The sequence below is a fragment of the Mobula birostris genome, chromosome 21 (genome assembly GCF_030028105.1).
Source record: "Mobula birostris isolate sMobBir1 chromosome 21, sMobBir1.hap1, whole genome shotgun sequence".
NCBI lineage: Eukaryota > Metazoa > Chordata > Chondrichthyes > Myliobatiformes > Myliobatidae > Mobula > Mobula birostris.
Genome location: NC_092390.1, coordinates 26,484,535 through 26,625,197, shown reverse-complemented (window position 1 = coordinate 26,625,197; position 140,663 = coordinate 26,484,535). Strand labels below are relative to the sequence as shown.

At 39.6% G+C, this 140,663-nt stretch overlaps 1 protein-coding gene and 1 long non-coding RNA gene across 14 annotated transcripts; one reads left to right on the top strand and one right to left on the bottom strand.

The window, feature by feature from the left end:
• Nucleotides 1-26,057: 26,057 nt before the first annotated feature.
• rhobtb1 (Rho related BTB domain containing 1) lies at nt 26,058-108,539 on the bottom strand. 13 transcript variants are annotated; one of them, XM_072239200.1, is made up of 13 exons: nt 108,229-108,539; nt 96,607-96,680; nt 87,255-87,418; nt 85,580-85,733; nt 84,834-85,036; nt 83,867-83,970; nt 76,538-76,723; nt 41,324-42,300; nt 40,155-40,273; nt 36,020-36,170; nt 31,882-31,970; nt 29,633-29,738; nt 26,058-27,931 (listed from the first exon to the last, which is right to left on the bottom strand). In XM_072239200.1, the coding sequence occupies exons 5-13, from the start codon at nt 85,023-85,025 to the stop codon at nt 27,765-27,767; spliced, it is 2,091 nt and encodes a 696-aa protein (XP_072095301.1). In that variant the 5' UTR covers nt 85,026-85,036; nt 85,580-85,733; nt 87,255-87,418; nt 96,607-96,680; nt 108,229-108,539; the 3' UTR covers nt 26,058-27,764. The 13 variants fall into 13 exon arrangements, with proteins under 13 accessions (XP_072095301.1, XP_072095300.1, XP_072095299.1 ...); XM_072239199.1 differs by having other exon boundaries at nt 87,260-87,418; XM_072239198.1 differs by having other exon boundaries at nt 85,580-85,727; nt 87,260-87,418.
• LOC140185686 (uncharacterized) lies at nt 107,851-110,256 on the top strand. The gene is made up of 2 exons (XR_011882692.1): nt 107,851-108,105; nt 109,191-110,256. It is a non-coding gene; the product is annotated as an uncharacterized lncRNA (long non-coding RNA).
• The last annotated feature ends 30,407 nt before the right edge of the window (nt 110,257-140,663 follow it).

The window sequence follows — 140,663 nt, the reverse complement described above, 5'->3', positions numbered from 1 at the left end:
GACTGGTAGAACATGTGAAGGAGAGGTCTGCATACTCCATTTGACCTTGGTCTCCTCAGGCATTAGAGGCAACTCTGGTCCTTGTATGCAGCCACTGTTGGTGATCATGGTTATTTAACTTCCATCCCCCTGCCCCCCAAGTGTGGGAATGGATAGTTTTGTAACACTTGGTTCTTGATTCACTGTTTCATAAACTGACTGTTTAATCTATGCTAATGGAATGAGGGAGAAAGCAGGAATTGCACATGAAAAGCTTGCAGCAGAAATGCCTAGTTTCAATGTTTGTTTAGAATTTGATAATAGTGTCCAAAGTCCTCATGGAAGAAGAAAATTAATCACTATATAAATTATACCTGAACTGATTGTTTTCACTGTTTTGTTTTCATGTATGTTTTTCAATACAATATAGCTGGTTCAGTGTGGTCTCCATTTGCCAACAGTTTGAACATAGCATTGGACTCATTCAGCCAATTAAGTGTACCAAGCAGTTCATTCAATTCTATTCTATTAATCTTTGTAGCCTACTGTTTCCTAAAAGTGACTAGCCAATTCCTCTTGTGAAATGTTGATAGTTTTGAGGTCCTCCATTGGTCAGGGTTGATCAAGGTTGTTGCACCTGGTCTACGTTACACTGAGTTGATATGCAAGCCAGGGCAGTATGACATGGAGGGCAAGCTGTTTCCCATGCAGTAGGCTCCCTCTTTCCATGCAGCTGATAAATCCAAAGGAATGGCAGAGACTGACACAGTGGCAACCAGGAATGGCCAGTTAACATTGACATTGAACTCAATGTAGGATTGCCTTAGGGTCTCCAGCTCTGGATTTTTCCTTGGGATTTACTCCTGAAGCCTTCCTCATCATGTTGGAATTATGTTACCCGTCATTGACATTTCTATCAAAGCTTTTAGGTCTCTTTTGCTGCGAGTAACATCTAGCTGCTTCATTCTATCCTTAGAATTCCTCATCTTTTTTGAAACAATTATAGTTGGTAAAGTTGATACTCAACTTGTCAAGCAGTATCTCTGGAAAAAGAAACACCTTTCTCTCATTTTCTGTTTCTATTTTCAGCACTTGCAGTTTTTTATTTGTATCCTTGAAAGCTACTTAGGCTTTTGCAAGCTGCTTAAAACATAGTAACTAAAATTGTAGGCATTACAGTTTTTTATATAAAGGTTTAATGTTGCATCATAAATGCCTCCTGCCATTCAATAATATGCCTTTTTTAATCTTGGCAACCGTTTCATTTTCCTGTCTGTTCCTGTGAACTTTGATTTCTCCTATAACCCAGAAGTCCATTATATCTTTGATTTATATGCTTTGATATAAACAGTATGGAACTTGAACAGAGAATGCTAAAGATTTTCTCCTCTAGTAATGCCCTTTGATTTTAAGCTTTCCCCTTGTAGCGTCTACTGCAGGGGTCCCCAGCCTTTTTTGCACTGCGGACCGGTTTAATATTGACAATATTCTTGCAGACCGGTGGGGAGGTTGTTCAAGTAGGGTTAAACTCACCTCAACATGTCTTTTACAGTTAGGGTTGCCAACTTTCTTACTCCCAAATAAGGGACAACAGTAGCAGTCAAATCCCAGGACACTTGACCCAGGAGAGACTACCATGACCATGAAGCCTTGCATGGGCACCTGTGTGCGTACGTGCCCATTTTTTTTTTCTCTCCCACAAATCGGTTTTGCTTTCTTCCCGACTGTACTGTACATACATTATTTCTACTTTATATAGGCTGTTTATTTATCATATTCCTGCTTTTACTATATGTTAGTGTTATTTAATTTTGGATTTATATGTTATTTAGTATTATTTGTTAGCTTATTTTTTTGGGTCTGGGAACGCTCAAAAATTTTTCCCATATAAATTAATAGTAATGGCTTCTTCGCTTCACGCCATTTCGGCACGAAAAGTTTCATAGGAACACTCTACCTTAGCAGGGGAAATACGGGACAAACCAATTTAGCCCAATATATGGGATGTCCTGGCAAATGCGGGACAGTTGGCAACCCTATGTTTAAGTTCAACAGTGTGTAACAGGGAATAAGGAAAGGTGCACCTGTCTCATATAGTTTCCTCACGGCCCGGTAGCACATGCTTTGCAGCCCTGTGGTTGGGGACTGCTGGTCTACCATGTCAACCCTCTTCAGAGTCTTTCTTTCAATAATATTGGCCCTTAAGTTCCTCAAATAGCCCAACCTTTCCTGATCAAACAGCTCCCTCAATCTAGAGAATCTTTGAGCTACCTTCAATAATAATTAAATAGGAAACCAAAATTGTGGACAGGACTATGGATGTGATTGCCCATGGCCTGTATGCATGTAGCAACATTTCCTGATTTGCATTTCATTCCTGTTATAATTTTGTAACTTCAATTTGCTTTCTAATTACTAGCTGTACCTCTGCAGTAATTAAAGGACATCCAGATCCTTCTATACAGCACTACCTTGTTCTCTCTCTCCATTTAAGCTTTGTTCATATTATCTAGCAAAGGTTTTTATAGTAGTTTAGAGGTTGTAGTCAGTGGAGGGAGAGAATGAGGTGGCCATTAATTTGGACAGTAAAACTTGCTCTCCAGTATGATTGTTGAGATGAGTGTGAAATTGTAAATGGGTGCATCAGCCAGATTTGGGTAATATGTGCTTGAAGTAATTAGTGAAGTTGTCGGCTAAAGGATAAGGATGCCTAAAATGGGAGGAAGTAAAGAAGTAGCCAAGATGATTGGTATTACACCTGCAGAAAGATTACAGCAACAATTAAGTAATTAACAGATTGAAACTATTAATAAGCTGATGTTTTTTTTTCCCCAAGGTATAAAATTTATAGTTGGCTGGCTTTTTCAGTGGTGGGAGATGCAAACAAGTGACCTTAAACTATCAAGGTTGAGAGATAATAAGATCTTTAAGTAGAAAGAGGGAGAAGAGCAAGCTAGTTTGGAGAATGGACTGCAAATGTGGGCTAGGAAACAAGATCTATTTTGGCAAAACAATGGTAGATAGGATAGGTGTAGGAAATTAATAGGGTAATGATGCTGTAAAGACAAACTACTGACACCTTGAGTTAAGCTTCAGTCAAAGTTAGAATACCTTTTGAATATCATGTAGAATATTAGCTATAATAAAATAGTTAATAGCAAGAGATCAAGCATCTGCACAATGAAAGGGATGGGTGATACTTGTCCATTTGGGATTTAAACCTGGGAATAAGGAAAGACAGTTTTATAAAGCAAATTTGGCAGAAATGGAGGAGTGAAAAACAGTGAAATGCTGTTTCATTTTTCAGGAGGTTATAACTAGTGGGTATGATTTCTTATTATCGGGAAGTATTTATATGCACAGGTCTGTGGGTATTCAGTAAAATATATTCAATGCTGCGATCATAGATGGTGATCAGGTGTCCAAATGAGCTTGGTCCAGGATTGGCCAGGTTCTTATGGATAAAGTAACAGGATCAAGGGAATGTATGAGTTATTAGTTACTAATTGTACCTGTAGGTCCATCATCAAGGATCCCCACCATCCAGGCCATACTCTCTCTTCACTACCACTATCTGGAAGGAAGTTCAGGAATAGTTATTACCCTGAACTTCACTCACAACTGCTGAGCTGCTTCCACAACCTATGGACTCACTTTCAAGGACTCTACAACTAATGTTTTCAGTACTGTTTATTGATTTACTATTTATTATTATTTATTTTTGTATTTGCACAGATTGACTTTTATACATTAGTTAATAGCCTTTGTGTAGTTTGTATTTGTTCTACTGTGAATGCCTGCAAGAAGATGAATCTCAAGGTAGTATATGGTGACTTGTATGCAGTGTACTTTGATGATAAAATTAATTTGAATTGATCTTTAACCATTTAATCCATATGGCAAGGAAAAGATTAGTCGGGCATCAAGAGACAACTATCTATAATTGAATTCTGCCTAGTTTCTGGATAGACCTGAATGTTTTGTTACCATAGTACTGCAAGAGTAAATGACATGTCTTCCAAAGAAATGGGCCTTTCTGGCCATAAATCTCCTCTTAAACCCTTCTTTCCCCCTTTAGAGTTGAAGTGTTGTGCTACACTTTTGGCATACAGTATTTCTGAATTAAGTCTGACCACTAGGGGCCATAGTAGTGCCATAAAATTAAGTGTATTTATTTACTTGAATCCTAAATTCTCTATAATGTAAATCTGGAAGATGTGAAAGGAAAAAAGGACCCACTGCTATAATGTGTTTTATATCTCAAAATGCTCAACACACTTTACAGCCACTACACGTTTTTAAGTGCTGTCTATTTATACACAGCAATCTCCCAATTTAAGATTAGATGCATGAAGATATGATTTCTGATTTCATATGTAGGACATTTCAACAAACTTATGATTCAGTATTTTTGTGTTAATACAAGACTTGTTTTCTGTTGTAGAATGAGTTGAGATATAATCTTGTTAATAACAAAACTGACCACTTCTGAGTTATGTAGTCACCCTCTGCCCTAGCAATAATAGTGCCACTGGAGGAATATGGTGATGTAATGGGGTCTTGCAGCTGTAAATGTGGGAGGGGATTCTGCTGGAGACCAGCACTGAGTGTAAGTTTGCCTTGCTCTACATGGAAGAGGTGATGATGCAGGCTCTTAAGATTGGTAATGATCAGTGGTGGTTAGAGTACTAGTCTGTACTGGATATATGAATCTGGAAATTTTGTGACCCAGTCCAATCCATTTACAAAAGCCTGAAAGTAGGGACCACCAGGCTCAAGGACAGCTTCTACTGTCCAAAAAGGATGGATTGCACTTCAACCTGATATGGACTAATATCACTGCTAGCAGGTTTGCTAGAGCTGCTGGGAAGGGTTTAAACTCATTTAGCAGGGGGATGGGAACCAGGAGTGATGGGGCAATTGATATACAAATAGATGCAGTGTGCAGTGCAACTGTGAGGAGGGATAGGCAAATGAGAGGGAAAATTGTAGTGGGATGAGTTAGTGCAACGGGGCCAAAATTGAAAAGGGTGATGAATGCAGGACAGGAGGTGTAATAGTTGAATGCATGTAGTGGGCAGGTGTGACTTTGTGAGCATTGCTGAGTCATGGCTGAAAGCTGACCATAGTTGAGAGCTAAACATCCAAGGATACACATCATATCAAAAGAGGAAGGGGTGTGGTGGCTCAATTGGTTTAAAAAAAAAATGAAATCAAATCCTTAAGAGGTGATACAGGATTGGAAGATGTAGTATCTTTGTGGGTAGAGTTAAGAAACTGCAAGGGTAAATAGACTCGATTTATACAGGCCTCTGAACAGTAACCAGGCTGTAGACTAGAAATTACAACAGGTGATAGAAAAGGTACGTCAGAAGGTCAACATTGTGATTGTCATGGGGGATTTCAATATGCAGGTAGATTGGGAAATCAGGTTGGTACTGGATCCCGAGAGAGAGAATTTGTAGAATGCCTGTGAGATAGATTTTGGCGCAATTTATTAAGCCCATTATGAGAATGGCATTTCTGGATTTTGTGCTATGTAATGACTCAGATTTAACTAGGGAGTTTAAGAAAAAGGAACCCTTAGGAGGCACTGATCATAATACAGTTCGAATTCACCCTGCAGTTTGAGGAGAAGTTAAAATTGGATGTTTCAGTATTACAGTGGAGTAAAGGAAATTTTAGAGGCACGAGGGAGGTGGTGGATGAAGTTGATTGGAAGGGGACACTAGCAGGGATAGTAGAAGAATAGCAATAGCTGGAATTTCTGGGAGAAATTCAAAAGGCATGGGGATCCCAAAGATGAACTATTCTAAAGAGGGAATAAAGCAACCAAGGCTGACAAGAATTGTCAAAAACGGCATAAAAGCAATAGAAGGAATATAATAAAGTGAAAATTGGTGGGAAGATCAAGAATTGAGAAGTTTTTTTTAAAGAAAAAACAACAGAAGGCAACTGAAAAGCCATAAAGAGAAAAGATGAAATATGAAGGCAAGCTAGCCAAAAATGTAAGAGGATGCAAGATGTTTTTTTTCCCCCCAGTTATATAAAGAGTAAAAGAGAAATGAGAGTGGATATCAGACCACTGGAGTAATAGTAAAGGGGGACAACAAAATGCTTGAAGAACTTAATATGTATTTTGCATCAGACCTCACTGGGGAAGACACTAGCAGAATGCCAGAAATGTGAGAGCAACAAGTTTTTCCACTGTATCTGTTCAAGTGACAATAATAAACTAAAAAAAACCCATAAGTTGAAAAGTCAAACCTTATTAATATTTATTTTCCTGAGCAAATATAGTGGCTCAGTAATAGCAACAATCTCAGTAATAAAAACCAAAATTTGGGGTAGGATTAATCAGCTCCACAGATTCTGATACAGGACAAATCCATCTAATTAGTTCCAATAGCAAAAATGATGGAGTGGGTTATGAAATGATGATCTGACTGCTATAATTTAATAGGACCAATCAACTCTAGCCCTCATTGGAGGTGAGGTGAGAGGAGGTTGACAGTCTTTAACATAAAAGCAACATTTTACCAATGTAGCAGCAAGAAGTCCTGCTAAAACTGAAAATAATGGACTTGAGGGGCAAACCCTCCCAGTGGTTAGAATCACATCTTGCACAAAACAAGGTGGTGTGGCTGATAGATTTTCCTTAGGGCAGCATCTCAGGTGCAATCATTTTTGTCAATGTTTGTCCTTCCTTCTTTTTATCATATGATCTGAAGTGGAGAAGTTCATTAAAGATAACACTTCATTCAAATACAATGAAGTAGATTTTGGGAAATGAAGTAGTCTGTGGTTGCGTGCAGCAAAATCTAGACAACATTCAGCAGGGTGTGGAAAGTGCTAAATAAAATCTGTGCCACAAAGATGGCCAGAATAACCATCCCCAATAGGGGAGAATTTCATCACCTACTTTTGATAGTCAATAGCATTACTGTCATTTGACAATTTGCTAGAAATCATAATTGACTAAAAGCTCTATTGGACCAGTCAAACACATTGTTCTTGCAAGGATGAGTAAGTTCATCATCCCGTGATCAGTGGCTGACTTTATGCCACAAGTTTCTACCGTCTACAAGGCACAAGACAGGAGGATGATCTATTTGCAGTTTACCTGGATGAATACAGCATCAATAACTTCTTTACAGTTTAATACCATCCAGATCAAACAGAGCTCGATTGGCATCTGTCAGTCACACTGAATGTTCATTTTACTCCATCACTGGCAAACGGTGGCTGTAGAGCTCGCCATCTACGAAATGCACTGCAATTGCTCCAACTCTTCCTCCCTAACCCAAGTTCTGTCGTTAAGAAGGAAAAGAATGACAGGTAATATGGGAAAAACACCACCATCGCCTACAAATTCCCACCCACATCATCCTGCTTTGGAAGTACTCCTTCATCATTGCAGGGTCTAAACTCTGGGAATCTGCCCAGCAGCACTAGGTGTAACTTCACCAAAAGCATTGCAGCATTCCCAGAAAGCGGCTCACTGTGAACTGAAAAGCAGTTAGGGACTTCAATAAATGCTGGCCTTATTAACAATGTCAGATCCTGAAAAATGAATATGTTTCTCTCCTTATATTGTTAACCTGTGTATGAATTTGATAATATTCTGGCGTTTATTTAAAAAGCTCGAAGTCCTCAGCGTTAGAATGTTTTGGTTTTTCAAGGATGTTCCTGAAACTTCTGTTTGTTTCACAAAAGCATTTGAGTGAGGAGTAGTACACCTGGGCTCATAAACCTGTCATTCAATGGCTGATCTATCTCCGGCCTTAATAAGTTCACTGTGCTATATCCCAAAGTCTTTCATTCCTCTTTTTTCAAATAAGGATTTACATCCACTTAAATACTTGTAATGAGCTAGCCTCTGCAATTCTCTGTGTTAGAGAGTTCTATTGATTCACTGCCCTCATGAGAAGAAGTTTCTGTGTAGTTCATTTTTAGGTGACTAAACCCCTTACCTTGAAACCATGTCCCTCAGTTGAAGCTCTGTTTTGTTTAAATAGTGGTCAAAGGAAAAAATATGTAAAGCCTGATTCTGTTTTTACTACAGTTATTTGATTTGTCTCTGAAAGCAATAGTTAAAATTACAAGGCATCCTTCGGTTTGTCTGTCCATTCTCCCAGGGACTACTTGAAGAGTAGAGATTCTGCAATTGAAATTTTGGTCTATTTTGATAAGTAAGGGGAAAACAGAGCATGAGAGTAATCTAACAGAGAAATGTAAAAATAGACTAATGACTTTTATGGTTATGGAAAAAAAAGAAAAACATTCACAATAATTTATGTGGCTACCTTCCAAAATGCCATTGAATACTTCTCATAGACTGGAAGGTAGCCAATGTAACCCCACGATTTAAGAGAGGCCATAAAGAGGATACAGGGAACTGTAGACTAGCCTAACATATGCTATAAAGAAAATACTGGAATTTGTATTAAGGAAGTAGTAACAAATTATAAAGAATATAACAAAATTTGGCGGGGTTAGTATAGATTAAAAGATTTTAGCTTATAGGAAATGTAAGGAGAGTAATATTCATGTGGATTGAAGACTAGTTAAGAGACAGAAAACAGTCGAGGAAGAATTAGATTATTTTCGGATTAAGTGACAAATGGGGTGGCGTAGCAACTGATACTCGTACCTAGTTTTACAGCAATATATGACCAACTAATTCAGATGAGAGGATCCAAGTTTGGTGATGAGACAAACCTAGGTGGCAGTGTAGGCTACAAAGAAATGTGGAGGGGCTGGGGAGGGATTTGCACAGGTTAAGTGAGTGGGCAAGGACATGGCAGATGGAATATAATGTGGAAAATTGCAATCTGATTTACATTGGTAAAATAGATGTAAAATATTTTTAAAAGCCAAGTTTGGAAGTTTGGATCCCTTTGTATATGTTCATAGAGAAAGGAATTGGGAAGGCAAACAGCATATGCTGTTCTTAATTGTAAGAAGATTTGAATACAAGAATAGAGACAGTTTACTTCAATTACAGTATACAGATCCTAGCAGGACCACTTCTGGAATAGTGCATACAGGTTGGTCTCCCTACCTAAAAAAGAACTAATGTGAGTGAGAGGGGGTACAGTGCATTTGTCATAAGAGAATCAATTAAGAGGATGGAACTTATACTAATAGAGCATAAAACGATGGAGCAGAATTAGGTTATCAGGTCTTCTTCGCCATTCCATTGTGGCTGATTTATTTCAACTTTCAACTACAACCTCCTGTCTTCTCTCCATCATCTTTGATGCCCTTAATAATAAAGTACCTATCAACTTCCACTTTAAATATATCCAGTTACTTGGTCTCAGCAGCTGTCTGTTGTTCAGCATCCTCTGACTAAAGAAATTCTTTCTCATCTTTGTTCTGAGGCTCTGTTCCAAGACTCTCCCACTAATGGAAACATTCTCTGCACATCTACTCTATCTAGGCCTTTCACTATTTGATAGATTTCAATAAAATTTCCCTCCCTCCACCCCTCCCCCTTCTAAACTCCAGTGAGTACAGCCCCAGAGCCATCAAAAGCTCCTTATTGGTTAAAACTTTAATTCTTGTGATCATCTTGTGAAATTCCTCTGGATCTTCTCCAATGCCAGTACATTATTTCGCAGATTAGGGGCCCATAACTCCTCACAATGCTCAAAATGTGGCCTGGCCAATACAGTACCTTATAAAACATCACCATTGTATCCTTGCTTTTACATTCTAGTTCTCATGAAATGAATTCTAACATTGCATTTGCCTTCCTTAGTATCAACTCAACCTGCATGTCAACCTTCAATGAATTCTGCTCTAGGACTCCCAAGTTACTCTAGCATATCCAATTTCTGAATTCTTCCCCATTTAGAAAATAATCTATGCCTTTATTCCATCTACTAAAGTCCATGACCATACACTTTCCTATACAGTATTCTATCTGCCACTTCTTTGCCTATTCTCCCAATCTGTCCAAGTCCTTCTGCAGAGTTCTTACTTCAACACTACCTGTCCCTCTATCTATCTTTGTTTCATCTGCAAACTTGGGCACAAAACAATTAATTCCGTCATCCAAATTATTAAAGTGAAAAGTGATCCCAACACCAATGCCCGCAGAACACTTCTGGTCACCAGCAGTCAGAAAAGGCCCCCTTCATTTCCACTTTGCCCTCTGCCAATATCCATCGACTCTCCTTTGACTATTCAACCTATCATTTCTTCATAAAATTCTAGCAGATTAGGGAGGAAACCATGTTGAATTTCACCTACTTTATCATGTGCCTCCAGGTATCCTGAAATCTCATCCTTAAAAACGGACTCTAACATATTGCAAACCACTGGTTGGGCTAACTGACCTACAATTTCATGTCTTTTTCCTCTCTCCCTTCTTAAAGAGTGGAGTGATATTTGTGATTTTCCAGTCCTCTGAAAAACTTGTCTAGTGAGGCTTTATAATAAGGGTAATGATACAATTGTAATGGGAGACTTCAAAATGCAAGGATATTGGGAAAATCACGTTGGTGTCAGATCGCAAGAGAAGGAATTTATTAAATGCCTACAAGATGGATTTTTAGAGCAGCTTGTTCTTGAGCCTACTCAGGAAAAGGTTATCTTAGACTGGGAATTGTGTAATAACCTAGTTCTTATTAGGGAGCTTAATGTAAAAGAACCCTTAGGAGACAGTGATCATAAAATGGTTGAATTCATACTGCAATTTGAGTGGGAGAAGCATAAGTCACATGTATCAGTATCGCAATGGAATAAAGGGAATTGCAGAGGCATGAGAGAGGAGCTTGCCCAGGTGGATTGGAGGAGAATACTGGCGGGGATATTGGCAGAGCAGAGAAGGCTGAAGTTTCTAGGAATAGTTCCCAAGGCGCAGGATAGATAGATACGTCCCACAGAAGAAGTTCTTCTTAAAGGCAGAAGTAGGCACAGTGGCTGACAAGGGAAGTTAAGGACTGGAGAAAAGCCAAGGAGAGGTAGCAAAACTGAGTGGAAAGTTGGATGATTGCGAAGTTTTAAAAATCCAACAAAACGCAACTAAAAAAGCAATAAGAAGGGAACAGATGAAATATGAGGGCAAATTAGCCAATAATATTAAGCAGGATACTAAACTTTTTTTCAGTTAGATAAAGAATTAAAGGGAGGTGAGAGTTGATGCTGAGGAGCGACTTTTAAAAACAGAGCAGGCATATGGGGTTGAGTGGGATCCAGGATCAGCCATAATGGAATGGCATAGCAGTCTCAATGGGCTGAATGGCCTAATTCTGCTCTTATGCCTTATGGTTTTATGGGTGGAAGTGAGGAATAAGAAAGGTATGACCATGTTAATGGGGCTGTGTTACAGATAACTTGACAGTCTGCAGGACTTAAGTTGAACAATCAGTTGGACATATCTGATAAATAATTAGATTTACATAATATCAGTTGCATTGTGTAAGCAACATAAAAAATGGAATAGAAATAAATTATTAATAAAAGTCTTTTTATTAGATTAGCAGATGTCAAACTATTGTTTCTATGGCACTGTATAAATTAGTTTAATAATGTGTCTTTTACTTAAAAGAAAATAAACCAAGCACTTCATATATGGGAGTAGAATAGAAAATCCCAAATTAGGAAAGGAAAAATAGCTGACTTTTTAATTTACAGAAAGATTTCTTCTAAATATGGAAGCTGTTGTGTCAATCTGTGGTCCAGAGGTTTATCTCATTTTATTTTGTGTAGCGTTGGCCATTGCCCATTACTCGTGTACAATATTGAGCAAAAATAAGTGGCAGCTCCTCATTCTATTTTATCTTTTGAAGCCATTGACAGGGTGTGCTTTTATGGATATGGGGAAGAAAGAATGTGTCTTAATATGCACTGAAAGGCAGTTATTAATTCTATGGAACCTAAACCAAGGGACAATTTCAAGAACTGGACTAGGTAAGACAAAGGATGGTTGTAGATGGTTCATATTCTGCATGGAGGTTGGTGACCAGCGGTGTTCCGAAAGAATCTGTTCTGGGACCCTTCCTCTTCGTGATTTTTTATAAATGACCTGATGAAGAAATAGAAGGGTGAGTTAGTAAGTTTTCTGATGATACAAAGATTGGGGGTGTTGTGGATAGTCTGGAGGGGTGTCAGAGGTTACAGCGGGACATCGATAGGATGCAGAACTGGGCTGAGAAGTGGCAAATGGGTTTCAACCCAGATAAGTGTGAAGTGGTTCATTTTGGAAGGTCAAATTTGAAGGCAGAATATAATATTAATAGTAAGACTCTTGGCAGTGTGGAGGATTAGAGAGATCTTGGGGTCCCTGTCCATAGGACAGTCAAAGCTGCTGCGCGTGTTGACAGTGTTATTAAGAAGGCGAATGGTGTATTGGCATTCATCAACCGTGGGATTGGGTTCAAGAGCTATGAAATAATGTTACAGTTTTATAAGGCCTTGGTTAGACCCCACAGAGTACTGTGTTCAGTTCTAGTCTGGTCACCTCACTACAGGAAGGATGTGGATTCTATAGAAAGAGTGCAGAGGTGATTTACAAGGATGTTGCCTGGATTGGAGAGTGTGCTTTATGAAAATAGGTTGAGTGAACTTGGTCTTTTCTCCTTGGAGTGACAGAAGATGAGGGATAACTTGATAGAAGTGTATAAGATGATGAGAGGCATTGATTATGTGGATAACCGAAAGTTTTTTCCCAAGGCTGAAATGGCTAACATGAGGGGACATAGCTTTCAGATGCTTGTAAGCAGGTACAGAGGGGATGTCAGAGGTAAGTTTTCTCACACAGAGTGCTGGGTGTGTGGAATGCACTGCTGGCAACAGTGGTGGAGGTGGATACAACTGGGTCTTTTAAGAGACTCTTAGATAGGCACATAGAGCTTAGAAAAACAGAGGGCTATGCGGTAGGGAAATTCTAGGCAGTTTCTAAAGTTGGTTACATGGCCGACCTGTAATGCGCTCTAGATGTTTATGTTCTATATTTACTCCACTGTAATACTGATACATCTGATTTTTAGCTTCTCTAACTCAAACTGTAGGGTAAATTCTATCATTTATGATCACTGACTCCTGAGGTTCCTTTACCTAAAGCTCCCAAATTAAATCTAATTCATTACACAACACCAAATGCAGAATTGCCTTTTCTTTAGCGGGCTCAACCACAACTTGCTCTAAAATGCCATCTTTTAGCCACTCTACAAATACCTTCTCTTGAGATCCAGCAGCAGCCTGATTTCCCCAATCTACCTGCATATTGAAATCCCCCATTACATTGCCCTTTTTACATGCTTTTTCTATCTCTCCTAATTTGTACTCAGAGGCAGAACGTTGTTTTGGAAGAGCAGAATTGAAACTAAGGGTATATTACTGCCATTGGAGCAGACAGTTACTCAAGTTATATGTATTGTTGAGTATCTGCTACAATGTTATAGAAGATGCCAGAGTGATAACCCAAACACTTCTGAGAGACAACCATGAGAAATGAGTTTAATTTTACATGTAAATAACCAGAAAGTGATATTTTTAGTTACATTTATCAAAGCACAAATGTAATAGTATGCTAAAAAATTTAATTTATTAGCAAGTAGTAAAAATTCACAGTTTCATAAAGTGAATTGAATTTTAATTATTAAAACAACTGATTTATCAGAGGAGGCTTTTGTGGGATTAATGTGATGTGTTGTGCTGCTTCCGGGAGTCCCTTTTGGGAATGTCAGGTTTTATTTTTGATGTTGCCAGTCACACTACTGCTTCCAAGGTTATTATATTTGACTGAATGCATATAAGGATTTGTTGAGGATTAGACAAGAGGTTGCATACTCACAAATGAGTATGCTGCCAAAACAAAAACTTCAAGCCAGCAGATTTTGTTCTGGTTTGTCATGAGGTGAGTCAGAGTTTTGCAGGCACGTAACATCAGGCCAAGTGTTTGATTCCATTTCTCCTGGATTCATTGACAATGGGGACAATGAATAATTTTGGTCTCTACAAGAGCTTGACAGTCAGAATGGGGTTTAAATCAACACTGAGATCAAAACATTTTCTGGCAGACAGGGAGGTGAAAAAAATCCCTTACAGCATTCTATTACTTCTTTCCCCAATATTAATTTCCTGGGCGTTAAGGTTTATAACTAGACCAGCCACATATCTACCATACCTACAGGAACAGGTACAGTGGCTGGTTATCCTGCTGTAAGTGACTCACCTCCTGACACCCTAAAGACTTCTCACCATGCAAAAGGCACAAATCAAGAACGCAATTTAATGTTCTCCACTTATCTGGATGAGTGCAGTACCAACATCTCTCAAAGCTCAGTACTATCCAGGTCCAAACAACTTGCTTGATAGGCACTATCAAACATATTGAATATTAATTCCATCCAGCATTGACACACAATAGTTGTAGCATGCATGATCCATTTGCTTGCTTACATTATTCTGACAACAGTGCAAGAGGTGCAGCAGCCTTAAGTCCCACACCACCTGGATTTGGGAAAGTTATTATCCTACATCCACCTGAACCAGTGGATAACTTGACTGAACTCAGTTGAGTGACGGAACACCTTATATTCCGTATGGGTAGCCTCCAACCTGATGGCATGAACATTGACTTCTCAAACTTCCGCTAATGCCCCACCTCCCCCTCGTACCCCATCCATTATTTATTTATATACACACATTCTTTTTCTCTCTCTCCTTTTTCTCCCTCTGTCCCCCTCACTATACCCCTTGCCCATCCTCTGGGTTTCCCCCCCCCCCCACCGCCGTCTTTCTCCCCGGGCCTCCTGTCCCATGATCCTCTCATATCCCTTTTGCCAATCACCTGTCCAGCTCTTGGCTCCATCCCTCCCCCTCCTATCATTTCCGATCTCCCCCTCCCACTTTCAAATCTCTTACTAACTCTTCCTTCAGTTAGTCCTGACGAAGAGTCTCGGCCTGAAACATCGACTGCACCTCTTCCTAGAGATGCTGCCTGGCCTGCTGTGTTCACCAGCAACTTTGATGTGTGTTGCCATAACCTATAGACTCATTTGCACATTGGTTTTTTATCAGTTTTTATTTGTAGTTTTTCATAAATTCTATTTTATTTCTTTATTTTCCTGTAAATATTTGCATGAAAATGATCTCAAGGCTGTATATGGTGATGTACAGTATATGTACTTCAATAATAAATGTATTTTGACTTGACTTCTGACAAATTCTACCCTGCCAGTGAAGCCCAGATCCTGAAAGAGGAATGAACAATCAAAATCATGCATATTTTCGGCAATGATTCTCCGCCTAGAACAAGGTCATTCATAAAATGCTGAAATATTTTGAAACTAGCATATATTGCAGGTGAGCTATCAAGATGCTTAATTAATGTTACGCTACTTAGCAATAGAGATTTTGCAGAAGCTTTTTGTTAATAATATGTAAAATATTGTTCCCTGTTGAAGCAATGATCTTCAAATTTGATTCCCATGGCTGTTCAGACTGTGAAAATTACATTTTATCGGCTGAAAGATAAGTTAAAAGAACTTCACATAACTTCATTAGAACTTCACAGTCCTGATGTAAGCTCTCGGCCAGTAAGTTGACTGTTTATTTCCCTCCGTAGATGCTGCCTGAACTGCCGAATTCCTCCAGCATCTTAGGTGTTGTTCTCGATTTCCAGCACCTGCTGAATCTCTTGTGTTCACATACTCCTCCTTGGCTACAGATGAACTGACCTACTAAATGCTTAGTCAGAGCTCAAATATCTTTACTTTCATATGGTACAACAGATACATTTTAAAGTCTGCAAAGGACTTATGGTACTGGCTTTGTATCCTAGACCATCAGCAGACATGGATTTGTCTATCAAATTCCCAAATAAACAGAACATTTCTGAGTGGAATGGAATACATTGGTTGGTCTTTTGATAGATTGGTCACCTTCAATTTTGACATCATCAGTATGTCCTCCCTGTGGAATACATGGTTTTTTTCCCCAGGTCCTCCCACAGTACAAATACAACTGGTTAGTAGGTTAATTGGTCATTGTAAATTGTCCTATGATTAGGCTTGGGTTAAGTCATGGGTTGCTGGGCAGTGCAGATTGAAGGGTCAGAAGGGACTATTGCACACTGCATCTCTAAATAAAAATAAATAAAACAGGGAAACATAATGGAATATTAGTTCATTTCAAGCACTATCTGGGCAATCATTTAGAAGCACTGTACCTTAACCAACAGAAAGGTCTGCAAAGCAAGATCGTGGATTTTCCATGTAACGAGTATCAGTTAACTTAGTAAAATTATATGGCCTTAACAATGTCAATTTCAAATGTGTTTAGAGGAAATTGATACTGAGTGGGGTGATGTAATTTATCATGCAGAAGTGAAGTGGTTCATTAGAGGCAAACACTTGAAGACGGTGTAGCACTGGCGCCAGAGATCAAAGCTTTCTGATAGTTGAAGCCTGTGACCTACCTGGAGAATGATAGTTGGTTTTGGTTCTCCCTCAAGTCTGTTGCCCTTGTCCTTTTTGGAGGTAGAGGTTGTGGATCTTGCTGTATTGTAGGTGAGTAATTGCAGTGCATTTGCACACTGTAGCCACATTGGTGTTTGTGAATAAGGTACTAATCAAACCGTGGCTTCACTGTGGAAGACTCTTGAACTTCCTTAAGTTATATTCATTAGGCAAGTGGAGAGCATTTTATCACACTCCTGACTTGTGCCTTATAGGTGGTGTGGAAAGACTTTGGGGTGCTAGGATACCAGGATCTTCGATTTATATTATTGGTCCTTTGCTTTCTCCTTCCATTCCATTCCCACTACTTGCTGGTCACTGTTCTTTTCTATCTGGCCAATAACTTCCGTCTATTCTCTGCCCTTTTGAGCATAGATCCTTGGTCTGAAATGCTCCTTATTCCTCTCCATAGATACTGCCTAACCTGCTGAGTTCTTCCAGCGTTTTGTGTGTTACACTGGATTTCCAAAATTTGCAGAATCTTTTCTGTTTCTGCTGCCTAACCTGCTGAGTTTCATTAGTTATATGAAAAAGTCTTCAGATGCTGGAAATCCAAAGCAACACACATAAAATGCTGGAGGAACTCAGCAGGCCAGGCAGCATCTATTGAAAAGAGTAAACAGTTGATGTTTTAGGCTGAGACCCTTCATCAGGACTGGAGAGAGATGAGAAGTAAGAGTAAGAACATGGGGGGAGGGGAGGAAGAAGTACAAGCTGGTAGGTGATAAGTTAAACTGGGAGGGGGGGAAAGGGTGAAGTAAAGAGCTGGGAAGTTGATTGGTAAAAGGGATAAAGGGCTGGAGGAGGGTGAATCTGATAAGAGAGGACAGAAGACCATGGAAGGAAGGGAAGGGGGAGAAGAACCAGAGGGAGGTGATGGGCAGGTGAGGAGATGAGTTGAGAGCGTGAATCAGTAATGGGAATGGTGAAGGGGAAGGGGCATTTACCAGAAGTTCAAGAAATTAAAGTTCATGCTATCAGGTTGGAGGCTACCCAGGTGAAAAATCCTCCAACCTGAGTGTTGCCTTTTCACGGCAGTAGAGGAGACCATGGACTGACATTTTGGAATTGAAATGGGTGGCCACCAGGAGATTCCACTTTTTCTGGTGGATGGAGCGTAGGTGCTCAGAGAAGTGGCCTCCTAATCTACTTCGGGTCTCACCAATATACAGGAGGCCACACCGGGAGCACTGGATACAGTAGATGACCCCAACAGATTCACAGGTGACCTGCTGCCTCACTTAGAAGGACTGTTTGGTGCCTTGAATGGTAGTAAGGGAGAAGGTGTAGGGTCAGCTGTGGCTTGCAAGGTTAAGTACCAGGAGGGAGATCAGTGGGGAGGAACGAGTGGACAAGGGAGTCACGTAGGGAGAAATCCCTGGAAAAAGCGGGAAGTGCGGGGGAAGTGAAAGATACCTTTGATGGTGGGATCCCATTGGAGATGGCAGAAGGTGTGGAGAATTGTGTGTTGGACACGGAGGCTAGTGAGATGGTAGGTGAGGACAAGAAAATTGCTGTCCCTGGTGTGGCGGCTGAGGATGGGGTGAGGGCAGATGTGCGCAAAATGGAAGAGATATAGGTGAGGGATTATGGTGGAGGAAGGAAAGCCCCTCTTGGAAGAAGGATTACATCTAATTAGTTTTGGAATGATAAGCCTCATCCTGAGAGCAGATGCAGCGGCGACAATAAACTGGACTGGTCAAAGAACGCCGAGGCTGTCTACAAGAAGGGTCAGAGCCGTCTCTATTTCCTGAGGAGAATGAGGTCCTTTAACATCTGCCGGACGATGCTGAGGATGTTCTACGAGTCTGTGGTGGCCAGTACTATCATGTTTGCTGTTGTGTGCTGGGGCAGCAGGCTGAGGGTAGCAGACACCAACAGAATCAACAAACTCATCCGTAAGGCCAGTGATGTTGTGGGGATGGAACTGGACTCTCTGACAGTGGTGTCTAAAAAGAGGGTGCTGTTTAAATTGCATGCCATCTTGGCCAATGTTTCCCATCCACTACATAATGTACTGGGTGGGCACAGGAATACATTCAGCCAGAGACTCATTCCACCGAGATGCAGCACAGAGCGTCATAGGAAGTCATTCCTGCCTGTGGCCATCAAACTTTACAACTCCTCCCTTGGAGGGTCAGACACCCTGCGCCAATAAGCTGGTCCTGGACTTATTTCATAATTTACATATTACTATTTAACTATTTATGGTTCTATTACTATTTATTATTTATTATTTATGGTGCAACTGTAACGAAAACCAATTTCCTCCGGGATCAATAAAGTATGACTATGACAGAAGAATTGAGAGAAAGGGATGGCACTTTTACAAGTGACAGGGTGTGAAGAGGCATAGTCCAGGTAGCTGTAAGAATCTGTGAGTTTATAAAAGCAACCAGCAGATTGACTGTCTCCAGAAATAGAGAGAGAGAAACCAAGAAAGGGAGGGAAACGTTAGAAATGGACCAAGTAAATTTGAAGGTAGAGTGGAAGTTGGAGGCAAAGTTGATGAAGTCCACGAGCTCAGCACGGGTGCAGGATGCAGCCCCAATGCAGTTGTCGATGTAGCGTTGGAAGATTTGGGGAACAATAATGGTATAGGCTTGGAACATAGACTGTTCCATATAACCAACAAAAAGGCAGCCATAGCTGGTGCACCTCTGGTTTGAAGGAAGTGGGAGGAGATGAAGGTGAAGTTATTGAGAGCGAGGACTTGTTCTGCCAGATGGAGGAGAGTGGTGGTGCAGGGGAACTTGTTGGGTCTGTAGTTCAGAGAGAAGTGGAGAGCTTTAAGGCTCTCCTGATGGGGGTTGGAAGCGTACAGGGACAGGACATCCATCATAAAAAATAAGATGATCAAGACCAGGGAACTTAAAGTAATTGAAAGGATCAAGAGTGTGTGAAATGTCACGGATGTAGGTAGGAAGGGACTGAACCACGAGGGATAAAACAGAGTCGAGGTATGCAGATCCAAGTTTGGTGGGGCAAGAACAAGCAGAAACAATGGGTCTACCCAGACAGGCAGGTTTGAGAATCTTGGGTAGAAGGTAGAAGCAGTAGGTGCGGGGTCAGGGAACTATGAAGTTGGTGGCAGTGGATGGGAGATCCCCAGAGTTAATAAAATGAATGATGATGATGGAGACAATGGCCTGATTCTCCTTTGTGGGGTCCTGTTCAAGAGGCAAGTAAGAGGTGTCTGAGAGTTGTGACCTGGCCTCAGCAAGGTAGTGGTCAGTTCACCAGACTACTACAGCACTCCCTCCCTCTTATCTGCGGGTTTGATGGTGAAGAGGTTGGGATTAGTGCGGAGAGAGTGGAGAGCAGTCCATTGGGAAGGAGTGAGGTTAGAATTGGAGAGAGGAGAGGTAAAGTCCAGATGGTTGATGTCTCATTGGCAGTTAGCAATAAAAATATCCAGAGCAGGTAGAAGATCAGAGTAGGTTGTCCAGGAAGAGGAGAAGGTTTGAAGGTGGGAGAAGGGGTCATCAGCATGGGGAATGGGATCTTTGTCAAAGAAATGGGCTTGGAGATGGAGGCGACAGAAGAAGGGCTTGACGTTGAACTCACAGAGGTGTGGGCGAAGAGGGACAAAAGTGAAGTCCTGACGACAGTGTTCTGCCTCAGAGAGGGGAAGGTTAGAGGGATTTATGAAGATCTGGCATGGATGAGAGTTGAATCAGAGGGGGAAGAGAGTTGGTAATGTCTGAGGACAGGGGAGGATTGGAGTGTTTAGGGAAGGTGGAAGATAGAGTTGCTGAGGGCCTGAGAGCTGACAGTAGGATCTGAGAGATACAGGAAAGACAGTATCACAAGTTCTCTTCTTTTGTTTCAGGCTTACAGGATCTGCAGTTCTCGTATCAGAAGAAAGGTTAGTGGTGCAGTAAATAGGGTAAGGATGCAGGATGTGGTTCAAGGTCTGGTATATTATGCACTGCAGTTTGAAGTCTTTGTCATACCTCTACAGTATGTCATATCAGCTGATGCATGCTTCTTACCCATCTAGTCAGAGGAGAATTCCACTGGTTCTTGGGCTTGACCATGCAGTCTTCTCTCAGGATGTCAGCATCTCTCCTGCAATTCGTGCTTCACAGGCACTGCCTTGCCACAAACCTCTCAGATTGCTGTCTGAGAAAGCGGGCAATAATTCTGCAATCACCAGTTACCCCACCTCAGGCTACATCTGTAGTCCATCCAACTGAAAGGGATCAGCCATGGGGGGGGGGTGGGGGGTGCAGGGAGAGGGTATTGAAAAGTGGTTAATCCTGCAAAGTCAGTTGGAAGATTATTAAATGGGAAGTATAAGGTGGTTAATTCAAAACATTCTTTTGCATTATACTCATTGAACATTTATATTAATACTCACTGAACATTTTTATAAAAAAAACTTTCGTAACTAATTTAATGCACTGATTGACACTTATCATCCTGAATTTGGAAAGATTATAAAGACAGTGGTGAGCATTTGTTTGTAAGTCTTCATTTCCTGCTCTTAGTGAGGTCAATGGCTTCCCTGTAAAGCACTAAAATTTTATCACCATGAATGATCTGGCAACACTGAATCGCACAAAGTGTCACTCCGCTAGTTTCCTATTTATGTGGTTTCCTTCAGCTTACGACTACGCATAGATAGCAAAATTAGGCCATTTGGCCCATCGAGTCTGCTCCACTATTTCATCACTTTTCCTCTCATTCCCAATCTTCTGTCTCCCCCCACATACCTTCATGCCCTGACAAATCAAGAATCCATCAACCTCTGCCTTAAACATACATAAAGACTTGGCCTCCACAGCTGCTTGTGGCAAAGAATTCCAGAGATTCACCACTCTCTGGCTATAAAAAAAAATTCTTCTCATCTCTGTTCTAAAAGGACACCCCGCTATTCTGAGGCTGTATGGTCTAGTCTTATACTCTCATACTATACGAAAAACCCTCTCTACATCCACTCTGTCAAGGCCTTTCACTATTCGATAGGTTTCACTTAGGTCTCCGCTCATTCTTCTGAATTTTAGCAAATACAGGCCCAGAGCCAAATGCTTTTCATATGGCAAACCATTCAATCCTGGAATCATTTTCAAGAGTCTCCTTTGAACCCTCTCCAATTTCAGCACATCCTTTCTAAGAGGCCCAAAATTGCTCACAATAATCCAAGTGAGGCCTCACCAGTGCTTTATAAATTCACAACATTACATCCTTTTTTTTAATTCTAGTCCTTTGAAATGAATGCTAACATCACATTTGCCTTCTGCACCACAGATTCAATCTCCAAATTAACCTTTTAGGGAATCCCAAGTCCCTTTGTGCCTTATGTTTTTGTATTTTCTCTTCATTTAGAAAATAGTAACCCCTTTCATTTCTTCCACCAAAGTGCATGACCATACACTTCCCAACACTGCATTCCATCTGCCACTTCTTTGTCCATTCTCCTAATCTAAATCCTTCTGTAGTCTCTCTACTTCCTTAGAACTACCTGCCCTTCAACCCATCTTTGATTTATCTGAAAACCGTGCAACAAAGCCATCAATTCCATCATCCAGATCATTGACATATAACGTAAAAAGAATCTGTCCCAACACCAACCTCTGCGGAATGCCATTGGTCACTGGCAGGTCAACCAGAAAAGTCTCCCTTTACTCCCACTCTTTGCCTCCTGCCAATCAGCCACTGGTTTATCTATGCTAGAATTTTTCCTGTAATACCATGGGCTCATAGCTTGTTAAGCAGCCTCATGTATGGCATGTTGTCAAAGGCCTTCTGCAAATCCAAGTACATATCAACCAATTCTTCTTCATCTATCCTGCTTGTTATTTCTTCAAAGAATTCCAACGGATTTGTCAGGCAAGATTTTCCCTTGAGGAAATCATGCTAAGGCCCATTTTAATCTGTGCCACCGCCTTAACAATTGACTACTGAGATTATCATCAGGGTGTCTCTTTCACCCTTCAGAAACATTTATCAGGAGCGCTGTGTACATAGAACCCTTAGTACTGTCGAGGATCCCTTCCATTTGTCTAACAATGTCTTTGACCCCTTACCATCAGGCAGCAGGTACCACAACATTAAGGCAAGAACTATTAGGATGGGAAACAGCTTCTTCCCCCAGGCCACAAGATTACTGAACTCCCTGCCATCACCCAGGTCTCATCACATGTAAAACTGCAGTAGTGTTATACTGTTTACTTTTTAAACTTGTATCATAAATGAATGTTAATTTAAAAATAATTTGTGGTAATGTTACTTTGTGTTAAGTGTGAGTTATATGTACTGTGTTGTGCACCTTAATCCAGAGGAACATTGTTTCATTTGGTGCTATACGTGTATGCAGTTGAAAGACAATAAATTTGAACTTTCCACATTTGACCAATACTGAGACCAGCAATTGTGTGGATGGCATTTCTCCTGTGGTGTAGAGGAATTAGTCACTGCACTTCTCTGCAGGGAAACTGATTTGACTGAGCTGAGTAATTTCTCCATTATATCCTGATGCCCTCTTATGGAAACGTGCTTAAGTTAAAACTATTGTACAGAAGGTTTTAGCTCAATCTTCAAAAATAACTGGAATTTTCAGCTGAGGTTATCATTAGTTCTCTGTAGCTTTGTCACTAGCCCCTTTGCTTAATGGAAGTGGAGGCTGAGGAGCAGTCAAAACCTCCGGACAATCAAATTGACCTCGACAGGCCAAGAGGGATCCTTCCACTGCCACCTGCTCAGAACCTCCTCTACTGCCTATTCCACTTCCAGGTCTTGCTGGGATGAGGAAAGGAACCACAAAAACACCCGTCCCCTGGTCCAGTGGCTGTGTGTACGCAGCATTTGACAAGTCATCTGAAAAGCATTACACAATTCCTTTAGCATAGCAGGCAATTGGCTGTCTAAAAGTCATGTAAACTTTCGGACAAAATGTAATAACTGACAGTATTTCATTAAATGGTTGACTGCAAGTTGTATATTCATCTGATGGTCTATAATTCAGCTAAATCACAAGACTCAACAGCTGCATTGCCCTGCTATTAGACTTACAACCAGCATTCACTTCGAATGTCAGATTCCAAAGGGCAACGAAAACACAAGTGCACATGATCACTGGTCTGTTCTGGTGAAGGGTCACAGATGGAAACATACACATTTCCTCTGCCTGACTTTCTTTTTGGTGCTATCTGATCCTTTGAATTTTTCAACATTTTATGTATTTTTGATTTCTAGCATCTAAAGTTTATTGATTTTCAGTTCTGCAGGCCAGTAAGTTTGTTCAGTATTAAATTGCCCTGAATCTTAACAGGGAATGCAGCTGAGGTATGGGCTGCTTGGTTGTACTTCCAGCCTGAACTCCTTGTCTTAACAACATAATAGCTTCTAGTTACATTGCTGAGAACTAGACACAGATAGGAAGCTTTTGCCTGGAGGACAGGGTCTATAAATTTCTTCTTACTTCTCTTCTTATAAACTACTTCTGAAAGAGTTTTCTTACCCATGGGAACTCGTGCTAATCTTGGACATTGATGCTGCAACACACCCTACGCAGGTGCCGAAGCAGCAAAGGTAAAACACGGGGCTAGGCTGGTCTGCAGCCCAGGGGCCCGAGCTGCAGAGGGGCCCAAAATAGGTAGCTATCATCATGGTGGACAAAAAAAAAATGCCAGTGGAGCACAGAAAAGAAAAAAGAAACAAGAAAGAGGACCGTGAGAAAGAAGCATTAAAAAAAAACATTGAAATTGACAGAATTTTTAAAAACCTGTTCATGATGATGCAGCAGTACCATCGCTCGTCACAGACCGGTGGACAAATGGAGACTTGTTCAACAGCTAGCGCTAGCACAAGACCACCGTCCTTGCCACAGTCAGCAGCTAATGTTGAAGAGGCAGCGAGAATGACTTTGGGATTCCCAACCACAGGGGCCTCCAAACAACCAAGTCAGGTCGCCATTAATGTTAACATTACCGCTACTGGGGATCCTTACAACACTGATCCTGCTCGCTGGGGAAAGGAAACGTTAGATGATTCAGTCCGAGTGTACTGGGCTAAGAAAGGACCAGAATCCTGCCAGAATAAGGATGTGGATATCAAAGCTTCGGAACGTGTATACAAACAGCAGAGACGTTTTTTCTCCAAATTTCACTTCAAACGCAAGCTCGTAAATGGTGAGTACAATATCAAGGCAATGGCTCTTATATTCCCCTTCCACCGGCTGTGTGTTTTGTTTTGCATGCCGCATTTTCAGTGATGGTAACTGTCAGTACATCTTCGAAACTGGCTTTGGCGACTGGAAATATGCTACTGAGCGCATAGGAGAGCATGAAAATAACGAACACCACAGGGAAACGATACTGACCTATATTACACTAGCATCTGACAGCGGAAGAATAGATACAGAACTGCAAAAACAGTTCGAGTCAGCGTGTGTCTACTGGACCGACGTATTGAAAAGGGTGTTGGTAGTTGTGAAGTTTTTGGTTGAGAGGGGATTGGCTATCCGAGGCTCCAGTAACATGTTTGGCAGGCCTGATAATGGTAACTACATAGGCTCAGATCCACAATGGGACAGGACAGGCTGAGTCATCTTACTCTGATGCCACTTGAAAGTGATCTTGTTCGGAAACTGGATTTTAGTGATCTGATCAAGGACTTTGCTGTGAAGAAATCCAGAAGAACTAGGCTTTAATTTTGAAAAACAAGCATCTGACTTTGTAAATATCTAGGCTTGTGTGTCAGTGCTGTTCCTGTTTTTGTGGCAGTAGGCTAATAGTTGACAGTTTACATACTTAGTAAGTAATAAGTGGTCTTTACTCTGCAAGCCACACAGTACAGCAATAGGTTAGTATGTGCTAGATCTCATTTTTCAAAAAGATTGTTGGAGTATTGTCAAGTTTCCTAGTTTGCAATAATGCCATCTCTCTTGGCCTTTTTGTCTCTCATTTCCATTTTACTTTCTCAGAACACACGGGTGAGAAAAATACTGAGATAAAAATGCTTTGGCATTGTTTGAGAAATAAGGCCTATGGTATGTGCAGCAATAGCTAAATGAAGATTTAAGATTGGGTACATCATACTTAGTCTCCCTCATAACTTTACTAAGCCAAGGTCAATTTTTGAATGCTTTAGATGCTGTCCTTCAAACTAAGAATCTGCATTACATTCTGTCCTCCCTCTTAAGGCCTGTAAGCTTATAGCCTATGTATTGTACTAAACCAATGTCTCAGTCCACAGCTTTGATATTTAGACCAGTATGACCTTTGCTCTTGTTTTTGCTTGGTACAGCAGCATTTTACGGTGTTGGCAGGGGCCCCGGCCCCACTAAATCCAGCCCTGGTAAAGCAAATGAAGCAGCAGCATTTTACCCAAGGTTAGTGTGCCCTTATGGACACCTCGAACCACAAAGTCGCCATTGTGACCTTCAGCAGTCTGCAGAAGTGGTTTAGTATCCCATGAAATACTCAGTTGGATTAACTGAAGCACCATATAAATCCGCCTCTCAAAAAACCAGGTTTAAGTAAAAGGGCATAATTCAATTTCAGCTGCACAGTTGATGACACCGCATGCAAATTGCTGACATACACTGCCATGCATTACTGGAAGAGCACAAATTTATGTACCACACAATTCTTGCAGATTAAAAGTGTTTTTGTGATTTATTCCCAAAAATATTGAAATTGAAATCACAGTCCAGTACTTAAAAAAAATCGGTGCTACACAATCCAATATCTAGCCAACTTTGTTTTTATACCTATAAGCACAGTTATTGTCTTGTTTTAAGTTTACACTGTTTCTACATGCATTCTTCTTGCCTCTCACTGCAACTGTCCTCCAACTCCATGCCCAGAAATGGGGATGCAGTAGAACCATTTTGAGAAGAAATACACACAGACAATAGGAGACTGCAGTCTTTTGGATACAGCAACTCCACTGAAGCAGCATTTCAATACTGCAATGAAATGGCAACTCAGATAGTATAGTCAGATCTTTGGATTAGGGCCTGATTTCACAGCATGTAGACTCAAGAGGTGAGCCAAGTGAGCTACTGTCAATTTAATAAAACATAATGCACTTATTTCAGATCACAATCTATAGATAAGGAAAACTATTGAACAAACAAAGCTGGCATTATATTATCAGTTTTTTTTTTAAGTTGAGCATTCAGCAATATGATCTAAACACCAATATTCAGTGTGTTGGCAGCATCGTATTAGGCCTGCAATTATTCCAACAAACAAATCAAATAACGTCATTTTATGCATATTGTGAAGTACTTCAGAAGACAGTACATGAACAAATTAATCTTTTCAACTTATGGAACTTACAGAGCGAAAGTAACTTGTGGAATATATTCACTGTATATAGTATGGAAACTACATAAGAAACATTTTAATTTCTCAATACAAAGTTGTCAATCACCCTACAATTCTACCATGAAACAGTCACAACATTTATTTAATTTATTGATGCAAAATAAGTGAAAGATAATGAGCACAAAGGTCGAAGGCTAAAAGAACTGCAACCAAATGAACCAGCCACTTGGTGTCAGCAGCTGAAATTCACAATAGGTCGATGTTGTATTACATACTGTAATATCATTACACGCAGAAAACTTTTGGCAAAAATGAGGTCAATCAGAACTTTAGTACATTACTTTCTCCACTGCTCAAAACAGTCCAACTGAAGCTATTTCTAACATTTCAAAAATGTACTTTAAGTAAATTTACCGTTAAATTAATTCAAGAGTTAAGATTTGGGGTATACAGTAACTGTGTAGCAATAATAACTTTCATGATAAAGCAGCATGACTAGAAAGATGCATATAGCAAGAGCAGTAAACTGCTCCAAATTACCTGTGTATGAGTAGGCCCATATAGACATAAGCCACTTTTCATGGATTAGTTTCTAAGCCCTTCTAAGTATACAAGTTTTCTAAAATCTATATTACGACCATCTCTACTTTGGTTACCACAAAGGTATATAGCCAACACCTGTACAAAAATAATTAAATATTTTATTTCAAATTAAAACCCAATAGTGGTCATTCTTTTCAGAACAAAAGAAGAGTCACTGTTGGCAGTTATCTATATTAAAAGTGTTTAAAACCAATCTATAGGCACCACACGGGGATCAGTTTGCTATAGCAAGCATAGTTTTTCAACAAAAGGTTGTGCTTCAAACATAATGACGATTGTTTAAACAGACATGGCCAATTATCCCAAGATAGCCTTTCTTTTAATACAGTAAACAAGAATTAAGACAAATACATTGTGTGTTGTTTTAAATCTAGCTAATAATGCACAGGATGTTCTGGTTAATTCCTAGAATTAGTTTCTAAAGGTTTTAGGCAACAGCAGAATGGTGCCAGAAGCACCATCTGCGTTTTGAGTGATGCTTATGAAGGGCAACCTCATCTCTCTCCCGTTCCTTTTTCACTCGCTGGTAATGGTCTTCTTCTTTAAGGTACCACACAGGCGGCCAACGGTGCTTCTCAAAATACTCTTGGTTCTCTAGCAATGAAAATGATAAAATTACAAACCTAGTTACTTTGCAAATTAAGAACACGTTCTGCAGATGCTGGAAATTCAGAGCAAAGCACGCAAAATGCTGGAGGAAATCAGCAGGTCAGGCAGTATCTCAGGAGGGGAATAAACAGATGGCATTTGGGCCGAGACCTTTCATTAGGACTCATGAAGTGTCTCAGCCCAAAATGGTGACTGTTATTCCTCTCCACAGATGCTGCCTGACCTGCTGAGTTCCTCCAGCATTGTGTGTGTGTTGCTCTGTAAATTAATAGTTTCCTTTGTTCTAGAATATTCCAACCAATTTAAAAGGAAATATAACCTCATTTCCAGAAGTTGTGATGTGAAAGCAAACTATAATTAACTACAAAATTGAAGTTTCAGTAATTCTGGACACAGTAATTATTGAAAGTTAAAGCAGCTTGTTAGTCAAAATGTCTGATTTTACTCCACTGGTGAAAGAGCTTGTTGACTTCTGCAATGAAGTTTACACAAAACAATTAAATTTTGTTAATATGACAAAACTGTAGTGTACATTGGATTGTTGATATAAATGCACATGGACCAACAAGAGAGATCATTTCCAGGGCAACCAGTAAAAGATGCACAAAATAATCCTTTGCAGGTGTTCAACTTCCATGTAATTAAAACTTTCAGTCAAATAAACGAGTTCCGTAGAGAAAGCTACTGCTGCCAGCTTTCCACAAGTAACTTACTGTTTAACAGAAGAAAGTGTAAACAGTAAAAGTGACTCATGCTCTTGTACCACCAGGTTCAAAGATCATTAAACAAATGCTACACCAAGGTAGTACCTGTGCAATGGATTTAGTACATTTATCAGTTATTTGTTTTTAGTAATTTTGTACAACGTTGGAAATACATAGAATATAAATACCTTTATTTAAACAGAAATCTATCAAGCTGTCTTTATGTAAGCTATCCTTTGGCTGAGTCAGTATTTGGTGGACTAGCTTTAATCCTCCAAAAGTTACTATTAAACCAATAAATAATATAAGGTGCAAGGAAGAGTTCTATAATAACAATTATCATAGCACATGTACATAATTAAAGGACCAGGGGCTGCAGGAAAGGTGTTGGATATCATGAGAGGAAACAAGTCCAATGACGATGGCAGTCAGGAGTTTGGAAGGTGGGCATAGTGAATACTGTGGAGTATTATGTTGTTCTATGATATCCTGTCACTATACAGCCAATGCAATGTACATTGTACAGATGAGTTTATCTGATTTGTGAAGCTCTGATGCCCACAGTTTATTCATATTGGGGAATAGAAAGTTGATCCAAATTCTGGAGCTCCAAATCAGCACTTTATTTTTTTTAAGTAAGGTATAGCAAATGCCAGATGCAGAGTAAAGCTCCCCTTGGCTTTGGACTAACATTGTGCTAACCCAGCCTCAGAAGTTCCACAAGTGTAAATTATTGTCCTTGAATAGTAAGCAGACACCATCTTGGCTCTCATGGTAAGAATTTTGTGTTTTAGGTTTTTTCCATTTAATTAATTTTCCAACCATTTTCATGTAAGACTTTTTTGACCATTTAAAACAAAATCCATTAATCTGGGTTGAATTCAAAACCAGGTTTCAGAGGCAGAAGGAAGGAATGCATCATTGTGTCTTTGAAATTTAATATGATACAAGAGTAAACCAGAGCAAATATTTAGTTTCTTACCAGGAGATATTGCCTTTATCTCTTTCCTGAACTTGCAGCAAACACTGTTGTAACTCGTACAGATGTGATGCAAACACCAAGCTGCCAGTTGATGTGCATTATGAAACTACAAGTATAGGGGGTGGAGAAAAAGAGTTTTTAAGATCTGCTATGTGTGTAATATATAGGATAGATACCTATATATAATAGTGTTTCATTAGGTTTGTTAAAAATTAGAAATGTGAAAGGCCTGTAACTGTTACATACACGAGTTTCCCATGTAAAATGACTACCCTTATTCTGGAAATGTGGAATTAGAATGGTGAGTAGCACCAGCAAGCCCAGCAATTGCGAATGTTAGCAAGCCCGCTTGAAATTTAAAGCAACTCTTATCTCATTTTTCAAAAGGGAAATACAAGTACAATATTCAGGGACCATCTTAAATCTTTACATGCCAACTAATTTATATTTCACATTACTAATTATAGCATTCAATAACTTCATGATCAAGTCTACTTTTAATTGAAGCAACTGGAAGGGCTGTTGCATGATTAGGAAATACCCTAACCCCACACATGGTGTTAAGGTGGGAGGTTTACATGGACAGGTCATGGCGTTAAGAGCGAGAGGTTTACAGCAACACTTCTAGATCATGCCTATGACTAAAATGGAAGTTAAGGTTGTGAAGTTGTATGTCTTACATTCTTAGAGGAAAATATTTAACGATGTACACTTAAGGGAACTGCTGTATCTTACTTCCACCGAGCTTTGTGAATTACTTCAACACTACAAAGATTTTGCAATTTAAATAAGAAATTTTGAGCTTATAGTCAATCATATTTCTAATGTTTATGTACATGTGATGCAATAGCCAAATACACTGCTCAAGAACTTGCAATGCCATCTTCTACAAAATGTGGACGAACTTTCTAATGAAGCAGAAAATTGGGACTTCTATAAGTTCAATTTAACTCCAAAATAACATAATAGCTGCAAAGAAAACATGAATAATGTCTTCCTAGAGTTAGCACATACAGAATCTGTTCTACACATCTTAGGCATAGTTGTACTACAGACAGAATAAAAACAGGAGTACACCAATGCCAATGTTGTATAATATATAGGCCTTCTGCATGTGTAGAAAACCGCTACCTGCTCTTCTACTTGCTGACTGCTTTTAAAGATCATTTACCCAAGAACTCTCATCAGTTACCTCATCATCTGAAGCAATGCAAGGCAAAATTTCACCCTGCACCATTATGGAGTCTCAAATCCAAAAAGTCAAAGTGTGTCCTGGAAAATTAGATAACCCTGACCTGTTAGCAGACAGGCCTTGATTTTCTTCAAAGCTTCCAGTGTGCTATTTTACATTACTCAAGGTAATCAATTGCTCCATAATAAACTGACTTTAGAAAAAACATTGCAGCCCTGCTCATACCTCATACACAGCAGGTCAAATGAATGGAAGTTTGGACGAACTGACAGGATTGTTGTTGACTGTATTTCAATAACACTTAGACTAAGGAAATGGGGAGTGGTGCTACAGTGAAGATTTGGAAAATCTTTCCCTCCACACATACAAGTTCTGCAACACCACATAATTTTACAATTTAAATATAAGAAATTTGGATCTCATAGTCAATCATGATTCATGTGTTTATGTATACCTGTGATGTCATGTTTACAACAGTGTCCAAGTATTTTACAGGGGTTTCCCTTGCAAGAGACTGCAGAACTCCTTAAGGATTTCCAAGGCTGATGTCAAAGAAACATGCAATTATTAAAAGGTATTTCATTTATATAGTCTTCACCAACTTTCAGTATCAGCGAATTTTTAACCATTGAAATGTCTTTAAAGATTTGTCACAGTTCTATTATAGGCAACATAGCAGCTAATGTTATGTTCAATATATTCATTACCAAATAATCATCATCAGAGACATGGGTTGATGAATAAATATTGACTAGTTACCCATATGCCTCCAAATAGATCAATGGCTCTTTTAACCTGAGGGGCCTTGTTAGAACATCTTACCCAAAAGTCAGAACCTCTAACACTAGAGTACTGTTAGTACTGTACTGCTCTCAATTTCAAATTAAGTTTTGTTTTATTTACATAGATATTTTTGTGTTATCAAATAGGCCTGGAGAGTATTGTTAGACATTTATCTTAAATATTTTCACAGGTTTACATATCACATTCATGAGACATTTTATGACAGCTGTCAGTATAAAGCTTATTAATGTACATCAATATGGAAATGACTTACCTGGGCAAGTTCCAGGTACATTAACACTTCTCCATCAATATCAACACCTTCCTTTTCAGCTTTTAGCAAATCCTCCACAGCATATTGTTCTGCAAAGGAGGAAATGTGAAACTGTAACAGCAATGGATAATAAAGCACAAGATTGTTCCTAGTAAGACTAGGATGTAATACAATATATTAAATTCATTGTATCAAATTATTCCGAAATGCTCCCATCCAGCACATGGCATTAAGAAAGTCATTTTGTTTTTAAATCTTTTGGGACAAACAGTGGAGGAGTAAAAACAAAATAGAAGCTACCTATGAAGTATGGAATTAAAAAAAAAAATCACTGAAACCAGATTACAGCTTTGAATTCTTTCTTCTTCAAGACTGGTGAAAACATTTTAATGCAGCATTTTGAAGTGAAATATGTATTACATATGTGGAACTAATAATTTTAGCTTGTTGAAAATGTGAAAATGGAAGATTGCCATTGTTTTTAAAAATTCATTACCAGAATTATTTCAATTACATACCAATTTCTTAATGATTCAAAAAGGATGAAACACTTATGAAAAGTCAGGTTTTGAGGCAAAAAATCTGCCTCTACCGACCATTAGACAAAACAGCACTCCAATTACCTACGTCAGTTAAGTAAACAACCCGTGCACACCAGGCAGAGAATTGAGGGATACAGACCATATACAGTCAGGTGTGCAGTTTAAATCAGCATCATGGGCCAAAGGGCCTGTTCTTGCATTGTTCTATTAAGTTGTCTGTTTATGTAAAATTTGGGAAAATAATTTAAACAGGATAGAGGCATCAAGGATTTCAAAGAACAGGCTCACAAATCATCAACTTCTACAGTGGCATGCAAAAGTTTGGGCACCCCAGTCAAAATTTGTTACTGTGAATAGCTTAGCGAGTAAAAGATGAACTGATTTCCAAAGGCATAAAGTTAAAGATGACACATTTCTTTAATATTTTAAGCAAGATTACTTTTTTTATTTCCATCTTTTACAGTTTCAAAATAACAAAAAAGGAAAAAGGGCCCAAAGCAAAATTTTGGGTACCCTGCAGGTACTTAGTAACACCCACTTTGGCAAGTATCACAGCTTGTAAACACTTTCTGTAGCCAGCTAAGAGTCTTTTCAATTCTTGTTTGGGGGATTTTCACCCATTCTTCCTTGCAAAAGGCTTCTAGTTCTGTGAGATTCTTGGGCCGACTTGCATGCACTGCTCTTTTGAGGTCTATCCACAGATTTTCGATTGGGGAGACTGTGAGGGCCATTGCAAAATCTTCAGCTTGCTCCTCTTGAGGTAGTTCATTGTGGATTTTGAGGTGTGTTTAGGATCATTATCCTGTTGTAGAAGCCATCCTCTTTTCATCTTCAGCTTTTTTACAGATGGTGTGATGTTTGCTTCCAGAATTTGCTGGTATTTAACTGAATTCATTCTTCCCTCTACCAGTGAAATGTTCCCCATGCCACTGGCTGCAAGCCCAAAGCATGATCGATCCACCCCCGTGCTTAACAGTTGGAAAGGGGTTCTTTTCATGAAATTCTGCACCCTTTTTTCTCCAAACATACCTTTGCTCATTGCGGCCAAAAAATTCTATTTTAACTTCCTCAGCCCACAGGACTTGTTTCCAAAATGCATCAGGCTTGTTTAGATGTTCCTTTGCAAACTTCTGACACTGAAATTTGTGGTGAGGACGCAGGAAAAGTTTTCTTCTGATGACTCTTCCATGAAGGTCATATTTGTGCAGGTGTCGCTGCACAGTAGAACAGTGCACCACCACTCCAGAGTCTGCTAAATCTTCTTGAAGGTCTTTTGCAGTCAAATGGGGATTTTGATTTGCCTTTCTAGCAATCCTACGAGCAGCTCTCTCAGAAAGTTTTTTTGGTCTTCCAGACCTCAACTTGACCTCCACCGTTCCTGTTAACTGCCATTTCTTAATTACATTATGAACTGAGGAAACGGCTACCTGAAAACGCTTTGTTATCTTCTTATGGCCTTCTCCTGCTTTGTGGGCATCATTTATTTTAATTTCCAGAGTGCTTGGCAGCTGCTTAGAGGAGTCCATGGTTGCTGATTGTTGAGACAAGGTTTGAGCAGTCAGGGTATTTATAAAGCTTTGAAATTTGCATCACCTGGCCTTTTCTAACGATGATTGTGAACAAGTCATAGCCCTAACAAGCTAATTAAGGTCTGAGACCTCGGTAAAAGTTACCTGAGAGCTCAAATCTCTTGGGGTGCCTAAACTTTTGCATGGTGCTCCTTTCCTTTTTTTCCACTCTAAAATTGTACAGAACAAAAATAATACACTAATCTTGCTTAAAATGTTGAAAAGAATGTTTCATCTTTAACTTTATGACTTTTGGAGATCATTTCATCTTCTACTCACTTAACTATTCATAGTAACAGAAATTTTGATCAGGGGTGCCCAAACTTTTGCATGCCACTGTATTCACATACCTTTAATGTAGTAAATGCACACTGAGAAACTTGACAGGGGCAATATTAAATTAGTCTAAAAGTAACAAAATCATTGGAAAATTATGACCCAAACAAAATAATTCAATATAACAGAAGTTATATTTAACATATTGGATCTTGCTTGTATCATACTACTACGCTCTGCATACTTGTCTTTACTATAAAGAATCAGGCACTGAAAAACAGAACCATAATAAAAATGTTTGCAAGCTATCAGGAAAGACAAAACAAGCTGAAGATCTCTTTTTTCCCTTGAAAAAGGCCAAAGTGTCCTGATAAAAATCCTTGAAATAATAAAGGGGTTCAGGTAAGGTAGGTGTAAAGAACATGGTATATTCATGGATAATTTAATAGAGACCATAAATGTGAAAGTCACACAATTCCATGAAGAAACTTACGAGGATTATCTTCAGTGGAAGCACTTTAGATTTTGTTACTTGTGGCCATGGAGTTGTTAAGCAGAAAGTTAATCTTTTAGACAGAATAGAACAAGCATGCAAATGATATTATACTTCTTGTATCCATCGACTAATAGGCATCCGTTAGTCTCGTGAGACCATGGATTTGCACCTTGGAGGGTTTCCAGGGCGCAGGCCTGGGCAAGGTTGTATGGAAGACCGGCAGTTGCCCATGCTACAAGGCTCCCCTCTCCACACCACCGATGTTGTCCAAGGGAAGGGCACTAGGGCCAATACAGCTTGGCACCGGTGTCGTCGCAGAGCAATGTGTGGTTAAGTGCCTTGCTCAAGGACACAACACGCTGCCTCAGCCGAAGCTCGAACTAGCGACCTTCAGATCACTAGACCAACGCCTTAACCATTTGGCCACGCGGCAACATCCACTAAGATCATTAATCTTTCAATTGATGGGTTAAATACAAAGTCCACAAGTGAACTTAGCAAGATTCCCAATAGTGCATGGCTGTTCTCAAGCAATGAGCAGACTAAAGGTTGATTGTTTGCCTCTTGTTGTAATTCACTCTCAGGTGTTGGTTGCATAGCTATGTTTCAACCATATAGTCTGCTCAATCAACTTGAGTAATATAAATGTTTACAGCCTTTCAGGCACTATTCCTCTTCTGCCCCAGCACGATTCTGCTTATTACCCTAATGTTTGTGTTGACACCAGTGAATAGGTCTGTCCTTAACTTGTGCACGTTACAACTCCTTGTGGGTAATTGTAGCCATAGGTATTGTCATGACAAAATTTCTCTGCAGTAGTATGATCATGCATATTTCATGATACATTAAATGAAAAAGTTGGAGGAGACTAATATGAAGCACAGTTAACATGCCTGTACTACAAATTATGCAATTTGGAAGTATCTACTGACCAATTAGATTTGGCGAATTAGATGTACAGCTGTTGAAAATGGAGATGCAATTTAGAAGCAGTGGCAACACAACATACAAAATTTCAGACCACATAAATGCATCTGGAAAAACACAGTAGTAAGATGTTCTATCCTCCAGTGAACCACTTGCAAATGGAATAAGCTGAATTTAGATCTCTATTTGATGCATCACTCACTATCAGGACCTGAGCATTTTTGTTGCAGCATTTTACTAAACAAGATAAATTGCTACTTACTTCCCTTTGGGAAAAATTATGTAAAATATGTGTTTTTCTGGTTTAGCGTCCCTTCTTTAATACTGACCTGTCAGAGCCACAAAACGTGGAAGGCACAGCCTGTTTGCCAGGGCAATTAACTCAATTGGATCAAGCTGTGAATTGAATGAGAATTGGCTGGTGTACAGGTACTCCAGAATTGCTTGCATACAAGCCTTGCTTGTACTGGGGAAGTAGACCTGCAAGTGAAGGCAATGTATTATCTTACAAGAACTTGTTCTCAAATGCTAAATGATCTATGTGATTAATAAGTATTATTAAATATTGATATAAATTTGCAGTGTCCAAAATTTGAATTTTATATCACTCCAAATCTGGATGGCTGTGACAGGATACTGTTGTAAATTCATTTTGATCATGAACATTTAGTACTTCATTACATTCACTAACTTTGTTTAATTTGATACAATTACAAAAAACCTGTAGTTGATATGTTTCATTCATGTGTGATAGATTTTGAATGCAGGTAATAAGAGACCTTTTTCAGTTAATACAGCATGGAATACTTTGCACTGAGTAGCTCATGCTTGCTAAACACTCCAGAATAACCAAGACTTCTGTTGCAATCTCAGCAAGAAACCACAAAGATACCATTACTCCAACAAATAACCACAGTGGTTCTGAGGGTTAGCCAAACACTTCAAGCTTCCAAAACTTTGTGTGCATTGTCTGTAATAACGTTAGAGTAGAGTGTTCTAAACTTTTTGTTTTAACCTTAGTTCATTTAAAATTTATGGATGTTTATACAATTTCATGTTGACGTGATTGTGTCAGTGCACTGCAATTATTAGTATCATTTTGCTGTATTTTTGTTCTAGAGAGCGTCAAAATTTACATTTAACATTTTTTAATAACATTATGGAATTAAAGATTCAATCTCCACCACCCCTGCCTTTTAAGTGGATTAAAAGCATTTGCAGATTGTTTTGACACTCTGGGAAATTTGACCGCATAGTTTCAGGTGGAAGTCACCGATAATTTCCACATAAATTCATAGAATAATATATTACTTATATAATACTTCACCTGGCTTGTAACAGAGAAAAGCAGATCAAATGTATCTTTGGAACGCCTATTGCTGCTAAATCCCAAGATGTTAATGGCACATTGAGCCGAATCCTCCCACTCCTCTGTTGCTAGTCCTCTCCAGCAGATACCATGCTCCATGCCTTTCCACACAATAAACCCTCAGCTTTACTATCACAACTAGGCCTCAGCCATTTAGCCACTGGTCTTCCCAAATTACAACTCAATCCCACAGACCAGGTCTATCACTGGTTAGACCAATAATCATTACCCATCCCTAATTGTGGCAAGTACATTTTGAATTACTACTGTTCTCTGGTCACAATTAAGGATGGGTAACAATGTTGGATAGGGAATTCCAGGATTTGGAACCAATGACAATTTAGGATGACAATTATTGCCAAGTCAGGAAACTTAGAGGGGAAAACATAGTTACCTTGAACCTTGTGTTTTTCTTGCTAATAAGCGTTATGGATTTGGTGGTTTTGTCCAGGTAAGAAATGTAACATTATGTAGATGATACACACTGAAGACATGGTGAGCCACTTGTGGAGTGAATGAACATTTTTGATGGTTGATGAGCATTGATTAACTGGGCTGCTTTGTTCTGAATGGTGTCCAACTTCCTGAGTGCTGTTACTGTCGAATTTGTCCAAGCAAGCAGACAGCACTGCATTATTGTGATTTGTGAATGGTGGAAAGCTTTGGGGATACGCAGAATCAAGTCACTCACAGCAGAACATCTGCTCTACAGGTATGGTATTCATATGGTTGATCTAGTGAATGGTGAACCCCAAGATGTTAACAGTGTGAGATTCAGTGCCCATGAATACCAGAGAAGATATTTAATGTTTGCTTGTTGGAGATGCTCATGGCCTGGACATTACTTGCCATGTTTTATATTATGCAACACACACAAAATGCTGGAGGAACTCAGCAGGTCAGACAGCATCTATGGAAATGAATAAACTACCGACGTTTTAGGTGAAGACCCTTTAATTTCTGAAGAAGAATCTCAGCCTAGAATGTCAACTGTTTATTTCCATAGATGATGTCTGACCTGCTGAATTCCCCCAACATTTTTTTTTTTGAGAGTTGCTCTAGATTACCAGCGTTGCAGGATCATGTGTATACATCTTATCTCATGCCCAAATGTCGATCTTGCTGGATGCAAGCATGAATTTATAGATTAGCCGAGGAGTTTTAAATAGACTTAAATACTGCCCAATCAAACTTCCCGACATTTAACCTTAAAAACTAAAATAAAATTAGAAAATGCTAGAAGTACTCAGCAGGGTAGGCAAATCTGTGGAAAGAGAATGATTTAATGTTTCATGTCAAAGGCACTTTGTCATGATTTTTTTTCTCCCACAGCCTGACCTGCAGTGAATTTACAGCATCTCTTTTTTTTCCCCCCATTGCAGTAGCTGACAGTCCATGGGGCTAGGAGACTGGTGTTAGGAATTCAGGCTGTGAAGTCTAGGGGATTGACCTCCAACAAATTTTATCATTTTCGTTTGATAGGGGAATGATTCCAACCATCCGAGTGTCTGCCTACTGGTGTGCATTGACTTCAATTTTACCAGGGTTCTCTGGTGCTACATGCTTTCAATTGTATTCACTCTCACCTCACTTCTGGAGTTCCATGTTTGGACCGTGGCTGCAATGAGATCTAGAGCTAACTTGTCTTGGCAAAACCTCATTAGTCCCCATGTGTGCCTATCTAATTATGACTAAGGTGCCAGATAATTCCACCTTCATTCTAATTCAGAAATATGAAGTCTTTCTACCTTGAGATTTTGAATAATATCCAGCAAGCTGCAGTGACTATGGCTGGGCTATCTGCAGGATCGCACAAGATTAATGAGATTTCAAAAGCCTATGGCAAACTTTCTTGTAATTGATGTAGCTCCAGTCACTAATGAACCACTTTAACAAACAACTTTGAGGAATTAAGGACTGAAACATAATATTGTGATTAGCACACTGAGCCTATGCACAATCAGAAGCCGATTTGGATCTCTATTGAATGAAAAGCTTTACGTATTTATGAAAGAAAGTAGGTTGTTGCACTTAAATACTAGTGGAATATGTTACTTTAGATGCTTCTTACACTTAAAAATACTTCTCAAAACTGCCAAAATTGACTTTTTAAACAATATAATTTATCAGTTTCCATGCGTGGTACTACTTGACAATGAGTATACCTATCTTCTTAACACAATGGCATTATTGGTTGCCCAAGTGTGCCTACAACAATTCAATGGCAAAGCAAAAATCAAAGCAATGGTTACTCTTCCTATAACTCCTAGAAATGGTTGCAATTATTTAAACAACTTATAATGGTCCAGAGGTGAAATTATCTAAAATAAGTCCTTCAGAGCTGCAAACCCCAAGTATAGCAATGGGCTAAAAGGATTTTAAAAGCTTCATTGGTCTTAGTGTAAGTACCTCTATTGTCATGTCCCTTTCCCCATTATCTCCTGAAATAGACAGATTCCAATTGAAGAATCAATTTCCCAAGGTCAGGAAATTACTTTCTCGTGTACTTACAACTTGAGAAGAAAGAAGTACTACAGCAAGAATCAACAACTCACCAAGCTACAGGCTTCACTGAGGAAATAGAAAATGGCATTCATCTTACACACCCAGCTATGTCAGTGGTGGTAACAGTGGAAAGCAGCATGAGGCAATGCCTAGCTGACAGCCTTGTGGGCATTATAACTGGACTTTATTCAGGAGAAGTTTGATACAATTAGTTTAGGAAAATCAAGTAATAATCAGAAATACAGCCCTATCTCAGTTACTCTAGCACCTCAACACTTACCATATGTGATTTTGATGTAAGATTCATAGCTGACTGGGCACAATAACCAAGTCTACATTTTATATCTGCAGCTTTGCTTAGAAAGAAGGGAACACCATAACAATCTGTTAAGAGATTATTTGTTTCTCTCCAGAGACACACAGATTAATTGTAGACACATTCAGCACAGCGCAAACCACCCAACTCAGATAAGACCAAGACCTTCTTAAACTACATGGGTCAGATGCTCACAGTATTATTCAGGAAAGTGTTGAAACAATAGATTGTTTATTAAACTTTCTCAAAGAATAAGGTTATTGTATCAACCAACCTCTTTGGTGGAACTCTCCAGGAAAGATCCTCCAAACATAGCTGCCATCCATTCACAACTGGAAATTAGCAGAGACTTATGGCCATTTATACTCCCATCATCTAATTTAAGAGTTACATCTGCCATTGAAAGTCGAAAAGTGTTAATATTGCAACTGCAAAAATCTATTTGTAAAGCAGCATAATAATCAGACAATGGCTTTCTTCTTAGCAGCAATGACAAGAGATAATAGTGTTTTGTATTAGTGCATGCTATAAATGTTTCAGGTTGTCAGCAGTCAGACAACATGGCACCAAGAATAAACTTGCTTAAACAAGTTAACCTCTCAGCATTCCATCATTATCATGACTGTCACCTGATTCCTCGATTAACAAGGAAGAAGTGGCATTTTTTTTAATATACACAAGGGTGTTTTCTAAAACCTGAAGGGTTTATTTTTCTAAGGGATAATTGTACTGGCAGTTTGTTCAAGTTCACCAATGAACACAAAGTCATAAAAATGCTCATTTTCAAGTAGACTCCGTGCCCAAAAGGCAAACATACCAAAACTTTTTTTTGAAAACCCCCAAGGCTACTTCCACTTTAGCTTCATGCATTAAGATTGGAGTCAAGGCCCATTTTGCTTCAGAACACAGGTGGAAGGGCTCCTGCTCCATTTCACTATGGAGTCCACTCAAAGCTCCTATGCAGCAATACTAAGCTTGCCGTGTGAATGAATTACCTACAAGCAGAACCTTTATGGGAAATTCAGATGAAAAGTTTTCCAAAGAATAGTTATCAAAAAATATTGTGGAATGTACAGCAAACAAATGAAAGCTTTGTGTATTGTTTGTTGATCAGAGAACTATGAAGTTGGCAATAGGCTGTTTAAAAGGTTCCAATGTTAATCATAGTACTTTGTACCCCACTGCATAGAAACAGTTTACTCAAAAGGTTAAGAACTAGGATACACAAAAGCAACTGGTGTTGCTTAAAATTAAAATGGTCAGACTTTCCCCCAGAATTTTTGTTTGAAATTAAATAGATCATGTTTCTGCTGATTGTTTACCTGAGCAGATTAGATTCATATTACTGTAGCTATATTCAAAACTCTTGAAAAAGCTGCTAAAATGATTTTAAATTAACAGGAATAAAGAGTATAAATTAAAAATTTAAATTGAGAAAATTACCAGAAAAAGTTCCCTTCGCTAAGCATTCTTTTATTCGGTTCGCTTTCCTGACATGAAATGCTTTTGTGATCTCCTGATTCATAAAGGCTTCTTTATTTTGAATATTTTCAACCATCATACGCAAATCAAAAACTTCCAAAATCTCTGCTATTTGTGCAATTCTCATCAGGTCTTTCTCATTTTCATCCAACTCTCCTGTGTAAAGGAATCGTAATACAGCTTCATAGGGTCCTGGTTGGATTGATTGGTCCATCCTAACCACAGTAATAAGACCTGTCCTTTTTGTTACAGGGTTCTCCAAGACTTCCTCATGAATGTAAGTAAAGGCCTTGCTCCATGAAGATAACAGTTTTCCTGTCTGCATTTCCTTCACTGCAGTGGATTCATCTTCAGGCATGTTCACTTTCAAAATCCCATCACTCTTTGATGCTCTTAGAGTACAATGCATTGAGCTAACATCAACTTCACCACCATCGTCATCTGTGTCAAGACTCAAAGTTCTCATCAAATGGTCCTGACCTGATTTCACTGGTTGCTCATTATTTGTTTGAGAGTCAACAGATAGGTCCAACAAAAAGAGATCATAAAATTTTGATGATGAGGTAGCCAGGTATACCTTGTGAGCATAGATTTTAATCTGGTTCTGAAGTACAAATATAACATCAGCACACAGTGGATTGTTGAGCAGATGGCTAGGTCTAAAAGCACTCACAGGACTGTCTGGAATTTTCATAACTGGAGGTGGTGGTTTAGGTGGCAGGAATGGAGCCTGGAGTAAAGGCTTCTGCACCTTCTTCAGGTGAGATTTCCAGAACTGAAGGTGCCGCCTAGAAATCAGTGCACCTCTGACAGCATTATCGAATACATCCTTGATGCCAAATTGATCAAACACGCTGGTCTCGTAATATGGGATCCCAAGTTCTTTGGCTACCTCTCGGCCCTTCTCAGGAGGTAAAATGTCATTGGGTCTTATTGGTCTAGGAATAAATACAATGAAGTAAATGAATTGGCAAAACAATATCAATTCCACTTAAATTGAGACATTTCTAATCTGACAAGAATATATAAAACAGCAAACTTTTCTTTACTTACAGTGACTCAAACTTAACTGTAAAGGCAGCTACCTACTGCATCAATGAAAGTAATTTTCATAGCATGCTTGAGATATGAAGTTTTGGAATGTGAGCAGATCATTTCACTTCTGGCAAACTGATTGTGCTATATAGTACACAAACATTAAGTACTGACAACAACATTTGGATCTATTATAAGCAGAAATAATTTTACGTGCCTCAATCAAAGAATACCCATTATGAAACCTGACAGTTTCAGTGCCAAGCTCACTCTTATGCAACCACCTTTTAAGATTTGTTTTCATCTGGAATTGCTTGGATGCACAATATTAGAATGTTGCCACAAGAACTCAATTAAAATTGCTGTGGAACTTAAAAAAATATCAGATTTTAATTACAGGCTCATGTTTTTAAATGTTTCTACAGCTTTAAAGTGCAAATTGGGCAATGAATTTGGTTTTACCTGACAATTTATCATTGTTACATTGTATTTAGAAAATTTCTTATTATTATGGAATTTATCAATTAAGCCAATTATTGGAGATTGGTTTAATTTTACTAAGAATCAGCTTGATGAGTACTATGCAGGAATTTTTAACCAAAGTATAATACATGTATAAAAATGACATAAAAAGCAAAGCAAAATTATATAGAAATTACCAGTCTAATCAGTCTATTGGTGTTCAGGCTCCAAGAAAAATGTAGTTTTAATCACACGTCCATCCTCTTCGAACTCCAAACCTTAAAACTACCTCAGCTTTAGTCACTAACCAGTCAAACACACCCTAAAAGGAATTGTGTTTATCTTCTCTGGATAAGAACAATGAGTATGCAGTTTATTGCATTAACTGTTCAGATTAATTTCTTTATTGCACCTACAGCGAAATGATGCAGTTCATTGTATGTTGTGATGTACACATGATAAATTAATCACAGTTTAAATAGGTGGTGCAATAAACTATATTTTTAGCATGTTAAAGCAGCAAGTCTGTACTAATTTGAAGTATACATTGCATAAGAATTTGAACCTGACAGCAATGTGAGCATACAATACAATGGAAGGGGCATAGTTTATAAACTAAAAATGTATATTTGTTGTCCAAAATACAAATATAATACATTTTATATTAACATATAGGTAAAAGAAAAAAATTCAAGACAAAAATCTTGCCAAGAGAAATTATTCGAGAATGCTGGCAGCATTTGGACAGTAATGCACAATCAGAAATAGGAAAAGAAAACAGCATCATGGAAAAAAAAATTAAATATAGACCAATGAAGCATTTAAGTAACATTACCCAGGGGATAAGCCTTAAGTTCAAATAAACTAATATTAACAGTAAAAACCAATGATCTCATAAACACATCTATTTATGAATGTGCAATATCATTCTATTGTAGTTGAAAAATACACCTACATAACGACTTAAAAGCCGAGTTGGAAACACTGAGATGAGTTAGAATGACAAAAATGCATAGCTAAAATACACATATTCCACAAAGTTTTAGGAAGATTTCTCAATGTTGATGCTCTCAGGTTATTATTAATACAAACCCATATATAATATCATCATTTTTATTAGTTAGTTTCAACTGTCATAAGGCATCTAAAGCAGTGGTCCCCAACTACCAGGCCGCAAAGCATGTGCTACCGGGCCGCGAGGAAACAATATGAGTCAACTGCACTTTTCCTCATTCCCTGTCACTCCCACTGTTGAACTTGAACACACGCGAGGTCATTACCCACGTGAGGACATCAGTCAGTCATTAACCTACAACTACTCGATGAGTAAAAAACAAATGTCGCTTGAGAGTTTCTTTGGAAGAGATGGTACGGGACATAAAAGGCCTAACGAGGATGATAATGCACAGACAGCTGAGGCTGAGGCCGAGACCGCAAAAAAAAAGCTTCCTTCAACAGAAAATACGACGAGTCGTACATAAAATATGGCTTTAATGCGACCGGTGACTCGCACGCTCTAAGCCCCCTGTGTGTGATATGTGGAGACAAGCCGTGAGTCCAAGCACCCTGCACTTAAAGACAAACCCGTTGAGTTTTTTGAGCAGAAAAAACGTGTGCAAGTGGGACAGAAGCAAGTGCTGAGAGCTACCACCCCCACAAATGCTGCTGCTTTGAGAGCGTTGTACTTAGTGGCTAGCCATATTGCTAAGGCTAAGAAACCTTTCACTGTTGGTGAAGAATTGATTCTGCCTGCTGCCAAGGACATGTGCCGTGAACTGTTGGGAGAAGCTGCAGCTAACAAGCTGGCACAGGTTTCTCTTTCAGCTACCACAGTTTCAAGGAGAATCAATGACATAGCGGAGGACATCGAAGCACAGCTGTTGGAACGGTAAAGAGTCTGGTTTCACTATCCGAGTCAAAGAAGTTGCTCCTGAATGCCAGTCTACACACTGTGTCACACACAGGGAAATGCTGGCTAGCCAAAAAATGTCACCTGATCTTAACAGCGTATTGAGTGACGTTGTTGAAGTTATCAATCACATCAAAGCAAAAGCCCTTAACTCACGTCTGTTTGAGCAGCTTTGCAAGGAAATGGATGCAGAGCACAAAAGCCTTCTTACACACTGAAGTTAGGTGGCTATCAAGGGGGAGAGCCCTGGCCAGGGTTTTTGAGTTAAGAGAGCAGCTACAGAGATTTCTTTCAGGAAATAAGTCACCACTGGCAGCACACTTCAGTGACGAGGAGTGGATAGCAAAACTCGTTTATCTGTGTGACATCTTCAACCTGCTCAATGAACTCAATTTGTCACTTCAGGGGAGAATGACAACTGTCTTCAAGTTGGCAGATAAAGCGTCTGCTTTCACAGCCAAACTGGAACTTTGGGGACGGCGAGTGGACAGGGGCATATTTGACATGTTCCCAACATTAGCTGGGAATTTGGGAGAGACTGAGGCTCACAGCTGATGTGCGAACACTTATCTTCGCTGTCGACAGAATTCGAGCGTTACTTCCCAACCGCAAATGACCTAAGGCATGCAAAGGAATGGGTCCGTGACCCATTTGTGAATGTCCCTGGTGAATCATCCATGTCAGCGCCGGATGAAGATCAACTCCTCGAGATTGCAAATGACGGTGGGCTGAAAAGTATGTTTGACATAACATCTCTGCCGGCATTCTGGATCAAAGTTAAGGCTGAATATCCTGAGATAGCCACGAAAGCACTGAAAACGTTGCTTCCATTGCCAACATCATATCTCTGCAAAGCAGAGTTTTCTGCAATGAATGCAACAAAAACTAAATTGCGAATAGACTGGAAATAAGGAACCCCCTTATGACTTATAATTGACTTATCACTACATTCATGCAAGGAAAATATGTGCTGTGCGTTTAATATTAAATTAATTAGATAAACCCTTTTAGAATAAAATTGAGTATTAGCCACTGATAAGTGACTTATCACCTATAGTCCGGTCGTGATTAACATCCCCGCCTTCCCGGTCGGCCAGTCCGCAAGAATATTGTCAATATTAAACCAGTCTGCGGTGCAAAAAAGGTTGGGGACCCCAATCTAAAATATATACTAAAATGTAGGAGTGAATTCTCACTCAAGACCTCATCACTAGAAAAACAGAACAGATTCTCCAAAGTAGCAATAAGAGGTAGAATTATACAACCATAATTGAGTTCCCTATCTGGTCTTGAAAAAGTTAACAATTGTGTTAAAATGTTCATCACTTCAGATTATCCATCCCATTAGAAAATTTGTGCCAATTATTCTAAAAGGCTCCATTCTATTTCCTCAGCAACGTCGTGGTTTGTGCCTTCCAGCTCTTACAACAGAAATGAGTGTTAATATGATTCTCTTCAGGATCAATAAAATCTATCACAAACCTGATTCTTTGTACAGCCTTCAATAAACCTCTCAAGTTGCACCAATGATGTCATCACTCACTCTAAATGACTGCACAGAACTTGTGCAGCAAATAAAAATTATATTGTGTTCTTGATGTGTCCCAGATGTGTCCCAAGGCCAACTATCCATTGCCACTGGTTCAATGGCCTTAGTTCTATCATAAAATCAAAAGCAGATACAGGTCCTCCCCAGCTGGGAGACTGGCAGAACGGATTTGCCAGCTGCTAAAGGACTGCAGGCAGTTTCTGCTATAGGGGGACTCAGTTTGTGGCCACGTTTCTGACTTGTGCTGTTCAGGTTAGGAACAGTTCACATGAACTAAATCCTGTGGAGACCTACATAGTTACTGATGATTGCACTCCATTTAATTCCACTCACACAGGTTCCCAACCTAGGGTCCACAGACCCCCTGCTTAATGGTATTGGTCAATGGCATAAGAAAGGTTGAGAACTCCTGTACAGCTTGAACAATCTACCATTCTGTATAGCAGGTATTCAGGTTTTGACTGATATGCGACGAGCAGTATTTATGCCAGAAAAGTCAGGCAATGAATATCTCCATAAAAGAATTTAACCACTACCTTTAATGCTCTACAGGATTAATTCAGTCAGAAGCATATACAGGAGTTATCCAGGGCCTGTATTGCTTTTTGTTGTATATTTAATGACTAAGCTATACATGATTTAATTGCTAAATTTTCAGATCATAAAACATGAAAGAACAGAGCGGACCACAATAATGGTCTTCAATAAGATATAGATAGGATGGTGTAATAGATAGGATGGTGTAATAAGTAGCAGATGAAATTTAAGGCTGGGTAACAAGAATGATAAGTCATTACAAACAAGAGGGCATAATACTAAAAAGGTACGAAAACACATTTAAGGATATGAGTATTAGTCATCCAAAGTACCAGGGCAGAGACTAAAAAGTGATTGAGAAGACATGGCATTTTTTATTAAAGGATTGGGTTGGCTATGACATGGGCATTGTGTCCATTTCCAAGTGTCACACTTTAGGAATAATGGTGACACTTGAGAGTAGAGGTTTGAGGGAAGTGTAAGACATATATTCCAAATAAGAAGAAATTTTCAAAGGGAAGAAGGACACTACCGTGACTGACAAGTGAAGTCAGAGCCAAAGTAAAAGCAAAAGAGAGGGCATACAAGGCAGGCAGAGCTAGTGGGAAGATAGAGGATAAGGAAGCTTTTAAAAACTTGCAGAAGTAAACTAAGAAGGTCATTTGGAAGGAAAAGATGAATTATGAGAGGAAGCTGGCGACTAATATCAAAGATGATACTAAAAGCTTTTATAAGTAAAGGGTAAAAGAGAGTCGAAGGTAGATATAGGACCAACACAAAAGGACACTGGAAATATTGTAATGCGAGATGCAGAGATGGCAAAGGAACTGAATGCATATTTTGCATCAGTTTTCCCCGTGGAAGATGTCTACGGTATACTGGACATTCAAGAGTGTCAGGGAAGTGAAGTTTGTGCAGTGAAAATTACCATTGAGAAGATACTTATTGGTCTGAGGGTGGATAAATCTCCTAGACATGATGGAATGCACCCTTGGGTTCAGAAGGAAGTAGCTGGGGAGATTATGGAGGCATTAGCGATGATCTTTCAAGAATTGATAGATTCTGGCATTGTACCAGATGACTGGAAAATTGCAAATGTTACTCCGTTATTTAAGAAGGGTGGAAGGCAGCAGAAAGAAAAATATAGATCTGTTAGCCTGACATTAGTGGTTGGGAAGTTGTTGGAATAGACTGTTAGGGATGAGATTACAGAGTACCTGGAGGCACATGACAAGATAGGCCAAAGCCAGCATGGTTTCCTGAAAAGAAAATCCTGCCTGACAAACCACTGCAATTCTTTGAGGAAATTACAAGCAGGGTAGACAAAGGAGATGCAGTAGACATGGTGTACTTTCATTTTCAGAAGGCTTTTGACAAGGTGCCACATATGAGGCTGCTTAGCAAGAGCCCATGGAATTACAGGGAAGTTACTAACATGGGCGGAGCATTGGCTGGTCAGCAGAAAACAAAGAGTGGGAATAAAGGGATCCTATTCTGGCTGGCTGCCGGTTACCAGTGGAGTTCCACAGGGGTCGGTGTTGGTACTGCTGCTTTTTACAATGTATGTCAATGATTTGGACTACAGTATTAATGGAATTGTGGCTAAATTTGCTGATGATACAAAGATAGGTGGAGGAGCAGGTCGTGTTGAGGAAACTGACAGCCTGCAGAGAAACTTAAGATAGTTTAAAGGGGAATAGGCAAAGAAGTGGTAAATGAAATACAATGTTGGAAAGTGTATGGTCATGCACTTTGGTGGAAGAAATAAACGGGCAGACTATTATTTGGGTGGGGAGAGAATTCAAAATGTGGAGATGCAAAGGAACTTAGGAATCCTTGTGCAAGATACCCTAAAGTTTAACCTCCAGGATGAGTTGGTTGTGAAGAAGGTGAATGCAATGTTGGCATTCATTTCTAGGGGTATAGAATATAAGAGCAGGCATGTGATGTTGAGGTTCTATAAAGTACTCGTGAGACCTTACTTGGAGTATTGTGTGCAGTTTTGGGCTCCTTATTTTAGAAAAGATATACTAACATTGGAGAGGGTTTAAAGAAGATTCACAAGAATGATTCCAGGAATGAAACGGTTATCATATGAGGAACATCTGGCAGCTTTTGGACTGTATTCCCTGGAGTTCAGGAGAATTGGGGGGGGGGCGTGGGGTAGTCTCATGGAAACATTCTGAATGTTAAAAGGCCTGAACAGATTAAATATGGCAAAGTTATTTCCCATGGTAGGAGAGTTTAGGACAAGAGGGCACGAATTCAGGACATCCTTTAAGAACTGAGATGTGGAGAAATTACTTTAGTCAGAGGGTGGTAAATCTGGAATTTGTTGCCATGAGCGGCTGTGCGGGCCAAGTCGTTGGGTGTATTTAAGGTAGAGATAGATAGGTTCTTGATTAGCCAGAGCATCAAAGGGTATGCGGTGAAGGCAGGGGAGTGGGGATGACTGAAAGAATTGGATCAGCCTATGATTGAGTAGTGGAGCAGACATGATTGGCCAAATGGCCTACTTCTGCTCCTATATCTTATGGTCTTATGGTTTACTAAAATGATTCTGGGATGGGAAACTTTAATTAGGTAGATTTTGTGGAGAAGTTGGAGGAATGGGTGCATGAGAATCTGAATCTGTATTAAAAATATGTAGGGAACAGAGTGGATTGAGAAATTGTATCCTTTAGCAGAAGAACCAAAAACGAGGGTACAACAAAAGAACCAAAATTTGACAGGAGGATTTAGTTCTGAGACAGTAAATGGTTAGAGTCTCGAATGCACTGCAGGGGTTATATTCAAAAGGGAACTGGATCAATATCCAAAAAGAAAGAAAGGAGTGAATGGTAAAGTAGAACTAACATGATTGCTCCTGCGTACAGCTAGTACAGATCTGACATCTCAAATGACCTCCTTTCATCATGCCACTATTTCAAGATTCCAAACTCCCTACCATTATTGAGTCAGATTGTGTTTGATCTTGGCCCTTTATTATTCCTATGGCTGTGTTTACTTTTTTTTGTGTGGTGGAGCTGTCTTTTTAAAATGGTGCAATCTGTGAACAGCAACTCAAAATAAAGAATCAGCAACTCAGGATACAGCTGAGGAAATATTTCTTTAACAGAAAAAAGTGCATCTTTATATGTCCTTACTTAAGAGTGCTGTGGAGCTTCAGATGCTGAAAAAAAAGTGAACACTACCTCAATATTTTTTTAAAAAATTTCTGTTTTTGCATTAATATATACGTTTACTGCAATTGTTTTTTTCTTTACATTTATCAGAGGATAGTGGTCAAGCTCTATTAAACACCATTTAAAAAAAGTTCACCCTTACAAACGATTTCCTAGTTTTGTCACTTCTGATCAAATTTCATTTCTAAAACCCTTTGTGTTCTGTGTTCCTCCAATTCTTGTCTTAAACAGTTTCATTATTCATCGTTACAATATCAGCAGCCTAGCCTTCTGAAATCCTCTCCATTTCCTTTACTATGCTTCTTCCTAAAATTTACCAGTTTAGCTCTTCAAGCTGATGGTTATGTAAGCTAATGTAGTATTTCTTTAATATAGTGGTTCTATGAAGCACTTTTGGTTGTTTTGGAGTTCAGTGAATACAATCTCATTGTTATGGGACAGAAAAACAGTGAGAGAAGAGATAATAACCACCACTGCTATTTTGTAATCTTTTAGAAACATTTAGAGATTTAGCCAAATTCTAGTCACTCACCAAAAAGAGGAAATATTAGCTACGATGCTTTCAGGTTGTAAAAATCATTTTCAGAAACACTAATTTTATTTTTTCTTATTTGCAATGGTGACTACAGGTTTTAAAAAAAAAAGTCCTGCTGCAGAATGCAATTATTTTGGACAGAAGAGCATAGATACTGTACATGACCGTGTGTAGACTGTAAATTGAAAAGGTTCATAGAAACATAGAAACACAGAAAACCTACAGCACAATACAGGCCCTTCGGTCCACAATGCTGTACTGAACATGTACTTACTTTAGAAATTACTTAGGTTTTCTAAGCTCCATGTACCTATCCAGGAGTCTCTTAAAAGACCCCATTGTATCCGCCTCCACCACCGTTACCGGCAGCCCATTCTACGCACTCACCACTCTCTGCGTAAAAAAAACTTACCCCTGACATCCTCTGCACCTACTTCCAAGTACCTTTAAAACTGTGCCCACTCATGTTAGCCATTTCAGTCCTGGGAAAAAGCCTCTGACTATCCACACGATAAATGCCTCTCATCATCTTAGGTTCCTAAATATTAGAAGGATGATCGCCAATTTTTAGCTTTTGTCTTCAAAGACAAATGCTGAATTTGTCACATATAGAAATGCAGTTGACTGTGATGCCAATAGTAATCTCAGATAAACAGCCATATCGCCTTGTTTGAAGGCTAAGAATAATTTCAAAACTCATGGGAGCAGATGAGAAGAAATCTTGGATTTTCAGAAATTGCCATGAGAAAAATTAATACAAATAGTTTATTTGAGTATTTTATAACTAGATTTTACTAAGACAATGTGCAAAGCAGTCAAGCAATCTTTTGGCTATTTGATACATGCACATGCATGTTCCTGTTGCCAGCACAGACAAAAAGACACCATTTTGCACATATATCTTGCAAGCTAAAAAAAAAATATCACACATGCTACAAACAGAAGTTACTTACCAGTTTTAAAATCTATTATGGATGGCAAATTTAGTGGACATTTTGGCTATTTCTGATCTTTCAAATTCCAGAGTATGCACATTGCGTATTTACCCAATAAATGCCAAACAGAAGATGGACAAAAAAGTGAGCAAGAAATACATGTCCATCCGAACTGATGAGCTATTCACCAATATAAATATAGCTACCAAGATCATAATACCAGTAACACAACTTATCTCGCTTTGTCTTTCTCCACCACTCACTGAAAAATCATGCATCAGGCAAATTCTTAAAAAAAATATGTACTGGTATCTGATGCCAGATTAATGGAAAGCCTCTTAGTTATTTATTTTAAAAATAGACCCCAAGACATTCCTAGGATTTCAATACAGTCTTGTGGAGTATGAGGAGGAGGATCAGATGAACCAACAATACTTGCCAGCTATTGTGAACTACAGTAGAAAACCTTTGTTCCTCCAGCTCTTATGAAGAACTCCATACTGCCTGCTAGTTCAGGGGTGGCGAACCTACAGCATACGTGCCCAATATGGGCCATGCAACATGCAGTGCTGCCCCTTAATTCTTTAAACCTCAACACAATAACATATTGATTATCTTTACTGCCAAATGAAACAGCGATTTTTTTTTAAACAACCTGAGAACAGTGAGATATTTTCACAGGAAACGTTCCACACTGGACGAATGCAAGAATACCTGATGTTGGATGGTACATTTAAAAATCATCACAGACCAGTATCTGGACAGTAAGCAGTTACAATAACAATATATTTGGAAATGATATTTTTTCATAAAAGGATATTAATAATGTTTGAATAGATTTTCCAAAAATACTTCATTTATTTCAAACTGTCTTTGGTATACTTTTATTTATTAATATTAAAACAATGAATACATGCAAATAAGCAACAGGGCTCCTTATTTAAAAGTCCATAATCATTCTTACTAATTCATTAATCAATGATAATCTCCACTCAAAATTACCGTGGCATTCAAGAGATTTTTTTCTTAAAAAGATCATTGCCAATTTGGGCACATGCTCTCAAAAAGGTTCACCACCTTCATGTTAGCTATTGAGTGACCAAAATTGCACACCTTCCCTTTAATTCCCAAGCTCAGATCTACATAAAATCTGCTACGTCAGAGAAACATTAAAACCTGCTGTTGGAAATATTTGCTGTTGCTTGAAAGGACCCACTGTTTTAATGGGAGAAACTCCCATTGATTACAAACATGCTTCTTGGTTATAATTAAAATGATGATACAATTGAATGCATCGAAGAATGGTAAAGGTATGTAATAAGAAAACAATGCTGCACATTAATCTGCGTGCAGAGAATTTAAGTAAAGAACCATGCACATCCACCTCAGGAATTAATCTCTCTTCTTATTTCAATTCATATCCCACTTCAAATAAATAGCTTTTTCAAACTGATCCCCATTCTGTATATACAGCTAAAACAATATATCACATATTCAATGATAATCCAAATAAATTAGCAAGATCATTCAAAATTGATGGTCTTGTCGTATCTTGCATCAAATCTATAACCACCCGCATGCTTGCTGGTTGGTACTGAGAGTTGAATATTGAACTGGGGTTGAGGAGGAGGAAAAAAGGATCAGCCATGATTGAATGGTGGAGCAGACTCGATGGGCCTGATAGCCTAATTCTGCTCCTATGTCTTATGGTCTTATAATGAAAAGAAAGACCCTTGCCAATAACAATGGAGGAGGAGGTTGGAGGGTAGAGTTGAGGAGGAGAAAAATAGAAAACAGTAGGAGTGAAGTTAACCCGTGCAATTAGGTTACACAAAGAACCACACAATCTTAGACACTAATTTGAAAAAGGTAACATTTACACTCATTTGCCAAAACATGTCCTTGCTAGTCCCCTTCATCAATTCAGACAAGAAATGTTAGAGCAGTTGCTCCAACACATTCCAGAAGAAAGAGATGTCAATTCCAAACATTAGATTCAAAACAGACCTAAAACACGTCTGAAATAATTTCAATAGTTTATTTTACACTGCTAACACTCAATTGAAAATCTCTCTTCTACAAATTTACCAGATTGTGATTAAACAGAACAGGATTTAGGTACTGTTATTGATTACAGAGTGATCAAATCAAGGAGGCCATTCGGCCTGCTGAGTTGTATTTGCTCCATACAAGAACGTTAGTTAATTGCACTCCTCTGCCTTTTACTCATTGCCCTACACCTATTCTTTCAGGTATTTATTCAGTTCCTCTTTAAATAGTACAAATTATTTTTTTTCCCCCCCACTACCACCTCTAAGTTTGTAACCACTCTAAATAGAACAATTTTCCTCCTCAGCTTTAGAACTTGTACCTTCACTTTATAACCATTGGTTTTGGCCTTAGCCACCACCAATGGAATTTTTTTCCTCTTTCTACTTGTCAATACACTTATTGATTTTGATCAGACTATACTAAATACCTCAAACAGATACCCTTACAACCTCCTCTATTCTCAAGAACAAATCCAGCTTCTTTAGTTTTTTTTCTTATAATTAAAGTCTGTTAGCACAGAATCATTTTAGTCAACATCTTCTGCATGCTTTAAAGCTTTGACTAAACAGTGGTATCCAGAAATGACACAATAAGCCTGTGGCTGCCAAATTAGTGTTTTGGTAAACAAATAAATTGACTTTATTCGAGCTCATGTCCTTATTTAGATGACCCAAGATTCTCCAAACCATTTCAAACACCTTCTCCATCTGCTCTAACACTTTTGACAAAACTTTGCATATTTCAACATATCTTCCTGAGCTTGTACTATTTAGAAGAATGCCCTATAATTTAATTGCTTTTCATTCTTTCTGCCAAAATAAACATTTCATTCTTCAGTATTAGATTTCATCTTTCACCTTTTCTGTAAACCAGCCTGTCTATGTATCTCTGAAGTCTAATACTATACTCCTCACCAGCATGCATCATCTGCAAATTTAGAAACTGCATTCGTACACCTGTCACTATTATGTACTAAAAAAAGCAATGGTTGTAGTACTGACCCTAGAAGAACTACAAGTACAATTCCTTCTGGTCTGTAAAAACAAATCTTTCACATTCTCCTGTTGGCCAATTTCTATCTATACTGCCACAAGCCCCTTTTATTCTACGGCTTTCAATCTTACTGATAAACCAATCTTGTGGCATTTTAATCAAACATCTTTGGAAATACATACATCAGCCCTCTCAAAATTCTTTACAAGTTAGGCATTGGCTTTAACAAATTCATTCTGGTTTTCTCTTATCAATCTATAGTTATCCCGATTATTCTGTCCTCAATTAGCATTTCCAGACCTTGCCCTCGCCACTAAGGTTAAATTTGCCTGTACCATTCTTGTTTCGAACAGAGCCTCTGCAATGTTCTAACTTACTTGCCTTAATAACCCTGCTTGTAACTGTATCAGGTGATTGATCCAGGCAATTAAGTGCAGTTCACTTTTCTAGTAACTTAACTATCAATCTTCAGCTCACATAAAACCTCAAATATATCTTCCTTTGCTGACCCTTCAGCATCATCTTCCTTGATGAAGACTGATGTTTAGTCATTCTAACAATGCCCTCTTATCTCCAAGAACAGTTTTGTGTCTTGGTCTCTGATCTATCCCAGCTCTCCTCCTACAAGCTATGATCTGGGTTCAGTCCTGAACCCCGATGCAGTTCTGTATGAAGCTTGCATATTCTCTGTGTGGGTTTCCTTTGGATGCTCTGGTTCCCTCCCATGAACCAAAGATGTGAAGATTGGTAGGTGAACTGGTCACAGTAAACTCCCCCTACACGTAAGTGAAAGACAGAATATAGTGGAGGAATAGATGACAATGTGAAGAAAATGAAATAAGATAAATGTATGATTAAAGCAAATTAGCAACTGGTGGTCAGTGCAGAACTGGTTCGCTAAAGGTTCTGTTTCTATTTTGTATCTGTCTTACCCTTATCTTGTTCACATGCCCACACAACCAGGCTGAGTACAGAAAATTCAGGCAGGAAATAGGAAATGATAGGCAAATACGTGCCTAAAGAAGGCTGCCAAAAAAAGGAATGTAGAATATTCTTGCTCATAAATAACTAGGCATTCCATGGAAACCCCTGTCCTCCTCTCTCACAAGAATGCACTTAGACACTAGGCAAAATATCTCCATATTGTAGTTGAATAAGATCTTCAATTTTACCTTTTTAGTTCTGATTCCAATTTAGCAGGGCAGATCTAGTCTCATCCATTGAAAACAACTCTTCAATTATTTCCCAGGTGCTTTCCCACTAGTACTTGGTCTGGCTTATTTCTCAGAACCAAGTCCAATAATGTCACCTTCCTCAATGCACTAGTACAGTGATCAAAAAAGGAAGTTAGTGCTCTTGCGCATACTTCAGGAACACCTTGCCCTATGTTGTTGCAATACCCAACTATATTTGGATAGCTGAAAGCTCACTTGAGCCTACTGTATAGCTTTTGTATTTGCACTGTAATTGCACTGTTTCTCAACTCCAAACAGTGAAATTTTGTTCATTACAGTAATCCTCCATTTCAGTGCAATATTTTCCTTAATCAGTACAGTTATTATTTCTCCTAACTTTCCTGATGACTTCACATCCAAAATCCTTCAGGACATTTTCCAAGCCAGTCTCTTTTCACCATGAAATTATAATCTCATATGGTTAAATGAACTTTGCTGCCTTGTTTAATAGACCTCATGCTGTGGCATATGTGCATTTTCAACCAATGTTGAACTTACTTGTATTCTTAGTCTGGCTCTATTAAAAAAAATCTCCACCAGCTGTCTACAGTGCCAGTTATCTTAGTTATCTTTCCCAAAAATTCCAACCCTCCCCCCCCCCCCCCCCATATCTTTCCTCCTTTATAATGTTGGCTTCTTGTGTGCTTAGAGCTCCAGCCTTCCACAAAACTGGTATAATATCGCTGGATCTAAAATGTTCCTGCACCATCACGAACAATGTGTTTATCTGAAATGTCTTCCTTTCTTATACTTACTGGTTTCTGGCTTTGGGAATACGCTAGAAATTATGTTTGAAATTCTGTTTCTTGATCTTTTTCCTAATTCAGGTGTCCCCCACTTTTCCAACGTTCGCTTTACGAAACCTCACTGTTATGAAAGACCTACATTAGTTACCTGTTTTCGCTAACAGAAGGTGTTTTCACTGTAACGAAAAAAAAACAGTACGCGAAAAAAAGCAGCCACTCTCCCCCGGATTCGTAACGGTTTTCTAGCCGGCATTGCTTAAACACGTGCCTGTGAGCAGCTGTTAGCAAGACGAGTTCTAAGGTACTGGAAAAGCCTAAAAGAGCTCGTAAGGGTGTTACACTTAGTGTAAAGCTAGACATAATTGAGCGTTTCGATCGTGGTGAATGAAGTAAGGACAAAGTGAGTTTGGCTTGTGGCAGCTGATGAAGATGATGTTGAAGAGGTTTTGGCATCCCATGACCAAGAACTGATAGATGAAGAGCTGACACAATTGGAAGAAGAAAGGATAACAATCGAAACCGAATGCAGTAGCGAATGGACTGAAAGTGAAATTGTCCAGGAACTGAACGTGAGGCAACTGCGTGAGATTTTCGCTGCAATGATAAAGTACGACTTTAATTTTGAAAGGGTACGCCGGATTAGGGCATATTTGCAGGATGGTTTGAGTGCTTACAAAGAACTGTATGATAGAAAAATGTGCGAGGCTAGCAGTCAAGCATACTGTCGTTCTCAAGCCTTCCACATCAGCCACAGCAGACGACCAACCTCGACCTTCGACATCGAGGCAGGCAGACATAGAAGAAGATGAGCTGCCTGCCCTCATGGAAACAGACGACGATGGAAACGACAGACACCTCAGTGTCCCACCACCCCAACCCCCCGGCCACAGACAGATACCGATTCGCAGAGAATGCAGCGGTAGCCGGGAGGCACCTAATTAATTAGCTTGTTTATTTCGACTTTTTTCTTAAAGGCGTGCTGGGTGCGTCCCGGCCACTGCTGCACCCCTGCATGCTTCGCGGATCGGTATCGGTTCGCTGCCTGGAGGTTGGGGACCACTGCACCACCCCAACCTCAGACGACTCAGCTTAACACACCATCATCAGTATGCTCGGCGCTGTCTCCCTGATTCCGGCAAGTGATTCTACACTGTACATACATTATTTCTACTTATATAGGCTGTGTATTTTTATGCATTATTTGGTATGATTTGGCAACTTCTTAGCTTAAAGGTTACTGGAGAGAGTGTTTTTGCTGAGAGCGCTTGCGCCGTGTTTCTGCCGAGAGCGCTTGCATGAGATTTTCGCTACGGAGAACAGTGCGACAATGATTGTAGAGAAGTATTTCTACTTTATATAGGCTGTGTATTCATCATATCATTCCTGCTTTTACTATATGTTATTGTTATTTTAGGTTTTAGGTGTTATTTGGCATGATTTGGTAGGTTATTTTTGGGTCTGCGAACACTCACAGATTTTTCCCATATAAATAAATGGGTAATCGCTTCTTCGCTTTACGACATTCCAGCTTACGAACCGTTTCATAGGAAAGCTCTACCTTCAGATGGCGGCGGAAACCTGTTTCTTAAAATTAGTTGCAGTAATTCATCCCTTTCCTATCTTAGGACACTGGTACCAAGATAGACCACAACTTCTACCTGTTCACCCTCTGCTTCCCGAATGTTTGGCAGCAACTTGGAGACAAACTTAATCCTGGCACAAGGGCAGCAACATGCCATCCTGGAGTCATTCTCAGCAACACTGAAACAGCCGCCTGACTTAACTTTATAATTCTCTACTACTATTATTGTCTTGCACTCTCTTCATTCCATGTACAGCTGAGGAACCCTTGATGCTATGGTCTTGGCTCTGGTTACACTACCTTTTTTCCAACCAGTACAGAACTGAATACTGGTTAGAGAATCAGATTCCCTCAGGCGTCTCCTGAATCTGTCTGCCTCCTTCACTTGGCAGTCCCCAGTCTTTCTCTGCCTGCATTTGAGTTCTGGAGTAACTTGCTGTTAAAATGTACAAAACAGAAAACACTCATCTCGGGATAGTCTTTGCTGATATCGTCTGCTGTTCAAGGTCAACAATGTGAGTTCTGCAGATCTGAGGCAGCTTGCTGAGCCTCCATTCAATGATCTTACCCAACAGAACAATATCACTCTTAGCTTTCTTGTTTTTCTACTTAACTAGAAAAAAATGTTAAACTCCCCTGCTTTGTTTAAACTCAGCAACCTTCTGCTTCCCATACACCTTTTAAACTTACTACCAAGTCGGTGATAAAATTTCTATCTTCCCCACTAATTTTTCCATTGATGGTCTCTATATTCAACCCAATACATTTGGCATTATTCGTGGGAATGAGACGCATAAGGTATCATTATATGCAGATGACCTGTTGCTATATATCTCTAATCCAGAGAAATCCATCCCTGCAGTAATATTACTACTTGCTCAGTTTAGTAGTTTTTCTGGTTATAAATTGAATCTTAATAATAGTGAGCTTTTTCCATTAAATATGCAAGTTCCAATCTATAGACAACCACCATTTAGACTGGTTACTGATTATTTATTTCGGTGTTAAAATTGCTAAGAAGCATAAGGATCTATTTAAAGTTAACTTTTTACCCTTAATTGATCATGTTAAACAACTGCTTACTAAATGGTCCCCATTGTCCCTATCATTGATTGGTCGAATCAATGTTATTAAGGTGATTATTTTACCTAAATTTCTGTATCTATTTCAGGTAGTACCAATCTTCATCTCTAAATCCTTTTTTGATATTATTCATTCTAAAATTTCTTCATATATATGGCAGAATAAAAATCCTACATTAAGTAAGAAATATTTACAGAATCCAACAGAGGATGGTGGTTTGGCATTGCCGAACTTTAGATTCTATTATTGTGCAATTAATATTTGATACCTAACGTTCTGGACACAAGATTTGGATGAAATTCAATGTCCACGATGGGTGAACCTCGAGGGTGAGTCTGTATAGGGGTTCTCATTGGCTTCTATTTTAGGGGCTTTGCTTCCCTTTGCATTTACTAAACTGAATAAACAAACGATTAATCCAATAATTAAATATACAATATGAATATGGTTTCAATTTTGTAAATATTTTGGATTGAATAAATCTATCCTATCAAGTCCTATTATATCCAATTCTTTCTTCCAACCATCCAGGACTGATCAAGCTTTTATTTTTTTTTTCCTTTTTTTATTTTTATTGAAGGAATGACACAATACAGAATATATAATGGATTACATTTTCCTCCATTTTGCTTTTATATCGTACCCCCAAACAAACCTCCCCCCACCCGCCCTCCCCGAACATATCATGGCAGCTAATATATTTACAACACAACAATTCACAAATACAGGTACGGACATTTCACAACCATACCCCCACACTACTTCAAGACGACGGCTCACACACATCTGCAACATGTCAGATGATCCAAACTACACTCATATTTACAATTCATCAACCACCGTGAGGTAAATTATAAGCGTGTTAAATGGGAGGCAACTTCCCAAGTACAATCAAATGCCCTCAACTAGTAGGTAATTCCTTAAGACTCCCAAAATATGATAAGAAAGGTTCCCATTTCGAATAGAACTTTTTCACAGACCCCCTCAAAGTGAATTTAATCTTTTCTAATTTCAGAAAAAACATTACATCTTCTAACCAAGCAGCAGCAGTTGGGGGAGCGGCAGATTTCCAAACCGGCAAAATTCTCCTACGGGCCAATAGCGATGTAAATGCAATGATATCTGACTGGCTTGCATTTAAACCCAAATCATCATCTGCCACACCAAATACAGCTATAAGTGGGCAAGGTCTCAGTGTCACCCCCAAAACCTCACTGATAATTTTAAAAACCAGTGCCCAATAGTCATCAAGCCGAGGGCGTGACCAAAATGCATGTACTAAACCAGCCGGAGAGAAGGAACACCTGTCACAGCCAGCGTCTGTCCCAGGGTATATGTCTGCAGGTCTGGCTTTACTTAAATATACCCTGTGTAAAACTTTAAATTGTATGAGCCCCAGTCTAGCACATGATGATGAGAAATGAACCCTATTCAATACTTTTGCCCAATATTCCTCAGCCAGATCCATACCGAGGTCATCCTCCCACCTACTCTTAGTTTTGTTCAGATCTTGAACTCCCAAAGACATCAGCTGAGAGTATAGTTCAGAGATCAGCCCTTTATTGTTAAAGCTAAGAGTGAGTTTTTCCCCATAACATAGCAGGTGGTAGATCAGGAAAAGAGGGAAATTTTTCCTTGACAAAGTGGCAAAACTGCAGGTATTTAAAAAAATGATTATGCGGAAGGCCATACTTACCGCGCAGGTTATCAAAACTATCAAATATGTTATCAGTATACAAATCCTTAATGCGCATAACACCGTTCAAACCCCATTGTCTGAAAGCTGAATCGAATGTGGAGGGAGGAAATAAATGTTTTTTTATGAATGGGACCCAAAACTGAAGCTGATATGAACTTATAGTGGCAGCGAAATTGATTAAAAATTTTGAGGGTGGAGAGCACGACTGGGTTAGATGTGAATTGAGAGGATTTCAATGGTAAGGAAGAATACACCAAAGCTGGGAGAGACAAGGAGTGGCAAGACCATGACTCAAGCAGGCACCAGATTATATCTGGCTGGTGGAGCCAAAATAATACTTTTTGAATGTTCGATGCCCAGTAATAATGAATAAAGCTGGGAAGACTCATTCAACCTACGTCACGACCTCTTTGGAGAGTGTGCTTATTAACCCTTGGGACCTTATTTTCCCAAATAAAGGAGGTTATAGCTTGGTCGACTGATTTAAAAAATAACTTAGATAAGAAAACTGGCAAACACTGAAACAAATAAAGAAATCTAGGAAGTCTAGTCATTTTCACTGATTGAATTCTCCTAGCTATAGTAAGGGGTAAACTGCGCCATCTCTCGCAATCAGCCTTCATTTGACTAACCTGAGGCCTGTAGTTAGCTTCAAACAGAGATGTAAAAGAGCGAGTAATATGTATTCCTAGGAATACAAAACCATCTTGAGATAAAGGAATAGGCAAAGATTCCTGTCGGATCTGTAGGGCCAAGTTATTAATGGGAAAGCATTTGCTTTTTTGCAAGTTCAGTATATAACCAGAGAAAGCTCCAAGTTGACCTAATAATGACACAATTGCAGGACTACTACCTACAGGGTCGCTAACATAAAGTAAGAGATCATCAGCATATAGGGATACATGGTGTTTCATGTCCCCTCTTCTAACACTTTGAAATAATGTAGTTGACTTAAATGCAATAGGAAGAGGCTCAATTGCAATTGCAAACAGAAGAGGGGACAATGGGCAGCCTTGGCGAGTGCCACGTGTTAATGGGAAATAGTCAGATCAAAAATAATTTGTCTGTATACATGCTAAAGGCGAGTGGTATAATAGCTTAACCCAAGCTACAAATATTCTGCCAAATCCAAATTTCTCCAAAACACTAAACAAGTATACCCACTCCACTCTATCAAACGCCTTCTCCGCATCCAAGGAGATAACAACCTCTGGACTTGGAGAATCACTGGGTGAATAAACCACATCAGCCAGTCGACGGGTATTAAAAAAAGAATGGCGATTTTTAATAAAACCTGTTTGATTGTCTGAAATTATCTTGGGAAGGAGACGTTCTAAACGGCATGCAAGCACTTTAGCCAAAATTTTCACATCTACATTCAAAAGTGAGATGGGGGCGATATGATCCACATTGAGTCGGGTCCTTGTCCTTTTTAAGAAGTAGTGAAATAGCTGCCTGTGAAACAGAAGGGGGTAAGGAGCCATTCTCCAAAGATTCCTGAAACACTTCTAGAAGGACCGGTATGAGCTTATCCTTAAATTTCTTATAAAATTCTATTGGATAACCATCAGGATCTGGGGACTTGCCACTCTGCATAGCCATAATGACGTTATTAATCTCTTCCTGCCCAAGAGCCCGATCTAGGTTCTTCACCTCCTCTGGTTCAAGAGTTGGTATTTCCAAATTATCTAAAAAACGTTTCATATTTGTTTTATCTGAGAGGAATAAAAAGTTGCAAAGATGTTATTAATCTCTTTTGGATTGCTTGTCAAGTTTTGGTGCGTGTCTCTTATCTGAGGAATAAGTCGTGATGCAGCTTGACATTTCAACTGACGAGCCATAAGCCAGCTCACCTTGTCACCATATTCATAATAGAGGCCACGTGTCTTAAGAATTAATTGTTCTGATAGGTTTGTAGATAGAAGATTAAACTTCGCTTGCAAATCAACCCAGCTTTTATATAATTCCGCAGTGGGTGCCTCAGAGTATTTTCTATCCAGGTCCAAAATAGATTGCAATAACACTTGCATTTCCTTCCTATGCCCTTTATTGGCATGTGAAGTATAAGATATTATTTGACCCCTCAAGTAAGCTTTTAAAGTTTCTCAAAGTAAAGAGTACGATACCGACTCAGTTTTGTTAGTCTCGAAGAATGAGTCAACGTTAGCCGATATATAACTACAAAATTTCTCAATAGAAAGCAAAAGGGGGTTAAGTCTCCACAGAGGCCGTTCTCTAGCGTTTAAAGGAAAACATAGGTCCAGTTTCATGGGCGAGTGATCAGATATAGCAGTGTATTCAATCAGTCTAATCATTGGTATCAAGGAGTTATCTATAAAGAAATAGTCTAGCCTGGAATAGGAGTGGTGAACATGAGAAAAGAAAGAGAATTGCCTAACTGATGGATTCAAAAATTTCCAAGGATCCATATAACCATTTTGTTGCATAAACATCGAGAAGGCCTTTGCCATACCAGAAAATGTTCCCCTAGGGCAAGACCTATCAAGCAGTGGGTCAATAGCACAGTTCAAATCTCCATAAAAGATTAGCTTATGTGTATTCAGGTTAGGTATTAATGACAAAACCTTATTTGCAAATTGGACATCGTCCCAATTAGGGGCATAAACATTTACCAAAATAACATGTATCTGAAAGAGAGCCAGAGACTATAATAAAGGGACCATTAGGGTCACTGATTACATCAGATGGTGTGAACTGCATTCTTGTGGTGATTAATATTGCCACACCCCTGGACCTACTATTAAATCTGGAATGAAAAACCTGACTAATCCATGCTTTACGAAGTCTATTATGGTCCTCCACTCTTAAATGTGTCTCTTGTAGAAATAGTATATCTGCTTTTAATTGTTTCAGATGAGAGAATACTTTAGCTCTTTTAACCGGACCATTGAGCCCCTTTACATTCCAAGAAATAAACCTCACAGGGTGGCCTCCATCAGCAGCACTCATGTTAATCATATCAAAAGACACACAGGGCCTACAATCCAAAACAGTGCAAGGGCATAAGTTGCACATAATAACGCACAATGAAAAGAAAGTCTGATCAATCCGTAAGACACAAAAGAATAAACTGCCATGGTAATCCCCCAAAACACTCCCCCACCCCTTTACACAAACAACAAAAAAACCCAATTAACCCCTGAAACCTAGATCTACCTCACCAATTGAGGATGATCGCAGGCAGTACCCAACAAAAAACTTCCAAGGCGTTCCCTATACAGCCCAATTTTCAATCTAATCTAGGGTGGCTCCTCTCCTTAAAATTTATCCTATCACTTATGCTACCTTTAATATAACATATAGGCTAAAGATGACACAGGTCAAGCTAAGCATTAAAAACAAAAAAAAAAACACTAGGCAACTTAAACGCCCGAGATACAAATCCCAAATATTTACATTTGGCTGGTTGAAAGTTTTTGTTAATCAGTTTCGGCAGCATAGCAGTTCTTCTTCTCCCCAGCGCGAATGGTAAAACTCTTTGGCCGTCTCTGGTGTATGGAAATAATGCTTTTTATCTTCATGCATGACCCAGAGCTGGGCAGGTTACAAGAGGCCAAACCTGACCCCTTTCCCGTAGAGCAGGGATTTCACCTCCTTGAAAGCTGCTCGTTTTTTTACCCAGCTCCGCACTAAAATCTTCATAAAAAAACACGCGGTGTCCACGGAAATACAGCTCCTGCTTCCGTCTATTGATGATGTGTTGCTCATCTTGAAAGGAGTGAAAGCAAACCAGGAACGTTCTTGGTCTCGTTTGCTTGGCTCCAGAGACACCGGATGGTTTACGTCCAACTCGGTGAGCACGCGAAAGCATGAGAGACCTTGGGAAAAAATTTGTCCCCAGCACGTCATCAAAACACTCGGTCATAAATTTAACAGGGTCCGAACCTTCCAAATTTTCAGGAATGCCGGCCACTCTCAAATTGGATCTCCGTGACCAATTTTCGAGGTGATCTAGCTTTCCCTTCAGAAATGCGTTTTCGCTCTGCAGCGCTGCAATGGTGGCTTCGGCGCTCACCAGTCGGTCACTGTAATCATTCAGGCCGTCTTCAACCTCACGAATGTGTTCGCCGTGCGACTCGTAAGAAGACATAATTTGTTCCATGGTAGCATTCACTGGTGATAAAGCATCTTCAAGTTCCCTTTTTAGGGCAGAATGCACCGCTTGCGTCATGTCAGTAATAAGTACTAAACGAAGCCTCTCCAAGTCATCGGGTAGCGCAGGTCCGGATCCAGGTCCAGCAGCGTGCAATGGCGCTATTACTGTAACATCAGCCTTCTTGCTTCAGGCTTCGCTACCTTTTCCCCCAGTTTTACTTCGAAGGTACATTCTACTTGCCATTTCAATGTCCAGCTATGTCCCGTGTTGTTCACAATGACAAATATTCAGTTATCTCGAGCATACGGCAAAGATAAACAGGTAGATTTTCAATAAAAATCAGGAGCCACACTCACACGCACCGACTCACGCCATACTCAACCCCGGAAGTCAAGCTTTTATTTTATGGAAAACGAAGGGAATAATATGTTTTCATGATTTATTCATGGATATAATTGTCTCATGTCCTTTGAATAGTTGTCTAATAAATATAATTTGCCTAGGTCACATTTTTTCCAGATATTTACAGATTAGAAACTTTTTGAAAGCTATTTTACCTACTTTTCCGATATCACATCAAACTGAAATTACAGAAATTTTTTTAGGTTTAAACCCTTTTCAGAAGAGTTTAATAGCAATTGTTTATGATTTAATTACGAAAATATGGTTAGGTATGTCTGATAAAATTAAGAATGAATGGGAAAGAGAACTTCAAGTATCTTTACCCATAGAGAAACGGGAGAAAATTCTCCAACTAGTTAACACTTTTTCAATGTGTGCTAGACATGCTTTGATACAATTTAAGGTGGTTCATAGGGCCCATAGGTCTAAGGATGTTAGCTCGTTTTTATGGTCATATAAATCCTGTGTGACAGATGTAATTCTGAGGTAGCTTCCTTGACTCATATGTTCTGGTCCTGCCCTCTTTTGGAAAAATATTGGAAAGACATTTTTGATATTATTTCAGTAGTTTTGCGTATTGACTTACAACCTCATCCTATTACTGCAATTTTTGGATTACCAATGATAGACTTTAGTCATTTATCCTCTTCAGCTTGTCGTTTAATTGCATTTGTTACATTAATAGCCAGAAGATCCATTTTATTTAAGTAGAAAGATTCTAATCCCCCTACTACATTTCAATGGTTTTCCCAAACTATAACATGTTTAAGTTTGGAAAAAATTAGGAGTGGTACCACTGATCCTTCGGTTAAATTTGAAGAAACTTGGAGGCCATTTATTCAACATTTTCATATGATGTAAATTGACCTTTTCCAAATCCTTTTTAATAACTTTTTGTTTTGTGTATAGAGGAGCGGAGTTAATGACAAATAATGATCTTAACCGATGAAATATGGCAGCCCAGTCTTTGTTTTGTTTTGTTTTGTTTTAGTGTAGGGGGAAAAAAACTTTCAAATCTTTTTCATGTTCAGTTATTAAGAGATTGGGAGGTTTAAATTAAATATGTTACTCGGAGTCTGTGTCTGTATATGTTAACCGTTATTAATGTAATCCCGATCTCTTTGTATCATTATCATTGTTATGTTTATCAATTTGAAACTCAATAAAAAAGATTGAAAAAGAAAGATGGTCTCTGGTGTTGTTGCCATAACAAGGATGACTATTCCTGCAAGAACAGAATATGTGCCTTTGTTACATTCACACCTTTGCCTTCTTACTTCTACTTCCCACTTCTCCCATCTTCACTTGTTTCCACCTTGGAGGTTTTTTTTATTGCCTTATTTTACCAATCTCAATCTTTTCTTTTTGGTTTCTTTTTTATTCCACTACTCAATCTTTGTATTACCAGCTTTTCTATTCTTTCTAGCTTTTTGTTAATGAAAAATTGCCTGTAGGCTATTATTAGATGCCAACCTGATAGTCTCCATTTATCATCATTTTATTGAGTTTTATAAAAGGTTCTCACTTCTTTTCTAGTTTTTAAAAATTGCGATGGTCTGTACCTGAAATTGAATCTAATTATTTTCTTATGCCGTTGGAACTTATATTGTCAGCAAATTTTGTTATTTTTTCCTGTAAGACTTTGCATATTTCAGACTTAGTCAAATGTCCTGACCTGAATAATGGGTACCTAGAAAATGAATCTAGGGAATGGTAGTGGATTTAACACTTAACAAAGAATCTTCTGACCTAGAACCAGGAACCTTACATGACAGGTTTATTAATCTCAGAACACCTTAGAAAATTCATGCTCAGAATGTGACCTTATTCAGATATACCAGTTAATGCCACATACATATATAGACATTCCTAACCTGGAATAATAGATTACAGCAAAACAAACTGGTGAAAATATACACTGCTTTGGAGTCTTGCACTGAGTTCTGACCTTGGCACAACGGAAAAATCTATGCCCTAGAGGAATGCAGGAACTTACCACTGGGGAGATGGCTGATATCTGTTGACAGTTAAGAAAGTCTCCAAAAGCTTGGAACTTTATCTTGCACCAAAAGGAGCCATAAATGAAAGTCATTTTATGGAGGTGTACCAAAAGTAGAAAAGGCAAAGTAAATCCAGAGAAATATTTCAGTTAATCTGTGACTACCAAATAGGAACATAGACTAACACTGGAGTGTGGTGGTTAGTGTGGATTCAAACAACTGATAGTCCTGACGAAGGGTCTCGGCCTGAAACGTCGACTGCACCTCTTCCTAGAGATGCTGTCTGGCCTGCTGCATTCATCAGTGACTTTTATGTGTGTGGCCTGTTTCCATGCTGTATTTCTGATTAAAGATAAAGTTATAAACATTACCTTTATTTGTCACACGTACATTGAAACATACAGTGAATTGCGTTGTTTGTGTCAACAACTTACACACCCTGAAGATGTGCTGGGGGCTGCCTGCAATGTCGCCATGCTTCCAGTGCCAACAAAGCATGGCCATAATGTTGTGCCAAACCAATTAAATTAGTAATCAAATGACAAATGGCCAACTAATCTTTTACCGAAACTATGTCCATACCTTTCCATTTTCCTCACATTCATGTGTACCTAAATTTCTCTTAAAAGTCCCTAATGTACTGTATCTGTCTCATGTACCACCCCAGGCAACACAATCAAAGCACCCATCACTCTAAAAACAAACTTGCCCCTCTCATCTCCTTTGAATTAACTCCTCTTATCTTAAATGTATGTCCTCTTGTATTACACATTTCAACCCTAGGCAAAGTGTTTACTCTTTCTATGCCTTTCATAATCAGAACTCCCCTCAGCTTCAAACATCCCAGAAAAAAACAACCGAAGTTTGTCCAACCTCTCATTTTCGCACATGCACTCTAATCCAGGCAGCATACTGGTAAACCTCTCCTGCATCCTCTCCAAAGCCTCAACATCCTTCCTCTAATGGGGCGAACAAAACTGTATGCAATATTCCAAATGCGGCTTAAGAGTTTTATGAAGCTGCGACATAACATCCTGACTTTTGAATTCAATGCCTCAACTAATAAAGGCAAACATGCCAAATGCCTTCTTAACCATCCTATCAACCTGTGTAGCCACTTTCAGTGAGCTATGAACTTGGAACCCAAGATCCCTCTGCTCATCAACATTATTAAGGGTCTTGCCCTTAACAGTACACTGTCTCTTTACTTTTGACCTACCAAGGTGCAACAGCTCACATTTGGCCAGGTTAAGCTCCATCTGCCATTTCTCCACCCATATTTGCAACTGATCTATAGTCGATTTTATTGTCTGTCAATCTTCATACCATCTACAAACTTACTAACATACCCATCTACATTTTTATCCAAGTCATTTATATACATCACAAACAGCAGAGGTCCTAGTACAGTTTCCTGTGGAACACCATAAATCAGAAGTCCAGCTAGAAGTCTCTTGGACCACTAACCTCTGTCTAGGATGCCACAGTAGCGTAGTGGCTAGTGTGAAGCGTTCCGGAGTTTGGAGTTAGGTTAGGTCATGGCAAATTGTCCCGTGAATAGGTTAGGGTTAATTGGGATTGTGGGACAGCAATTGAAGGGCTGTAAGGACCTACCCCAAGCTATAACCACTAAATAAATAAATCTTCTCTGGACAAGCCAATTCTGAATCCAAACAGTCACTTCACCACGGATCTCATGCATCTTAATCTTGTCAAATGCCTTACAACAATCCATATAAACAATGTCCACTGCTTTACCTGCAATCACCCTCAACACCTTATCAAAAAACTCAGGTCAAGGTGGTAAGACATGACTTGCCCTGCACAAAGTCATGCTGGCTCCTCCTAATTAGGCTGTGGTTTTCCAAATACTCAGAAATCCTATCCCTAAAAATTCTTTCCAGTAACTTCCCTACAACTGCCGAGACTCACTGGCCTATGGTTTCTAGGATTATCCCTGGTTCCCTTTTCGAATAATGGAACAACAGCTGCATGCTAGTCCTCTAGAACCTCGCCTATGGCTAGAGAAAACACAAAGACACTGGTCAAGGCCTCAGGTATCTTTCTCTATAACTTGGGGTATATCCCATCAGGCCCTGGGGACTTATCCAACTTAATGCTCTTTAAGAGATGCAACAGTACCTACTTCTTTACCTTGAAATGCCCTGGCATATCAATATGCTCAGTACTGATTTCCCTAACTTCAATGTCTTTCATATTGGTAAATACTGATGTAAAGTATTGATTAAGGACTTCACCCACATCCTATGCATTTAAGCAAATGTTACCCACCTGGACAGCCCCAACTCTTACGTCAGAATGCTGTTCATTGACTTTAGTTCGGCATTCAATACTGTGATCCCCTCCAAGCTGATCACCAAACTTCGCCAGCTTGGTATCAGCTCATCCCTCTGCAATTGGACCTTGTACTTTCTGACTAACAGACCCCAGTCAGTTAAGTTCCACAACCTCTCCTCCTCCACTCTCACCCTGAACACCAGCGTCCCTCAAGGCTGTGTGTTGAGCCCTCTTCTATACTCCCTTTTCACCTATGACTGCATTCCTGTAAATGGTTCTAACTCCATAATCAAGTTCGCAGATGACACCACGGTGGTTGGCCTGATCAGAGGGGATGAGGTTCAGCACCTGGCCGCGTGGTCTGCCGACAACAACCTGGCCCTTAACACCCAGAAGACCAAGGAGATCATTGTGGACTTCAGGCATGCTAGGAGCCACACTCACGTCCCCATCTGCATCAATAGAGCTATAGTGGAGCGTGTATCAAGCTTCAAATTCCTTGGTGTCCACATTTCCGAGGATCTCACCTGGTCCCTGAACTCCTCCATCCTGGTCAAAAAGGCGCAACAGCGCCTTTATTTCCTGTGGAGCATGAAGAAAGCTCACCTCTGTCCCAGGATACTGATGGACTTTTACTGCTGTACCATTGAGAGTATACTCACCAACTGCATCTCAGTGTGGTATGGCAATTGTCCCATATCGGACCACAAAGCACTCCAGCGTGTGCTGAAAACTGCCCAGCGGATTATCGGCACCCAATTGCCCACCATTGAGAACATCTACCACAAACTCTGCCTGGGCAGGGCGAAAAGCATTATCAAGGATGAATCTCACCCTAACCATGGACTTTTTACTCTCCTCCCATCCGGTAGGCGCTACAGGAGCCTCCGCTCCCGCACAAGCAGGCACAGGAAGAGCTTCTTCCCAGAGGCTGTGACCCTGCTGAACCTCACATCACAGCGCTAAGCAGTATTGCACCCATATTGTACTGTCTCAGTACTTTTATATTTGTGTGCTGCAGCACTTACTTTTTATTCGCAGTTATTTTGCATTTCTGGTCAGATGCTAACTGCATTTCATTGCCTTTGTATCTGTACTTGGCACAATGACAACAAAGTTGAATCTAATCTAATCTAATGTTGCACCCTTTATTCTTGAGTGGTCCTACCCTCTCCCTAATTATCCTCTTGCTCTTGATATATGTATAAAATGCCTTGGGATTTTTTTTAATTCTACTTGCCAAGGACTTATAAGAACATAAGAAATAAGAGCAAGAGTAGGCCATCTGGCCCGTCGAGCTTGTCCGCCATTCAATAAGATCATGGCTGCCCTGACATGGACTCATCTCTACCTACCTGCTTTTTCCCTTAATTCCCCTTCTATGCAAAAATTTATCCAACCTTGTCTTAAATATATTTACTGAGGTAGTCTCCACTGCTTCATTGGGCGGAGAATTCCGCCGATTCACCACTCTTTGTGAAAAGCAGTTCCTCCTCATCTCTGTCCTAAATTTATTCCCCCGAATCTTGAGGCCATGTCCCCTAGTTCTAGTCTCATCTACCAGTGCAAATGACTTTCCTGCCTCTATCTTATCTATCCCTTTCATAATTTTATATGTTTCTATAAGATCTCCTCTCATTTTTCTGAATTCCAGCGAATACAGTACCAGGCCCAATCTCTCCTTGTAGTCTAACCCCCTCATCTCTGGAATCAACCTGGTGAACCTCCTCTGCAACATCTCCAAAGCCAGTATATCCTTCCTTAAGTAAGGAGACCAGAATTGCTTGCAGTACTCCAGGTGTATCCTTCACCAGTACCGTGTACAGTTGCAGCATAACCTCCCTGTTCTTAATTTCAATCCCTCCAGCAATGAAGGTCAATATTCCATTTGCCTTCTTGACAGCCGCTCTTGGCTTTCCTAATTCCCCTGAGTTCTCTTCTGGCTTCTTTATAATCCTCAAGGGCCGTATTTGATTTGAACTTCCAAAGGCTGTACAATATTCCTAAAATTAAAAAACACTTCGAACTATCCACCTTACTGAATCTTTTACTTTACTCCACCTGTTTTTACTGGCCCTGATGTCTACCTTCCTCTTCATTCCTCCACTTTTTGCTCTGGTGCTCTGGTTCCCATCCCCCTGGCAAATGAGTTTAAACATTCCAGAGTAGCACTAGTGAACCTGCCACCCAGGATATTGGTTCTCCACCAGTTTAGCTGCAATCCTTCTCTGTTGTACAGGTCACCCTGCCGTAGAAGAAATTACAATGATCCAAGAACCTGAAACTCTGCCCCATGCACCACTTCCTCAGCTTGTACTATCAGCCTGGTATTATTCCAGTCTCATAAATTTCATTGATTAAATCAGTAAGCTTTTCAATTCCATAATCTACAAGGGCGATAATTTGTTCTATTACTAATTCATCAGGACCTGCTGTCTTTCCTTTCTTCATCTTATTTATTGTATTACGAACTTCAGATTTTAAAATACTTGGACCTTCAACGTTCTTCTTAATTTCTGGTTTTTCGCCTCGATCGTCTTCAAACAATTCCTGAATATACTCAGTCCATCTGTTCATAATCTCACCTTTTTCCATGAAAATGGTACCGTCCTTTGCTTTCAAATATCCACCTGAAGAACAGAGGAGCTTTTCACCAGTGATATTCTTGATTTGTTGATGCAACCTTTTTGGATCAGTAATAGGGATTCTTTCCAGTTGCTCACATTCCTGGTTGAACCATTCTTCTTTGGCTTTTTGACATAAGCTTTTAACTTTTTTTATCCAAGGATTTATATTCTATAGGATTTGCTTTTTTCCTTCTCCTTTCTTCCATTAGGTTTTTGATTTCATCTGTCATCCTTGAAGATTACGGAATCGAAGAGCTTACTGATTTAATCAATGACATTTATGAGACTGGAATAATACCAGAAGAGGTGAAAAAAAATCAGCATTTATCACTCTTCCTAAGAAACCTGGAGCAATAGAATGTGAATTACATTCGACCATAAGTTTAATGAGTCATATCACCAAGATACTTCTAAGAATTTTGATGACAAGAGCTAAAAGTAAGATACAAGCTGAAATAAGTAAAGAACAATGTGGTTTTGTGAAAGACAAAGGTACAAGAAACGCAATACTGATGTTAAGGATACCATCAGAACAGGCTACTCAAGTGCAAAAAGATTTGTTTGTTTGTTTTATCGACTACACGAAAGCATTTGATAAAGTGAAGCACAATAAGTTATTTGAAATATTACAGGAAACTCTAGATCTAGATTCGAAAGACCTCCGCCTAATCAGAAATCTGTACTGGGAACAAACTGCCGCTGTAAGAATAGATGGAGAAGTGAGTCCGTTTACGAAAATCAAGAGAGGCGTTAGACAAGGGTGTGTTTTCTCCCCAATTTGTTTAATGTACACGGTGAAACAATATTACAAAAATAAGAGAACATTTTGGGAATCAAAGTTGGCAGTGAAAACATCAATAATTTCAGAGATACGGATGACACTGTGTTAATTGCAAGTATGGAGGAACTACAAAACTTAATTAATATAGTTGTTGAAGAAAGTGCAAAAATGGGTCTATCAATTGCAAAAAGACAATGTATGGTGATATCCAAAAAGGAGAATCCTATCTGCAGGCTGAGAATAAACGAGGAAGACGTAAAACAAGTACAGAACTTTTGCTACTTAGGAAGCTGGGTGACATCAGATGGCAGGTGCGACATGGACATCAAGAGAAGAATAGGGATGGCAAAAGACACCTTTACGAGAATGAAGAATATACTGACCAACACTAAACTAGACATGACAACCCACCTCAGAGTATTGAAATGTTACATTTATCCAGTTATGTTATATGGTTCAGAATGCTGGACAATATCTAGTAACATGAGGAAACAAATTGAAGCAGCAGAGATGTGATTTTTGAGGAGGACTCAAAGAATATCATGGACGAAATGACTATCTCATGAACAAACAAAAAGAGAAATAATGTATGAGATCATGGAAAGGCAACGTGACTTCATTGGACATGTGATTAGGAAAGAGGAGTTAGAATGCACGGTAATTATGGGAAAGATTGAAGGGAAGAAAGCAAGAGGAAGGCAAAGACAAATGATGATGGAGATAGCAGCCAGAGAACTGGAAATGAACACCAATGAATTGATCCACTTGACTCGAAACAGGAGTGTGTGGGCCATGGCAGTCAAAGTTAAAACTGGGCATGGCATCTGATGATGATGACTGTCAGCCTATTCTTGCCCTGACTAGCATGTGGTACTGAGAGTAATCCAGAGATTACTACCTTAGAGGCCCTGACTCCCTATACTCATTGTGCAAGACCTCTTCCCCCTTTCTACCCACGTCATTGGTGCCAATGTGCATCATGACCTCTGGCTGCTAACCTTCCCTCTTGAGAATATTCTACAGCCGATCTGAGATATCCTGGACCCTAGTGCCTGAAAGGCATCACATGATCCTGGCATCTCTTTCATGGCCACAAAATCACCTCTCCATCTCCTATCATACAGTCTCCTATCACCACCACTCTGCCTAACTTTACTTTTCCCTATTGAGTGTCAGAACCAGCCACAGTCCCACTGGCCTGGCTGCTGCTGTTGTGCCCTGATACGTCACCCTCCACAACCCCTCTCTCCTTTAAGCAGTATCTGAAGAGGTATACTTGTTGCTGGGGAGAATGGCCACAGGGGAATCCTGCATTAACTAACTCCCCTTTACTTTTCCTTGTGGTCACCAGTCTACCATCAGAAGCCTGCACTCTGGGTACGACCACCTCAGTAAAAGTTTCATCCATGAGTTTTTCAGCCTCCTAGATGGTCCCGAGTACATCCAGCTCCAGCTCCCTGCCCTTGTCAGTCAGGAGTTGAAGTTGGGTGCATTTCCTGCAGATATAGTCCTCAGGTAGACTGTTAGGTACCCTGAAATCCTGTATCTTACAGGAGGAGAATTCCATTGTTTTAACCACCATCCTGCCTTCACTGAATTAAGGACTAAGGATTTTCTTGCCTGTGCCTTCTCTCAGAAACCTTTGAGTTTTGCCCTCACCTAGGTCCTTTACTTAGCCTCTTCTCGCTAAGTTTGTTATATCTTTGGCTCTAACTTCAAGGGCAAGTTCTACAAGTAAGTGAATGATTCCAAGCAACTCAACACCCTTTGCCTCTACTTGTTTTCACTGAACCCCATTGAGTCAAAGCTATCCACCCTAACCCTTGCCCACTCCAACAATGGTCGCTCCCATAACAGTCACTTCACTTCAACCCACCTTATTTTTTTTATTGGTCCTTGCTAAGTTACTAATAATCCAAGCAATCTCTCGCTCTGCGGACAAGTCCCGCTTGCTGTTTAAAACTGCCACGTTAAGTCCATGAGGAATTTTCTCCATTATTCTCCACAATTCCCGCTCTGCTGACAAGTCCCGACAGTACCTGTTTCCTTACTAATCCTAACATATACATCTCCGGGTGGAGGAAACTGAGGCATCTGGAGGAAACCCACACAGCAATGGGAAGAACATATAAACTCCTTGCAGACAGTGGAGTGAATTGAACCCTGATCTTCCAGTATTGTAAAGTGTTAAGCTAACCTCTGCGCTACCGTGCTGCTCCTGGACTATAGCAAAAGGAAAATCCAGAGCTTAAGTACTACAATGCAAGGATAATGAAATGACCTAATAGGTCTTCCCAAAGACAAAATACAGAACATTAAAGATACGGTTAAATACTTCTGGGACTGTATTGGGTCAATACAATCTGACAATGTAACTGTCTGGAGGTTGAACCACATGAGCTTCAGTACTTTTAGTTAACTTTGTGCAACAGTCTGAAGGGTAAACATATTATAAACAAGATATTTCAAGCTTTTATGGCAAAGGTAGTAACTGAGAAGAGGTACAGAAATTTTTCGTAAATCTTCTGTTTTGAATCCTCCCTTGGTTGCACAAGTGTCCTTGATCAAAATAATTGATATGCAGAAATATGAAAACAACATTTTTATTTGAAAATTACATGAAAATGAGATTGTCTAACTAAATAACTAACAGTACCTAGTATCAGACATTATTCGGATGCATCTTATCCAATGGCTAATATAAAAATATGACAGTTTCAATTCTATTAAATTGACACAAAATAATCTTATCAGAATGACAGGATGGATGCAATTGTTGGGAAACTTCATTTTAGACCCCTTTAATAAAAATACCAAGTTGGATCTCTCAGCATCTGCTATGAAACCAATTTGGTCTACTGGCTGGCTACCTCTGCTGCATATACTTACCAAAATTTTGTGGGGATGAACTAACTATGGCTTTTTTTGGAGCTGTGTAATCAAGACTTTTAAATAAGTTTTATTAGTTTATCAATTGGAAGAAAACTGAGAAACCACTTATTGTCGAGAATACATGTTTTCATTGAAACATTTAAACTGAATATCTACAAGTTAGTTAAACCAATATCTTCCAATCTCCTTGGCAGCTTACATATGGATAGAAAAAAATCTTGTACACACCTAGATAGCTGTACAATAACCTTGCATAGTAGTTGCAAGAGATAAATTCCAAATTCACTAGCCAAAAAAAGCTTCTTCTCTTCACTATTTTCCAACAGCAATTTGGAAGATTAAAATTCAGAAATATAAACAATTAAAACAGGAGCTATAAAATATATGGTTGATGATGTAGATACACATTTACTTACTTGTGCTAGAATATTATATTTGGATTATAATTACATTGTGAGCACCTGTGCTGAGATACAATTTTTTTTTATTAAGCTTTGTACTGAATTGATGGCATAAAGTACCTTGCTAAAGGGCGTCGTGCACGATTTACAGCTTCAAGATCAGCATAACGCAAATCCAACTGACAGCCAACTAAGACAACTGGTGTTCGTGGACAAAAGTGCTTGATTTCAGGAAGCCACATTGTTCTTACATGGTTAAGGGAATTGGGGTTAGCAATTGAGAAGCATAGGACCACCACATCGGACCTGAAAAATTAAGATTGCAAGCAGTTATTTTAGATGATTGTGCACAGTTCTTCATTTCATTCTTTAGATCATCCACATTTTTCTTTGAGCAATACACAACATTTCCTTCCATGCAAAATTGGTGGCATATCGCACATGAGCAGAAAATAATACTGAAACACAGTCATGCACTTCCTCCTGGCAGTACCAGAACTAACTTTGCTACATTACCTCATGTGCTATGTCCACAATGCTGGTATGAGTTAGTTTTCCGGAGGCAGTATTTACTTTGGGTCTCATTCTCTGTACAAACGTTAATAAAAACAAATGTTTTGATTATATTTTTTGGTTTGAAAGATGAATAGTTAATGTTCCATTATTTTTAGTTTGAAAAAATACCTTCTACATTAAGGTTATTTTGATATCTCTGGCTCCATTTGTGCCTCAATCTTCGACTAGCTTGAAAAGTTTTAGTTCAGTACTTTTCAGTGAAATAAAATAATAATTATGCTATAAGCCAATCAATCCTAATCAAATGTTATAAAATTGGATATAATGCCCAAAAGAAAATCTTTTAGCTTTTAAAGGAATCTCTATAATTTCAATGCCTTAAAGAGATATTCAAGAACAGTTTGAACATTTATTTTTTAAATCTGTACTTTCCATGTCAATTATCTTGAACATAAAGGCAAAAATGTATCGAACAACAACTTAATAGATTAACTATGACCAATGCTCAACACTTGCCTACACAGGTGCTGTAGGAACATTCCTGAAATTTGATGCTTAATTAAGGTGCAATTCATTTTCCAGTGATCAGGAAACCTCATAAAAAGGCATCTTTCAACATAAAATTGTCAAACTTACTTAGAAAATTCACAGCACTGGAGAGTGAAGGAGATGGGAAAAAAAATTAGCGTTCAATAGCAGATGCTCACCTAAGGATCTGGCAAAGGATATATTTTGATAAGTATTGAACTAGGATGCTCTACAATACTTCTGACTGCTGTGTGCTTGCTATTGTTACTGAAGGCTACTAAAGTGTACTGTTTTTACTCTGATTAATTGTGCTGAAAATTTCAGGTGTAAATAATCAAGTACTTCCCAATCCAACCAAGAATACAATCTCTTTAATATTGTTTTGAATGTTTCTTTTCCAAAACTCTAGAAAACGCACAGGCACGATGATTCATTAAATCTATGATTGCCATTAATATATGCCCATGAATTAGAAGAAACTATGACCAAAACTATGGACAAAATGCTTGAAGATTGTTGACAAAATGACAGCCAGATAGCTTATAGTTTAGAATAAATTCATGCAATGTGTTAATTCTAAAAGATTTAACGGAGCTGGGAGGGTAATATTTAGAAAAACCAATCTGAAAAATAATTCTAAGGAAAAACAAAGGAAAGAAAATATGTATACATCTTCTGCTGAATGTTGCCTGTGAAGTGAACAGTAAAGAGACCATAACCCAAAGTGAGCCTTCTAGTTTCAGTGGTTGACCTATAATATGAAGCAACCCATTGTCATGGAACTGCAGGCAACTGATAGAAATCTGTCAAAATTTTCCTCAGTAACCAGCGAATGTGATGGAGCAATGTGCACCGATGCCATTTTTGGTTATGACCATTCTGCTTCCCAATACAGAACACTTGTTCAACATCACAACAGAGCTAGACCAGATCACTAAAGTCAGATGTATGTAATACTTTTATTTTGTTAAACTGAACCATTTTCTGTGAATTTATCACAAAAGGAGTTACATTCAGAAGGTTCTAATTAAAATAAGAAACAGCACAATTTCAGAGAACCAGATTTTGCTTAGACATTGTCTGGATTGTCTGGATTATTGCAAGTTCCAAAGTATATTTCACATTGCTTACTTTGGGCTTGCTTAGATTCATGTTTTTTTTAATCTCATTAATAAGTTGAGTGGACCCTTAATACTGAAAAGTCCACGAGAAAATAAACAAACAGTAAGAACTTATCTTAAGCATCCAGTGAAAAATCAGTATCCTACATTTCCTGCTAAAAGTGGAATGGTCAACTGTAATTACCAACACGGAACATGAAAAACTTTCGAACTTTAAAATCTGTATAAGAATGGAATCTCTACTAATTTCACTTTTCATTGACTGGAACTGACTTTTTAAAACATAACAATGACCTTCAGTACAGAGTTACCTTTTTCTCTCCTTTATCATAACTTTTATCACCACACCTGAACAATGCACCTTCTTCACAATTGTAACCTCCTGGCAATAAGCTTTGAAGTTTTATATGAGTAATTAGTTCAGTCATTGGACAAGAAAAATGCTTATTTCTAGAAAATAAGAGAAAATGGGTATCATATGACATTGACTCATCTGAAACTTTAGTGTCCCCTGCAAGGTATGTTTACATTAAGCTGAAATGGGTGATCAGAAAAATGAAATGTCGGTAGAGGCCGACTTTACACTATGTACTATAAATCTGTGCACTACTGTTTCTACAATACTACAATATTCAGACTCAATTGTTAGTAATATTAAAGAGGTTATGCTTATTATGTATATAGCTCAAGAAAATATCAGTCACCCATTACTAAATGCTCATGACAGAGCAATGATGAGGTGATTTTAGCTTAGATAAATTTGATGCATTAAACAATCACTGGCAACTTTTAACCTCAGTTGCTTTCATCATTGACAATCTAAATGTATCTCAGTTTTTGCTTTAGGTTCATTTCCTGAGGATGTCAGTCACACACTTGGTTATCTGCAGCCAGGAAACAAATTCACTGTTGATATTTTTATCAACGATTTTGGGCTAGCATCCAAACTCTTTAAATCAGAGGCATATGACTGAATCCTCTTATTTCCATTTTGTGGACTGCAGATTGTATCCCAGCTTATTTATAGTAAGCAATTCAATTAAAAGCTTGCAGGCCAGTAGAAGTCAAGTGATATTCAAGGAAGCTGCACAAAAGGCTTCACAGCACCTTTTTGTATATGTAGCAATCAACTTGAAGGGAGGATTTGTGCCTGGCTTCACTCTGGCAGAAGAGAAGGCCAGAGAGCCATGGACAGATACATTGGTGTGGGGAATGAGAAAGGAAGCTGAATGGCATGCAACTTTAAGCTCAAGGTGGTCACTGTAGACAAAACTGAGGTGCTCTGTAAGCCAACTGCCTACCCTACCCTTGTTTTCACCAAAAAAATCTGAGGTCATATTAGGAGCAGTGAATGCAGTAGCTTCAGTGGATGATGGAGGAAGTGTACATGAATCTTTGCCTCACCTGGAAGAACTGTTTATGCCCCTGGATGGTGACGAGGGAGGTGGTGTAGGAAAGAGTGTTGCACCTCCTTCAATTGAGGGCAAGGTGCTAGGGATCAAAAAAGGGTTGAGAGGCATGAGCAGATCAGGAAGTCATGGAGTGAATGGCCCCCTATATGAGTTAGAAAAGTGTGGGGAGGAGAAGATTCGGCTGGTGATGGGATCCTGTTACAGATGGCAGTAATGAAGGATGATGATGTACCATCCCGAGCAACGCTTCAAATTCCACCTAGGTAGTCTACATAATTGAATTTTCCAGTTTCAGGAAACTTTTACCTACTATAGTGCTCCCTTTCCTTCTGGTCCTCCCATGTTTTCTTCCTTTCCTATGCTCCCTAAATGACCATCACCCATCTGCATCACCATCTCCCACCCTGTCAGTCACATCCACCTACCAGCCACATACTTCAACCCACAGGATCTCCTCCCCCAGGTGGTTCCATCATCAACATAGCAGTTGGTGCATCGCTTTATAGCCCCAACTATGTAAGATTAGTATTTGTTTCCCACCACTCTCTGCATCAAGTTCGTACATTCTCCCCATGACCACATGGGTTTCTTTCATGTGTTCTGGTTTCCTCCCACATTCCAGAGACACATGGTTAGGGTTAGTGAGTTGTGTGGATACTACATTGGCGTTGGAAGCATGGCAACATTTGCAGGCTGCCCAGCACAATCCTTGCTGATTTCATTTGTCACAAAACGATGTATTTCATTGTATGTTTTGATGTAAGTGTGACAAATAAAGCTTTATCCCTCCGTAAAGGTTCCCATTATCAAGTTCTTTACTTATCAGATTCCAGCACTGGTAGACTTTTGCAACCAACCTCTAGTCTCTGTCTCCACATTCACCCTTCCCCTCTTGGCTTCATTGATCTTATTTCCTCATTTTCTTTGTCTACTTGCTCACTTCACCCATCTGCCTCTGTAAGTCTCTGTCTCCCAAGTCACTCCTCCCCCATTGATGCTCCTTCTGCCCATTTTCATCAGTCCATTATTGGCCCAAAACTCACTCATCACACTCTCCTCTTTACACCAGTTATCTACCCTCTTCCACTCTCATTGATGCAAATTGTTGACAATTCCTTTCCCTAAAAGATCCTGTTTGGCCTGCTTACATCATCCAGCAGTTTGTGGTTTCCTGAAAACAATTTAACTGCTTAGCTTAATACTATTCTAGCTCTATGGCATGTCTCTTGATTCACTCTTTGCGATTGTGATTTAACTTCAGAAGCACTGCATTGGCTGCTAAGTGGGATCTAATGACACCCTGAAAGGGAAATTAAAATTGCACATTATTCCTCTTTCTTTGATGGTCATATTTGAGGTTTACATAATGGCCATAATATCCTTCTAAAATGGCTTAAAAGAGCTTTGTTATGTTTTACTAAACAAAAAAATAAGCCTCTCAGTGTACTATCCTTTCAGTACTGAACACAGGAACTCCCTTAGGTTGTAATTCAAGTCTAGTAGGTGTATCTTGACGCACCATGTTCTATTTAAATAAATATTCTGCTACTAAACTGAGATCTACTGAATTTGGACCCATGTCAATCCACCATGTTTATCCCATATTATTGACAAGTATATTCACAACTGTTCCATGGGAAATTTGGTTTATGTTGATTAGGTTGAAAAAAACTACAATCTGTATCAGAAAGGAGTCAATGTCATAAGGAGAAGGAAATTTTAAAAAAAGGCAAAAATATGTTTTGTAACTTTATCTACTAAATGCCAATATGCTAAAAAGAGTGCAGTGGGGGGAGGGTGTAGAATTAGAACCCACGTACAGAGAGGGAAGAATTTTGCTGGTAACTTGGAGAGACGAGGACAGTTTCTTACATTTAGTGTTATTCGTCCAAATGAACTCATGGCATAGTCCATAAACAGTGGCAACAGTTTTAAGGAATGAATTGTTAAGAGATATGGCTCATAGTCTGGATCTCACATGGAACTCATTATCCAGTCTCCTGCATTCCCATGATTTTGAGAAATGGCATTCTGTAATAACCTATTCAGATAGGAATCTATATAAATTCTCGATTACTTTAGTCACAGCACAGAGTTGCAGTCTGCATACTTTTTAAAAAAAAAACAAATTAATTCCAAATGGTTGACTGATCTTATTAAATTTAACCTCTCAACTATAAGTAAAGGTCACATTTTATTGAGATGTTAGATAGGAAGTATAATGCAAGCAAAAGCCATCATGAAAACCCAGCTCTGAGAAACACAGCCCCTATCAGCTAGCAGCTGTTCCCAGCAGCTCTGCAGAAGTCACAGCCCAGATGGTTCCATCTTTAGTTTACAGGGGGAACTACATGGAAGCAGACTGACAACAGATGGACAGAAACAACTAACTAATAATATACACTTGTAGCTCCAGTTTTAAAAAAAAAATTCAAGAGAAGAGAGGCCTCCATTTTTGATACTAATACATTTAATTAAATAATCATAAGCAACTTAAGAATTATTTCAGTTTTACAGATTGGCATCTAAATTAATTTATATGAACCACCACTGACCTGAAGTACTAACTGCGTTCCTTCTGCAGCTTCTACTAGCTGTGTATTTCCAGCATTTGTTTTTAATAGCTATATAACTTTTTAAAATTTCATTCGTCATTCCCCTCCAACATCTCCAATCTTTTGAACCTCTCAGTGCTCTGTGCAGTGTTAACCTGGCAGAAGACTGTAGAGGTAATTTCCTGCAGCTCAAAAGGACTATTTCCATTTCATTAAATCACAGGTAGTTCTTACTTTTGCATTCTCCTGGTTTGATAAATTGAACTTTGGAACTTCAAATTTTAAGCCATTCTCAGATAGTTAGTATTTCACAAGGGTCCTTTCCTATGTCAGTTCGTTTTCACTGCATGAGCAGATAACCCTAGCACACCAGCAAGCTTAACAATATTTATCTTGTAATCACCAAATCTACCCTCGAATATTTCCTTAGTAAAGGCCTCGCCTATTTTAATCTGATGAAGGGATTCTAACCTAAACATTAAGCTTTTTACTCTTTTTCAGCTGTTGACTATTAAATATCTGCAAAAATGCAAACTAGGTCAATGTTTGGAGAACCGACAACATGTACTAAAATTCCAGCTGTACAAAATTCAGATTTAAAATATTGAATTATGTAACTGGTATTTCTTTTGCATTTGGTTCTGATTACACTTATAATACCTTTCTATTTTAACTGTAAAACATCCCCAATGAACTCATTTCAAAACATGATTATGTAATTAAGGGACACAAATAAAAGGAAATCATTGCTTTGCATTCCATGCACTAGCACTATTTACAAACTTACCTGACAAAAATGCTTACAACTATTATTGGATAATGCTGCCAGCAAAATAGGGTCTATAATGAAGAAATAAAGGATTCTGTCTGCCCCAATAAATAGCTACTGCATATAATGGTTGCATATACTATTACCAACCCTAAAATTTGCTAATAATTTTGTCCTGGTCTTGAAAAGGCCTTTTAGCTTTGGTATCAATCAACTATTCTACACTAATCACAAACTTTTTATATTCAATCTGCAGCATCTAACTTAAGCCAACTTAAATATTGTTTCCAAAAAAAAACTATAAATCTGATTTCAGATTATGTAACATTGTTTATATTTCACTACCAAGCTGACCAAACTTGAATTCAGTGTAGGAATGTTGGTATTAGTATATCATGCTTAATTGTACAACACCCATCTTACTCATGTAGCAAAATCACTCCTAAATGCAACACAATCTTTTTGATAAACCAACTGTGATTGAAGAATTTATTTCACGTATACAAGTACATGTTTTGTTTGTGGCTTTCTTCCCATTTTGTTCTTACCTGCCATATGCAAAACGCCTGTCCTTATGGTGGTCACCAAACGTGTCCCACAGTCTAAGTGATATACTAACTTCATCTACAACATCACGGGAACGTTCAAGGACCTAAACGATCAACATTTAGTATAATTGGACATTTAATTTTTCACTCTATTATGAGATTTGTCATCAAACTTAAGTATATTACATTTCTGTCACTGGGACTAGCTAAAAATCATCTTACATTTCCATATAGACATGAAACACACTACACAAGCAAATAACATACTAATAATGTTAAAATATATTTCTCAGTTTGTATAATTTTAACAAAACAGTGCAACTTATTAATAAGAATGAGCAATGTTTAAAATGAAAATCTCAAGGTAGCTGGAAAGTTTTGGTTAAATCTCTTAAGTATTTTCAAATAATACATAAGAATTAAATTATCAAATCATTTTGCTGGAAGTTGCACTTTAAACAAGTCTTAAAATATTCATTAATGAAAATACAAAATGCTAGATCCAGTAGTCAGAAACAGAGCAAAACATTTCATTGCCTCTTCTAAACTTTCACCTGATAATTTCCAATTTCCATCATCTGCAATTTTTAACCTTTGCCCATAAAATAAACTCTTTAAACTACGTAATTTAAAAAACCCTTTATTTCAGGATTTCCAAAGGGTTCCAAAGGAGTCTAAATTTCATGTCGTTTTCCTAATTTGAATCCAAAGTTGAATTTATTTCACACAAAATTATTTGTGTGCTATTACAGAATATATTAGTTTTCATTAAAATTGTGTTTAGAAGAGCATTACTTTTAGAAACAAGTAAAGATATTTCCATGCTATTCTGTCCACCCTATTGTTCATATATTTTGCAGGAAAAAAAGTCTTGTGGATTCTCTGGATTTGTAAAACTAATTGAAAGTAAATATTTATCATAGAGTATTTTTTTTTATTAAGAATACTTTTGATAAAACATTCTTACCTCCTGACAAACACGATACTGATCAATAGCCCATACAGTGGGGACATGTGTTGATAGTAGTTGGTACTGGGTTAAGGTGGTATTACATGCTCTTGCACAGATAAGTCGTGTCTTTCCTACAGCATTGTCTCCAACAACGACACATTTGATGGTTTCAACATTTGGCCGTTCATAATCCATAGCGGCATCCATTTAACAGTAAGCTGTGATTAGAAAAAAATGTTTCAGTTCTTTTGCAATTACAGTTGAACAAAAGCCACTTCATTCAGTGACATGACCCAAACAGTTCAAAATGCAACCCAATTCAAAAATGAGTAAAATCTCACTCCATTTATACTGTGGTCTGTATTAATCCATGCAATTGCCCCAAAATTTTCAGTACATACAAGACAAATCTTGTCAGATTTAACTAATATTTCTTAAAACAAGATTGCCATGCATAAACAAAAGTAGATATTAAACTTGGTTGGATTAGTTGGTGCTCTGGAAATAGAAACAACCAGAACGGTACTGACAGAAACCTGTTTAAAATCAGTCTATACATGTTATAATTTTGTTTGGAGAATGGAAACACAACAACTCTGAAGAGAAAACCTTGCCAGGCTGTAACACTCAAGAGCTTACACATAAAAAGCCCACAATGTAGTAATCAAAATATTCACTTTAACTGTGACATAATAGGCTATAAGGTTAATTTGCCACTGTACATTACCCATTTCTGATAAGCTGAAGAAAAACTATTGAACCTGGAATAGTGGGAGCTCCTCTGCCTCACATGATGCAACTTCCATGCAAACGTCCAAAGAACCTCAGCAATGCTTCATTACACTTCAGGGTCACTTATGGTATCCCCAAAGAACTTTCCAGGTATAGCTGAGATTACTGTACAAGTACCTGGAGCTCAGAAAGTGATGCAACAAACTTCAATAAAACACTGAAGACCACAAATAACAGGCCAAAATGTTTATTTCCCTCTAAGTGAAATACAGGAATACTACTGTGCTGTGGGTACATTTGCCAAAAAACACCCAGCCCACTGATAACTTAGACGGGACCTTGCCACTGAGTTTTCCCACCCCTTGTAGCCAATGCTATCCTGCAACTAGCAAGCAGTAACCAGTTCCAGATATCACATCAGTGGGATGATAACATTGATAACACTATTGAAACCCAATGTTGTACATGCCCAGTTCCTACTCTAGGTATGAAGGATTGAACGGCACCCATTCAGAACAGATGCGAAGAAATTTTTTTAGCCAGAGGGTTGTGAATCTGTGGAATCTGATGCCACGAGCAAGACTGGAGGTCAAGTTATTGGGTGTATTTAAGGCAGAGATTGATAGGTATCTGAGTAGCCAGGGCATCAAAGGTTATGGTGAGAAGGCGGGGGAGTGGGACTAAATGGGAGAATGGATCAGCTCATGATAAAATGGCAGAGCAGACTCGATGGGCCGAATGGTCAACTTCTGCCCCTTTGTCTTATGGTCTTATAATGATGCTCAGAAATTGAAGAGATCTAAGTCATAATACAGAAGGGTGCAAAAGTGGCAGAGACAATATTTAAAAGCATTTATAAAGAAACTTCAGTAGGCCGAGATTCAGTTATAATGTGAGCAAATAGCATTAGTGTAGCTGGGCAAAAAGGTTGGCATGTACTGGTGCTAGCCAAAGAACCTGCTTCCATACTATACTAGTACAAGACTCAGAAGAACGGAGAGTTCAAAGACAAGGCTTTAAAAGGCTGGAGTAAGACATAGTCAGGAAATGACCATGTAGAATAAAATTAAAAATATTAAAGAGAGACTTGGATCTAAATCTAATGTAAATTAAGGATGGGGCTAATGGATGATTGAGCTAATAGATGACATGATACAGGAGGTAGGTTTGAATGAACTGGTTTGTGAAAAGAGTTGATCAGGGGAAATGCCAATCAAAAGGACGTTGAGGAAATAAAAAAAATACTCATTCATCAGAATAAGCACTGGATGTAGGGGCTGAATTAAAATCAGACTAGGTGGTCTTTGTAATGAAATGGCACAAGATGAGAACTTAACTCAGGATGAAGACACCAATCCAACCTCTTCAAATATTATATTAAGATGTGGATCAGTTAGAATAGTTCTATAAATGACCATGGTCATCTTGACATTTACTTACAGAAACATGATAAAGATGATAGATACTAGTTACAAATTCTAACTCTGAATGAATGTCAAAATGAATACAGAAATAATTATTTTATATTTATTGTTTCTTGCCAAAACTACTGCCTCACAAAATCTTAATCTTTCTCGTCATGATACTCCTGAGCAAAAGCAAATTTACATCAGTTTACCAAAAACCCTTCAAAATTGCATTATTGTCTAGTATTGCCAGTACTTCTAAAGATGGTGGGAGATTTAGAAAATAGAAAAGAGTTACCATACTTGCTAGTGATTATTGTGAATCATGAGAAAAAAATGAAGGCATTTTCGATACAAATGTGAGCTGACAGCTGGAGCTTTCTGTCCTGTTACATCTCTTCAGCTGAGGGTAATGGCTTTGGGAAACCATGCCCATTTCATTTTTCAATAAACAAGCCTCTGCTGAAATAAAATATGGATGACAATTTAAAAATAACACAAAATACTAGGTACATTTAATCATTGTCTAATGAAAGCACTCAATCTATAATCAGGAAAATCAGCTTCATGATATCCCTGTAAAGAGAAATGCAACACAATCTGGCCCTAAGGTTACAAGGCCAACTCTTCTAAAGGATAAAATATGACCAGAGTGTCTGGATTACATTGGTAAGTACTCAATTAAGAAATCATTTAGTTTGCCCATTTTCACTCATCTGATTGGACCACCTCAGAAAGGTTGTTTACTCAGATTCAAATGGAAAATGTGATCAACACTCACGTCTTGATGTGTACAAATATCCACCAACAAAATAATACAAGCAACAGTTGTGCATGTGGTATAAATAAAATACATAGCATGAAACAGTGGTTTACCAGGATAGAAACTGAAGTTCAGTCCGTAATTTATCTGTGGTATAATATGGTAATAATTTTTTTGCACAATTTATTTCTCAGAAACATTAGTTCATATCAAATAACCGATACTAATTGTATGTCTAGTTTTAAGGTTTTGTTTAGTAAGCTATTGCTAGTCTCATTGCTGGAAAAAAATCAAAATACTTCCTATTAAAGTGCAATTGCAATGTCCTTTGTGGTAAGTAAGAGAAATCTATCGCTAACATTATTTGGGCAAGCTGCAATCAACAGCTTATATCTACAAGATTTTGAAGGCAAGTAGAGAAATGTTTAAAGACCTTTATTGTTAATTATTTCTTACTCATAGGAATGAATTCTACCAGGCTGCATTAAAGGCATATAACTATGGTGAATAAAAAGGATTTGGCCACAAAGTCTTCATAATCTGCAGGAACATAATTCTGAGATGATCAAGGATTGCCAGTGGTAAATTTGTGTAAGAAAGAATTTGGAACCGTTGATTGTCAGTGTTTAATAATGAAAACTACAGAAACAGGCAGCTGAATAATATCTTCAAGTATAAAGGAAGATTTTTATTAGCATAGCCATTCTTTACTTGAAATTAATCTAATTGGTACTCAAAATATGACTGTTGATCTAAACAATATTAAAAGTCAGACGTTCATAACCAATGTACTATTTGATATCAGCATGACTGGCGTCCTATTATTAATAAAAATAGTTTTTGCTGTTGTTCTGCTCCACACTTCTACCAGCCTTCACATGATTTGAAGTTTATATTACTTTGAGTTAAAATTTCTGCATCAGCAGAGGAAGTTTCTCCAAATTTCTACTTATTTTGAAAGATCAATCATATATCTCTTTAAATTTTCTATAGTATATTGTTTAATGTAATTTGATCAACTCTTATAAAATTGCAGCAAATTTATGTTGTACTTCGAAGTACATCATAAGCTAAGAAAATGCAGAACCTCGCCATTGACCGTTACAGACTTTTACAGATGTATCCTTACCCAATGAATCAGAACACAGCAACTGCTCCATCCAAAGCCATCATATCTTAAAGCAATGTACCCAGTATATGAACTAAATTTACCTAGGACTTATCATAGCTCTAAAGAAAATGATCTCCCCTTATGGCTGTTTTCCCATTAGCTGCCTTGATTATTTTTTGTACTTTGTATTTCAATGAGTCCCCCCCCCCAAACACATTTCTAAATCTTCAACATGGCAATTCCAAAAAAATCTAATCTCCAAACTCCTAAACCTAGGACTCTGCATCCCCATGTATAACTGGATCCTTGACTTTCTGAGAAACAGAATGCTATCAGTAAGGATGGGCAGTAACACCTCCATGATTATCCTCATCAATAGTGCATCTTAATAATTTACAATAAACCCAGTACTCTCCTTGTGTGGCTAAATTCTGATCTAACTCCATGTGCAAGTTTGCAGATGACACCACCAGTGGGGTGAACCTCAAATGACAAGATGGAGTACAAAAAGATGATAGAAAGCCCAGTGGCCTGCTGTCAAGGTAATATTTTCTCATTTTCTCTTCCCCCTCCCCCTTACTCAGCAAAATGAAGCAGGCTGGACATGCTTGTCGATATTAATGGTGTGAATGTGGATATGGTTGAGAGGTTCAATTTCCTATGTACAAGCATAACCAACAATTTGTCCTGCTGCAGCCATGTTGATGCTACAACCAAGAAGGCATACCGGCACCTCTACTTCCCCAATAATTGTTACAGTTATTTATTTTTTTCCAGATGCAACACAGAAAGCATCTTTACCCAGATGAATTAGTACAGAACAGGGCAACTGCTCTGCCTAAGACTGCAAGTAATTATAAAGATTTTGAATGTAACCCAGTCAATCTCACAGACTAGCCTCCCCTCCATTGATTATCAACTTTCTGCTACCTCAGGAAACTGGATAATACAATCAACAATCACTCTCATCCTGGTCATTCCCCCTTCGTCCCTCTCTCATCAGGCAAAAGATACAGAAGTTTGAAGCACGTTGTCACCAGACTCAAAGACAACTACTATATCACTGTTATCAGAATCCTGTTCTCCTAACCTACCTTATAATGGTCCGTGCAATTTATTGTTTACCTACCGTCTTCATTTTACTACCTCAATGTACTTATGCATGGCATGATCTGCCTCGATGACACACAAGCAAAAGCATTTTCCATTGTACCTAGTACTCATGACAATAATAAACCAACACCAATGGATCTCCTTTGACTGCCATATCTTTCCTCCAACTAATACTGATCTCCCTTTTGGTACAAAGTAGAATAACTTGTTATTTAGCTGCATGAAATCTTCCAGCTTTCTTCCCACTAAGTATCTCTAAGTTTACACTTCTACTTATTCTCACAATTACAAGGTAATTGTAAAATTTGAATATGTGGGTCACTAATAAATTCACAGAATCAAAGTTATGTATAATCATTCAGCCAATTGTTCATGTTGACTGCAAGAGAAATCCAGCCAAATCACACTTGGTTCTTGGCCTTCAGCCTGTAAGGTTACAGCACATCATGTTCATAAAATACTTTTCAACAATTTTTATCCTCATATCTGCTCCATTACTCAGTAAGGTGGCAGCATGCTCGACACAGCAGCCTCTCTGGGTCCAAGCAAAGGTGCAATTGTTTGTCCTTTGTCTTTTTTGGTGTGGCACATCTACCCTACCAGCGAGTTGCTGGATAGTAATGGAACTAGAATTGTTGCACACTGGACTGCCACCTGCTTTAGCCACCCAGGCGATGCTCAATCCAACACATGGTGGAAATAATCGGCTTTGTCATTTTTCTTGTAATTACAAGAAAGACCCTGTTGGACATTGGTAATGTAGAGAACTGCGAGTCCGATTCACTGATTCATTGGTGAGACCGACAGCAAGAGAGCTGTGTTGCCTCGGTTGTTGTGCAGACAAGGCATCTTGCCTTGAGGTCACCAATGAAGGAGACACTGGAGCTGGCTGTGTGCCACTGTATTCTGTACTGGGTTGGGGGCTGGCACCTCCCCTCAGGGCTGCCCTCTAATGTTTGGTCCTGGGAAGACAGGCATCAATCTGCAAGCCATGACACTCAGAGACTTGGGCTATATATAATTTTTTTTGAAACTGTATGTTTTTCTGCTATTATAATTATATGTGCTGTACATGACTGTTGGTACTATGTTTTGCACCATAGCACCAGAGGAACACCTTCGTTTCACTGAATTCCTGTGTATGGTTGAATGACAATTAAATTTGAACTTTTAACTCTGTGCCCTGTCTTACATCACACATTCCTCAATTTGCTTAATACCTAAAATTCTAACAATCTTGAATATCAAGACCCCTCATCAGGACTGGAGAGAAAAAAAAAGTCAAGAGTCAGAAGGTGGGATCCAACATGCATCTTCCCCTTGGAACCCACTTCCTTTCGAGTATGTCATAAGATTTTGTCCAAAGCCTTGTTATTTTGAATTTCCCAGGAACCTCTCCAAAAACATTAACTAGTTAGACATACAGTAATCTTCTATGTAGACAAAAATTGAGTACTGTGCACTGTACTGAACAACTTCTTTTGTTTCGTCCTTTGAATTTGTTTCATTGAACAGCTAATTATTTAGTTAAACCCTTTCCCCTATTTTCAACAATGGTACTATTTTTCCTATTATAATTCCTATTAATGGACATGACCATTTTGTTTACTGTCTGTTTTCTATACACTGACAAATCTTACATTCAAAATATTTTTGTATACAAAAGAATTGGAAAACAGGATTAGGCATGCAAGTGTTAGACAGGATCAGACAAGATCTTGTTGAAAGGTAGAACAGGTTTAACATCTTAAAGTCTACATCAATAGATATTGCTTTATTATTGGAGTTACATTATCAAAAAAAATCAATTAAGTTCATTAGACATAACCTTCCCTTTACAAATTCATGTTGGCACTCTCTCATCAGCTCAAATTTAGACGTTCACTTTATAGTTTCCAATAACCTAGTGTAACAAAAAAAAACATACATTCATACACATTTTCAGTGCATCTAGAACAGTACTTATAGCTACTTAAATACCATTCAAATGCAGTCACTTGTAATGCAGATAGACATATCAGTCAACTTGCACATACAAACCTCTCAAAAAGAACAGAGTAATACTGCCCAAGTAATCGGTATTGACAATGAAGACAAATGTTAAGTATGATGTCAGAAGGACTTTTCTGTTTCTTTATTTGCAGCCAAAAATTTAACATACCATGCAAATGAAAGCATCTGAATTCAGTAATCTCTGAGAAGAGAAACCCAAAGTGTAATCACTAAGCCAAGACAAATGCTACCATTTAGATTCGAAAAGATTTTCTATCAGTTGTGTCAAGCATGCTGTAAGTTAGAGTAATAAGTCAGAGCAATTCATAACCCCCTCCTTTTCCACCGTAACAAAGAACTGGCAAATTCCTATCCCTGTGAAGAAACAATTTCAATTCCTGATTTCCTACCAACCCACTCCCAAGCTGCTGGTTGGGCATGGATCAAGGGGGCAAACTTGTTTTGAAAGAATATAATACATTTTCATGATTACCACGTTTAATTTACACTATTATCATGTTTACTACTTTCTTCTACTCAAATTCCACAAGAATTCCAAAGCCCAAATCATGGTAGGCGTCTCATCTATTTTTAAAATATCCAGTTTAAGTGTGGACAGAAATATTACTTATAGTTCCAAAAAAAAATGCAGCTGGCAATGATGGTGTTACTAGGAGTCAGCAGTTCGGAGGGCAAACAAACCCCACATTCTGGCATCCTGTCAGCTGTAATCTCTGCACTCTGCTGGTTCAACCATGGAGGACAATCGGGGGGGGGGGGGGGAGGGGTGAGTGTGCATTATGTTATTTTCCACATCTAGATACCTCCCCCCAAGTATCTGCTGGAAATTACTAGTAAAAGGGCAGGATTCTGTTTGGCTGCCATGCCTCTAATTGTGGATCACTAGCTTGGTAACTCACTAACCTGGTAACTCAGAAATTCAATAGGGTTTGTAGTTCTCACAAAAAAATTGTAAACCTAAGTAAGATATTAACTTCAATAGAACAAGAAAAAAAATGGAAAACAAAAATCAAATAAATTATATAAATTATTTCCAGCAGTCGTTCTGAAAGGAAACTCCATCATATAACACTGTGTTCTTTTAGGTGTCACACAATTAAAAATTGATTTAACCTCAATTCCACCTCATCCCCTACCCAAAGGATGAAAAACAATTGACCATTTTTCAAACAACAGGAATTCTGCAGATGCTGGAAATTCAAGCAACACACATAAAAGTTGCTGGTGAACGCAGCAGGCCAGGTAGCATCTCTAGCAAGAGGTGCAGTCGATGTTTCAGGCCAAGACCCTTCATCAGGACTAACTGAAGGAAGAGTGAGTAAGGGCTTTGAAAGTTGGAGGGGGAGGGGGAGATCCAAAATGATAGGAGAAGACAGGAGGGGGAGGGATGGAGCCAAGAGCTGGACAGGTGATAGGCAAAAGGGATACGAGAGGATCATGGGACAGGAGGTCCGGGAAGAAAGATGGGGGGGGGGAACCAGAGGATGGGCACGGGGGAACATTCAGAGGGACAGAGGGAGAAAAAGGAGAGTGAGAGAAAGAATGTGTGTATAAAAATAAGTAACAGATGGGGTACGAGGGGGAGGTGGGGCATCAGCGGAAGTTAGAGAAGTCGATGTTCATGCCATCAGGTTGGAGGCTACCCAGACGGAATATAAGGTGTTGTTCCTTCAACCTGAGTGTGGCTTCATCTTTACAGTAGAGGAGGCCGTGGATAGACGTGTCAGAATGGGAATGGGATGTGGAATTAAAATGTGTAGCCACTGGGAGATCCTGCTTTCTCTGGCGGACAGAGCGTAGATGTTCAGTAAAGCGGTCTCCCAGTCTGCGTCGGGTCTCGCCAATATATAAAAGGCCACATCGGGAGCACCGGACGCAGTATATCACCCCAGTCGACTCACAGGTGAAGTGTTGCCTCACCTGGAAGGACTGTTTGGGGCCCTGAATGGTGGTAAGGGAGGAAGTGTAAGGGCATGTGTCGCACTTGTTCCGCTTACACAGATAAGTGCCAGGAGAAAGATCAATGGGGAGGGATGGGGGGGACGAATGGACAAGGAAGTTGCGTAGGGAGCGATCCCTGCAGAATGCAGAGGTGGGGGGGGAGGGAAAGATGTGCTTAGTGGTGGGATCCCGTTGGAGGTGGCGGAAGTTACGGAGAATAATATGTTGGACCCGGAGGCTGGTGGGGTGGTAGGTGAGGACCAGGGGAACCCTATTCCTAGTGGGGTGGCGGGAGGATGGAGTGAGAGCAGATGTACGTGAAATGGGGGAGATGCGTTTAAGAGCAGAGTTGATAATGGAGGAAGGGAAGCCCCTTTCTTTAAAAAAAGGAAGCCATCTCCCTCGTCCTAGAATGAAAAGCCTCATCCTGAGAGCAGATGCGGCAGAGGCGGAGGAATTGCGAGAAGAGGATGGCGTTTTTGCAAGACATTTTTTCAGACATTTTGTGTCTTGTCCATAAATTTGGACAGGCATTTCTAGTGGCAAATTGCCACTTCAGTGAACCCTAGCGAAGCTATCCTCTCTGGTGTAATTCCTTAATGAAGTATTATAGAGGAACCTGACCATAAGGTTTTGTGACTGAGCATCACTGGTCATTCCAAGCAAAATATAGTTTTTTCAATGCATATTTAGGTTAAATCCCATATCACTCTGTATTTATCTGATTCTTCACACTGTGCACCAATGACAGCCCCTGCTCCCCCTTGCCTATGGCTTTAATCCTAATCTCTATCCTGCCTAGATGACATGCATTTTATACTTCAAATTAACTCATCTCATAACTACTAATGCTCCAGCTCAATTTGAACCCATCCCATCCATGTTTATTTTCCTAAATCCTAAACCTCTTCCATAGATCCCAGACTCCAGGCACAGGTAGATTCCTCTCCCAACCACCAATCCCGTTTCCAGCATTTTCCCCACCCTCCTCATGTCACAAGCCAAGTCTCATTTCCCCACCAAACAATAAAGTGCATGTCTTAGCCTCCTTTTTCTCAGCGCTGACTCAACTACTGACCACATAGAAGCCTGATCCTCCTTTCCCCATTAACCACAGCACAGAACCAATTCATCTTTCCCACTAGCCTCCACTCACAACATTGGTCCTAATTAGGCCTACACTGGTCTTGCAACCTTCACTCCAAAGCACTAAGTTGACTCCCAGGTGGTACATATTGCTACCAAAATATTACAACTGAAATTTGCAGCATACTGCAAAATCCTTTAGGTGCACTGCAATTTCAAAGACTACACGTTTTCTCCAAATCTATAAGGATAAGGCTTTAGTTAATATCATTACGAATACCAAGCATATAAAAATAATTCTGCAAGATCCCAGAATTCATGATTTGCAAGTTAATTGAAAGTAGGTTCATTTTGTGTTTTACTGGGAATTGTCACTTTGTATATTAATTCTCAGGATTCGGGTGACATACATTTCCTTCCTAATTTCCTGTTTCAAGGTTAAAGCAAAATTTTTTTTTTGTTCTGTGGATAAATTCATGCAGAAAGATTTGGTCAATTTTTGAAACAGACAAGACTTGATTCACTTTGTAATTTTAACCACTTCAAAGCAAAAATTAGTCATGGTATCTCATGAAAAGTTATACAAGTTGAGTACCCTATCCAAAATGTTTGGGACCAGAAATGTTTCGGACTTTGGAATATATAATGAGATAGATTGGGATTGCCATCATTTTGGACTCTAAACTTATGTGCCACTGGTAGCAGTCTTTGTCTTACACTTGTTCATCACACATATGTACTAATGTAGCCGTTCAGCCCATTAGATTTTCAACAGCAACAATCTCAGCAAATTCAATGAATTTCTCTGCTACTTTATGATTAGCCTATGTTTTATCACCACCAATCTTTAAAAAAGTTAATGCAGTGCCTTATCTTAAATTTCTGCAACCAACTGCTGAATATTCATTACCTTCAATTTTCAGTTCGTCGTGATAGATCTTTACTTCTTTCATGATCAACATGCCATTAAGCAGCATATGTTCACTCCAATACTGATAAATCCACTCTCTCAATACACGATTCAGATCTTCATGTTTCGCTTGTTGCTGCGTTTTTATTGTTCATTAACTTTTGTTCAGTACATATGTGAGGTCATATCTCAGAACTGTTTGTGGAGCACAGAGACCTGCCCGGCGACTTGTAGTATTTCCCATTTTAAACATCATGCCAGTGCTCAAAAAATTTTTGAATTTCGGAGGCTTTCGGATTTTGGAATTTCAGATAAGGGGTATTTCAACCTGTACTAACCTTTGTTAAAATATTAAAAAGCTATCTTTGAAAGTAACATGCTTACTAGTTCTATAAATGTTCCTCTTTATATAATAGGATATTAGTGTAAATAATGCTGTCATCTTAACAAAACATTTTATCAACTTTCCCACTCTAAAGTGTCTAACACAATGTTATTATTTCAATAAGATAATATATTTAATAGATAATATTTAATGTAGATAATATAATTTCCCAGAATACTGCCACATCAATCTTATATTATGCATCATGTGAAATTGAACATTAGGATTAATAGTGCACAGTATAGCCATTTGGAAGGCTGAGACAAGAACTTGAACAATTTAAATATGTTTGATCATATAAAATTGACCTCTATGCAAATATACTTACAAAGCCGCTTCTGGAATATTTAATCTGATGAAAGGTATCTCCATCTGGTTTATACAGCGCAATATCAGCATAACCTGCATTGTTAATAATTGACAGGTCATCTTTGAAAACTACTGTGGCTTAATATGATCATGTTACATGAAGTATAAACTATGGTCACAGATATTGTTACAAAATTACAGTACATAGAAATATCCAAGATTATAAACTGCACAATTCAGACCAAGTTCAGTGATCAGAATTCCAAAATTTATTTTAAAATATCTTTCACTCAAAAACACCTTCAATTTTCAATTTCAGACTTCATTAATAGTGCTAGAAATAGAGGAAGTTTACATACTTCAGATAAATCAGTTCAATCTGCTAAAATACCTGTGAAAGGAATCTCAAGTGCATTATCACATACTAATTTCTAATTTCTAGGCTATAGTTTTCTAAGAATAGACATGACTTGTTATGTGAGGAAGTATTTTAGGGTATATTCTCACTACAAGTTTAATGGTTTCATGCAGATGCTGAACTTGTGCAACACAAATCTGGTGTTAATGCCCAAGTTGAAAATGAAACAAAATAAAGCAAACAGGAGGTCTCAAACTGAGTTCATCCTGTCAAGAGTTGGCCCAAATCCAAATTCAGGTTGCAGGATACAACAGACATCCTGCATGAGGAATTTAAAATTATTTTAGACAGCTTTTTTTTTATTTGCTGTAAATGCATTCCAGGTGATAAATAGAAATATATATATTTATCTTCAGACAAGCTATCCAGTGAAATAACTAGCATAATCATTGTCACAATCAACCGTGAAATGTAATCAGGAGCCATATAGTTACTACATAAACACCATGGCAGTCACTACTACAGAGGGCAGAATTTAATGCATGGAACACCAGACTCATTAGAAATATACTTCAAGTCCTGCTTGAAAGCACAGGGCAAGGAAGACTTTATGGGATGACTAGACAACCCAGTGACCCGTTGGGGCACCCTTTGAGAGAAAGGTAGTGCAGTCTTGACCATAATGTCCCCCTTCTCTTTCCACGCGGCATAATTAGGCTGTCCATATTTTTTTTTACCCTAATGTTTGATAGAAGATACGAAGCAGTAACACCAAAGGATGCTGGTTTTTCTTGATGATGTGGTTGGCACTCTCCAAAATGGACGTGATAGCCCTGCCCTTTTGCTGCGGTTGGTGTCGCTGCTGTGAGCATCCTGAGAGTTGTGGCAAAGCTCTCTCTGGTCCACTCTGCAGTGTTGTCTGTCCATTTCTTCCTCTGTCTCCCCTTTTTCCTTTTCTCTGCACCATTCCCTGAAGAATAGTCTTTTGAGAGTCTGCTTGATCTTGTTATGTGACTATACCATCTCAGTTTCCTCTTCTTTACTGTGGACAGATCTTCATAGTGTCTCATATACTGGATGATGGTTCTTCTTCGTCATTTGAGACATGATCTGTATAGGAGATCCTGGGGAGCCTTCTGAAGCATCTCATTTCTACCACCTGGATCTTATTTGGACTTCTGTTATCAAAGTCCATAATTCACATGCATATGAGAAGATACAGAGCACCAGTGCATGCGGGAGTTTCAACTTGCATCTGAGAGTGACGTTATTGTGTCTCCAGATTAGTTTTAGTTTAGCCAGCGTTGCTGTTGCTTGGGCTGTCCTTTCAAGGACTTCAGGCTTTGATCCTTCTTGGTTGATGATAGCGCCAAGATACTTGAACTGTTTGACAGTCTCTAGTCCTTATCCACTGACTGATTTTTGGCGTGATTAGCTCCTCACTGTTGCTCATCAGCTTCTCTTGCTGACCTCCATGCCGTATCTGGTAGATGTATCATCCAGACGGTTCACAAGGCAGGCTAATTCATCCGGACTTCCTGCCAGCCCATCAATGTCATCGGTGAACCTGAGTTTTGTTATAATCTGTCCTCCAATGCTGACTGTGCCAATATGGTCTTCCAGGGCATCTGTCATTATTTGCTCCAGGAAAATGTTGAACATCATAAGTGAAAGAAGCCAGCCTCGTTGGACTCCAGATGATGTGTGGCACCACTCTCCAACCGTGCCTTGAACAAATATCACACTGCTAGCTTTGGTGTAAAGCTGCTCGATGGTTTGGATCAGCTTCTGGCCCACGTTGCATCCCTTTACTGTGGCCCACAGTGCATCATGCCTTCTTGAAGTCTATGAACCACAGGTTTAGTAAGTTATTATTTATTGAGATACAGCACAGAATAGGCCCTTCCAGCCCTTCAAGCTACACCAACCAGCAACCCTTGATACTAACCCTAGCCTGATCTTGGGACAATTTACAATCATCAATAACCTACTGACCAATATGTATTTGGACTGTGGGAGGAAACCCATGCAGTCATGGACAGAATGTACAAACTCCATATAGACAACAGTGGGGAAACAAATCCAGGTCACTGGTACTGTAATGCATTGCATTGTGCTAAAGGCATCAGTTAGTCTTGCAAGACCATGGATCTGCGCCTGGAAAGTCTTCACTTTCCAGGGCACAGGCCTGGGCAAGGTTATATGGAAGACCAGTAGTTGCCCATGCTGCAAGTCTCCCCTCTCCACGACACCAATGTTGTCCAAGGGAAGGGCATTAGGACCCATACAGCTTGGCGTCACAGAGCAATGTGCCTTGCTCAAGGACACAACACATCGCCTCGGCTGGGGCTCGAACTCACGACTTTCAGGTCGCTAGTCCAATGACTTAACCACTTGGCCACGTGCCCACACATATTGTGCTAACCACTATGCTACTATGCCACCCCAGACATTTAATTCTGGCCAACTTAGAGGAAAGACAAAGACTTAAAGAGGATGCAGAGATTTATGAGGATATCACCAGGAATGGAAAATTATAACAGAAATTGAATTAACTAAGCTCATTCTCTTTGTTTCAGAGCATACAAAATACTTTATTGAGGTGCATAAAGTCATGAGGGGTTTAGAGAGTTAATGTAAAAGATCTATTTTCCTTTGCAAAGTGGTTATAAAATCAGTTTAAAGTAATTAATAGAATGACCAACACAAAAATAAGGAAAAACATTTTCCTCACAGGGAGTGGTAGAATTAGACATCATCACATTCAAAACAATACTGAGATGTACACCTCAAGAGCTGCAACCTGCAATGATCTTGAGATGAGGCTGGGTTGTTCTTTCCTAACTGACATGGGCACGATGTACTGTATGCTTCCTTAGGTTGTAATTTCCTGATTCTATGATTTCTCTATAAAGTATTTGATGCAATATACAAGAAGAGATAACCAATGGACAAAGGCATTATCTACTCTCTTCTATAATGACAAGCCTCCAGAGCAAATCATTAGCACAACAGTAAACAAATAATATCATCAGGTATGTTTGGAGAAAAACAAAATGAACATTTTTCATCTTTTAATGTCAGGAGATGCTGAACAAGTTTCAGTCCAACTCGTAAAACTGAAACCATTTGCTCAGATCCCCCTTTCTAACACATGCTGATCAATACAAACCTCCTCTGCTAGAGGTCTGACATACTGCGTTTCACTGGTTTTTCAAACAGTCTGTTACGTAATTTCAGTGGTTTCATCTAAATAACCCATTTCCTGCTCTCTTGTGCTTCCTCCTAATTGAAAAAAATTATTATGCTCTAGGTGACAAGGTAAACATTCCTCCTTTCTCAGTTAATGCTCTCTTCCTTGGCAATATCAAAGTCTTTGCAACTACCAACTCACTTTCAACCTCTCATTCCCCTTGTTACATTTCAAACTTATTCCCAATTCTTCTACAGGTCTATGTTTGAACTGCTCTAATCAGGCTTTCATACTGCCATACAAAATATCACAAAACATCCTTCATGACTCTGATTGATGTAGTTTCCTTCTTGCACTAAAGCATTGCTTACCATCCTATCTTCCTGTATTTCTACTCTGCTGTGCAACTCAGCAAGACTGTCCCGGCTTTACGTGCACAACTACATCAGCAATACTTTTATTTTCATCCCCATACCATAATCTCCAAAGTACCCCAATAACCCTTGAAATTTATTTTTAGTTTTCTTACTGCCCTATCGCTCTTTCATTCATTATGTATCTAAATGACTTCAATCTACATATAGATTGGGTGAACCAAATTGGTAAGGGTGCTGAGGAAGAGGATTTCTTGGAATGTTTGCGGGATGGTTTTCTGAACCAACATGTCGAGGAACCAACTAGAGAGCAGGCCATTCTAGACTGGGTATTGAGTAATGAGGAAGGGTTAGTTAGCAATCTTGTCATGCGAGGCCCCTTGGGTAACAGTGACCATAATACAGTAGAATTCTTCATTAAGATGGAGAGTGACATAGTTAATTCAGAAACAAAGATTCTGAAATTAAAGAAGGGTAACTTTGAAGGTATGAGATGTGAATTAGCTAAGATAGACTGGCAAATGATACTTAAAGGGTTGACGGTGGATATGCAATGGCAAGCATTTAAAGATCACATGGATGAACTATAACAATTGTTCACCCCAAGTTTGGCAAAAGAATAAACCAGGGAAGGTAGTGCATCCGTAGCTGACAAGGGAAATTAGGGATAGTATCAATTCCAAAGAAGAAACATACAAAAAGTGGCACACCTGAGGACTGGGGGAAATTCAGAGTCCAGCAGAGGAGGACAAAGGGCTTAATTAGGAAAGGGAAAAAAGATTATGAGAGAAAGCTGGCAGGGAACATAAAAACTGACTGTAAAAGCTTTTATAGATATGTGAAAAGAAAAAGATTGGTTAAGACAAATGTAGGTCCCTTACAGTCAGAAACAGGCGAATTGATCATGGGGAACAAGGACATGGCAGACCAATTGAATAACTACTTTGGTTCTGTTTTCACTAAGGAGGACATAAATAATCTTCCGGAAATAGTAGGGGACAGAGGGTCTAGTGAGATGGAGGAACTGAGGGAAATACATGTTAGTAGGGAAGGGGTGTTAGGTAAATTGAAGGGATTAAAGGCAGATAAATCCCCAGGACCAGATAGTCTGCATCCCAGAGTGCTTAAGGAAGTAGCCCAAGAAATAGTGGATGCATTAGTGATTTTTCAAAACTCTTTAGATTCTGGATTAGTTCCTGAAGATTGGAGGGTGGCTAATGTAACCCCGCCTTTTAAAAAAGGAGTGAGAGAGAACCCGGGGAACTATAGACCGATTAGCCTGACATCGGTGGTGGGGAAAATGCTAGAGTCAGTTATCAAAGATGTGATAACAGCGCATTTGGAAAGCGGTGAAATCATCGGACAAAGTCAGCATGGATTTCTGAAAGGAAAATCATGCCTGACGAATCTCATAGAATTTTTTGAGGATGTAACTAGTAGAGTAGATAGGGGAGAACCAGTGGATGTGGTATATTTGGATTTTCAAAAGGCTTTTGACAATGTCCCACACAGGAGATTAGTATGCAAACTTAAAGCACACGGTATTGGGGGTATGGTATTGATGGGGATAGAGAATTGGTTGGCAGACAGGAAGCAAAGAGTGGGAATAAACGGGACCTTTTCAGAATGGCAGGCAGTGACTAGTGGGGTACCGCAAGGCTCAGTGCTGGGACCCCAGTTGTTTACAATATCTATTAATGACTTAGACGAGGGAATTAAATGCAGCATCTCCAAGTTTGCGGATGACACGAAGCTGGGCGGCAGTGTTAGCTGTGAGGAGGATGCTAAGAGGATGCAGGGTGACTTGGATAGGTTAGGTGAGTGGGGAAATTCATGGCAGATGCAATTTAATGTGGATAAATGTGAGGTTATCCACTTTGGTGGCAAGAACAGGAAAACAGATTATCTGAATGGTGGCCGATTAGGAAAAGGGGAGTTGCAACGAGACCTGGGTGTCATTGTACACCAGTCATTGAAAGTGGGAATGCAGGTACAGCAGGCGGTGAAAAAGGCGAACGGTATGCTGGCATTCATAGCAAGAGGATTCAAGTACAGAAGCAGAGAGGTTCTACTGCAGTTGTATAAGGCCTTGGTGAGACCACACCTGGAGTATTGTGTGCAGTTCTGGCCCCCTAATCTGAGGAAAGACATTCTTGCCATAGAGGGATTACAAAGAAGGTTCACCAGATTGATTCCAGGGATGGCAGGACTTTCATATGATGAAAGACTGGATCGACTAGACTTATACTCTCTGGAATTTAGAAGATTGAGGGGGGATCTTATTGAAATGTATAAAATTCTAAAGGGATTGGACAGGCTAGATGCAGGAAGATTGTTCCCGATGTTGGGGAAGTCGAGAACGAGGGGTCACAGTTTAAGGATAAAGGGGAAGCCTTTTAGGACCGAGATGAGGAAAAACTTCTTCACACAGAGAGTGGTGAATTTGTGGAATTCTCTGCCACAGGAAACAATTGAGGCCAGTTCATTGGCTGTATTTAAGAGGGAGTTAGATATGGCCCTTGTGGCTAAAGGGATGGGGGGTATGGAGAAAAGGCAGGTACAGAGTTCTGAGTTGGATGATCAGCCATGATCATACTGAATGGTGGTGCAGGCTCTAAAGGCCAAATGGCCTACTCCTGCACCTATTTTCTATGTTTCTATGACACTCAGCTTTACATCTCCATTACTCAAACTGTGTTGTCAAACAACTTCAAGGACATCCAAGCCTTGTAAGTTGCAATTTTCTGTGAATAAAACACTGGCACCAATGTCTTAACCTCCAAAAGAAACTCTGTACTCTCATTTCAGACTCTTCCACTGCTTGTACAGAAATAAACTGTTTGCAAACTACAGTATTGATAGACTCTAACCCAGAATCTACAGCTGTACTTCAATCTGTTCAATTCTCTTGTTACAGGAACCCAAGTTACTTAGCCCCTCAATACTATTCCACTACTTAATTAGGTCTGTAAATCTATAACTCAGTTTCATCTACCAACCCTTTTGCACTCAGTGAAAAGATTTGGGCAGCAATTAGAAAAACAGTTATAGTAATCTTTGAGTCCAATTCTTAAAGTCTCACACAGTACATATAAAATTATGCAGTACGCCCTGATGGAATGCTACAGCATTTTTATACTACTGCTTTACTTCCACAATCAGATAACTTTCAGCTAGCAATGAATGTATTTGACATAAAAAAAATTCAAGTTATATAGATTTTTCTTGGTTCTGATTTCTATTACCTGGTTACAGATGCAAGATTAAAATTACCTTAAAAAGTACTTTTTTTGACAAAGCTGTATCATCACCTCAAAATGGCAAAATAACTCTCAAAGGAGAGCATCTCTAAATGGTCTGCATAAAATTGAACTTTAACTGTAATATTGTGAACATTACAAGATACCACATGAGTATGCTACATGGGCACATTTATCTGTCTTTCCATAACCCAGACACCAATAGGAATCAAGCCCTAAATATCCAAGTCTATGGTCTTGTACTGTGACTATCCCAGCAGCAGTAGCCCTGCATTAAATATCAGCATGCCTGTGTTATGTTTAAATGTACCAGTTTTACTTAATACTAACTACGTATAGATTTGGACATCAAAATGAAGCCTCAGTTAGGCCAAGTGCCCTCTGAATTTTGCAACCAATTAATTTCTAATATCGTGCACCATGCAAAGCTATAGACATAGTACTTGCCAGCATTCATGGCCATTTCCTATTAGTTAGCTTATTGCTCAAGAAGGTGGAAAGGACTATATCCCCTGTGCAACATCACTTGCAAAAAGTACAAGAGTCATTTTTATCACACTGGATGGAATAAAACCATTATAGTACAGTTAAATATCATACTTAATATTCATATCAATATTTTTTAAACAATCATGCAAGAGTTTGAGATCATCGTTACTGAGTCCTGGGGTCAATACCGAAGATCGAATCACAAAAGTCTATCAGAAGTCGAGGCCCAATCACTGGAGCCCACTGAGGAAGTTGAAGGCCTGTTGTCTGCGAGTCTGAGTTTGTAGGAAGTTAGTAGCAAAAGACGGCCTGTCCTGGGGTTGGAGGACTGTCTGGCTGTTGGAGGGGCTTGTTTTGCTGTTGTTGTTACTGCCTGTGTTGTTCTATGGAATACTGTGGGCATGCTATGGTGGTGCGAGAACATGTAGCGACACTTGCGGGCTGCCCCAATACATCCTTAGGTTATATTGATTGTTAATACAAATGATGCATTTTACTGTATGTTTCAATGTAGACGTGATAAATAAATGAATTAAACTGAATCCGAGCTGAAGGTAAATAGGAATGGATGGCATTGGTGGTGGTTTTACATTGCAAATATGGAATGAAACTTGAAATAAGTAGATGCATGACAACCCTTGAAAGGCGCACTTTTCTTGCTCAACAGCTAATCCTCTGTTATTTTAATTTCTTGTTTTACCTCAGCTTTACCATCCAGTTCACTACCATGTAGAATTAGTCTTAGACAGGATAGTGTTATGCAGAAAGCATCAGATTCCATTCACAGGAAACATTGAATAGGTTATATTGTAAAATGGAGTATCTCGCTCAAGAGAATGTGAATGCCAACTTTAAAATTTCTTCAGTGTGTTCAAAGGTCAATCCATTCTGGTAATATATACAGCTTACTTTGCCTTGATTTCACTTGTCTCTACAGGTGATATAAAACTGTTCTTAAGCCACTGCAGCAGCAAGTACTAAAAAGCCATTCTTCCCTCCAGCCTCACCCCCAAACGAGAATAACAGATGAAGAAAGGCTTTGAGAGAATTTACTGCAGACATTTCTAGTGATAAAATGAAATCCTTTGCTGCTCACGCAGGGCAACAATAACATGCAGATAACTGACGATCACCAGACCTGAGTAAGATATGTAGGAATGTATTTATCCTACTGTTGATGATAATGAGTTGGAGGCAATGCTGAACATTCTGTGGACAGCAAACTGACTAATGCTACAGATACCAATAGTGCTAGAAGACAAAAGCATTGACATCCACAGAATTTTTAATTGTGACTAGCAGGTTAATTTGATGTTTTTTCTTGCCCATGGGTGCAGAGAGACCTGTAATAGTTGCTGTCTGCTTCTGCATTGTGGCTGTGCTGTACCCCTAGGATCTATCTTTTCTCACTACCCATTACTCATTTACAAGCTGCCATATGGTCCTACCCAGAAAGTGCTAGCTTATGCATCAATGTAGATAAAACGCAAATCTAAGACACTAATAGTTTTTTCTGTTGAAGTCTACTAAGGAAAAATACTGTTCCCTAGTCCTCGACTTCCCCAGTCAAAGCGGCCAAACTAAACCGCTTATGACCCAATATAGTTTTAAAATTCAAGGTAATCTTCATGAACAATGCCTAGTTACAATTCCACAATCAGCTGAATGCATCTTCCTCAATTTATCTGTTGCAGAAACACCCACGAATATATATTTTTTCTAAACTCCAATACCCTCCCTATATTTAAGGCATCTGTTCTTCACCTGTTGTGGCCTTAATTTCTGTAATTCTTTCTCCAAACAATACTACAGGAAAACACCTTTTTAGCAAATGTTTGATCATCTGTCCTAATATTCTCATATGAACTCTTAAGCAAATTTATTCATATCATTTTTTGACAATAAAAACTGCTCTAATTCTCATCCAGCTCTATTCACCCACCACCTGTATTTGATGGTTTTCAATGGTTCCTAGTCAAGGAACAGCTCCATTTAAAATTTCTCATTGCAATCTTCAAATCCTTCCCATCTCCTCCAGCCTATAAGCTACCTGCCCAGTCTTAGTGAACATTCAAAATTATAATGGTCTTTTCACCTGATATGATAGAGGTCACGTGGATAGCCAGAGGCTTTTTCCCCCAGTGCTGAAATGGCTAACATGAGAGGGCATTGTTTTAGGGTGCTAGGAAGTAGGTACGGGGAGGGGGGGGGTTGTCAGAGCTAAGTTTTTCACACAGAGAGTGGTGGATGTGTAGACTGCACTGCCAGCAATGGTGGTAGATGCGAATATAATAGGATCTTTTAAGAGACTCTTAAGAGAGGTACAAGAAGCTTAGAAAAATAGAGGGCTGTGCGGTAGGGAAATTCTAGGCATATTCTAGAGTAGGTTACATGGTTGGCACAACATTGTGGGCCGAAGGGCCTGTAATGTGCTGTGGATTTCTATGTTCTATATGTCTCCAAATTCTGGTATTCTTTCTTGAATAAATAATAAATTATTTCAGTAAACTTTAGTCATCTGTCTTAATTACCACACCCCAAAACTCGGGTAATTTTGTTCTCCATCATTTAACAAAGGAAAAAAATGTTTTTTTAATAAAGTAATATGTTCCAAAAGGTGGAGTCCTGCTAAATACCACAACTGCACCCAGTAAACCTAACTGAATAAACAAGCTGGCAGAAAACAAATGGGAAATGCATGGTACACAGCGGTTACAAATGTATTACTAACCCACCTATGGTGCAGGTGTCACACGTAAAAACAACAATCTCTTGTTGTTTGGCTTCCCAGTTTTCCATTAACTCCTAATAGTAATCTATATCAGACCTATACCAGCAAAAAAAAATCTGCATTTCAAGTTTGGATATGTTTAAACGTGTATTTTTTGTACTGATATAACTGGATTAAAAAATGCACAATCGCCTTCAAATTACGGTGTGAACAAAAACTGCCGGAGGAACTCAGCAGGTTGGGGAACATCTGTGGAAATTATGCCTTTAAACTGTGCCAGAGGACAATGGGCGTAGACACAACACTCTTCTGCAATTCCTTTCTCAACTTTAGTGGTGCATTAACCCCTCGGAACAAACGGAATAATGCTCCAACTAAAATAGCAACAGAAATTTCAAATGCCCTAAATATTCACGCCCATCATCACCTAAATTCCAAAAATACAGTTAGATTCGAGTGCAGATACCCAGTCAATTCCAGTATCAATAGAAGGAAACGCTACGAAATTCAAATTGCATGTCCCGACATTAAAGATAAATTTGTTTTAAGTATATGCATTTGAATCTGATTTGCAGTTTTTGGAATTTAGTGGATGGTGGGTGTGAATACATGCAGATAATTATGAACAGTAAGTTGTTGCCGATTCGAGAAACTTTACTACTTCAATAAATGTAATTAAGGCTCATTTAAAGACTAGCGTTCCAAGTAAAAAACTTTTTTTTAAAAGTATGCGGTGCGAATCCATGGGACAATTCCAGAGTTCGTCAACAACCCGGGAGTGAAAAGATGGGGACTTTTAAAAAAGTACTACCTTGACCCAAGTGAAACCTCCTTGGTTTTTTTTTGTTACAGGTCACGTCGGTCAATTTAAATTTGGCCGGTCGCACGCTTCCTCCGGGAATAAGCATCCCGATCCGGGAAGCGACGCTCCCGGACAACCCACATCCGATGTACGGGATGGGAAGCCAGCCGCTGGCCCGGGCAGGGGTGTTACCACAGTAACGGACAACAGAGCGAGCGCAACTCCGGCCGCGGGGAAGGAGCCCACCCCTCGCACCTCACGAGTGTAGAGACAAGTTTTCTAGGAGCGGTGGGGGAACTGGCTCTTGGAAGGTTAGCACAAACTTTACTCAACCTTCCAGCCTGCGACCGTTTTATCACCCCCCCCTCCAAATCTCCGAGTAGCCGAAACCTCCGCCGGCGGGTATCCCGCTTCGCCTCCCAGCCGCTCCCTACCTTACTCCCGCTTCCTCGCCGTCTCCTTTCTCTCTTTCTCTGCAGCGCGCTCTCTTTGTCCCCAGTTCGGACAATAACGGCGGGTGGGGTGGGTTTTTTTATCGGTGTGCTCCTCTCATTCCGCCGATGGACTCGGTCTCCTTGGCTCGCTCTGTCTGTCTCCCGCCCACCCACTCCTCAGCCTCGTCAAGTGAGGAGCAGCCGACGGACGGGCAGCATTGACGAGCTGCTGTGTCTCGGGGGCAGGGGGAGGGGCGCGCCGCGCCGCGCGCGTGTGGAGAGCCAGCGCTGAGCCGTCCTCCCCCCCGCCCGCCCCGCGCGACTGTGTGCGCGCCGGGAGCCAGCGAACCGCGCGGTTCTTGCTGACGTCGGCGCCGACCATCCTCCCGTGTATAATCCACTATGCAGAGCCATTCATGAAAAGTGTGCACTGCTGCTGGTCTGTTGTTGCAGCATGATGACATTCCCCTCCTTTCGGCTTTTCAGTACTACCTCAAAAAAAATCTCCATAATAAATTGCACAGTACTGTTAATCTGTAGGGTGTTGGACTTGATTTGGCAAAACCTTCAAATCAGTACCTATTAACCAATAGTAATGCAATGAACTGTAATAACAAACTAAAGTAATGATTAAATTTGTGTTTTTTAAAATATCTTACCATGACTTATATTAGACATGGCGAGATATTACTCTGTTGTAACTGCTGTACGTGGAACTCGCAAAAGTGGAGCTTCTTTGAACTGACGATTTCCCAAACAATACAGAATTAATACTTGGGAAGGCCGTTGCCTACACTTTTTTCGTCCGGTTTGACAGATTGTAGTAAACGACTGAAGTGACTTTACGTATGCAGAAATTATGTGGGGTTTCAGCATAATCTTTGCTATTTCACTCTCTGTTGATCATTTCTGACAGTCTGCCCTCTTTAAAATAAGTATTAATCTATTTCTACCAATTTCAGGAAGAAGCAAGTCGAGGTATTTCTTGACAGATCGTCATTCGCGAGAGCAATTAGGCAGAATGCGGAGCGCAGAAAACAAATGTCAGTTGTATCTGCCAAATGTCTACAACTACATTCCAACTGCAAATGCCCCTTCTCCGCAGTCGAGCGGTTGCACCAATGCCTCTACACTTTAAAATCCCAATTTCCGAGCCTCATTCTTATCACCAATGTTAGTAAATGCGAGTTTCATTATGAAGGTAAACTTCTGTATGCAGCCATAGGCTGGATCCACTGAAGCACGTCTGTCACCCACGGGCATTAAGAGATTAGTACTTCTTCAGCTAAATCTGATTCTGTACAACTAACCTGTAAAACGAGTGCTGGACTGGTTTCTTGAACTATGGTTTACCCATTTTAATGCTGATGTACTGCCTTTTAATGGATTTTTTGTCATATATGAATTAATTTAGCAAAAGATTGTGCTTTGAATGTGTGTGACAGGTTTTTCCTATATATTTGTAACATACACCCAGAGGCCACTTTATTAGGTATCTCCTGTACCTAATAAAGTGGCCACTGAGTGTATGTTTGTGATCTCCTGCTGTTGTAGCCCACCCATCTCAAAGTTCCATGAACTGTGCATTCAGAGATGATATTCTGCTCACACCCTTCAAGCCAATCTTCTCTGACCTCTCACATTAACAAGACATAATCGTCCAGAACTTGCCCTTCCTCTGGGTTTCCCCCCCCCTTTCTCCCCCGGCCACCTGTCCCATGATCCTCTCATATCCCTTTTGCCAATCAACTGTCCAGCTCTTGGCTCCATCCCTCCCCCTTCTGTCTTCTCCTGTCATTTCGGATCTCCCCCTCCCCCTCCCACTTTCAAATCTCTTACTATCTCTTCTTTCAAGTAGTCCTGATGAAGGGTCTCGGCCCGAAATGTCGACTGTACCTTTTCCTATAGATGCTGCCTGGCCTGCTGCGTTCACCAGCATTTTTTGTGTTTTTTGTGTGTGTTGCTTGAATTTCCAGCATTTGCAGATTTCCTCCTGCTTGTGATAATAAACCTGATTCTGATTCTGAACTCTAGAGATTGTGGTATGTGAAAATCCCAGGAGGTTAGCAGCTTCTGAGACACCAAACCACCGCACCCCCCCCCCCCCCCCCCCGGGCACCAGTGATCAGTCCATGGTCAAAGTCACTTAGATCACATTTCATCCCCATTCTGATGTTTGGTCTGAACGATAACTGAACCTCTTGACCATGTCTGCAAGTTTTATGCTTTGAGTTGCTGCCACATAATTGGCTGATTAGGTATTTGCGTTAGCAAGCAGCTAGCCTAACAATGTGTCCACATAGTGTATGTTATATAGGGAACACCCAAACTCCACACCCAAACAGGTTTAACAGACCAGAATAAGAAGTAAGTCTTAATGTAATTATCAATTGGCATTGTCACGAAAACAAGTCAATAATCACAAATCCATTTTGTCGAACTCTGGTGATTTTCAGAATTTGCGTCACTATCTCATCACTATTCTTCAGATTATGTATGCATTTCATCAGTAAAATGCTGTAATACTTGAGGAGGGACTATTCAAAACCTTGAATTCAGCCACAGCTCCACTGCCATATTCAAGTTTGCTGATGACACCACTCTCATAAGCTAAATTAAAGCTAAATTAGCATTTAAGAAGGAGATTGAAAATCTGGCTGAGTGGAATAATAACAACAACCTCTAACTCAATGTCAGCAAGACCATGGAGCTGATTATAGACTTTGGAGAAGGAAACCAGAGGTCCATGAGCCAGTCCTCATCGGAGGATCAGAGGAGGAGAGGGTTGGCAACCTTAAATTCCAAGGTGTTAATATTTCAGAGGACCTGTCCTGGGCCCAGCATGTAAGTGCAATTATGAAGAAAGCATTGCAGCACCTCTACTTCTTTAGGAGTTTGTGATGATTTGGCATAGCCTCTAAGTCTTTGACAAACTTCTATAAATGTGTAGTGAAGAGTATATTGACTGGCTGCATCACAGCCTGGTATGGAAATACCAATGCCCTTGAATGGAAAATTCTGCAAAAGGTAGTGGATATGGCCCAGTCCATCATGGGTAAAGCCCTCCCCACCATTTAGCACATCTTTATGAAAAGCTGTTGCATGAAAGGAGCGTTTGTAATCAGGGACTGCCTCCCAGGACATGCTTTCTTCTCATTGCTGCCATCAGGAAGAAGGTACAAGAGCCTCAGGGCTCGCACCACCAAGTTCAGGAACAGTTACTATCCCTCAAGTATTAGGCTCTTGCATCAAAGGAGGATAACTTCACTTTCTCCATCATTGAAATATACTCTCCATGGTCAAAGTCACTTAGATCACATTTCATCCCCATTCTGATGTTTGGTCTGAACAATAACTGAACCTCTTGACCATGTCTGCAAGTTTTTATGCTTTGAGTTGTTGCCACAAAATTGGCTGATTAGATATTTGTGTTAGCAAGCAGGTAGCCTAATAAAGTGTCCACTTTGTGTATGTTATGTAGGAAACACCCAAAATCCACATGCGAACAGGTTTAGCATACCAGAATAAGAATTAATTTTTAATATAATTTTCAAATGACACTGTGACGAAAATGGATCAACAATCACAAATCCATTTTGTCAATCTCGTGTCACTGTCTAATCACTCATTCAATGCTTAAATATTTGAGGAGTGGCTATTCTAATCTTGAATTCAGCAAAGTTCCAATGCCATATTCAAGTTTGCTGATGACACCACTCTTGTAAGCCAAATCAAAGGTGGTGATGATAATAAAATTTACTTTGAACTTTGATCTTGTATGTCATCAATGTGTGTTTCCCCTCATGGGGGCTGAGAGAGGACCCTAACTGCAGGCATTGTGGTCAGCCGGATTCACTGGCATACATACTGACAGGATGCAAAACAGCTTCAACGCAAGGATGGTTTAGGAAGCACCACAACAAGATCCTGCTGTCCCTTGCTGACACATTGGAGCGGGAGAGGCGTAAAAAGAGACCAACTGGTAGATTGGCATACAGGGCAGTTACTTTCATCAAGGAGAGCGTCACACCAGTAACATCAAAGAGGCTCAATTCCAATCTGCTACAAACTGCCAAATCATGGGAGATGAGGACTGATGTGGGGAGGAAGCTTCAGTTCCCAGAGGTGGTGCAGACCACACTTCAACCAGCCATCGTACTGTGGTCCACTGAAGACAAGAGCTCACAGTACCATGTGAGGAGGCTCACAAGAGGAAAGCCCTGAAGTACTAGTCCTTAGTCCAGGAGTGCCGGGACAAAAGATGGCAGATATGACTATTCCCCGTGGAGATCGGCTGTAGAGGGTTCCCAGCAAGGTCACTATGGATATTGCTGTCTGCGCTGGGCCTTGATGAAAAGAGCAAGAACCAAGCAGCTCGCAGGATGGGGGAGGGAGCAGAAAGAGCCTCTGGCTGAATATGGACAGGCGAGAGGAGTATGAGCTGGAAATCAGGAGCAGATGGAAAGTGACTTGGCCACCAGTGCTGGCCCGCTTAGTGGAGAGTGTAGGGGTTAGGGTTGAAGTACCCTATGAAGGTTGGGCACCCCCCCCCCGACAACCATCCACCCCTGGCCAAAGGCTCGGTTACCTCATCAGGTAACTGGAGAGAGTGCCCCAGCGTATGATGCAAGCTCTGCTTTCCTTCACATCTATAATGTTCACTGGCCGTAGTAATGCCAATTGATTGATAATTTATTACCAAAATCTTCAGATTCTCATCACATGTATGGGTTCATTATAAAAGAAGATTCTTTTCCAGATCAGATTGTTTCATTTTAATATTTCAGGCAGCAGAAGCTGGAAGATTACACCCTGTTCCTCTCCAGAGGCATGCTCTAAGCCCAACAACCGAGGGTGATCCAAAATGATCAGATCTCAGCTCTTTTCAATGGTCTATCTGGTTATTAAAGTTGTTGGGCAATTAAGCAATTAATGGAAATAGGATGCTCTTTGAACATGTCTGTCCATGCTGAGGGCAGATTAGAGCCTGCCAAGCCAGCTCAAAAGACATGGAACCAGCTGTATCCAGAAGTACAAAGTGCATTAACAGACTTAATCTCTTTTTCAGATTTGCAGCATCACAGATGTAAATACTCACTAATTTGATTCACTCAGGAAATAGTTATGTGCATTGGCTGCAGCCACCTGGCACCAAATTGTCTGAAAGACCTGATCTCCAGAATTAGCTGCCTTTTTGGTCACCATCTTAAAGCATGGCTTCAGGTTTGGAATCAATCCAACAAAATATAAAATTTCACCCCATTTTCCCACATTTCCATCAGTCATACTGTCATAGAGCAGTACAATACAGAAACAGGCCCTTCAGCCCATCTCACAGCTTATGATACCGCTTACAAGATTGGGAGACATTTTACCCTCCAATTGATCACATTTTCTTGTTAAGAGATGAAACGTTGGTAGATTGATGGCTAAAACAATAACAATGAAAGGTTGCTTGGTATAAAGGCTGAGGTATTTCTGTTGTGTTATAATGGATGGTGGTGAACAATGATTTTAAATATAAGGCAAGAGGGATAGAACAAGATAAAAAGGGCCAAAAAGTTCCATTTTAACTTTATTAGTCCACAGGACTTGTTTCCAAAATGCATCAGGCTTGTTTAGATGTTCCTTTGAACCTTTTGAATAGAACTTTTTGGCCGCAATGAGCAAAGGTATGTTTGGAGAAAAAAGGGTGCAGAACTTCATGAAAAGAACCCCTCTCCAACTGTTAAGCATGAGGGTGGATCGATCATGCTTTGGGCTTGTGTTGCAGCCAGTGGCATGGGGAAGATTTCACTGGTAGAGGGTAGAATGAATTCAATTCAATACCAGCAAATTCTGGAAGCAAACTTCACACCATCTGTAAAAAAGCCGAAGATGAAAAGAGGATGGCTTCTACAACAGGATAATGATCCTAAACGCACCTCAAAATCTACAAGGGACTACCTCAAGAGGTTTTGCCATGGCCCTCACAGTCCCCTGACCTAAACATCATTGAGAATCTGTGGATAGACCTCAAAAGAGCAGTGCATGCAAGACGGCCCAAGAATCTCACAGAACTAGAAACCTTTTACAAGGAAGAATGGGCGAAAATCCCCCAAACAAGAATTGACAGACTCTTAACTGGCTACAGAAAGCGTTTACAAGCTGTGGTTCTTGCCAAAGTGGGTGTTACTAAGTACTGACCATGCAGGGTGCCCAAACTTTCGCTTCAGGCCCTTTTCCTTTTTTGTTATTTTGAAACTGTAAAAGATGAAAATAAAAAAGTAATCTTGCTTAAAATATTAAAGAAATGTATCATCTTTAACTTTATTCCTTTTGGAAATCAGTTCATCTTTTACTCGCTTAGCTATTCACAGTAACAGAAATTTTGACCGGGGTTGCCCAAACCTTTACATGCCATTGTATATTCTATGTTATGGAAGATACAAGAAGTATAGTGGAAAATGGTAGACTCATCCAAGAGGGAATCACGTGGAATGGTTCTCACTTAGACAAGCCTGCCGTGATGAAGATGAATGGTATCAAAGGGTTGGAATAGGGATTTGAGAAGCCATAGTATCAAGAGTGTAGAGCTGAAATGAGGAAGATAATAAAAAAGATGTAACTAGTAAATGCAGTGAGAAAAGTAGTTAAAAAGGGTGAAATAGTAAAAAGAGAAGTAATGATCTCAGGTAAAGAACAACAGCTTAAATACACAAGTGAATGGGAGCATTCGATTACTTCGGTGCAGCTATTTAAAAATGAATCACAAGCGGAATCAGGTTTATTATCACCGACATGTGTCATGAACCGTGATAAATGATTAAGTTACGAATATTTTAATAAGGAACAGAGAATATGCAGGATATGATAAGAAATAGACCAGAGTTAAAATCAGAGACTTGATTGTGGAATAAAGTTAGAACCACATAGAATAGAATTGACAGGAAGCGTCGTTAGTGAAAGTAGAAGATTGAAGGCAGGTTTAACAGGAAGGTTCTTATGTATTGCAGAACATACCAGAAAAGATATTCCAATGGCACTGAAGATTTAGGAAAATAGAAAACTTGGTGGCACAATAAAATGTGAGACTCGACTAGAGGTCATGAGTTAAGGGTGAAAGTTAAAATGTTTCAAGGGAACGTGAGGGGCAACTTCTTCATTCAGAGGGTGGTGCGAGTGTGGAACGAGCTGCCAGCAGAAGTGGTGGATGCGGGTTCAATTTCAGCATTTAAGAGAAACTTGGTTAAGTATATGGATGAGAGATTGATGGCTAAAGTCCAAGTACAGATCAATGAGACTAAGCAGAATAACAGTTTGACACAGACTATATGGGCCGAAGGGCTTTTTCCGTGCTGTACTGCTCTATGGCTTTGTGCAAGACAGTGAAGAAATATTATATGTTTCAGATATGTCCAGGATCCATAGTGGAAAAGTAATAGGACAATACACAGCACAAAGGAAGAGTTGGAAGCTGGTTAAAGTACTTTAATCATCAGTGCAGAAGTACAATGCTGCTCAATGTCTAGCAGCATAGTTTTGACATGCAAAGAATATTTATACAGAAAAAAAGACTGTCCAATGTCACACACTGGCCTGGAGAATGGAGTTGTACAGGCTGATCCAAATATCTCAATGATTGATTCTGCTGATGGAGACCTGAAAGAAAGTCATTATAGACAATCTACAAACTATAACAAAATGTGTGGAATAATTGGTTTATTATAAACTACTTGATTTTACTGAATAATCATTTTTATTTAATTAAAAGTGGAATTTCTGTCACGCAATTCATGCCATCGTAAGATAAACATTTCAGTGTCTTAAGCACCACCTTAATTTAGTATTAGTACTGTTTTGTTTGGATCACAAGATCATGGGTTCGATAATACATTCCAAGGTTGCAACAGATGACATAGATTGATGCTTCTCAGCAATACTGGGAGAATGTTATATTGTTTGTGCCAACCTCGGTTATGGACTCTGTTTCTGTGTGGAATTTGGATACATAATATTCAGAATCAACAGTGAGAATGCTACCAATGAATTTGATACAAAAAAAAACACATCTAGGTTAATTAAGGAAGTTAAAATTGAGCAGATTTTTATCTAAATAATTCAAAGAAAATCCTACAAACTCCAGTAAACTACAATAACTACATATCAGATCTCACAATATTTATTTTACGTGGGCAAGGCTTCCTCCAGCTTACTTATAGTTGCTTGCTGTGCATGTAGACCAATTGTACAGGCTGGCAGCTTGTTATATCAGCCTTGGGAAACTTTCCTCAATGCTTACTTTACTTAAATAGCTGTTGGCTAGCTCCTTCTAATTTATCTGATTTCATTTGTTTATCAAACTTATCCCCTCGTACTATTTTAAAAGTCTCATTCAAGTCTTCCCAAAGCTTATCTTTTATTAGTATTTGTAATGGAAAAAACATATAAATGCTTTTTATTTTAATATAAAGAACTAATGAATACAAACATGATGAGATCTCATGTTTGGAACTTAACAAGTCTGAATCTATTAACACCAATATGCTTTGTTATGTTCTTCAATAATTTTATAATTAATGTTCATTAGTAATCATTAGATCAACTCAGGCAAATTAACTTGAAAAATCTTTGGTAGAATAAAAAAAGCATTCTCACAAATGGGCTCTTTGACCCATCATGTCCCTGCTGACTATCATGTAATTATATACACTAATCTCCTTTATCAATACATCATCCTGCTTATCTTATCAGTAAATCGGTGCTTACCTACAGTAGATGGATTTTAAGTGTATTCAAAGCACCTGCTCCATCACAGACTATACATTTCAGATTACAAAGAGTTTCTGGGTGAAAAATAATCAAATCTTTTCTACCCCTTAACTTACCTTAAACCTGTGTCCTCCAGTTTTTGACACCTCTGCTACGGGGAGAAGTTTCTTACTACTTAGGTATACTCCTCATAACTTTGTATGCCTGTAGTAAGTATCCCCTCAGCATCCTCTCATCTATGGGAAACAAACCCAGCCTTTCCAATCTCTCCTCATAATTGAAATGCTCCATCCTAGGCAACTTTTTGATGAATCTCCACTGTATCCTCTCCTGTGCACTTTATATCCTTCCTGTACTATGTATGTAGTGCTCCAGCCGGGGCTTGACTGATATTCCGTTAAATTTTACCATAATCTATGTTCTGTACCCTGGTTACTGAAGGCATGTATCCCTTACGTTATCTTTCACCTTCATTGTCTTATATACAGAGGTTCATCTTTTCCTTAATCACTTCTTAAGATCCTGTTATTCACTGTGTATGTCCAACTCTCAAAGTGCATCACCCACACTTATCAGGACTAAATTATATCTGCCATTGCTCTGTCCATTTTGCTAAATGATCAATTTCATTTTGCAGCCTAAGATTATCATTCTCACTCTTAGTGACACCACCAATGTCTATGTTGTCCTGACTGGTTCCATGAACAGTGGGTTTGCCACATGAGGAAAGGCTGAGTATGCCAGCACTGTGTACTCTGAAGTTTAGAAGGATGAGACCAAAACTCATTGAAATTTACTTTTTTTTAATGGCTCACAGGCTGGATACAGGAACGCAAGATACAGGAAGAATCTTTCCCCTGATAGAGCCAGAACTTTCAGTCCTGGAATAAAGAAAAGGCCATTGAGGGCAGAAGTTTTTATGTTTTGTAACTCCAAAACATAAAACTAATTGAAAAGAAAACATGGAACGCAAGAGATGTGTGTCTTAGTTTCATTTTTACTTTAAGCAAGTATGGCGAAAGAGTGATGCATCCCTTGAGTTCTCTACCCCCAAAGGGCTTAGAAGCTTCAACCATTGAGTTCATTCAAAGCAGAGATTGATAGATTTCTGGATACTAGATGTATCAGAGGATGTTGGGAGAATGTATACAAATTGTATTGAGATAGAAGATCTCCCATGAACTTGATGAATGAGGGTTTAATCTTGAAGGGCCAAATGGCCACTTCTGTTCCTTTTTTCCCCCTTTTGTTCTTATGCAAGAGAGATGTCTGAATAGATGTGATCTATAATGTAGACAGTGAATAAATTCATTCATTATTAACCTGAAGTGTATGTTATCGTATACATTTTCAATAAAGTCAGTGCAAGTTTGACATTGCACCAGTTCAGAATTTATAGAGCAAGGCCAATCTATGCTGAATCAATTAATGCTATGGTTGCTTGCCAGGAGCAATATGAGGTCATTTTCCAGCGATGAAGCCTTAACCAACTGTGAACAGTAGTACCTGGATCAAACCTAATATGTTTGATCCCCATCGGTGTTCCTAAAGGATGTTTACCTTCAGAAAATGCTGATTAACTTCTCATCTCCCTTCCAATGTTGAGAATTGTCAGCACGTGGTGAGGAAATGTGGACACATTTTCAAAAAGAATGCTTTAAGCACTATACAGAGAAATCATTGCCTCTGTGACACAATGAGAGGTGTCTGGTAGATGGTTGCCTCTTTGACTGGAGACCTCTAACTACTGGCATGTACAGGGATCGATGCTGGGTCCATTGTTGTTCATCATCAATATCAACGACCTGGATGATAATGTGCTGAACTGAATCAGCAAATTTATGGATGACCCCAAGATTAGGAGTGTAGTGGACAGTGAAGACTATCAAAGCTTGCAACGGGATCTGGACCACCTGGAAAAATGGGCTGAACAGTGCCAGATTGAATTTCATGCAGGCAGGTGTGAGGTGTTGCACTTTGGAAGGATCAACAAGGGTAGGTCTTAGACAGTGAGCGGTAGGGTACAGAGGAGTGTGGTAGAACAGAGGGACCTGGGAATATACATCTATAATTCCTTGAAAGTCATATTACAGGTAGATATGGTCATAAAGAAAGCTTTTGGCACATTGGCCTTCATAAATCAATGTATTGAGTACAGGGATTGGGATGCTATGTCAAATTGTGTAAGATGTTGGTGAGGCCTAATTTGGAGTATTGTTTGAAGTTTTGGTCACCTACCAATAGCAAAGATGTGAATAAGACTGAAAGAGTGCAGAGAAAATTTACAAGAATATTGCCAGGACTTGAGGACCTGAGTTATAAGGAAAGGTTTGATAGGTTTAAAATTTTATTTCTGAGAACTGAGAAGATTGAGGGGAGATTTGATAGAGGACCTGTATTCAAAATTATGAGACATATACTGTAGATAGTGTACATGCCAGCAGTCTTTTTCCACTGATCTTGGCTGAGACTACAAGTAGATAAAGGATGAAAGGTAAAACATTTAAGGAGAACATGAGGGGGAACTTCTTTATTCAGAAGGTGGTGAGTGTGGAATGAGCTGCCAGCACAAGCGGTGGATGTGGATCCACTTTCAACATTTAAGTGAAGTTTGGACAGGTACTTGGAGGGCTATGGTCCAGGTGCAGGTCGATGGGATTAGGCAGATTAATGGTTCAGCACAGACTAGATGGGCCAAAGGGCCTGTTTCTGAGCTGTAGAGTTCTAAGACACTATGATGGTTCAAGAAAAATTGGGCAAAGCAAATGCAAATAAAGTCAATACAAGTTTCACATTGCACGGATTCAGAATTTATAGCACAAGCCCAATCTATGTCAAATCAATTAATGCCATGTTTGTTTGCCATTTCAGGAATGGTAATGGAGTCTTATTGAAACCTAAAATAGGCATGAAATCAGCACGATGCTCTCTCGAAAGCTGAGGGGGCAGATTCCCTGCGCTCTGTGTATTAAATTAGAAACAAGCTGAAGTCATTATAATGGAACTTCAGTCACCTCCACCTTTCGAGAAAGAGAGAAGCCACCCCATTCAGGCTCCCTGTTTGCATGGTAGTGTGGAAAATATCTGATCGCTCTGCTACAATCAGATTTGACAAATATTTGGTCTAACTATATCTTGGAAGAAAGAGTTCCTGAGTGCCAGACTGACCGGCATGTGCAGTCTCCCAGAAAAGAGTTACCTAAAAAAATCATACTTTTTCTCACTTGAAGGACCATTTCTTGTGATCCTGGCAGAAGGGCATATTTCCATGAGTCCAATTGATGCCTGAATTATTTATGTGTGAATGGTGTTGGAAAGACAATATTCTTTTGCATTAATCTGATGTTGAGAAGTGTGAATCAAAAGTCTCAAAATTGCCCTAACAATTCAGTTTCAGACTGCATCCCCATGTACACAAATTTTTCAAAGAATGACTTGATTAATGTTCTTTTTAATGTTATTCCCAGAACGTTTACTCTCCTGTGTAATACCACTTTTCAATATCTTTTGTACCAAGCGCTTCACGAACAATAGAGTAAACTGCACTGAGATAAGTATCCAGCAATATAAATATGCTGGGATATAAATACACTGGGAACTGATCAATATGCAAGTGCACAGCACCTTGTGACAAGTTATCTCAATTCACCCTACTGCCAACGGAAATATTTACATCGCAGTGTAGACCAGAAATATATTTGTAGGCTATTTGCTCTGCCAGTTCCATCTTGCCATTTCTTCTTTACATGAAGCTGAGGGCATGAGTATGTGGTCTGGGACAACATCAGTTCCTCAGCTGACGTCAATAGCTAGTCCCTGCTGACTATAAAACAACCACCACTATTGAAGGTCTTTATTTTGCTCTTTTTCTTGCACAAATTGACACTGTCAGTTTCCTTTATTTCTGAACTTACATTATTGCATTATTGTATCTGAAAAGTTAGTTATTCTGCATTGTCTATTATTCAGTCCTTTGCTGAAATCGACACATTCATAGTCGAAAGGTGGTGCAGCCTCTGCCTATCATTGGAATAAAAGTAAAGATTCTCTAGTGTGGCCATTTTGCCTCCATCTTGCTGCAGAACAGACATACTGTATATAGATCTCATCATCACTAGCTTTGGGTTAAAAGCAGATAGAAATCAATCCAGTTTCTGACTGTCAGCAATGATGAGGTGCAGCCTTAATTTCTTTTTGGGTTAATTCCAAAACAGCTGTCACAAAAAAAACTAATACCCGTTAGCTCATGATAATGTTGATTGGGTTGAAGAAAATATTGAAGTACTGATATGAAAACTCATTATACTGAGATTACTGGAATAGTGGGTTGGTTTAATTGGACTAAACTGTTGAAAAGAAAACATTTGACATGCTTAGTCTAGGCATCCGTCTGGCTAAGTTCTTTTAGTACATTTTTCTTAGACGTATCTTGGACTTTGAGAAGTGATGTTAATGTAGCACTGAGTTAGGACATAGCAGAGTTAGCATAACATAGCAAGTAGCATTAGTTAGGGAATAAAATGCAGGCCATTATGTGAACTGGTCAAAGTTTAAAATTACAAACCAAAACACTGCAGGCTTTGGTTTCACTCTTGTACGACAGTAACAGACAGTTTAATAACTTAACATGATTCAGGAATAAGTCATAGAGGATCTGTTTATAATTAACACTGTGAATGTTGTTGTGCAACTGCAGATCAGCTGGGCCTTCTTTTTCATGAAACATATTATTCTTCCAGTTTAACATTAAGACAATAGATGTGCTCCATTAATCAGCAATGCTATCAGTAAATAGGATCTGTGAAACCTGACCACAACAATTTGCATTTATATGTTACTTTTAATGTAGAAAAGACAACATAAGATGATTCAGAGAGGCATAAATATAACAGGAGGCTGCAATCTGAAGGATTTTTTTGGAGCAGCTAAAGTTTGAGAGAGTGTTGGAGAGATGTAAGAAAAAAACTTCAGAGATAGGTCACTGAAAAGCAATGTGAGTCATATGATACTGGCATAGAATTGCTGGGAAACATAGAACTAAGCAAGCACATCCCCATTGAGAAGAACAACGAAAAGGAGTCAATGAAGGAGAACATAATTGAAACTGAATAGAGTAAGAAAAGAATATGAATGATCATTCCAACTATAGCAGTTATTATTTATTGACTTTAATTTGGGATGGTTTCAATCCCATGACAAGAGGTGGAAACCTGATTGGAGACTTCAGAATTCCATCTTCAACTTCATCAAGGGTATCTACGGCAACGGTGCTGACTAAAGTGAGGTAGTAAATTGGGTTAAGGGGTCAGTCAACCGAGAACTAGTTGCAAACATTTAAAGAGATCTTTCCAAATTCACAAAGTAAATACATTCTCACAAAAAGAAAATTTCCAAGGAAAGGATTGTCATGACTAAAACATTAAAGATAGTATCAATGTTGAAGGAAAACTATTTAATTTTGCAAAGCAAGCAGCAGGTTAGAAAAAGAAACAGATCCACAATCTAAAAGGTTAATAAGGAGAAAAAAAAAGTAAAGTTAATAAGGAGTGGTATGAGATTAAACTAGCCAAAATATAAAATCAGTTAAGACTTTCTATGGAAATTGAAAATAACTGGATTTACAAAGTAAGCGTTGGTTTTATAGAAAATATCATCTTAGATATAGTTGAATAGTTGTAAATTGCGAACTGGAAGAGTTGGAGGAATTCAACAAAACTACATTCACCAGGTTAGTGATCCTGAGCAAATTGCTTGGAAGTTCCTGGGTTCAGATGGACTCCATCCCAATGTCTTAGTGCTTAGTGTAATATATGAAGCCTTGGTTTTAATTTTCCTTAAATTCAGGGGAAGGATCCATTTGAATGGAAGATGGTAAATATTACTCCTTTATTCAGAAAGGGAGGGAGAAAATATTTCCAATGAAAGGATGTAAAAGAGATGAATCAATTAAAAAGAAGTGAATCAGAATGTAGCTCTTGTGATTCTGAAGCAACTTCCATATTGAGACAGTAGATGATGCAAGGCCGCGGTTGCCAAACTCTCTGTGGACTGCCTTTCAAATGTTACAAATGGCCATTCTACTTCACGCTGTTCATTTATCTTATTATTCAATGTAGTCAGGTGATATAGCAGCACAACGGATATTGCTGCTTCTTTGCTCCTGTGACATGGGTTCAATCATGATATCAGGTGCTGTCTATTTGCATTTTCTCTTTCTGACAAATTTCCTTTGGGAGCTTTGTTTTCATTCCACATTCCATTCTGTCAGTTTATTTTCCATTGGGTTGTTTTATAATTATTGCAACAGCAACTAGGGATAACAATGACATAGTGAAAGAAAAATATTTCATTTACATGATGCCTTGACAGCTAATGAAAAATAAGACCACAAGACCTTAGCGGATAGGAGCAGAATTAAGCCCATTGAGTCTGCTCAGCTGTTCCATCATGGCTGATTTATTATCCCTTTTAACCCCATTCTAGTTTGCTGATGACACTAAATTGAGTGGAAAAGCAAATTGTGCAGAGAATACAGAAAGGCTGCAGAGAGATATAGATAGGCTAAGTGAGTGGGCAAGGGTCTGGCAGATGGAGTACATTGTTGGTAAATGCGGGGTCATCCACTTCGGAAGGAAAATGGAAAATCAGATTATTATTTAAATGGTAAAAGAGTGCAGCATGCTGCTGTGCAGAAGGACTTGGAAATGCTTGTGTATGAATCGCAAATGGTTGTTTTGCAGGTGCAGCAGGCTATCAAGAAGGCAAATGGAACATTGGCCATCATTGCTAGAGGGATTGAATTCAAGAACAGGGATGTTATACTGCAACTGTACAGGGTACCAGTGAGGCTGCATCTGGAGTACTGCATGCTGTTCTGGTCTCCTTACTTGAAAAAGGATATACTGGCTTTGGAGGTGGTGCAGAGGAGGTTCACCAGGTTGATTCCAGAGATGAGGGGGTTAGACTATGAGGAGAGATTGAGTCATCTGGGACTGTACTCGCTGGAATTCAGAAGAATGAGAGATCTTATAGAAACATATAAAATATGAAAGTGGTAGATAAGATAGAGGCAGGAAAGTTGTTTGCACTGGTAGGTGAGACTAGAACTAGGGGACATAGCCTCAAGATTCAGGGGAGTAGATTTAGGATGGATATTAGGAGGAACTGCTTTTCCCAGAGAGTGGTGAATCTGTTGAATTCTCTGCCAATGAAGCAATGGAGGCTACCTCAGCAAATATATTTAAGATGAGGTTGGATAGATCTTTGCATAGTAGGGGAATTAAGGGTTATGTGGAAAAGGCAGGTAGGTAGAGACAATTCCATGGTCAGATCAGCCATGATCTTATTGAATGGCAGAGCAGGCTTGAAGGGCCAGATGCCCTACTCCTGCACCTATTTCTTATGTTCTTATGTTCTGCCTTCTTCCCATAACCTTTGATGCCCTGACTAATCAAGAACCTATCAAACCCTGCTTTAAATATACCCTATGACTTGGCCTCCACAGCTGTCTAAGGGAATGAATTCCACAGATTCACCTTTCTCTGGCTAAAGAAATTACTTCTCATCACTGTTCTAAATAGATATCCTTCTATTCTGGGGTTGTGCCTTCTGGTCCAGGTGACTTACCTACCTTCAGACCTTTCAACTTCCCATGCACCTTCTCCTTATTAATAGCAACACTACACTCACTTCTGCCCCTGATACTCTTAGATTTCTGGCATATTGCTAGTGTCTTCCACAGTGAAGAATGAGGCAAAATGCTTATTAAGTTCAGCTATCAGTTCTTTGTACCACATTACTACCTCTCCTGTGTCATTTTCCAGCAGTCTGATATCTACTCTCACCTCTCTTTTAATCTTTACACATCTGAGAAAAAACTCTTTTATAGTATTGGTTAACTTACCTTCATTTTTCATCTTTTCTTTTATAATTGTCTTTTTTTTTAAAAAGCTTCCCAATCCTTTAACTTCCAGCTGATTTATGCTGCTTTTGACTTCCCTTGTCAGCCACATTTTCATCATCCTCTCTTAAAAAAACAAATAATTCATAGGCAGTATACACATTCCCTCTCTTGGGATCCAGCACCAATCTGATTTTCCCAGTCTACATGCATATCGTAACATTGCCCTTTCTTGCATGTATTTTCTATCTCCCATTGTAATTTGAATCCCACATATTGCCTGATGTTCAGAGGCCTGTATATAACTCCTATTAGGGTCTTTTTACCCTTGCAGTTTTTTAACTCTACCCAAAAGGACTCTGCATCTTCCAATCCTATGTCATCTCTTTCCAAGGATTCAATTTCATTTTTTTTTTACCAACGTAGCAACTCCAACCCCTCTGTCTACCTATCTATCCTTTTGATACAATATGTATCCTTGGATGTTCAGCTTCAACTATGATCGTCTTTAAGCTACGATTCAGTGATGCCCACAACATCATACCTGCCAATCTTTAACTGCACTACAAGCTTATCTACCTTATCCCATATACTGCATGTATTCAAATATAACACCTTCAGTCCTGTCTGCATTCATCACTCGTTTCAGTTTTGCCCCATGTTACACTTCAACCAATTTCACTGACTGCAATTTTCCCTATTCTTCCTTGCAGTTTCACTACTCACTGCCCCATCCTCATCCCTCTCCAGTTTCCATTCATCTGCCAAATTAGTTTAAACTCTCCCCAACAGCTCTAGCAAACATGCCCTTAAGGGTATTGGTTCCTCCCTTGGGTTCAGGTGTAACCCATCCTTTTTGTACAGATCATGCCTTCCCAATGATCCAGAGATCTGAAACCCTGCCCACTGCACTAATTCCTTAGCTACGCATTCATTGGCCATATCATCCTATTCTTATTCTCACTAGCACAGGCAGCAAACTAGAGATTACTACCCTTGAGGTCCCGCTTTTCAGCTTTCTAACTAACTCCCTATATTCTCTCTTCAGGACCTCATCCCTTTTCCTACCTTGGTACCAATATGTACCACGGTGCCATGACTTCTGGTTATTCATCCTCCCCCTTTGGAATGCCGTGGACCCAATCTGAGACAACCTGACCTTGGAAGCTGGGAGGCAACATACCATCTGGGTATCTCTTTCACATCCACAGTAACTCTTGGCTGCTCTTCGAACTTTGAAATCCTCTATCACTACCGTACTACTTCCCCCTTCCCTTCTGAGCCACAGAGCCAGACTCAGTGCCAGAGACCCGATTGCTGCAGTTTCCCCTTGTAGATGTATACCTATTATTGAGGGGAATGGGCACAGGGGCACTCTGCACTGGCTGCCTGTTTCCTTTCACCTTCCTGACAGTCACCCAGCTACCTTCCTCCCCCAGCAGTGTATTCCTCACCATAGATGCTGCCTGACCTGCTGAGATCCTCCAACATTTTGTGTATGTTACTCTGGATTTCCAGCATCTGCAGAATCTCCTGTGTTAGAGGGAGATTTCTTCTTGTTTGTATGTGCTGTGTCACCACCTCTGGTGAGTTTGTCTTGCTAATGAGACAAGGTATATCCAGGGATTGCGATGGAGGAACCTGGCACATTTTCTGTAGGTTATAATTCTTTGAGTGAAAGTGTACTTCAGCTGTTGCTTGTCTGTTCCATGGGACACCCATCTCTAACTGCTTGTGGGGGCTTAACAATGTGGATGTGGCTGGGAGTGTCATTTGTTTAATTAACTTAAGTGCCTAGATTAATACCAGATGGCACAAGTGATTCTACAGATGCTGGAAATCTTGAGCAACACGTAAAATGCTGGAGGAACTCAGCAGGTTAGGCAACATCAATGGTGAGAAATAAATAGTTGATGTTTTGGGCTGAGACCCTTCATTAAGTCTCAGATTGATGCCAGATGGCTTGTTTAATTTTATTCTTTCTCTATTTAATGAAATGCTGGTGGTATAAATTAAGAGCCTTACAGGCCGCTTCTTAGGTCATCTAACCATATGGGTGGTGGGGAAAGGAGGGAGTGGTGGTAGCAATACAGATCAGATAAGAAAGGCTGATCACAAACAAAACAAAGTTTGCAGATGCTGGAAATCTGAGCAACACACACAAAAAACTGTACTTTTTTCCAGAGATGCCACCTGGCCTGCTTGGTTCCTCCAGCATTTTGTGTAAGAAGGCTGGTATCCACTTCTAGGTCATTGGCGTGCTGGATGGGATTTTATTTCAACCATGATCATTATTATTATGACTACTTGGTGGCTCTTTTCCAAATTCAAAATTATTAATGGAATTTAAACTTCACAGCTGCCAGGGTGGGATTTGACCTCGGATTTTAGGATTATTAATCAGGAGATGTAGATCTTTATTATTACAGGATGAGCAAACACCCAACTCTTCAATATATACATGTTTTAGATATTTACGAGGTGGAGAAGGTCTTTTCCCAAAACTCTTTTTTGCTGATAACCATGTCTGCATCTTGAAGCAGGTCTGGCTGTGGTTATAACAGTCTATAGTCCACCATTCTCTGGCAAAATAATTACTTTCAGATATTCAGACTTTAACATTAACCTGATACTAGATAACCTATTTAATTGAAACAAATCCTTTTATTCTTTTATAAACTTTTACCAGGTTATCCCTACACTTCTCTAAAGTGTCAATTTATGATCTTTATATTGTCTAGGATCACTCAATTATATTTTTTCCAAAATTTCAGCGTCATCTTTGATGTGAAGAAATCAAGACTTGAAATAGTATTCCAACTGGACTCCGACATAAGGTATTTTTTAAGTTACATGGAACACCACAGCTTAGCACAGGCCCTTTGGCTCACAATTTGGAGCTGACCTTATAACCTACTCTAAGATCAATCTAACCCTTCCCTCCTACATTACACTCAGTTTTCCTATCATCCACATGCCTATATAGAGTTTCTTAACTGTTCCTAATGTATCAGCCTCTACCAAAAGGCAGAGGGCGAAAGGTGGGGGATCTGTGTTTCATGACAAATTCTTCATGGTGCTCAGATGGAGCAGTTTCAGTGCACTCTTGTTCCCCCAAATCTGGAATATCTAATGATTAAGTGCTGTCCATTCTACTTTCTGAGAGAGTTCTCTTCTATGAGTTTTACCGGACTGCAGTTTACATACCGCCAACAGTCGATGTTAAGTAAGCACTCGATGTGTTGAAGGCTGCAATTAGCAAACAAGAAGCAGCCGACTCTGACGCCTTTCAGGTCATTGCTGGGACTTCAATCAGCTTGCTTGAAGAAATCTCTATCCAATTATCGTCAGCATATCACCTGCAGCACCAGGGATCCCAACACAATTAACCACTGCTAGACTGCCATAAGGCATGCCTACCATACCATCAAACAACAGGAATTCTGCAGATGCTGGAAATTCAAGCAACACACATCAAAGTTGCTGGTGAACGCAGCAGGCCAGGCAGCATCTGTAGGAAGAGGTGCAGTCGACGTTTCAGGCCGAGACCCTTCGTCAGGACTTCGCCTGGCCTGCTGCGTTCACCAGCAACTTTGATGTGTGTTCCTACCATACCATCCCTAGACTGTATTTTGGGAAGTCTGACTATCTGGGTGCATGCAGGCAGAGGCTAAAGAGCAAGGCTCTAGAAGTAAGGACAACACGGAGGAGTTCGCAGGAGGCAGAGGAGCGGCTATGGGACTGCCTTGAGTCAATGAGCCATGTTCAAAGACTCATCAGAGGATCTGAATGAATATGCCACGGTTGTCACGGACTTTATAAACTCAGTCATGAACGAATGTATCCCCACAAAATCATTTTGAGTCTTTCCGAACCAGAAGCCTTGGATGAATGAATGAAGCAGTCTGAGATACCCACCTGCTTCAAGCAGGCTTCAATTATACCGGTGCCCAAAAAGAATGTGGTAACCTGCCTTAATGACTATTGTCCAGCAGCACTTACATTTATTGTGATGAAGTACTTTGAGAGGTTGGTGGTGGAGCATATCAACTCCTGCCTAAGGGGTGGTTTGGATCCACTTCAACTTACCTACCATCACAACAGGTCAGCAGCCATCCCATTGGCTCTTCACTCAACCCTGAAACACCTGAACAGTGAAAGATGCCTACATCAGGATACTCTTCTTGCATGATACTTATGACTATGAGTCTGATGCGGACGCCACTGTCAACGGCTGCATCAAGGTGGTGATCAATCAGCATATAGGAGGGAGGCTGAAGATCTGGCTGAGTGGTGCCACAACATCAACCTCTCACTCAATGTCAACAAGACCAAGGAGCTGATTATTGACTACAGGAAGAAACTAGAGGGTCTATCAGCCAGTCCTCATTGGGGGATCAGAAGTGGAGAGTCAGCAACTTTAAATTCCTCGGCATTATAATTTCAGAATATCTGTCCCGGCTCCAGCACCTAAGTGCCATTACAAAGAGAGCATGGCAGCGTCTTTACTTTCTTAGAAGTTTGTGAAGATTTGGCAATGTCATCTAAAACTGACGAATGTTTGTAGATGTGCAATGGAGAGCATACTGATTGGTTGTATCATGGTTTGGTATGGAAACACCAATGTCTTTGAAAGGAAAAGCTTACAAGAAACAGTGGATACAGCCCAGACCGTCACGGGTAAAGCCCTCCCCACCATTGAGTACATCTACACAGAGTGCTGTCACAGGAAAGCAGCATCCATCATCAAGGACCCCACCATCCAGTAAATGCTTTCTTCACAATACTGCCATCAGGAAGAAGGTACAGAAGCCTCAGGACCCACACTACCAGATTCAGGAACAGTTATTATTTCTCACCCATCAGGCCCTTCAACCAAAGGGGATAACTTCACTCATCCCAACACTGAACTGTTCCCACAAACTTTCAAGGATACTTCATCTCATGTTCTCGATATTTATTACTTATTATTTGTTTTTCTTTATGTATTTGCATGGCTTGTTGTCTTTTGCACATTGGTTGTTTGTCCTCCTTGTGTGCAGTTTTTCATTGATTCTACTGTGTTTCATCATATTTACTATGGATGCGAAAATATAAATCACAGTGTTATATATTGTGACATATATGTATTTTGATAATAAATTTACTTCGAACTTTGAATTTTGAATCACTACTCCTGGCAGGGCATTCCACATACCCATCACACTGTGTGTGAAATACTCACCTCTGACTTACCTCCAATCACGTTAAGATCATATCCCCTCATAGTAAGCATAAACTGCAGTATCTTTTGTCTTATAATCATCTTTCTTAATGTGTGGGCACGTGACCAAGTGGTTAAGGCACTGGACTAGCGATCTGAAGGTTGTGAGTTCGAGCCCCAGCCAAGGCAGTGTGTTGTGGCCCTTGAGCAAGGCACTTCACCACACAGTGCTCTGCGACGACACTGGTGCCAAACTGTACCGGCCCTTGCCCTTCCCTTGGACAACATCGGTGTGCATTTTGGTAAAAGGAACAAAAGTGCAGACTATTTTCTAAATGGAAAGAAAATTCAAACATCAGAGATGCAAAGGGACTTAGGGGTCCTCGTGCAAGACTCTCAGAAGGTTAATTCACAGGTTGAGTCTTGTGGAGAGGGGAGACTTGCAGCATGGGCAACTGCTGGTCTTCCATACAAACTTGCCCAGGCCTGCGCCCTGGAGAGTGAAGACTTTCCAGGTGCAGATCCATAGTCTTGCAAGACTAATGGATGCCATTGATCTTATTAATGTCATGAATGCTCTGTTTGCTCTTTTTCTTGCACTGAAAATGTTGAGATCTAGAGATTAGAATGCCTTCATCATTTTCCCATGAAAGGCACACATGTGGAATAACTGCACTGTTCTGTGTAAATACTATCCTCTTCCAAGTTAAACAAAATTTGTCAAATACGATGACAGTTCTCAAGCACAGCAACACTTTCAATTGAAATCAAAAGTCATGAGGTCCCAACATTAGGCAGTTTTTAGTACCATTGCAAATTTGCAGTTTATGTCTTTAACACCAATGTCTTATGAAAATAGAAACACACTAACAATCCTACCAACTATCCTTGTTGGGCAGCTGTTTACAAGTTTCCAAACAGATTCAAGTTAATTTATAACTTCTTTTTATTTAAATGCCTCTAACCTGCTCTCAATCAGATTCAACATAATCTAATACCAGACGCTTTAATCTCAACTGGAAGCCTCTTAGGGTGCCTTGTCAAAAGCTTCTGGAGCTGTAAGGTGACGGGGATTCCTTTATTTACCAACTTAATAACTTCTTCAAAAAATATAATCAAATTTATTAGGTATGATCTCTTTTGGAACCTGTGTTTGTAATTATCCCTAATAGTTACATGACATGTATTTCCTGTCAAATCAATTTAATTAGCCTACAGTTAGGTGAATCAGGATCAGAATCAGGTTTAATATCACTGGCATATGTTGTGAAATTTGTTGCTTTATGGCAGCAGTACAGCGCAATACATAATAATAAAAAATGATAAATTACAATATGTGTATATAGGTATATAAAAAATAAATTAAATAAGTGTTGCAAAAAGAAGGAAAAATAGTGAGGTAGTGTTAATGGGTTCACTGTCCATTCAAAAATCTGATGGTAAAGGGAAAGAAGCTGTTCCTGAAACTTTGAATGTGTGTCTTCAGGCTCCTGTACCATCTCCTTGATGGTAACAATGAGAAGAAAGTATGTCCTGGATGATGGGGGGGGGGGGGCTCCATAATGATGAATGCCACCTTTCTGATGCATTGCCATTTGAAGGTGTCCTCGATGCCTGGGAGGATAGTGCCCACGAGGGAGTTGGCTGAGTTTACAACTTTCTGCAGCTTTCTCTGACCCCGTGCAGTGGATCTTCCATACCAGACAGTGATGCAACTAGTTAGAATACACTCCATAGTATATTTGTAGCAATTTGCACGTGTGTTTGGTGACAAACCGAGTCTCCTCAAACTCCTAAAGAAATATAGCCATTGGGCTCAAGAAAGATCTTCAGATATGTTGACACCCAGGAACTTGAACTGTCACTGCTGATCCCTCAATAAGGACTGGTGTGTGTTCCCTCATCTTCCCCTTCCTGAAGTCCACAATCAGTTCCTTTGTCTTACTGACGTTGAGTGTAAAGTTACTGTGACACCACCCAAACAGCTGATCTACCTCGCTCCTGTATGCCTCCGCATCACCATTTGAAGTTCATCCAACAATAGTTGTGTCATCGGCAATTTTATAGATGCCATTTGAGCTGTGCCTAGTCATACAGTCATGGGTGTACAGAGAGTAGAGTAGTGGGCTAGGCATGCATCCTTGAGGTGCACCTGTGTTGATTGTAAGCAAGGATGAGATGTTATTTCTGATCTGCAGAGACTGTGTTCTCCCAGTGAGAAAGTCAAGGATCCATTTGCAGAGGTGGGGTACAGTGGCTCAGGTTTTGGAGATTGTAGATTAGAACTGGTGGTATGTTTGTGTTGAACACTGAGCTGTAGTCAATAAACTGCAACCTGAAGTAGGTATTACAGGTTTACATCTGAGTATTTTGATCCTTCTTTTTCTGCTGTGTTGATTTCCAAATCTTGATGACTATCTGCTGCACTGTAAACAAACTAGATAATTTCGTGGACTTCCTGCATAATCTTGAGGAAACGAACAGTCAACGTTTCGGGCCGAAACATTGGCTGTTCGTTTCCACGGATGCTGTCCAACCTGCTGAGTTCCTCCAGCGTGTTGTGAGTGTTGCTTTGACTCCAGCATCTGCAGAGTATTTTGTGCATAGTCTTGGATCACTCGTCTTGAATGCCACAGATCTAGCCCTCAGCAGCCTATTAATGTTAGATAAGTTACAGCTAAAAGGAACCCTGGTCAGACCCCACTTGGAGTACTGTGCCCAGTTCTGGTCACATCACAGGAAGGGTTTGAAAACCATAGAAAGGGTGCAGAGGAGATTTACAAGGATGTTGCCTGGATTGGCGAGCATGCCTTATGAGAATAGGTTGAGTGAACTTGTCCTTTTCTCCTTGGAGTAATGTCAGATGAGAGGTGACCTGATAGAGGTGTATAAAATGATGAGAGGCATTGATCGTGTGGATAGTCAGAGGCTTTTTCCCAGGGCTGAAATAGCTATCATGAGAAGGCACAGTTTTAAGGTGCTTGGGAGTAGGTACAGAAGAGTAGGTAAGTTTTTACGCAGAGAGTGATGAGTACGTGGAATGGGCTGCCGGCGATGGTGGTGGAGGCGGATACGATAGGGTCTTTTAAAAGACTCCTGGATAAGTACTTGGAGCTTAGAAAATTAGGGGGCTATGGGTAACCCTAGGTAATTTCTAAGGTAAGTACATGTTCGGCACAGCATTGTGGGTGAAGGGCTTGTAATGTGCTGTAATCTTTCTATATTTCTATGAATCTCCTAGTTAATCCTTGGCTTTTGATTCAGGTATGTCTGTTATGTTCTTGATGGCACACACTTATCCACACAGGTCTTGATGAAGTCAGTGACAACTGAGGCGTATTCGTTCAGATTCAAAGATGAATCCCTGAATATTGTCCAGCCCACCGACTCAAAGCAGTGCTCCTCTGCCTCCCTTGACCATATGACATCATTTTTGAAGATGGAGACTTAGTTAACACTTTTGTAGACTAGGCAAACTTTAAAAAGCACTTTTGAAATGTCGACTCCATTATAATGTTGGGAGCAGAGTAGCTGATACATGTGCAACAGGCTCCCATTAAAGGCAATGAGGAAGTGATCAGATGATCTGATTTGATGATGTTGGTTACAGAATAATTTTTTTTGAAATTTAGCGATATAGCACAGTAACAAGCCCCTCTGGTCCAATGAGCACACGCCACCCAATTACATCCATGCGACCAATTAACCTACTAACCCATACATCTTTGGAATGTGAGAGGAAACTGGGGCACCTGGAGGAAACCCATGTGGTCATGGGAAGAAGGTATGAACTCCTGACAGACAGCAGCATGAATTGAACCCGGGTCTCTGGTGCTATAAGGCAATGTGTTAACGGCTACGCTACCAAGCCATCCTATTTATATTGATCCAAGATAATTGCATCATTTCCTGCTCCTTCTTGAATGGTTTCAATAGCATTTTATCCACATTCGAGAGCACAGGTGGAATTCCAGTTTAATGTTTCCTTTGTTGGTGTAAAACTTTCTTTGAACGAGTACAACGTGTTTGCCTTCATCAGCCGGGGCATTACAAAGTGTCAGAAAGTCACTTTGCAGCTGTACAAAACATTTGGTTCAGCTACATTTGACAAATTATGTGCAGTCTGGTCACCGCTTTATAGAAAGGGATGTGGAGGCTTCAGAGAGGGTGCAAATAACGTCCACCAAGATTTGAGGTTATTGGCTACAAGGAGAGGTCGGAAAACGTGCGTGTGCACGTGAGGCTGAGCACCAACCTGATAGAATTTTTTTAATGGAAAAATAAACTTTATTCATAATAAACATTATTTACAAGAATAACCATGCCTTTCCATTCTTACACTCATGGTCAATGTGTTAAGTGCTGTCCTAATAAATTCTTTGAAACCATCAGTACTGTTGCCATTCATGTGGCCCCCTCGAGTGGTCGCTGCTTCAATAAATGAGGGGCTTCCTTGTCCAATCCAGCCCCTCCTTTTCCAGTAGCGAAAGAACCCTATACTGTGGTCCTTCCCCACCGAATCTCTGCAGCAGCTGCACCAAGTTTCAGTGCGTCCTGCAGCACGTAATTATAGCCAAGGTAGATAGTCAGAGCCTTTCTCTCAACTTGGAAATGTATAATAAAGCATTGCTTTAAGGTAAGAAGGGAAATGTGTGAGGCTAGCTCTTTTTAGACAGGGAGTGATAATTGCCTGGAACATGCTGTCGTGGGGTGAGGAGGCAAGGATGGAAGCCAACATGATAGGGATCTTGGCAGATGCACGGACATGAAGGAAACTGAGGGAGATCAATCATGCAATTTAATTTAATTTAATATCATGGTTGGTCCAACTTTGTGTACCGTACTCTTTTATGTTCTATGTTATATGAATGATGCCTAGGACAATGTAGCATTCCCTTCCTACTGTATTGAATTATCAGCACAGCTGAACACCTCCCTCAGTGGATTTAAATCTAAAATATTATGTTAGAGCTGAGAGTGCTTCCCTTGATCCAATGCTGAAAAGATTTGCTACATGCCTTTTCTATCGTCTGCATTTCACCCCAAGTTATTTTGTTTTACAGAGTTCATTTGCTCGTGGAAGATGTATGATTGCACTAACTCAGAACTGCTCTATGTTTGGTGCATTAAAAGAGTACTAACGATAATTTGGGTGGCATTAAAATCATCACAAAGTTAGCCAGAAAGGCACTTGAAACAAAGTTAGGATATTTACACCCAGAACTGAAAACGGTTCCCTAACTGCCACGCAAGGTTGAACACAGATTATGGCATTTCACTGGGCACCAATCTGAGAAGGGAATCTGCTCTTAAAGACATACTCTCCATTGGTGCAGACAGTGGATCTTCAGGGGAAAGGGAGAGAACCGTAAAATTTAGTGCGCATTCACATCAGTAAAGGCAGTTCCAGATGAGAGGTCCTGCGCAAGGAGACCTGCTAGAGATAACAGAAGTGGAGCCTGCCTCGTCCATGTGTAAGAATCACAAACGCAATGGTGCAGTGGACAAATAACTTCTGTAGCTTCATAAAATATGGCAGAGTGAACTACAAATCCCACTGGAAAGCCATTTCATCAATGGGTCTGATATTTCCCTATTGATGTCTTAAGGTCAACACAGATGGATTTGCAAAATGTCTCGAGGGATTGCTAAGTGTCAGTGGGGCTCCACAACCTTATTATTGTTGCACTCTATCTTTGGTAATTGTTGGAGTGTGAAGGGAGACACTTGGTTTGTTTTGGGAACTGTGACGTTACAGACCCATCAGCAGAAGGACTCAAGGACCTCCTCATATCCCATCTGTGCAACATCTCCTCCACTTAGCCAGAAGGCAAGGGCATGGAAGCTGAACAGAGGCATTCCACAGTCTCATAGCCCTTGGGTTCTGGGTCTCCTTGCTGCTCTTTCCCCCTGCATGGTTGGTTGTCTTTTGTTTGCAAAACCACACAGAATAAAAGCAGGTTGAAATCTCCACTTCCGTTTGGCATGTACAGCAAGGTTTGTCCACGCTGATGCAGGAAATGGACTCTTAGCTTTGGGCAGAACAGAGTTGTTATGGTTTGTAATTCCAGAAACGAATTGAAAGAAAAATGCAGGAGCCGGAATATGTGTCAACTTGTTTTTTTCAGTGATGTGCTCATATATGACATGGTGGCATAGTGATATTTGCCATTCACATATTTCTTACATATGATCCATAATGAATTCTGTAAACAAAGAATGCTTAATCAAACAACTTATTTATAATATTTTTGAGATATTGAATATACTACACTCTTCCCTGTTTAGCTATAAACTCCAACTCAACATAGAATGCATCTCAACTCAAATATGTAATGTATTACTCTCCAGTCAAATAAAGAATATGCTGTATATGTACACTCTCAGTATACTATATAATACAACTACTATATAGACCCCCACAGTAAAGTAAATTTTAAATTTTGCTGTTCAGGCCGAAATACTTAATCTATGTAAAGGATTTCTTTCTCTTGTGGGCCAATGTCTTTCCTGACAAGGGGGTCACTCTGCTTGCCAAGAGAGATTTGTGGCTGGGAAACAATATCAGATTCTGTGATAGTTGTAGGAGTTGACTCTGGGACTGTAGGAAGTAGTTCCAACACTCTGGACACTCTTCTTCTCTGACAATTAATTCTGCTTTCCTCAACTGATTGATATGTCTTCTCCAGATGATATCAGACACAATCTCCACTCTGTAGGAGAGTGGTGCAGTTCTGTCCTTAATCTTTCCAACTACCCAAAGTTGATCATCGCTGTACTCCCTCACCAGTACTGCTTGTCCAGGAGTGAGACATCAAACCTCCTTGTTTGAGGAGACCTCAGTTTGTCTCAGCTGCTTGTCCTGCACACTCCTTCTGAGATTGGGCTTGAGGAGATCCATGCATGACTGCAAGGGACAACCCAGGACCAGCATAGCTGGTGAGCCATCCTGATGAAAAGTTTTGGCCCAAAACGTCGACTGTTTAGTCTTTTCCATAGATGCTGCCTGGCCTGCTGATTTCCTCCAGTATTTGTGTGGGTTGCATTCCCTTCCAGCATTGGCAGAGTTTGTCTTGTTTGTGATAGCTGATGAGTTGTTGATTGTGGCGTGCTTATGATTCAGTGCTAGTGCAGAGTGTTCCACTGACGTTGCTTGCAGTGCGATCTTCAGACTCTGAACTAACCTTTCCACCAAACCGTTTGTAGCTGGATGGTACTGTGCAGATGAAATATGTCTTATCCATTCATTTTCAGGAACAACTGAAACTGTTCTACACAAAGTGAGGTCCATTGTCACTGACTAAGTGCTCTGGAACACCAGTCCTTGAGAAGAGGCTTCTCAACACATCAGCAGTGTGTGAGAGTGCAGTGGAGGCTATCACGAACACTTCTGACCACTGCTACCAAGAAATGTGTGCCCATGAATGGTCCGGCAAACTCCACATGAATCCTCTGCCAGGGCAATGCAGGCTATTCCCAGGGATGTAGAGGTGCTGCCCTTGGCTTCTTCTGGACTTGTTCCTCAACCTTGAAAATCTAACAGTCAAAGCTATAATAAAGTACTGAAGATACTGCATGATGTTGTCTCCAAACAAGAAACAGTCCATCCTGACACATTTCAAATCATAGTTGGGGACTTCAACCAGGCTTGTTTGAAGAAAGCCCTGTGCAATTACTATCAGCATATAATCTGTAGCACCAGAGGTCTAAACACACTAGACCACTGTTATACTAAGATGAGGAATGCCTACCTTTCCATGGTCAGCCACATTTCGGTAAATCGGATCGATTGGCTGCCCTTCTCCCACCTGCATACAGGCAGAAGCTAAAGAGCAAAGCTCCAGAGATTAGGACAACAAAGGGGTGGCCATGGGAGGCAGAGCAGTGGCTACGGGATTGCTTCAAATAGGTGGACTGGCTGTTTTCAAGGACCCATCGGTGGATCTGAATGAATACACCATGGTTGTTGCTGACTTTATTAAAACTGTTTGTAGATGTGTGTATCCCCACAGATCATTCAGACTTCCCAATCAGAAGCCCTGGATGAACCATGAGATCTGCAATCTGCCAAGGGCCAGATCAGAGGCACTCAAGTCCAGTGATGAAGAAAGTTATAAGAGGTCCAGATACGATCTTTAGAAATTCATCTCATAGAAAAACATGGAAACATAGAAAACCTACAGCACAATACAGGCCCTTTGGCCCACAATACTGTTCCGAACATATACTTACTTTAGAAATTACCTAGGGTTACCCATAGCCCTCTATTTTTCAAAGCTCCATGTACCTTACCTGGAGTCTCTTAAGAGACCCTATTGTATTCAACTCCACCTCTGTCGCTGGCAGCCCATTCCATGCAGTCACCACTCTCTGTGTAAAAAACCTACTCCTGACATCGCCTCTGTACCTACTTCCAAGCACCTTAAAACTGTGCCCTCTCGTGTTACCCATTTCAGCCCTGGGAAAAGCCTCTGACTATCCACACGATCAATGTCTCTCATCATCTTATACACCTCTATCAGGTCACCTCTCATCCTCCGTTGCTCCAAGGAGAAACGGCTAAGAGGTTGAAAAAATATTTTGAGAGGTTGGTGATGAAACATATCAATCTATTCTCATAAGGCATGCTCCCCAATCCAGGTAACATCCTAGTAAATCTCCTCTCCACCCTTTCTATAGTTTCCATAACTTTCCTGTAATGAGGTGACCAGAAATGAACACAGTACTCCATGTGGGGTCTGATTAGGGTCCTATATAGCTGTAACATTACCTCTCAGCTCTTAAACTCAATTCCATGGCTGACGAAGGCCAATGCACCATATGCCTTCTTATCCACACAGTCAACCTGTGCAGCAGCTTTGAGTGTCCTATGGACTCGGACCCCAAGTCCCTCTGATCCTCCACACTGCCAAGAGTCTTATCATTAATACTACATTCTGCCATCATATTTGACCATCAAAATTAACCACCTCACACTTTTCTGGGTTGAGTGCCATCTGCCACTTCTCAGCCCAGTTTTGCATCCTATTGATGTCCAACTGTAATCTCTAACAGCCCTCCACACTATCCACAACCCCCCAAGCTTTGTGTCATCAGCAAATTTACTAACCCATCCCTCCACTTTCTCATCCAGGTCATTTATAAAAATCACAAAGAGAAGTGATCCCAGACCAGGTCCCTGAGGCACCATCTCATGGGCAAGTGGCAATTCTGGACTAAACTTGAATCAATGAAGGATGCTCAACAGTTGTGGCAGGGCTTGAATGTTATTACCTCTTATAAAGTAAAATCAAGTGACATGGGAAAAAACATAACTCCATCCAGGAGAGCTCAATGCTTTCTATCTTCATTTTGACCATTAGAACATGGAGGAACCATTATGAATTCCCGCAGCCCCCAATTATCCTGTCAGTTCAGCATCCGAGGCCAATGTGCGAGCAGCCCTTAGGAGAGTGAACCCACGAAAAACATCTGGCCCAGATGAGGTACCTGGCCAAGTACAAAAACTCCTATGCTAATCAACTGGCTGGAGTGCTCACTAAGATCTTTAACCTCTCACTTCAGCAGTTTCAGGTCACCTCTCATCCTCCGTCAAGCAGACTTCACTTAAACCCGTGCCTGAGAAGAACATGGTGACCTGACTCAATGATTATTGTCCAGTAGCACTTACATCCATAGTAATGAAATATTTTGAGAGGTTGGTGATGAAACATATCAACTCCTGCCTGAGAAGCGACTTGGATCTGCACCAATTTACCTACTGAAGCAACAGGTCCACAGCAGAAGTCATCTCATTAGCTCCTCACTCAACCTTGGAACATCTGGACAGCAAAGATGTATACATCAGGATGCTCTTTATTGACTACAGCTCAACATTCAATACCACCATTCTCTAAAACTAACCGATAAGTTTCAATACTGTCTTGTGCAATTGGATCTTCAATTTCCTCACTTGTAGTCCCTAGTCAGTCCAGATTGGCAACATTTCCTCCGCAATCTCCATCAGCACAGAGTGGTGTGATAGCAGCAACCTCTACTCAATGTCAGTAAGACCACGGAGATAATTATTGACTTTAGTAGGAGGAAACCAGAGGTCTATGAACCAGTCTTCATTGGAGAATCAGAGGTGGGGATGGCCAGCAACTTTAAATTCCCAAGTGTTAGCATTTCAGAGGATCTGTTCTGGACACAGCATGTAAGTGCACTTACAAAGAAAGCCCCTTCTTCCTGAGGAATTTGCGAAGATTGAGCATGATATCTACAATTTTGACTAACTTCTTGATGTGTGGTGGAGAGTATATTGACTGGCTGCATCACAGCCTGATGTGGAAACACCAATGCTCTTGAACAGAAAATCCTACAACATGCAGTGGATATTACCCACTCTATCACAAGAAATCCTTCCATACCATTGAGCGCATCTACAGGAAGCATTGTTGTAGGAAAGCAGCATCTATCATCAGGAACTCCTATCATCCTGGTCATGCTCTCTTCTTGCTGCTGCTATCAGAACAAAGGTAGGGGAGCTTTAGGACTCACAACACCATGTTCTGGAACAGTTATTACCCCAAACCATCAGAG

Bases quoted from the DNA above. Each gene is read 5' to 3' on its own strand.
- rhobtb1 (XM_072239200.1), bottom strand. From the start codon at position 85,025: ATGGATGCCGCTATGGATTATGAACGGCCAAATGTTGAAACCATCAAA. The intron at 29,739-31,881 runs GTAAGTCATTTC...CTATACTTGTAG, and splicing joins TGTACCTGGAACTTGCCCAG to TTTCATAATGCACATCAACT. The intron at 27,932-29,632 runs GTAAGAAACTAA...TTTCATTGCTAG, and splicing joins GATAAAGGCAATATCTCCTG to AGAACCAAGAGTATTTTGAG.